Source organism: Panthera onca, chromosome F1, assembly GCF_046562875.1.
Source record: "Panthera onca isolate mPanOnc1 chromosome F1, mPanOnc1 haplotype 2, whole genome shotgun sequence".
In the NCBI taxonomy this organism is placed as follows: domain Eukaryota; kingdom Metazoa; phylum Chordata; class Mammalia; order Carnivora; family Felidae; genus Panthera; species Panthera onca.
The window spans coordinates 31,512,018-31,656,196 of NC_138355.1; positions in this window are offsets into that span (position 1 = coordinate 31,512,018).

The following is a 144,179-nucleotide window of genomic DNA, read 5'->3' on the forward strand; positions in this document are numbered from 1 at the left end:
GAGTAATTGTCTGGACCAAGATGGCAGGGTGGTGATGAAGAGAAGTGAATAGGGGCACAATAAACCTCAGAGGAAGAAGCAGGATATACTGATAGCTTGGCCATGAAAGGAAGAAAGAAAGGAAGAAATCAAGAATGGGTCTAAGATTTCTGGCTTGAACAACAATGGTAAGATGGATGGACTTGATATTTACTAAGAGGACTGAGAGAGGAGAGAAAGCAAGAATTCGGTATAAGATGTGTTAAAATCAAAGCTTCTATAAACCAACCACATGAAGAGATCAAGTAGGTAGTTTAAAACATGAGCCAGAAGCTCAAAGGAAAAATCTAGGCTAAACATAGATGTGAGAATCAGCGGAATATAGATAGCATTTAAAGGCAAGAGTATCAATAAGATCATATATGGAGAAAGTATGCAAAGATGGAAGAGGTCTCACACAAGGAACAGAAATACTTAGTGAGGAAAAAAGGTGTCAGCAAAGTGAATGAGAGGGAGCAGTTGGTGAAGTAGGAGGAAAACCGGGAGAGTGGGGTATCTTGGAATGAGGGGTGTTTCAGAAAAGAGAGAGCTCCTTACAAAGCTCTTAGGAGACAAAGCATACAGCTGTATCTATTAGATTTGTATTTTTTCCCAGCAACTTGTCATATTAGTCTTATTGTTCAATCATGATTAGATTGCAAAGGCCTTGAGGGCAGAGATAATATCTAATACTATTTCTGTATTGTCCACAATGCTTACAGAGGGCTAACTCAGTAAATTCTTAGAGTCAGAGAATCACAGCAGTGACAGAAGTCTTAGAAGTTTCTCCATCCAATCTCTTCAACAAATAGGGAAACCCAGACGAAGAGTGGTGAAATAACTTGCTCATAGTCACCCTGCTAATTATTGGCTACTTATAAGGAGATCTGAAATTAAATCCATACTCAATCGATTCCCAGTCTAATTTATTTTTTACTATGTTATACAATAGATTTATTATTTTCAAACATAGACATGGAAAGAAGAGGAAATTTTTTTTCCTTCTTATAGGCAACCTCAGCATCCTATGCTAAGCCAGTTTTAGGTCTAAATTAGAAAGAATATAGAGAGAAATGAAATGTTGACAGTGAACATGTCTGTATTGAATCCACACAGATATGGCCACACATCTTTCCATATTACAAAATATGCATTACTCAATAACAATGATTGGGAGAAAAATAAAAGGGAGAGAGAAAGAGAGAGAGAGAAGTAGTCTTTGTTTCAATCAGAATATCTAGTAAATTAAACTACTTCCTTACCTATTTTATCACTTCCCACTCAACCTAACCCAGTTCAAGAAACTTCTAAAGTTAAGACTTTAGGGAGAGAACTTATTACCTTACCTGTATGTGGTTTCACACCTCCCTGCTACCAGTTGTTAAAGATACTGAAGATTAGATTCTTGACAAAGTAAATCAAGACCACTGTGCAACGCATGCCACACTAATAGTTTATGATATCAGCTCTTTATATATAACAGCATATTGTGTTTCACTGAGATTTTAATTCACTGATCTAAAATGATAAGCTATTTGAAAGCAAATACAGTATTTCTTGAAATCTTAATTTTTATGGGCCCCTAAACTTCCATCATGTAATCCAGTGCCATTTTCCCTCTAGATAGTAAATCAAATGGACAATTCATTGTAAATATTGAATAAATCCTTAATGAGTCACACAATAAATTCTTAGATGTTTTCCTAGTGAAATCTCTTCACAAAAAGTTAATGCCTTTATCTGATTGTCTTTTACCCAGAGTGTTCATATTCAGAAGAAATTATTGAAAAAAATGTGTTCCATGATTAAATATAGTGTTATTTGGACCATAAAATAGACTATAAAATCTATATTAGTTTTAAAATATTTTGTTAGTTAGAAATTAAATAACTTAAAATACTAAAGCATACCGTTCTTTGCTGCTGGAGACACAAAGGGGCTGACGGTTCTGGAGTAATTATTATGATCCCTTTAGTTAGACACATTTTAAAATTATGTAAACAGAACCAAGTAGAGAAATTAATCAAAGTGGATATTAACAATACATAAATGCAGAACATCATGAAGATATTTTTAAGAAATCTGTATTTTAATTTCTAGTTAAATTTATTCTACTTCTATATGTAAATACATCTTAAAAAAGCTTTCACTTAGTTATTTCTTTTTTTTTTTTTTTTTTTTTTTTTTAATTTTTTTTTTTTAACGTTTATTTATTTTTGAGACAGAGAGAGACAGAGCATGAACGGGGGAGGGGCAGAGAGAGAGGGAGACACAGAATCGGAAGCAGGCTCCAGGCTCTGAGCCATCAGCCCAGAGCCCGACGCGGGGCTCGAACTCGCGGACCGCGAGATCGTGACCTGAGCTGAAGCCGGACACTTAACCGACTGAGCCACCCAGGCGCCCCTCACTTAGTTATTTCTTGAATGACTTCTAGCTAACTCATAATTTTGATAGCTTTTCTAGTTGATTTTTTTTTGTCATCCTCAGAGAGTTCAAGAGCCTTCACAGAACTGTATTGGCACCTGTCTTTTAGCCACCAAAGACAAACTTTACAGACAAAGACAAACTTTGCCAATTCTAGTCCTTAGTTAAAAAGAAGTGTATTCATGGATAGTAAACTCTTTCGTAAAATGCCTCTCCATAGGAATAGTTATTAACATACTCCAGGATTCTAAGTAGTTACAGATGAATTGTTGCTTTTCTTCTTCACTGACTCCCTAAGAAGCTGAGCTGAAAATATTTCTTTAAATTGCTCTAGACTCTAGAGTAGCTGTGTATGATGATTTGACTACTATCCACTCACTCTGGGAAGAATGGTGACCTTCCTTGACCTTCCGGACTCCTAGTATTAGACATGTCATGTAACACAGGCTCTGGGACCTTCACTATATTGAGCTAGCTGCATCATTTATAACAAAGGCTAAACATGCAGCTATAATACTGGGCAGTGACATGAAAAGAGTAGCATCAATGTTATCTTCTCTTTCATCTCATAAACCTCTAGATCACCTACACAGAGAAAAGTGAACCATATTTGAATCTATTTTCTCCCAAATACATACAGATCCCTCCAATAACACAGAAACACAATAGCAAACAGCATAGATAATAATAGGAGACATTTAAATATGCCTTATGGTATATACAGATTCCTCATGAAAGCATGGTTTGTAAATAAATCTACTTAAAATGTTGTAAGCAGGTAGAGAATTAGAAGAAAGGTCAGAAAAAATTAAAATAGCTTGATTTGTTGAAAAGAGAATATTGCAGGTAAAATGATTTAAAATATTTTTCACTGTTGTAATATTGTTTAAATGGCATTTTAAACTGTACACATGATCATAACTACTAAAATACTTTTCAAAAACTAGCTATTTGACTGTGGAAAGTTGCTAATTGTTTTTTGTCATACAAGCAAAAACTAGGTAACTAATACCATTCTCCAAAGGATTACTCTGTAATAGTTTACAAAATCTCATTTGTAACATATTCTCAAATAGTTGAAAATGCTTATTACTAGGAATCCTTAATGGTAGAAAAATGATTGCTTATTAAGTGTTGTAAAGATTTAGTATAAAAGTAATCATAAAAATAATATAAAACTAAGCCAATAAGAATGCTTATTTTTTCTAAAGTTGGGTTTACCAACACACACATTTAAGATGATCAGTTTTCAGTAATATTAAGTTATATAAGCCTTTGATCTAGAAAATTATATCTACCTACCAGATAGATCTCTAATCTCAACACTGAAAATGGTAGTCTTATTGAGAAGTTATTTTTTTTATGCAATCTTTTTAGTGAGAAAACTTTTTGAACAGGGGTTAGGTTTTCATAAATGCCCATAAAATGTGTTTGAAAAATTATTTACCTATTACAATTTACTGAACTTTTTGTATGTGTTTATACTTATTTATGAGAATAAAATAAAAGCATCGCTGGCATTAACAATTACCTTTACATACAACCTTTAGCCCTAAACAAGACATGTATAAACGACATTCAAATACAGATTGAAATTAACATGGGTCACTCAATAATCTAAATGCATTAGCCTCATTGTCAATAATGCTATTTTAGGAACATATACAGTTTTGCTTTTATGTCAGAAAGTTGCTCCCCATTTTAACCCTGCAATGAATGTCTTTGCATGTAAGCAAAATTATCTCAAGAAGAAAAGTATGGAAACGATTGGCCACAGAGGAACTGAGCCAGTGACCCTGTCTTCTGCTTGGTAAGATGAGAGTTGCTGAACATTGTCTAATGGGTGCCTGGAGTCCGGGTGTGTGGTTCTCAGAACAGCTACGTTTGCACAGATTTTGGCTACACTAAGCAGACAGTGAAGAAAATTACAGTGATAAACCAAGAAACAAAAATTATTCCTTGCCCATTACCTGATTATTTTAGATGAAAATGTTTCAAACCTAGATTACTCAGAATATTTTAAGTCTCTGCTTTACGTTGTATATTTAGTTACTGTAAGATCTCAAGCTGAGACTCTTTATCATGTCTTTCTATAAAAAAAGTACTTCTCAGTAAGGACCTCTGAATATTGGTATGTAAGCTACTCTCTGAGTCAGGTATACACTTAGTACCTACTTTCATCCAATAAGGGGTGCAGCATATTTTCTGGGTCAACCAGAAGTTGAATAGGCAATATTTCAAAGGCAAAGTAATTAGGACATTACAGTATTTTGATGTTTGACTATTTCACATACATGATGACCCAAAATGAACAATAGCTAAGAGAAAGTCTCTAAATAGCTGAAAATTTTTATCAAGGGCAACACGAAACTGTGCTTTGCTTGTTGTTCTTGTTGAAAGCATTCCTTAATGTTGATCTGTTTATTCTTTTAGAATGTTGTGGGGTGGGGGGAGAAACTCAAGCTGATTAATGTTTTTCTTTGAATTTGTTTTTTTGAGTCCTACAGTTCAGTATTTACTTACATGGGTGCCCTGCTGCTGTGAAATCGCTCATCTATGTTTGTCTAGAAACTGTTTGCAATAAAGCTAAACCCATATGTTTTGCAAGGCTTTTACTCCCTCTTGAAAAGAAACCTGAATTTCTCCTTTTCACTAGCATGGATGAGTATTCTAGAACTGTCTTCTATAAAGTCTCCACTCGAAGGAGGATTAGAAAAATGCATAATAACAACTAATCTAACATGCCTTTACAGTTTTTTTATGATCAGGTTCTAACTTCTCCGTGAGAAAAACACCTCAGTAACTTGGCTGCAGTAAAAAAAAATACATAGAGTTTAGACCATAAAACTGCAACTAGTCTCTTTTTTTCCCCCAGGGGAGGTTTAAATTTTATTTTTCCTAGTTGGGGTAAATATGAGGCAGGCACTTCTAATTTATTATTTATTTTTTTATCACCTTTCTTTTCTTTTTAAATTTTTGTTGAAATTCTAGTTAGTTAACATACAGTGCAATACTGGTTTCAGGAGTAGATTCAACGATTCATCACTTACACACAACACCCAGTGCTCGTCATCCTTAATGACCATCACCCGTCTAGCCCATTCCCCACTCACCTCCCTCCATCAACCCTCAGTTTGCTGTCTCTTGTTAAGAGTCTCTTATGGTTTGTTTCCCTCTCTCTTTTTTCCCCTCTTCCCATATGTTCACCTATTTTGTTTCTTAAATTCCACATATGAGTGAAATCATGGGATTTGTCTTTCTCTGACTGACTTATTTCGCTTAGCATAATACACTCTAGCTCCATCCACGTTGTTGCAAATGGCAAGATTTCATTCTTTTTGATGGCTGGGTAATATTCCATTGTATGTATATGTGTGTGTGTGTGTGTGTATATATATATACACACACCACATCTTCTCTATCCATTCATCCATTCATCACTCAATGGACATTTGGGCTCTCTCCATAGAGGCAGGCACTTAAAAAAAACTTCTTTTAAAAGCCATGATCATAAGTTTGTGAAGTGGAGCCCAAACTACTGAATTTATTTGTGAAAAAGTCATAGTATATGGTCTTTTTAATCTTGCCAAAAGAAAGGAAAAACTACTGACTTACAAAAGTATAGTACATTTTAGGGACTTTTTTAGGACATAATCGCCCAAATGTAATCCTAAGGGAGTTAGCCTTCTAATAATAAGAAAGAAGTTTAGGGGGGCACCTGGGTGGCTCAGTTGGTTAAGTGTCCGACTTTAGCTTAGGTCATGATCCCACAGTTCATGGGTTCGAGCCCTGCATCGAGCTCTGTGCTGACATCTCAGAGCCTGGGGCCTTCTTCAGATTCTGTGTCTCCCTCTCTCTCTGTCCCTCCCCTGCTTGTGCTCTGTCTCTTTCTCTCTGTCTCAAAAATAAATAAACATAAAACAAAAAAACTTAAAAAAAAAAGAAAGAAGTTTAGGTTTTGCCAGTTGGAAATATTTGGAGATCAAATACTGATATACTTTCTAGACCCTTATAACTAATATTAGCTGCGGGTGGGAGGCACAAAGGCTAATGGCTTTAAGACTTTAGTTCTCTTTTCTGCCTTCTCAACTCATTAAAATATCTGATTTAAAAACAAGCTCTACTATAACTGGAAGCTTTTATCTCTTTCTCCCTCTCACCCATTTTGCCCACCTTCCCCCCACCCTTTCCCTCTGACAACCATCAGTTTGTCATCTACATATGAGATAGATGGTGGCCACACTTGAGAGCATAGCATAATGCATAGACTTGTGGAATCACAAGTGTAGATTTACCTGAAACTAATGTAACACTGTGTGTCTACTATCGTCAAATTAAAAAATTAAAATAAGCTGTGTTTTTACTCATCATTTCCCACTCCAAGTTTGGATGATGGAAAGAGATCTCTTATTTTGTCCCGGTGTGCTCCCTGCCTTTTCACTACTTTTCTTTTCAAAAGAGATAAACATGTTCTTGTCATCCACAGCTGTTCCTCCAGATGTTCCTGAATCAGGACCAAAATCAGCTCATCTGTGCCTTAAATGTGGTCTTCTTGGGAAATCTCTATCTTCTCTAGGTGAGATGTCTCATAATTCCAGGGCACAGCAGGACGGAGACCTTTTCTTCTAAGAACGTATGCCTGCCAAGAGCAGTATGAAGCATCCTGACCAACTTGGCCATGGAAAAGGCAGGCCCAACATCTAGTGGCCCATCCACGGGAGGCGAGAACGTCCATCAGCTGGGAAATGGGCAGAATGAAACCACAGTGAAAGTTCCTGTTGTAGAGAAAATGCACTTCACTGTTGAATTCAGAGTTCACTTATTGAGGATGCAATGTGTGCTCTGTCATTGGCATTCACCATTTTATTTAAATCTTACTCGATGACATAGTGAATTTCATCACCATTTTATAAATTAGAAAATGACATTTAGGGAATATATGAATAAGGATTCTTTAGATGACATTGCCAGAAATCCAATGCCAGCTATTTTAAGTAAAAGAGAATTTAGTTGGCTCAAATAACTGGAAAACCTATGATGTTGTCTTCAGGCCTGGCTGAGTCCACAGGGTCGAAGGTTATCATCATTTTTCTGGCACTTCATCTTTGTGTCTCAGCTCTGTTTCCCTCTGAGTTGGCTTTATTTTCAGATAGGCTCTTTCCAGTGTATCAAAGATGAACACTGAAGTTCCAGGCTGACATTACCCCCACAGCTAGTAATTCCAACAGGGAGAAAGAGTGCCTTTTTTCCTGAAAACTCTAGAAAAAAAAGCCCTGAAGAAGGGTAATTGTTTTGGCTTGGATCACATCCTCATACCTGAACCAATCACTTGAACAATGTGCTCTGGCCAGGCCTGGGTCATGTTGTCCACTTCTGTGGTGAGAGGATGTGGTCTGATCATATGAAGAAGGTCCCCACAGAAGAGTTCAGTGACTATAACAAGTGGAAAAGGAAATCATGTTTGGCGACAAACAAACGAACAAACTCTGTAGTTACCACATTCTTGTAAAGGGAAGTGAAAATCTTGCCCAAGACTACATTGCTGGGATTCATTGTCACCTGAACTGACTCCAAACCCCATTCCCTCCTACCCTAAAGAAGAAAGGGAGGAACAGACAGTCAAACTACCTAAGGAGAGAAGACTGAAGTTAGGTCCACCAAACGTCTCCAAAATACTTTGGGAGTAAATTAAATGGTAGCCTCAGTTCTTTATGGGGTTTGGTGCACTCTACTATAGAAGTAGAGATCCCTAGGAAACTTGTGTCTCTGAATCATGGATTTCTAATTTAGGGTTTGCCCTCATAATTATAAAAATGTTTACTATTCAATTTAACCTGTAATTAAAACTTTCTAAAGTATATTTAAAGTGTTCTTACCATTTTTAAGAGAGCATTTATATAGAATGTAATGGCTCCAAGTCATCAACATAAACATTAGCTATTATGATGTACAACAATATAATTTACAACAATAGAGTCAGGAGACTCTAGAGTCTCTGGAGGGTAGTAGAAGTATTTACCCGTATCTCAAATTTAAGTTTTCCTATCAGCTCTTGTTATTTTTCTGTCACTTCCCTCATCTGTCAAGACAACCTAAAAAACAAAATAAAATGATAGTTTTACTAGGATAAAAGAGTGGTCATCTACCGCCACTAGCCTCTATCAATGAGCTCTGCTATTATGCTGTTTGATGCTTCAAAAGTATAGTGAACTTAGAAATCGGATAACTGGTCATACTCAAGAGGTGTAGATATGTTCAATCAGTGCTTCTGAGACTGGTCTTTTTGTAAATGAACTTCAAATACATTTATTACTGAAAATGATTTTTTTGTATGGCTGAAGTATTAAGAAATAATATTTCTATAAAAAATTTGGCCAGTAACTACATAGGCAATGCCTCAAATATTTAAAGAAAAATAAAGCATAGGCTTCTTAATATAAAGTAGGTGTCACAACATATTGAGGACATAAATAGAGACTGGGGTACCATGGCAGATCCGGATGTCCCTCTCACCTCCAGAGTGTAAAGGTGGTAGGAAATCTTTTTTTAATGCTTGGAATCCGAGGTTAGATTTGGGTTTGATTTAGAGATTGATCATCTTTTTGTTATGTATGCACAGACAAGTTCCTTATCCTCTCTGAGCTTCAATTTACTCACTTGTAAAACACAAATATAATAGCTTCTTTGGAGGGTACTCATGAAAATTAAATAAGATAGTATTTCGAAGCTCTTGTCAAAAGCACTTTTGAAAATGATGTCTACATTATTGTCGTTATTGTTGTTGTTACTGCTGCTCTGATCCAATAGAATCTAATCACGTGCCAGAGCTGGATTTCAGTAGCATAGCAATATAGGCAGAAGAGTACTGGAGGCTGAAAAACTGAGGTTTAGGGTTTTAGTCTCAAATATTCCTTAACTACTTTCTAACTCTGTTGGAAAAGAGATAAAGAATTGGAGAAATTTTTGTCTCCAAGATTTAAAAAGTAAAGTTTGTAAATGCTTACAATTTGTTTATACTTACTGTCCCATCTATTATTTTAGTGGGAAGGGGGTGAACAGGTGGTAAGAAGTTAGTACAGTAGAGTAGTATCTTATAAAGGAAGTAGGAGACCTTAAGTCAATGGGTGTCATGGAAATCAACGCAAATAGCCTATCATTCCACATACCAGGCCTGCTAGGGCTGTGCATAGAAGTCTAGCAGGCCTGGATTGCAGATTCTAAGAGACTCCAACCCTTGGGCTCGATGGCTTTATATTGCATGATTAGGGAAGCATGGCTCCTCCCCTGGTTGTTCAAGGACCAAGATACAATAACAATATTAGTTGACAGAATCTTGGCTCCCACCCTATTTTGCCATCTTAAGCATTCACTGTTGAGGGTAACTCCAGTCTCTCCTGGCCATGATGGTCTGGGAAGAGAAAGCTGGTGTCCAAACTTGTAGTTGACTAGGACTGATTATCTTAAGCACTGATACAAAGCTAGTTTGAAGGGAGCTTCAAGGAAAATCTTTTTTTTTTTTTTTTTTTTTACTGTGCAACCAGCCTGTAAAGGATCAGTGTTGGGCAAGTTAATTCTTGCCTCTCAGCAGGTAAAGTCATAATTGTATATAATTAAAACTACCTTTGAAAAATCCCTTAAATTTACCCAAAGCACAGTATACATGGTTTATATATAGAATTCTGCACAGTAATTTTATGCACATTAAAAGAGAGAATCACTGGGGCCCCTGGGTGGCCTAGACAGTTAAGTGCTTGACTCTTGATTTTGGCTCAGGTCATGATCTCATGGTTGGTGGGATCGAGTCCCCCGTGGGCTCATGTGTGCATGCTCTTCCTCTATTTCTCTCTCAAAATAAATAAACATTTAAAAATAAAAAAGAGAGAGAGAAAGAGAGAGAGAATCACTGAGGTAGGCTGAAGGGTGGAAAAAGGTTAAGTCTGTAGAGAAATACCCAGCATTCAAAGCATTTGGTTTTTAAAACAACACTGAAGGGTGCCAGGGTGGCTCAGTCAGTTAAGCATCTGACTTTGTGACTTTGGCTCAGGTCACAATCTCATGGTTCGTGGGTTTGAGCCCCACATTGGGCTCTGTGCTGCTTCAGATTCTGTGTCTCCCTCTCTCTCTGCCCCTCCTCAGATCACGCTGTCTCTCTCTCTCTCAAAAATAAATAAACATTAAACAAATTTTAAAAAACACACTGAAATCACTGCATGAATGAGAGCCTGAGAGCTTACTCTATTCTCTTTTACTAGAAAATCTCTATAGCACTAATATTTATTAATAGGTTTGTTGTTGGAAGAATTGTATCAGTTCTTAAGTTAAATGAACTTTGTTCAGTTTTCACAGGTAACACTTGTTGGTGTAATAAAAACTACTGAATTATTTTTGTTTTCATATGACATTTGAGCTTTGCTTTGCTTTTGGTTTCTTGGCCAAGGGCTATTTTGTGGTCAAATAGAAAATGACATGTGAAATATTACAATGAAAGAAGAAAAATTATTAATAAGAAATGTATATTAAAGAGTCAAATACATCATTTTTCCTTTATCACCTTATTAGAAGAAAACTACTATGGACCAAGAAAATTCCTATCCATTGTCTGATTTAATTCTTATAATAATTCTATGATATTCATCCTAGATGAGAAAACTCGGACTTTAAGAGATGAAGTCATTTACCTTGGTCCGTGCATCTTGGGAAAATGATACCAGAAATAAATCACTGCTCTTTTGAATCTAAGGCTTTATGTCCTTCTCTTGCCTCTGTATATCTTAAAAAACTATCTGAGAGGCCCCTAGGTGGCTCAGTCGGTTGAATGCCCGACTTTGGCTTAAGTCATGATCTCAGGTCCCGCATCAGGCTCTGCGCTGACAGTTGAAAGCCTAGAGCCTGCTTAGGATTCTGTGTTTCCCTCTTTCTCTGTCCTTCCCCCACTAACACTCTGTCTCTCTGTCTCTCTCTCTCTCTCCAAATAAATATTAAAAATTTTTTAAATCTGACATTTAGTCATCAAGTTAAACCTTAAGTACAATATAAAAATTTACTTGCTTCTTCATACATACTTGCTAAAAATAGGCATGAAATCAGCCTCTCAAACATTTCTCTAATGGTTCTATTTATGCATGCCCATATATCAGCATTACCTGGTTCCAGATGTTATTAGAAATATTGTGGCATTACATTGTTCTGGATATTATTGTAAATATCAGTTTGCAGTTCATCTGACTAGATTTACTCATATGCTTCGGGAATGACAATTACTTCAATCTAACTTGGTTTACCGGGATTCGGATGATCTCACATATTGTCACCTACTACTCAGGTAAGAAAGAGCCCTTTGGCTATATAGGAATAGTTTAAGCAATAATATCTATTGGCTTCTTAGGTTTCATTGTATGAGCTCACCACATGTTCACTGTAGGAATGGACGTTGACAGACGAGCATACTTCACATCAGCCACTATAATTATTGCTATTCCTACTGGAGTAAAAAGTATTCAGCTGACCCGCTACCCTTCACGGAGGAAATATTAAATGGTCTCCTGCTATATTATGAGCCCTGGGCTTTATTTTCCTATTTGCCGTAGGGGGCCTAACGGGCATTGTACTAGCAGCTCCTCATTAGATATTGTTCTTCACGATACATATTATGTAGTAGCCCACTTCCACTAGGTATTGTCAATAGGAGCAGTATTCGCTATTATAGGAGGTGTTGTTCACTGATTCCCCCTGTTTTCAGGGTATACCCTCGGCAATACCTGGGCAAAAATCCACCTCACGATTTTGTTCATAGATGTCAACATAACATTTTTCCCTCAACATTTCCTAGGATTGTCTGGAATACCTCGATGTTATTCCAATTACCCAGATGCATACACAACTTGAAATGCAATGTCCTCAATAGGTTCTTTTTCAGCTCATTAACAGCAGTAATGTTAATAATCTTCATAGTCTGAGAAGCCTTCGCATCTAAACGAGAAGTAGCAATAGTAGAATTAACTACAACTAATCTCGAATGATTGCATGGATGTCCTCCTCCATATCACACATTTGAGGAGCCACCTTATGTGCCCTTAAAAGAAGAAAGGAAGGAATCGAACCCTTTTAAGCTGGTTCCAAGCCAATACCATAGCCACTATGTCTTTCTCAATAAAGAGGTATTAGTAAAAAAATTACATAACTTGGTCAAAGTTAAATTATAGGTTTAAATCCTTTGTATCCCTATGGCATATCAACTAGGTTTTCAAGATGCTACATCCCCTATTATAGAAGAACTTCCTCACTTTCACGACCATACATTAATAATTGCATTCCTAGTCAGCTCCTTAGTTCTCTATTTCACTAATACTGACAACTAGGCTTACACATATAAGCACAATAGATGCTCCAGAAGTAGAAACTATCTGAACTATTCTGCCAGCCATCATTTTAATTCTTATTGCCCTACCTTCTCTACATATCCTATATATGATAGATGAGATGAACAACCCTTCCCTAACTGTGAAAACTATAGGACATCAATGATACTGAAACTATGAATATACTGATTATGAAGACTTAAACTTTGACTCCTCACATAATTCCCATTCAAGAATTAAAACCCGTAGAACTCCGACTACTACAAGTCGATAATTGAGTAGCACCGCCAATAGAAATGACTGTCCGCATACTAATCTCATCGGAAGATGTCCTGAATTCATGGGCTGTTCCATCCCTAGGCCTAAAAACTGATGCCATCCCAGGCAGACTAAACCAAACAACCCTAATGGGCACACGGCCTGGGTTATATTATGGCCAATGCTCAGAAATCTGCGGCTCAAACCACAGTTTTATACCTATTGTCCTTGAATTGGTTCCACTACCATATTTCGAAAAATGATCAGCATCTATACGGTAAAATCATTAAGAAGCTAAATAAGCATTAACCTTTTAAGTTAAAGATGGGGAGTCTAAGCCTCCTCTTCATGACATGCCACAACTAGATACATCAACCTGATTTATCACTATTATATCAATAATTATCACACTGCTCATTATATTTCAACCAAAAAATTTCAAAACATTCATATCCATGAAATCCAGAACCTAAATCTGCAATAACGCTAAAACAACCTAATCCCTGAGAAGAAAAACGAATGAAAATCTATTTGCCTCTCTCAGTACCCCAACAATAATAGGGTTACCTATTGTTATTCTAAGTGTAATATTCCCAAGTATCCTGTTTCCCTCACCCAATCCACTAGTTAACAACCCTCTGATTTCACTGCAACAATGACTGGTTCAACTGGTTTACCCAGCCAAGTGTTGGCATTTTTGGCTTTCCTTCTTAATCCTGGGAAATAAATTTCCTTCATAAGCCCTGAAAATAAGTTTAACTGTTAGTTGTTACAACAGCTTAAAAGTATTTTATTAATTTTTAACTGTTATTTACATTTTTAAAAATGTTTCTTTATTTTTGAGAGAGACAGAGACAGAATGCAAGTGGGTTAGGGGCAGAGAGAGAGACACACACACACAAAGAATCCGAAGCAGACTCCAGGCTCTGAGCTGTCAGCACAGAGCCTGACGCGGGGCTCGAACTCTCACGAGCTGTGAGATCATGACCTGAACCGAAGTCAGACGCTCAACCAAGTGAGCCACCCAGGCGCCCCTAACCATTATTTGGATAGTAATATAACATTATTATGAAGGATGACATTTTAATGTAAGAAATTATAATGTAATATTTAGCAATGGATGATTTACTTTTGAATATAGAATATTCAAAAAATATTAATTTAAGATTATTTATTGAGCCCCTTTGATGTTTCAGACACTTCTTAGTGCTGCATATACAGCAGTGAATAAAGAAGACAAGATCCCTGGCTTTATGGATTACCTCCTTAGAAGCTGGAGGACAACAATAAGCAAGTAGAAGAAATGACAAACAATTAATATGGATAACAGATTGTAATGCATGCACAGAAGGAAACAAACAGGAGACATGAGAAGTAACATGGGTGATGGAACAGGGGAACCATCTTCAGCAGAGAAGTCAAGGAAGGCTTCCCAGAGGAGATAGTTGAACTTACACCTGAAGATGAGAAAGAGCCTGTTGTTTAAAGAGCATGGGTAAAGGCTTTCCAAGTACGGAACATGCCAAATTCCTAAGGCAGGAAAGAACATGGCTGTTTGATCAATAGAAAGTCATCCATGAAGCACAGAGGGGCAGGATGAGAGTGAGGGGTGGGCAGGAGGCAGATCACATGGACATGTGGGCCACAGTAGGCATTTGGATGTAATTCCAAGACCAATGGGAAGCCACTGACGGTGGACTCGGCAGGAGCGGGATAGAGTCTGGTTCAGCATGCCTGCTGGTGAGCGGAGCTCCCTTTGTGCCAAACACTGTACTAGAACCGCTCCTTCTTACCCCAGTAGGTGGTCTCATCACTACTGAGATAAGAGAAAACATAGCCACAAAAAATTATTCAGCCTCACTTAGCTGGTGGGTTTGAAACTCACACATTTGACTCCCAAGACCAACTGCTCAACCGCCAGGCCTGGCTCTAGATAATTACGTAAATGGCCCCTGATTAGTGACATTTTATATTGCCAATGTTTTCAGCATTCGATTTTCCCATTTCTTGCCAGATTGGGATCCAAACTAAATTTAATAACCTCTTGAGGGCTAACGGCAGTATTAGTTTAAAACTAAGATTGTGTCGGAGTAAAGGCTCTTAGTCAAGAGATAAGTGAAATATATATTTTAAAAAATGTGTGGTTGGTGCTGACCAGGACCTCTGTCTTTTCATAGACGACCACTCAAGGTGCTAGTGGGATAAAACTAACAAGAAGCACTTAAGGGAACATTACACGGAAACTCACTAGAGGTTGGTAAAACCTTATACACCACAAGAATAGACAGATTATTGCTCTGAAAATGGACATAGATTGGATTCGACATGAATGATTTAAGTACAGTCCAATTGGACACAGATGTCTAAACATCTCAGGATTTTCCTAGTCTCAGAGTTTAGTCTGTCATGTCAGGCTCCTCTGTTACCCTGCATACATGGAACACGCTAGGACAGACATGTAATATGTTTCAGGTCTCAGGCTTTCCTTTACTTTGCCACTATATTCTTTTCCTTATTCTTTTTTAAAAAATAATTTTTTTTAACATTTATTTATTACTGAGAGACAGAAAGAGACAGAGCATGAGCATGGGAGGGGCAGAGAGAGAGGGCAACACAGAACCTGATGCAGGCTTCAGGCTCTGAGCTGTCAGCACAGAGCCTAACGCAGGCCTTGAACCCACAAACTGGCGAGATCATGACCTGAGCTGGAGTTGGATGCTTAACCAACTGAGCCACCCAGGTGCCCCTTTTTCTTTTTTATTTATACTGTTTGTTTCCAAAACTGCTTGCTATTTCCTTGTACTTAGTGGCAACCTTTCATCAATAAAGTAACCAAAAACCCAGAGTGGATGTTGCTAAAGGGCAAGGAAGTAAGGTCACAGTATATTTCATAAATTACATGGTTCTTATAAGGAATCAGAGAAAGGGATCTTAGTATTATTTTTAGTTATGAAATAAGAGTAATGGTAATGTTTACTATAAGCATTAGGCATGCTTATATTAATTAACTCTTTTAATCCTATTAGACTGTGCTATTATTACCTCCATTTTGCAGATGTGGAAACTAACACAAACAGAGACTTTGTAACTTTCCCTGGGCCGCAGAGCAAGTAAATAGTAGAGCTTGGAGTGAACTCCAGCTGCCTGGCTCCGTGTATGTGCTTTTAGATTCCTTTTTATGATGTTTTATGGCAAGATCTAGAACACATTTGGAGTCATGAACCCCTGAATTTTTAATAAATGTCCAGAACTTAATAGAGCACTTGTACACCCTAAAGCCAGGGGATATTAATAGCTTAGAGAGGATATTAATAGGAGAAGGCATTATTAGAAGAGACTCTTCAGGGGTATTAATAGGAGGGAGAGTTTTCTATCAACTTAGAATGATTCAGAGACATACAAAATAAATATTTTAGTGCAAAAGCATCAAGAAGAACAGGAGATAAGCCCTTTAAAAGGATTTCTGGGGTAAACATGTAGTCTCTAACTGAACAAAAACCTGCTAAAACTGTAGAAAATGGTAGATGACTTCTCGTTACATCAGTCTGTAAAAATGAAAAGATCCTTGCAGCTTCATTTATCACTGCTCACCAAAACTAGAATCCTCCGCTAATACTAAGTATAAAGATTTCATCTTATCTGTGGGCTCACTTCCCTATTGTAGTTCACATGTTTGCGTTTCCTGCACGCTGGGAGTAATCGTGGTGTTCTCACATTCCCCTAGAGGATAAGGAGCGCCCAGAAATGATAGTAACTAAACCGTGGTGGGCCTTTCTTATGTCTTAAGGAGTTGGCTTGCATTAACGCTTTCAAGTCTCACAACTGCTGAGGTCAGACTTGCTGGTGGGTGGGGAGCTACTTTGCCCCACTGCTCCCCTCCTAACCCCATCCTGGTCTAACCAACCCCTCTCCTGTGCTGGAGGAGTTGCTGGTCTGAGTTCAGAACCAGAGGCACAGGGCTTTGTTTACAGTAGATAAGGTTACACTTCCTTAAAGTTACCATGGGACCCCATGAGACTTCTTGTGGTAAAGTGACCTGGACAAAGTCTGTCTCCTGAGTCAGATCACCAGCCATTTTTTTCTCTTTCACCTCCTCCATGACAAGACAGGGTGGCTAGTCCAGCTAATTCATTGAAAAGCCAAGGAATAAAAGGCCTCACGTACGCTCCCTGGACCATGTCACATTTTCATCTGAGATTTTACCGGATGTAGTAAATCCGGTACTACCGGATTTAGTACATCCAGGATGTAGGTTACTGGGAACTCTTCCAGATATTTATAAAGTGGCTCCTTAGTTCCCATTTTGGGTATTTTCCTAATCAAGTAAGTATCTTCATTAGAAACTCCTTTGGGAATTAGAATGAGTGGCAGATTACCAAACCTACCTTCCTTCTATTTCCCTAACAGTAAATGACTTTCTCTCTCCAGGAGTCAAATGAGGGAACCAAATTATAGCTGGGTTAGGTAAGGTATCACTGGCACACGGTTAAAATGCAAAGCACTGGGGCGCCTGGGTGGCTCAGTCGGTTAAGCGTCCGACTTCAGCTCAAGTCATCATCTCACGGTCCGTGAGTTCAAGCCCTGCGTCAGGCTCTGGGCTGATGGCTCAGAGCCTGGAGCCTGCTTCTGATTCTGTGTCTCCCTCTCTCTCTGCCCCTCCCCCGTTCATGCTCTGTCTCTCTCTGTCTCGAAAATAAATAAACTTAAAATATAAAATAAAATAAAATGCAAAGCACTGAACACATCCTGGAGCAAGAATACTTCATCAAAACCTTTTTTTAGTAGAAGAAATGTAAAGCCTTTGGTTCCACTTCCAGCAAAAAATCTAGAACCAACCTAGAACCCAGAGTGTGCTCTTCCATAATGGGAAGTGGGAGGGATGGAGGGATGTGAGACTTTGATGATCAGCTTGAGGAAGATAGAAGCAGGTTTTTCAATAAAGGACACGGCCCTAGAGCTGTCAGCAATGGTTCTTGTCCTAGATTTTCATTACTTAATGTCTCTAGAATGGGCTTCCTTTGCTGTAAGAGGAACACATTTACCTAAATGACCTCAAGCTACCTCTCAGCCCCAGAATTTCATGGCTCTTGGGAAGGGCTGCTGGGAGAATCAAATAAGATGCGAAACCACTTTAAAACATTTTACTGCATGCCTGGAAATGTATTATTAGATGAAAATCATAGCAAACTAGTTCTAAATGTCTTAAAAACACAAGATCCCCGTCATTTCCCACTTTGGTCCCCTCTGAGGGCACCTCCACCCAAAATAGCTCCCAAGGAAACATCAAAAGGCCTAGAAAATCCTTAAAAAGCAAATGTCTCTGCTGTTGTTATTTTTCCCTGAGACTCTTTTCTTCCCCAGCCAGGGTTCCTTTGAATTGATTTCCCCAGGAAGAACACTCCCATTGTCACAAATGGAAGTTGCACCCGTGATCTATAGAGAGGCAAATAGAACTCAACAGGAGGGTAATGAAACAGATAGGTTTTGCTAAATCAGAGAACCGGGGAAAAGAGAAGTATCAGTTTGAAATTCTACCTTATCACAGCAGTTAAAATAGAAGTCTAAGAAGTAGGCACTGTCTTTAGAGAAATGGACAGAATTTGTCCAGGAGGAAAAGAACTAGGGATAGAATGCAGCCAAGAGAGGGGAGGGTCGGACTTATAAAGGGGGATAACATGGCAAATGAGCTTGGTGAGGGTAGACGCACATGATAGAACGTTAAGAAAAAGTCCAACTATCTATAAGGGACTCTACCTACATTGATTTAAAATAACCGAGCAACATAGATATTAGAATCCCTGCTTCATAGAAGAAAGTGAAGCCTAGGAGAGATGAATTACTCCAGTAACATAGGGAGTAAGTAGAAACAGACTCTTCAACGCTACCCTAAAAACACTTAGTGATTCCTCAAATCCTTCTTCTCCCCATTCCTATATTCATCACTGAAATCTCCATTTTGATAGCTGTGGAGGATGGGGGCAGGGGTAGAAAAGTGTCCTGTGGTGCACACGAGTGAGTGTCAGTGTTAGCACAGCCATAACTCCTGCTCAGGTGCTGAAGATACAGTCACCCACCCGGGGACCGTTGACTCTTGTCTATCTCAAGAGAGGTGACTCTCAAGCATGTTAAACCAAGCAGTTAAGTCTCTTCTTTTTGTAGTTTCCTACAGGGTGAACACACGGTCAAGTTAATCAACTGCAAAATGCCTGGTAATAGGACAGGGCCCCACCCCCAGCTCCACACTGCTGCTCAAAGGGATGGAAACAGGGTTAGAGTGTGGGTTTGAAGTGAGACAGTGGACATTTAGGTCAGTGGAGGATTTGCTTGGGCAGCTTTGTGTCACTGCTCAGGAGGGATCCAAATGTAAAAGAAGAACCAAACCCACTCTGGGAGAGGCGAAGTCCAGCTGATATGTACAAACTACTGTTACATCAACAAATGCCATTTTTCTGGCTTCCAAGGTACAAAAATGGTGTTTTAAGTGCATTTTTTTCCAGTTTGTCTACCAACAAGGAGCTCTTTTCTTTCTTCTTTAACTGAAGTATAGTTGACATAAAATTTTATAAGGACCTCTTTCCTTATAGTTACAATGAGACCCTTGTTTTGAAAGATCTTTATCTACCAAACTTCATTTATTAAGTAAATCAGTTTATTTGCTGAGTTTTTTACTCATCAAAGATATAACTGCCCATCAAAGCCTCTAATGAGCTTGGGATAACTAATATATCCACAGTGTGGTAATTATAATTCCAGGCTAAAGCAAAGAAAGTTGACCTCTTAATTAGCATGCGCAACTTCGCCATAGTAAATGAGTCATTTCTCCTGGCTTTTTATGCTGAAATACCGAAAATAGCTTCCAGTTGTCCTATAGATCTGGGCACCTAAGTTTCCGAAACAATGGAGTTTGCTGGTCCATGAAACTGGATCAGGTGCCCTTTTTACCTAATCCTTTAGGACTTTCTGCAGGCTCTTTCCATCACATTTTCCATGTTGCGTTGTAGTTATCATTTTTTGTTTTTTATTTTTTGCTTTAGCAACAGGCATTTATTACTTAACAGTTCTGGAGGCTGAGGAGTCCAAAAACAAGGCGGAAGCTTTTTTGGTTCCAGTGAGAGCTCTTACAGATGGCCCCCTTGGGGCTGGGTACTCATATGACCTATTCTTTGTACAGCCTGGGAGAGAGAGGGCCACTGTAATTGTCTTTTTACATATACATAACTAGCTTTTGACTTCTTAGCTACCATCTCTAATTATATGAGTATACCTACTAAGTTTCTTCTAAAATTTTTTTTTTTAACATTTATTTATTTTTGAGACACAGAGAGACAGAGCATGAACAGGGGAGGGCCAGAGAGAGGGAGACACAGAATCTGAAACAGGCTCCAGGCTCTGAGCTGTCAGCACAGAGCCCGATGCGGGGCTCGAACTCACAGCCCTCACGGACCGCGAGATCATGACCTGAGCTGAAGTCGGCCACTTAACCGACTGAGCCACCTAGGCGCCCCACTAAGTTTCTTCTAAATACGAGGTTTCCTACAAAACATTTCCAATGGATGTTATTTTCTCCATCTGATGTCACCATTATCTGTTTTGCTACATGTCTATTCAAATATTTTGGTACGCATGCATTCAAAGAAATGAAAATACCCTTTCTCTAACTCCCACCTTGACAAATAGGCAGAAGCAGATGATTCACATGCCGAATGAATGAAACAAGGAGGAAGGGTAAAAGAAGAGGGGAAGGATAGGGAAATATGTTTAAATTTATCAAAATATGAGCTTAGCTATACATAGAAGAGAAGGTGAACATCAATGCACAGAGAACATATTCACCAGTTGTACCTAACTAGAGTTTAGAAGCTGAGGAGGAAATGACAGGAGATGATGGTGCAGGTTGAAGATCATGTGTTCTCTAGTAAGAAATTTAGGTTCTATCTGGAAGCTACAGAGTCATAGAATTTTGGAAAAGATGTATTTGTGTTTTAGAAAGCATAACGGGAGGTGTCTTGGTGGCTCAGTTGGTTAAGCATCCAACCTCAGCTCAGGTCATGATCTCGCGGTTCATGGGTTCAAGCCCTGCATTGAGCTCTGTGCTGATGGCTCAGAGCCTGGAGCCTGCTTGAGATTCTCCATCTCCCTCTCTCTCTCTGCCCCTTCCCCACTTCTGTGCGTGCACACTCTCCCTCTCTCTCAAAAATAAAAAACATTAAAAAAAAAAAAAAGAAAGCATAATGGCTCTGACCACAGTGACCTGTGTTTAACCCAGATGTCAGCAGCATTGACCCTGACTAGTGACACAATGGAAATGCCTTTCGGTCGCCCCAAATCTCCGGTTCTCTCATAGACCTCTGCTGTTTCCCAGGGAGTTGCTGTTTGGCCTCCCCAGTCCCTCAGGCCTCTCTTCTCTTTCAACATCAATCCTAATCGGACATCCAGTTCTCTCCCTCGGTTTCAAACACACAGTAAAACAACAGTTTCACTTCATTTACACAGTCTTTGGGATTTTTGTTGCTCTTGTTTTTTAGTTTTGAGGGTTTGGTTTGGTTTTGAACACTGCCCTGAAGATTTCTTAGGGAAGACACAGAAAGGTTTACACGTCAGTGATGCAAAATTGATGGGAAAAAGAGGCCTTATTGTCAAAACAACCTCAGATTTCCACTGCCCTGGAGCTTTACTGGGTTGCCTTGAGCATGCATCTCTGCTTTTCATTATTGGACCACTGTGATTTCCACACTTCTTTTTGGAATATTCCAGGAACTAGGAATGACTTTCCCCTCTATTTGACCAGTGTGCCCTCTGTTTTGTTGTCTGAATCCTGCAGACATCTCTGTCTTGGGGTGATTCAGCTGACCCCATGGCAAGGCATATTCTCATAAAGAGTATTTCTTTCTCAGAAGAAACTCTCACAACAATTGTTAGGAGAGTTAGATCTTTTTCATCGTTATAAAAATGATTGAAAGGAGGAAAAGTTGCAATGGAAAAAAGAAATAGTTGGTGCAGAAATACAAGGGAAAAATAGCAGTGCAGATAAAAAGGCTAACACAATAGCAGTGCAGATAAAAAGATTGTTTCAAGAGATAATAGGCCAGAATTAACAGTAGTTGAAGATGGATTGGGTACCAGCTTTGGGGAAGGAGTGATGGAGTCAAAAATAATTTTATTTTCTTACTAGGGCAATGAATGATGAAGATATTGACCAAGGTAGAGAATACCAGAGGATTGTTATTAGTTGGTATGTTATTTTATATGCATTGAGTCAAGATGTCTGTGGAACATGCAATGAAGTTGTCTAGCAGGTCATTGGATTTACTGGTCTGGAACTTTGGAGAAAGGTATTTGAATATCGCCATAATTGCAGTAGATTTGAAGCCGTACAATAGATCACATCAATGTGGGCCAGTATTCGGTGAATGAAGAAGAAAAGTGACGAGGAAACTGGGAAAACATCTACATGTAAATAGTGGAGAAAGAAAGAGGACCTCACAGAGCTGAGAAGAGCCGCCAGAATGGAGTGGTATGCTGTAATAATCAGGAAGAAACTAATGTCTTGAAAGGCAAGGGAAGAAAATCTCCAGAAAGAGAGAGACGGATCCCAGCGTTAATACTCAACAGAAGCCTAGTTATATGGGACCAAAATCCTCTGGTGGATTTTCTCCTGCTTTACTAAGGGAAGAAAACCAGTGTGAGATATGGAAGATTTGAGTTAAGCAGCTGTTTTAATTTCTTCTCAGCTCTAATAATTTATTTCTCTTCAGCCCAATTTTCATCACGAACAGGTAAATATATTCCGAATGTTCCAGAATATGACTTTCTTATTTTCACAGCTATGGAATAATGACATTCATAGGGGCCATACATCACCTCTGTTTTAATTGATAAAGCTGAAAGTCACAAGTAAAACCAACATTAGCATAGCATAACATTAGCATGGCAATGATAAAGCTTCAGCCATTGCCTGGTGAAAATTAGGCATATTTAGTCACTGTATTCAATCTTTCAGGTCACTGGGTCAGATGTTGTAGTAAATGGTATAAGAGAATAAACACAGATTACTGAATGTCCAGAAATGTATCTATTAGGAGAATATGCCCTAGGACAGCAGTAATTCGATTTTTTTAATCTTATTTTCTTCCTTTATACATTATTCAGACAGTCATAACAAGATCTCCTTCAATATAATCTGCCTGGCTGCCTAATGTTAACAGATACTATTCTTTAGGAGAGAAGGATAATATCAAGAAGTATTCTCCTCCCCAAGAGAATTTCATAAAAACTGACACGGTGAGTACTGTGCTGTACCGCCCAGATCCCCCCTTCAAGCTCAGGGTACCCATTCTATGAGCTGCGGGGGAGCTGGTGTTGACCAATGGCAGCTGAGACCCTCCCTGGGCCAGAAACACTGCCTCATCCAAGTGTGTGCACCATTCTCGAGGACAAGCCGCACGCAGTGACTGGCAGATATGGAGAGAAAGGCAGACTCCTCGCTTTGCTCCTGCCCTGAATCTGGACAACTCTACAGGGCCATGCAGATTCCACACTTCTTCAGCTCCAGTGGAGGCCTCTGTGGAAACTATACCACAGTTCCACTTCTTCCTTTGCCCACATCTGCTTCCCTCACTCCCTCAATGGTGTCAGTCCCAAGAGCACCCCCACTAACCTCCCTGCACACACATTCTCAGTATCTCCATGTCTGGTCTCCAGGGAACATCATCTGAGATAACTGGTATTACATGTTTAAGAACCATTTTTTTAAACAGGAGACAGAGCGTGAGCAGGGGAGGGGCAGAGAGAGAGGGAGACACAGAATTAGAAGCAGGCTCCAGGCTCTGAGCTGTCAGCACAGAGCCCAAGGAGGGGCTTGAACCTGCCAACTGTGAGATCATGACCTGAGCCGCGGTTGGAGGCTCAACTGACTGAGCCAAGCAGGTGCCCCTCTGGTATTATGTGTTTTTGTAGACACTCTAGATTAGGACATTGGCAATCTCCTAATTGCTCTGAAAGCATTTAGTATTATAAATATCGACTTCTAAACCTTTAAAGTGGAAAAGGACAAAGTGATTATAATACATATTTGTAACTTTCAATCGTCCACATTGTGTGCACTAATAGTTTAGTTAATAATGAGTGTGTTCTCCATCGTTTCTTTGCAAATGCCTTATTGACCAGTGTTTCTTATCTCTTAATTTAACCATTCATCTTCCCTTCTTGAAAATTTTAGGACACCTGTTGTGCACTTTGTTGTTCATTGTGTTGTTGTTGACTATTTCTGTCTTCCTTTTATTAACTTTATTGCCTTCTTTATATTCAGATGTTCCCTATATACGATTATTTCAGCCTTTTATATCCATCTATAATCTCCACTGATTGCATTAGCTTATAGAAATATCTACTGTGTTCCTTAAAGTATCTGTGATTTTTTTCTTCACCTTGATTTACTCCTCGTTTTTTAAATATGTCCCCTGACAGTTCTGTCACTTTTTTAAAAGGACCAATTCTTCCTTTTATCAACCTTCTTATATTTTAAGGTTGTTCTATTTGTTAGCAGTTAGAATGCAATTTTAATGGTGTTAGAGAAACTAGAAGTGCCTTAATTATGTCTAGTCAGTCAATCACTCTAGGCCCATGGATTCCCCCATAAAAAACAAAAATTCAAAGAATTCAACAACATAGTGTACAAGATACTGTTCCAAATCAGGCAAAGGCAGAAGCAGAACAACTTGATCTAGACTAAAAATCTCATCACAATGCAACCCCAGCTCTTATTATCACCTAATTCTAAAGAATGACTAGTGCGTTGAGGCCCAAAAGCCAAGAGAAAAAAAAAAAAAAAAAAAAAAGGAGAAAGACAGATGACCTCATGCATATGTTTACCCGATGGAAGCTGGAATAGAAACAACGCACAGGTAAATGCACAAACTTTTACACAGCGTGATCTCCGCATTACCAGAAGCAATCCCTTAGAATGTTCTAGAGAGGAGCAAGGAAGAGAGTAGGCAGAGAGGGCTGGCAAGGAACCACAGCCCCCATATGTGCGTACCAGCGCAAGCGCAAGCGCGCCGCTCCCCGCCCCCCCCCCCCCATGTGGAGGCAATTTTGTATTCTCCTGAAGTTTTTACTTCTGCTAACTTTCCCTGCCTCTGAAAAGTTAGGCTAGCCAGACAGAAATAAGCTCTCTTACCACACATTTCTGTAAGGGGTGCTATTTACCTGATTTTTCCCACTCCGGAAGTCAGAATTTTTTTTCCCTGAACTCAGATAGAATCCACTGGGGTAATATTCAGCTGGGGACACTATAGTCACCAGGCTGTTATAACAGTGAAATATCCCATCGTGTTTATGAATGTTGATCCACAAGTCCCCCCACCCTGATTCCATCTATACACTGACCTCTGCACAGTTCATCCACTAAAGGGGCAATGCCTCACACCACAGGGAACCCCAGAATCCTGCTCCAGCAGCACAGCTGGTGGCCGCACTGATTAGTAGGTGATGAATCAGCAGTTACTTTGAGTGTTGGTCCTACATACATCATACAGAAATTAGAGAAATTTCTTATTTTAGGATTTTATAAAGATGAGAAAGGAACATACAGTGTGCCTATGAGGTGTGCCCTATTATTATCTCTATTTTATAGCTGAAGAAGCCAAAACGTAGAGATAATAAGTGATGTTGCCAGAAATGCATCTTTACCAACTGAAATGAGAATATGCAACTTATTAGGCAGCAGATTCTGATGAGAATTTCCCAGGTCTCCGTGTTTATGTGGTTAGGACAGTAGAATGGGCTCCGTGAGTCTCTCCATAGTATCTCCATCTTGTTCATGTCCCATGTGATCTAATCAGTACGAAGACCAGTTCTTTCTTTAAGCCCTCCTTATTAATCCTCAGCCATTTATTTTAAAATTGAAGTATAGTTGACACACAATGTTACATTAGTTTCAAGTGTATGACATGGTGATTCACAAGCCTATACATTACGCCCTGCTCACCAGGTGTGTTCCTACCATCTCTCACCCTACAACAAGGCTACAGTATTGCTAACCATATTCTTTGTGTTGTACCTTTTATCCTTTTGATTTATTCATTCCATCATCGGAGGTCTGTATCTTTCAATCCCCTTCATCTGTTTTGCCCGTCTCCCACCCCCTGCCCCTGGCAGCCGTCAGTTTGTTCTCTGTATTTATGGGTCTATTTCAGGTTTTTGTTTGTTTGTTCATTTGTTTTGTTTTTTAGAGTCCACCTAGAAGCGAAACTATATGGCATTTGTCTTTCTCTGTCTGAATTATTTCACTTAGTGTAATAATACCCTCTAGGTCTGTTCATGTTGTCACAAATGGCAAGATAGTCAGCCTTTTTAAGATTGAGCAATATTCCATTGTATATATGTATACTACATCTTTATCCATTCATCTATCAATGGATTCTTGGGCTGCTTCCATATCTTGGCTATTGTAAATAATGCTGCCATAAACATAGGGGTGCCTATATCTTTTTGAATGAGTGTTTTTGTTTCCTTTGGATAAATACCTAGTGGTGGAATTATTAAATCATATGGTATTTCTATTTTTAATTTTTTGAGGAACCTAGTGTTTTCCACAGTGGCTGTGCCAGTTTACATTCCCACCATCAGTGCATGAGGGTTTCCTTTTCTCCACATCTTTACCAATACTTGTTATTTCTTGTCTTTTTGAATCTAGCCATTCTGACAGGTGTAAGGTAGGATATTTCACTGTGGTTTTGATTTGCATTTTCCTGATAATGAGTGATGTTGAGCATCTTTTCATGTGTCTGTTGGCCATTTGTATATCTTCTTAGGAAAAAATGTGCATTCAGGCCTTCTACCCATTTTTAAATCAGATTATTATTATTTTTTTGGTGTTGAGTTGCACAAGTTCTTTCTATTTTGGATCTTAATTCTGAATCATTAATTGATTAATTCTGATCTTAATCTTTACTTAATGAACCACTATAGTCTTTTTTTTTAAATTTTTTTAACGTTTATTTATTTTTGAGACAGAGAGAGAGCATGAACGGGGGAGGGTCAGAGAGAGAGAGACACACAGAATCTGAAACAGGCTCCAGGCTCTGAGTGGTCAGCACAGAGCCCGACGTGGGGCTTGAACTCATGGACCGCGAGATCATGACCTGAGCCAAAGTCAGACGCTTAACTGACTGAGCCACCCAGGCTCCCCAATGAACCACTATAGTCTTTAAGACAGTGATCTTTCCTGGTTTATTTTTGCTTTTCCTCAATGTGTCTTATAGAATGCTCTTATTTTTCCCATCTTCAACTAATTTCTCTTGAAACCACTTCCTTTGCCAACTGATGCCCTGCTTTGTAGAAAAATTTATCCAGAAAATCATCTGCCCTCATTGTCTGCAATCCCTCTTCTGCTATTATCTCCTAGGCCAACCTGAGCAGGGTTTTCTCCCATTGCTACACTGAAACTTCTCTTGTAAAAGTCCCAAATTACCATCACATTGACAAATCCAGTGGTCGATTCTCAGTCCATGCCTGACTGAATAGATAGCAGTGTTTGACAGACTGGATTACTATATCATCTGTGACTATATATCTGTGATTTCCTTTGGAATTTCCAGGACACCACACTTTCCTGCCTTTCCTCCCATCTCACTGGTTGCTCTTCCTCATCTACTGTGCTTGTGCCTCTTTATCTCTTGGGCCTCTTAACATGGGAGCTCTCTCAAAGCCATGACCTAGTCCTCCTCACTTCTTTGTCTACACTCAGGCTCTTTGGTGATCTCGTCCAGTCTTGTGACCTTGTGACTTTAAATACCACTTACGTTCCAACAACTCCCAATTTATACATCCAAGCTTGGATTTCTCTCCCAAGCTCCATCCTGAGATACCCAACAGCCTATATGACAACTCCTGTTGCTATTTAAAGGATGCCTTACACCGAACATGTCCAAAACTCTACCCCTGATCTTCCTTCCCCAAACGACTCCATCCATGGTCTTCCCACATTAATTCAAGGTCACTCCATATCTTTCCAGTCTTTAGGTCAAACTTCAAGTGGTCCTTGACTGTTTCTTTCTCTCACAAAGAATAGCCAATTCAGCAAGCCAATCCTGTCAACACCATGTCAACATATATCCAGAATCTGACTGCTTATCCCCACTGCATTGCTAACATCCTGGTCCTACCCACTCTCACTTCTCACTGGGGCAACTGCAAGTGATACCTAACATGTCTCCCTGTTTCCATCATTGCCTCCCTTTAGTCTGTTCTCAGTTCAGCAGCCAGAGTCATCTTCATAAAACATAAAGTCAGGTTATCCATTCCTATGCTCAAAACACTTCTCGTGCAATATGTAGTAAAAGTCCAAATCGTATAGCCATCTCCAGAACACTATAGGCTCTGGCCTTCCCACTGTTCAATCTCCTAGTCTCACTGCATTCTAGGATCCTTGCTGTTCTTAGAAGATTCCAGGGGTTGGTTCCGGAAGATGGCGGCGTAGGAGGACGCGGGGCTCACAACACGTCCTGCCGATCACTTAGATTCCACCTACACCTGCCTAAAGAACCCAGAAAACCGCCAGAGGATTAGCAGAAGGGAGTCTCAGGAGTCAAGCACAGACTAGAGGCCCACGGAAGAGGGTAGGAAGGGCGGCGAGGCGGTGCGCGCTCCACGGACTGGCGGGAGGGAGCCGGGGCGGAGGGGCGGCCCGCCGGCCAAGCAGAGCCCCCGAGTCTGGCTGGCAAAAGCGGAGGGGCCGGACGGTCTGTGTTCCGACAGCAAGCACGACTTAGCGTCTGGGAGGTCATAAGTTAACAGCTCCGCTCAGAAAGCGGGAAGGCTGGAGGACAAAGGGAGGGAGAGCTGCTGAGCCCCCGGACGGCAGAGCTCAGCTTGGCGGGGAACAAAGGCGCCAGCGCCATCTCCCCCGCCCATCCCCCAGCCAAAATCCCAAAGGGAACCAGTTCCTGCCAGGGAACTTGCTCGCTCCGCGCAAACACCCAACTCTGTGCTTCTGCGGAGCCAAACCTCCGGCAGCGGATCTGACTCCCTCCCGCTGCCACAGGGCTCCTCCTGAAGTGGATCACCTAAGGAGAAGCGAGCTAAGCCTGCCCCTCCAGCCCCCGTGCACCTTGCCTACCCACCCCAGCTAATACGCCAGATCCCCAGCAACACAAGCCTGGCAGTGTGCAAGTAGCCCAGACGGAACACGCCACCCCACAGTGAATCCCGCCCCTAGGAGAGGGGAAGAGAAGGCACACACCAGTCTGACTGTGGCCCCAGCAGTGGGCTGGGGGCAGACATCGGGTCGGACTGCGGCCCCGCCCACTAACTCCAGTTATACACCACAGCACAGGGGAAGTGCACTGCAGGTCCTCACCACGCCAGGGACTCTCCAAAATGACCAAACGGAAGAATTCCCCTCAGAAGAATCTCCAGGAAATAACAACAGCTAATGAACTGATCAAAAAGGATTTAAATAATAAAACAGAAAGTGAATTTAGAATAATAGTCATAAAATTAATCGCTGGGCTTGAAAACAGTATACAGGACAGCAGAGAATCTCTTGCCACAAAGATCGAGGGACTAAGGAACAGTCACGAGGAGTTGAAAAACGCTTTAAACGAATTGCAAAACAAAATGGAATCCACGATGGCTCGGCTTGAAGAGGCAGAGGAGAGAATAGGTGAACTAGAAGATAAAGTTATGGAGAAAGAGGAAGCTGAAAGAAAGAGGGATAAAAAAATCCAGGAGTATGAGGCAAAAATTAGAGAACTAAGTGATACACTAAAAAAAAATAATATACGCATAATTGGTATCCCAGAGGAGGAAGAGAGAGGGAAGGGTGCTGAAGGGGTACTTGAACAAATTATAGCTGAGAACTTCCCTGAACTGGGGAAGGAAAAAGGCATTGAAATCCAAGAGGCACAGAGAACTCCCTTCAGACGTAACTTGAATCGATCTTCTGCACGACATATCATAGTGAAACTGGCAAAATACAAGGATAAAGAGAAAATTCTGAAAGCAGCAAGGGATAAACGTGCCCTCACATATAAAGGGAGACCTATAAGACTCGTGACTGATCTCTCCTTTGAAACTTGGCAGGCCAGAAAGGCTTGGCACGATATCTACAGTGTGCTAAACAGAAAAAATATGCAGCCGAGAATCCTTTATCCAGCAAGTCTGTCATTTAGAATAGAAGGAGAGATAAAGGTCTTCCCAAACAAACAAAAACTGAAGGAATTTGTCACCACGAAACCAGCCCTACAAGAGATCCTAAGGGGGATCCTGTGAGACAAAGTACCAGAGACATCACTACAAGCATAAAACATACAGACATCACAATGACTCTAAACCCATATCTTTCTATAATAACACTGAATGTAAATGGATTAAATGCGCCAACTAAAAGACATAGGGTATCAGAATGGATAAAAAAACAAGACCCATCTATTTGCTGTCTACAAGAGACTCATTTTAGATCTGAGGACACCTTTAGATTGAGAGTGAGGGGATGGAGAACTATTTATCATGCTCCTGGAAGCCAAAAGAAAGCTGGAGTAGCCATACTTATATCAGACAAACTAGACTTTAAATTAAAGGCTGTAACAAGAGATGAAGAAGGGCATTATATAATAATCACAGGGTCTATCCACCAGGAAGAGCTAACTATTATAAATGTCTATGCGCCAAATACCCGAGCCCCCAGATATATAAAACAATTACTCATAAACATAAGCAACCTCATTGATAAGAATGTGGTCATTGCAGGGGACTTTAACACCCCACTTACAGAAATGGATAGATCATCTAGACACACAGTCAATAAAGAAACAAGGGCCCTGAATGATACATTGGATCAGATGGACTTGACAGATATATTTAGAACTCTGCATCCCAAAGCAACAGAATATACTTTCTTCTCGAGTGCACATGGAACATTCTCCAAGATAGATCATATACTGGGTCACAAAACAGCCCTTCATAAGTTTACAAGAATTGAAATTATACCATGCATACTTTCAGACCACAATGCTATGAAGCTTGAAATCAACCACAGGAAAAAGTCTGGAAAACCTCCAAAAGCATGGAGGTTAAAGAACACCCTACTAACGAATGAGTGGGTCAACCAGGCAATTAGAGAAGAAATTAAAATATACATGGAAACAAACGAAAATGAAAATACAACAATCCAAACGCTTTGGGATGCAGCGAAGGCAGTCCTGAGAGGAAAATACATTGCAATCCAGGCCTATCTCAAGAAACAAGAAAAATCCCAAATACAAAATCTAACAGCACACCTAAAGGAAATAGAAGCAGAACAGCAAAGGCAGCCTAAACCCAGCAGAAGAAGAGAAATAATAAAGATCAGAGCAGAAATAAACAATATAGAATCTAAAAAAACTGTAGAGCAGATCAACGAAACCAAGAGTTGGTTTTTTGAAAAAATAAACAAAATTGACAAACCTCTAGCCAGGCTTCTCAAAAAGAAAAGGGAGATGACCCAAATAGATAAAATCATGAATGAAAATGGAATGATTACAACCAATCCCTCAGAGATACAAACAATTATCAGGGAATACTATGAAAAATTATATGCCAGCAAATTGGACAACCTGGAAGAAATGGACAAATTTCTAAACACCCACACTCTTCCAAAACTCAATCAGGAGGAAATAGAAAGCTTGAACAGACCCATAACCAGCGAAGAAATTGAATCGGTTATCAAAAATCTCCCAACAAATAAGAGTCCAGGACCAGATGGCTTCCCAGGGGAGTTCTACCAGACATTTAAAGCAGAGATAATACCTATCCTTCTCAAGCTATTCCAAGAAATAGAAAGGGAAGGAAAACTTCCAGACTCATTCTATGAAGCCAGTATTACTTTGATTCCTAAACCAGACAGAGACCCAGTAAAAAAAGAGAACTACAGACCAATATCCCTGATGAATATGGATGCAAAAATTCTTAATAAGATACTAGCAAATCGAATTCAACAGCATATAAAAAGAATTATTCACCATGATCAAGTGGGATTCATTCCTGGGATGCAGGGCTGGTTCAACATTTGCAAATCGATCAACGTGATACATCACATTAACAAAAAAAAAGAGAAGAACCATATGATCCTGTCAATCGATGCAGAAAAGGCCTTTGACAAAATCCAGCACCCTTTCTTAATAAAAACCCTTGAGAAAGTCGGGATAGAAGGAACATACTTAAAGATCATAAAGGCCATTTATGAAAAGCCCACAGCTAACATCATCCTCAACGGGGAAAAACTGAGAGCTTTTTCCCTGAGATCAGGAACACGACAGGGATGCCCACTGTCACCGCTGTTGTTTAATATAGTGCTGGAAGTTCTAGCATCAGCAATCAGACAACAAAAGGAAATCAAAGGCATCAAAATTGGCAAAGATGAAGTCAAGCTTTCGCTTTTTGCAGATGACATGATATTATACATGGAAAATCCGATAGACTCCACCAAAAGTCTGCTAGAACTGATACATGAATTCAGCAAAGTTGCAGGATACAACATCAATGTGCAGAAATCAGTTGCATTCTTATACACTAACAATGAAGCAACAGAAAGACAAATGAAGAAACTGATCCCATTCACAATTGCACCAAGAAGCATAAAATACCTAGGAATAAATCTAACCAAAGATGTAAAAGATCTGTATGCTGAAAACTATAGAAAGCTTATGCAGGTAATTGAAGAAGATATAAAGAAATGGAAAGACATTCCCTGCTCATGGATTGGAAGAATATTGTCAAAATGTCAATACTACCCAAAGCTATCTACACATTCAATGCAATCCCAATCAAAATTGCACCAGCATTCTTCTCGAAACTAGAACAAGCAATCCTAAAATTCATATGGAACCACAAAAGGCCCCGAATAGCCAAAGTAATTTTGAAGAAGAAGACCAAAGCAGAAGGCATCACAATCCCAGACTTTAGCCTCTACTACAAAGCTGTCATCATCAAGTCAGCATGGTATTGGCATAAAAACAGACACATAGACCAATGGAATAGAATAGAAACCCCAGAACTAGACCCACAAACGTATGGCCAACTCATCTTTGACAAAGCAGGAAAGAACATCCAATGGAAAAAAGACAGTCTCTTTAACAAATGGTGCTGGGAAAACTGGACAGCAACATGCAGAAGGTTGAAACTAGACCACTTTCTCACACCATTCACAAAAATAAACTCAAAATGGATAAAGGACCTGAATGTGAGACAGGAAACCATCAAAACCTTAGAGGAGAAAGCAGGAAAAGACCTCTCTGACCTCAGCCGTAGCAATCTCTTACTCGGCACATCCCCAAAGGCAAGGGAATTAAAAGCAAAAGTGAATTACTGGGACCTTATGAAGATAAAAAGCTTCTGCACAGCAAAGGAAACAACCAACAAAACTAAAAGGCAACCAACGGAATGGGAAAAGATATTTGCAAATGACACATCGGACAAAGGGCTAGTATCCAAAATCTATAAAGAGCTCATCAAACTCCACACCCGAAAAACAAATAACCCAGTGAAGAAATGGGCAGAAAACATGAATAGACACTTCTCTAAAGAAGACATCCGGATGGCCAACAGGCACATGAAAAGATGTTCAACGTCGCTCCTTATCAGGGAAATACAAATCAAAACCACACTCAGATATCACCTCACGCCAGTCAGAGTGGCCAAAATGAAGAAATCAGGAGACTATAGATGCTGGAGAGGATGTGGAGAAACAGGAACCCTCTTGCACTGTTGGTGGGAATGCAAATTGGTGCAGCCGCTCTGGAAAGCAGTGTGGAGGTTCCTCAGAAAATTAAAAATAGACCTACCCTATGACCCAGCAATAGCACTGCTAGGAATTTATCCAAGGGATACAGGAGTACTGATGCATAGGGGCACCTGTACCCCAATGTTTATAGCGGCACTCTCAACAATAGCCAAATTATGGAAAGAGCCTAAATGTCCATCAACTGATGAATGGATAAAGAAATTGTGGTTTATATACACAATGGAATACTACGTGGCAATGAGAAAAAATGAAATATGGCCTTTTGTAGCAACGTGGATGGAACTGGAGAGTGTGATGCTAAGTGAAATAAGCCATACAGAGAAAGACAGATACCATATGGTTTCACTCTTATGTGGATCCTGAGAAACATAACAGAAACCCATGGGGGAGGGGAAGGAAAAAAAAAAAAAAAGAGGTTAGAGTGGGAGAGAGCCAAAGCATAAGAGACTGTTAAAAACTGAGAACAAACTGAGGGTTGATGGGGGGTGGGAGGGAGGGCAGGGTGGGAGGGAGGGCAGGGTGGGTGATGGGTATTGAGGAGGGCACCTTTTGGGATGAGCACTGGGTGTTGTATGGAAACCAATTTGACAGTAAATTTCATATATTAAAAAATAAAAAAAAAAAAAAAGAAGATTCCAGGCATTTTCTTTCTGTTTGAAACACTCTTTCCCCAGATATCCATATAACTAACTCCCTCACCTCTTTCGAATCTGCTCAAATGTCACCTGCTCAATGGGACTTACCCTGATCACCTATTTGAAATTGAAAACCTCACTTAGTACTCTTGATCTCATGTGCTCTACTATATATAGGTTTTTTATTTTTCATAGCACTTCTTTTCTTTGACTATCCTACATAAATTATCTCATTTATTATGCATCTCCCCCAATTATAAGATATTCCATGAAAGGAGGGACTTTGTTTGCTTTTTTTTCAATAATGTATCCCAAGTACATAAAATAGAACCTGGAGCATAGAAGGTGCTCAATAAATATCCATTGAATATTTGGCTTTGGTAGTGCTGTCTCTCTAACCTGGACACTCTGTTCCTTGTTCTATCTTCCTTGGTGACTAACTACTCCCAGGAGATTAAAAGATTTTTGTGTATTCTGCCAAACATAGGATTTTTTTCGTTGTCATTTTTACTGAGGTGAGAGTCATATAACATAAAATGAGCCATTCCAAAGTGAACAATTCAGTGGCAGTTAGTACATTCACAATGTTGTATAGCCACCACCTCTATCTAGATCCAAAATATTTTCCTCACACCAAAAGAAAAGCTCATACCCATTCAGGTATCCCTTTCTATTCCCCCCTGCTCCCAGCCCCTGGCAACCACCAATCTTCATTCTTTCTCTGTGGGTTTACCTATTCTGGATATTTTATATAAATGGAAGTGTACAATACCTGGCATTTTATGTGGGTTTCTTTCACTTAGTATAATGTTTTTGATACATGCCACATTTTTGCATGTATCAGCATTTCATTTCTTTTATGGCTGAATAATATTTCATTTATATATTATACTTCGTTTATCCTTTAGCCATTGATGGTCATTTGGGCTTTTTCTACCTTTTAGCTATTATGAAGAGCTGCTAGGAACGTGTGTATACATGTAGCTGCTTGGGTGCTACAATTCTTGGGTCTTTTCACTTCTTTTGGGTATATGCCTAGGAGTAGAGTTGCTGGGCCATATGGTAATTCTATGCTTAACTTTTTGAGAAACCACCAAACTGTTTTCCACATTTTACATTTCTACCAGCAATGTGCCAGGGTTCCAATTTCTCCACATCCTGTCAACACTTGTTAGTTTCCACTTTTAAATTTTTATTATAGCATCCCACAAGGTGTGAAGCATTTCATTGTGGTGACTGATGACTGATCAACGATGTTGAGCATCTCTTCATGTGCTCATTGGCCATTTGCATATCTTTGGAGAGGTGTCTATCCAAGTCCTTTGCTCCCTTTTTAATTGGGTTTTTGTCTTTTTATTGTTGAATAGAAAGAGTTCTTTACACATTCTGAATACTACGCCCTTCCTTATCAGATATATTACCTGCAAATACTCTCTTCCATTCTGTAGGTTGCTTTTTTCACTTTCTTGATAATGTCTTTTGATGCATAAAAGTTTTCATTTTGATGAAGTTTTAATCTGTTTTTCTTTTATTGCTCATAGTTTCAGGGAAAGGGAGCTTTTAAAGCCATGTTAGTGGGAAAAGTTCCTCCCTACTTAGGGTCCAAACTTAAATCAAATTCTAAATGTAAATAGACCCATCCTTGTAACCCCATTCAACACCGCCTGGACAGCAGTAAATCTGGACATCACCGCTAATTATCAGAGAGCAGTGCTTCCCAGCCCTGGTGTTTTTTTTTTCTTGTGGTAGGAGCTTCCCTTTTATAACACTTGTGGCTTCTGTCCACCCCCTGGCCACCCTTCCCCAACTATCAGCAAGCAGATTTAGGAGTGATAAGTTGGCATAGTTGGCACTGCTCCTCCCTGTTCTTCCTGGCAGCTGGTCTGCCTGTGGAGAACCTATGTCTTGCTCTTCTATCTGCCAGTGGTGAAAGGTCTGCACCTAAGAGTATACATCTGCCCAATTCTCTGATATAATCTTATGTCTGTAATAAAGCTGTATAAATAAATTCAACCTGTAACGATTGAAAGCCTGTTCTAGATCGCGTCCTATCTAACATGCTGGGGATACAGCCATGAACAAAATAGACAACAAAATGAAACAAAACAAAGCAAAACTGTGTTCGTTGATCTATGGTGCTAACATGAAGCTTGGGGGAGATGAACAAGATAAACAAATAAAAGTTTGTTGGTTAAAAACTTGGGCAAGGAACACAGAGGTGCCATTTTATTATCCCCTCTTATCCCAACAATGACCATGTCATAGAGTTTTCAATTTCAGGGCTCAAAAAAGTTATTATCGTTTTCTCTGGTCTATATTCTTGGTTGCAAGCAGTAGAAAGGAACTCTGGCTCGGTAGTGCATAGGTGAGATTAATAAAATCGTACAGGTGTTCACAAAGTAGAGGAGTAAGTTTGAAATGTAAACAGGAGGTAAGGGGGTCTGGAAGCCAACAGCAGGCTGCAACCTTGACCATGCCTGGCTCGAAGCTCACGGCTCCACAGCTTTTTCTCAAGGGTCAGGTTCCAAGTCAGGAGTAACCTAATGGTGGAGCTGAAATCAGGTGTGCATGTTCTGGCTGCCAGAGATAGGGTCAGGGAATTTTTTCTGGCTTTTTTCAATTTCCGTAGTGAAAGGTATGGATGGATCTGTTTCCCACTGAGACCCACGTAATGAGATCACTTAAAAATCAAACTGGTTGGGTGTTGGGCTGCCTGCCTGGCCCAAAGAAGCATATATCCATTATATTAACACCATGTTCTTTCTTGCCCCTTAAGTCCTATTAATCTTACTTTTCTACTTCCTTTTTTATAAGCGGTGCTTAGCCTGCTTTTTTTTTTTCCTTTTAATCTTGTGGCTAGAAACTGGAAAAAATGCCATTTGAAACTGCAAGTACTTCTGTCTCCTGACAGATGAAGAATCGAATTAAACTTTGAGGCAAATCCTTCCTTCATTTTCATGGAAAAAGCCCACCTCTATTCAAGCATCCATCCTGAGTACAGATGTTTCTAGTAGAGTTATGTCTCTGAAGATTTAGTTGGCTTGTGGAGATAAATATTTCTTCTTTTCTGGAAGGATAGAAACTGCCCTATGTCGTTGTATTATTGTTTGGGAGATGTGTGTGTTGTGTGTGTGTGTGTGTGTGTGTGTGTGTGTGTATGTGTGTGTGTACTCAAGTTCAAGCACTTTCTCAGAGGCAATTTGGGAGCAAAGACTCTAAAAATTAAAGAAATATGATATTTACTATGGGCAGACAAGAGACTGTAAAAAGAAACTGGAAATATAACGCTCTATACATGGCATTGCTCAGAAGGGAATAACACAGAATGTGGAAAGTATACTTATTTTTTGACACTGCTGGGGTGTGATTATCTTTGGAGGCCCCAGGACAAGACTGTGATGGGGTGGAGGTGGGGACGGACTTGTGAGGAGGCTCCCCTCAGGAGAGGGAGTGTCCTACCAGCACCAGTTGTCAATCACTTCTTTTTGCTGCAGCCATTTTCACCACCAGACGCACTTCCACAGTCAGGAGCCCAAACTTGTAGTTACTACTGCCTCTACTGTGTCCACAGAGGGAGCTGCCGACCCTCCCCCCTCATGTCACTGGCTCCTGAGACATCGGATGTGAGGGTTTCTGACGGGCAGACCTTGGGTAATCTGTCTGCAGTCTAATTGCGAGGCAGACCCAACAAGCCAGTGGGGAGCACTTACAGCTCCTTTAGAGGGAGAAGGTCTTGGCCCACAGTCCCTCCTCACCAACCCACTCCCGCTGAGGGGGGGACCTCCAAACTTGAGAAGGAATTTGGATAGACTAAACAATGACAAATCCCCACTGCACATTCTAACATCATTTTAAATATGGTTGTGTCTTTTTTTTTTTTTTTTCTTGAGAGAGAGAGAGAGAGAGAGAGAGAGAGAGAGAGAGAAACATGACTGGGGGAGAGGGGCAGAGAATCCCAAGCTGGTTTGATGCTCAGCATGGAACCTGGTGCAGGGTTCGATCCCACAACCCTGGAATCATGACCTGAGCTGAAATCAAGAGTCAGAGGCTCAACCAACTGAGCTCCCCAGGCGCCCCTGAATATGGTGATGTCTTATAAGACAATGAAATGTTAGTCTTGTTACCATTACCTTCATTTTCTACCAGGGAACCAAGAGATGCAGCAATATAATTGTCTGATGAATAGAAATTTAAATCTGATGAATTAAATTTAAATTTAAATTAAATTTCATTGTCATGAAAAATGTCTTTAAATTAATGAATTCAATCCACTCAGTAAGTACTTATAAGTGCAAAACCTTAATTCGTGGTATTTAGTACTAATATAGAGTTAGGAGAGCTGAAAAGCAATGTAGAATGCCTTACATAAAGATTTTATTAAACATCCTAAAATTACTTATGAAAGAAAAAAATTTAGAAAAAATACAGTTTTACAATTCTACTATACCCATGTTTTTTTTTAAGCTTCATTTATTTATTTTGAGAGAGAGAGTGTGGGGAGGAGCAAGGAGAGAGGGGTAGAGAGAATCCCAAGCAGGCTCTGTGCCGGGGCTTGACCTGGGGCTTGATCTCACGAACTGTGAGTCTTGTTAGTCTTGTTAGAGCCAAAATCAAGAGTTGAATACTCAACTGACTGAGGCACCCAGGCGCCCCTGAATTTTTTTGTATTTACCTTCTTTTCCAAGTTTTTTCATATCTATGATATTTGTTCATCTTCAATTCTTATGGATCATATTGAAAATATCACCAATTTAAAAATGAAGGCAATAGAGAAATATCAAACTATATATATATATATATATATATATATATATATACACACATACATACGTATGTATGTATATATATATATACACACATACGTATGTATGTATATATGTATATATATATAGTCAAAGAGCTCTAGAGACATAGAGACATCTTCCTGAATCTCAAAACATATTTTCAAACAGCGTGTAATAAGCACATACTACGTGACAGAAAACAGTCTGGTATTGAGACAGATTTGTTAATAGTTACCAAAAAAAAGAATATGTTTACCTTTCGCACCTAATTAACCTACCTGAAATTAAATTTTGCCTATGGTGTGAAGTGGCATATATTTTAATTTCCTTCCATATGAAAAGCTGTTCCAGAGCCATTTATTAAATCACGTGTCTCTCCCTCACTGACCTGCAGCATGGGCTTTATCATATATGAAGCTGAAATTGAGACATGCTCTGTTATGCCCACTGCACTGTTTGACCGTCTCTGTGTTATTGGTGAGAGACAAGCACAATAGCGGTCTTACCTGCAGAAGGTGGGATGGTTCCAGGCACCTGGTTCCTGTGATGTAGGCAGCAAATCACCTGAAAGGCATTCCTGGAGGATGGGCCTGTTTCAGGGTCTGGATTCTGAAAGTGACCACATTCAGAACCAATCATAAATTACTCTTGGCGTCGTGCTTCCCTCCCATCATCCCCAAGCCTCCATTAAAATCGTGCTGAGTTTTATAGACTTGCCTCATCTTTCACCAACAGAAATAAGACAAGATACAAAAAAGTAATGAGATGAAATCGTACAAGGCAGGGCAGCTGCTGGGAGACAAGTCTCCATAAATATTTTCCTGTTTCTCCAGTCAGGGCTTTCTGAGAAAAGAGTGTTAGTACCTATGTTAAAGGATGAATGAAGAGCAACTAAAGTTAGAAACAACATCTGGAGAGACAGAGAGATTTATCTCCCGGGACCCATGTGTTTACACTGCAGAGTGGTGGAGACACCTTTCCCTCCTTTCCCCAGAGAGGATTTGTTTACATTCCAAAACAAAATCCCCTCTCCTTTACCTTCTCTCTCTGCCTCTCTCTCTCTCTCTTACTTTCTCTCCTTTCCTTGTCCCCCATGTCCCTCCAAGCCCCCTCCTGGGGCAGGGGAGGGGTGTGGTGGAGATGGGCAGATGTGCCAACAACATTGATATAAACTCCAAGTTTCATAATTTGGAGGTTCCTCCCTCGTATGCAAAATCCCACAGGAGCAGGTACTGAGAGCGTTCACTGTGCCACCCCACGTAGAATTAGGGCTTGGGGACCCAATGCAAGCTGTTCTATAAAAAAGGTCTGTTCCTTGACCCTGAGATGTCATGTTTGTGGGTAGAGATAGAGGTGATAAACATGGATGTGGAGGAGACAGGCCGATTGAGATAGAGATAGAGATGTAAAACTATGGCAGGTGAACTTGTTAGCTTGTAAGTAGGGTCACATTTCAGACTCTTCACAGCTGCACACTTAACCTCAGCTACAGTCTGAGTAAAACTGTTCTAGAGATGATAGAAAGTGATCTTATGTGGGCTAAACAGGCAGCATAGAGACCAGAAGTCTGGAGTTGGATGGTGCTGGGTCTGCAAAAGACACCCAGAGTAGATCTGCTCTTGCAGTTTCCAGTAGCTTTGTGGGGTGAGAAGATTGGTAATAGACTGAACTTTCTGTGATCAAGGGGTTTGGAAAGGAAGGCTGGATGGAGTATGACCCAAACTACCAATGTCACACTGAAGTATCTGGACTTTATTCTACAGGTAATAAATACTTTTAAGCAATGATCAGATGTGTGTTTGCGTGTGTGTGTGTGTTTTAAAGATCACTCTGACAGTAATGCCTAGAATAAATAACAAGAGGTGACTAGCAATAGGAACTAAAAAATAGAGACCATTACCCTAGTCAGTCTAGGTTGACTGATGATGAAGTCTTACACCAAGATCTCTGGATTCTAGTCCTGTCTCTCTTAAATTGATGTTCAAATTAGAACTAGCTTCTCTGATGATTGAAAATGTATTTGTTCCCGTTTCCAGAATTAGGATTATAGCAAATATGCTTCTTGTGCTCATTCAGATTGAATATATAGTCAGTTCTCCACTACATATCCTCTTGCTACTCCGCTCCTTAAAACTAAATATATCTTTCCCTGGAAGGGTCTCCCTACTTCTGTTCCCTCAGAGAAGCCACGTATGTCTCACTTCCTCTGTTTTTCCCCTTCCTTCTCTCATCCTGGAGCCCTAACAGAAGACAAAATGGGAACAACCAGAAGTATCTTTCTTCCCTTTGCCTTTACTTCTTATTCTTCACCTCCAACTTCTCAGTTCCTTCTTGTCATTCGATCCTTGAAAACTCCCATTTGGAGTTGATACTTGCCACTGACGATGTCCTCGGCTAAACCCAAGGAAAGAATATTTGAGGCTCCAGAGACCCCAACTCCCATTGTCTGGGGTCCTAGCTCCTGCCGCTGTTGACTTTGCATTTTCTTTCTCTCACAAGTTCTGTGTGATTTGAATCCATGCCTTCAGCGTGTCCTGACTCTTCATCTCTTGGTGCCTGTTGGAGTCCCTGTGGATTCTAGGTCCATTCATTAATTTTTCCTCTCTCCACTGCTGATATCCATGTTGTCTTTATCTCAGGAGGTCCTTGACCCTTAGAGAGAAGCTTAATTTAACAATAATCATTACACTTACCATAATCCTGCATATAAGCATAAAAAAGGTATGGTCTCTGTTGTGTAGATGGAAAACCTAAGTCACAGAGATATGATGTGACTTACTTCAAAGCCACATAGTTAATGGGTGTCGGTGCTGGGACAAACAGCCTGGCTCTCTTACTCATCATGTGCTACTCTTTCTAGGATGACATCCTAACCAGCTAGAAACATTTGTTTGTTCAAATTAAAGGCTTCCATTCATACTCAAGGAATTAATTGAAGCTTTCCATAAGACACAAAAAAAAGGTGTGTGTGTGGGAAGCTTAGAATAGCCTAGAATGCCGTGATTCAGATTGCCTTTCTCATAAAAGAGAAAAAAAATCAGGCATAAACTTTGGTCAGAACATTTGGGCCATATTTCAGACACAAACCAGAGAATTTATAGTTATTTAGAGTTCAAGATAAAGCCTTTCAGAATAATTTCCAACTGTCCAGATAATAGAGGGAAAGTGTTTAATGATTTTATTAGTATAATCAAAATAACTCAGTTTCCATCCTATTATATAAGAACTGAGGAAAATGAAATCTAAAGAGTATTTTAGTTACCTCATTGTATGCTTATACTATTTAGTTTTAGAAATATAGGTTCTTGAATCAATATCCTAAGAGATAGGTAGGGCCACTGGGGTGTCTCAGTTGGTTAAGCGTCCAAGTCTTGATCTCAGCTCAGGTCTTGATCTCAGGATCCTGAGTTCCAGTCCCATGTTGGGCTATGCGCTAGGTGTGAAGCCTACTTAAAAGAGAGACAGAGAGACAGAGAGAGAGAGAGAGAGAGAGAGAGAGAGAGAGAGGTAAATCCCTAAGAGATAACATGATGCTTTTTCCAAAGATATTGAAATATTACTGAAATTCGAAGAACCAGTTCTTAGTTTCATTGATCTTTTCTATTGTTTCTTTTTTTCTTTTAGTCTTTATTTCATTTATTTCTGCTCTGATCTTTGTTATTTCCTTCCTTCTACTAACTTGGGGTTTTGTTGGTTCTTCTTTCAGTTCCTTTAGGTGTAAGATTTGAGACTGTAAGGTTACATTGTTTATTTGAGGCTGTAAACTTCCCTGTTGAACCGCTTTTGCTTCATCCCAAAGATTTTGGGCCATTGTTTTCCATTTTCATTTGCCTCACAGTATTTTTAATTTCCTCTTTGATTTCTTCATTGACCCATCGGTTGTTTAGTAGCATGTTCATTGTGGCTAGCTGCAATGACCATTGTTGATACTGTTTGTTGTGGGCACACTGGTGGGCAGGGGTTGGCCCCCTGGCTCAGCTGGCTAAGATGCCCGGCCATAGCAGCTGTGGACACACTAGTAGGTGTCTACACCTGATGCAGCTGGATGAGAGGCCTGGTTGCAACTGCTGCAGGTGTGCTGGCGGGCAGGGCAACCTTCCCAACGCCCTGGGACAGGAGTCACTTTGTGGGATGCCAGTCCAGGCCAAGGCTGCCCGCTGGGCATGGTGGGGCAGGAGCTGTTTTGGGGAGGGCAGGTGTGTTGGATGAGGTGATTCTATAGAGCTCCACCAGGGCAGGGCAAGCAGCGCTAGCAAGGTACATGGAAGAGTGTGAGAACTATCCAGTTTGGCTGAAGGAGGGCAAGAAAAATGGCACCCACCAACGCTTCCAATCTTGGAGAACACTCCTATAGATCCCTGCCCCTCTGGCACATGCTCTAAAATTAGACAATTTTGCTCTTTCACATATAGCCCAGGTGATTTTCAAATTGCTGATCCATGCTAGGTCTCGGATTGAGTGATAATAGTGCATTGGCCCTTTCAGAGTGGAGTCTTGGTTTCCTATAGACCTCCAGCTCTCCCAGAGGTGAGCCCTACTGATTTTCAAGGCCAGACCTTATAGGAGCTCATCTTTCTGGTGCAGGTCCCCAGGTCTGGGTATGCCGTAATTTCCTCACTCCCCAGGAAGGCCCTCCGTGCCTGTAATATCTCTCCCTCTTACGAGTTGCCATGTGGGGGTTTTTGTTCCTGGTTGCATCTCTGTCCCTCCTACCTTTCTTGATATGACTTTTTCTTTGGAAAAAGCCATTCTGTAAGTCTTCAGGTCATCTTCAGAGTGGATTGCATTATATGTAGTTGTAGCATCAGTGTGTCTGGGGGAGGAGGTGGGCTCAGGATCCTCCCACTTTGCTATCTTCTGGAAAAAGCTCTGTTTGGTTTTGGTTAATGGTTTCTATTCCTTTGTTGAACTTCTGGTTTTGTTCATGCATTGTTTTTAAATTCTGTTAAATGGTTTCTCTGTGTGTCCTTATAGTTTGTTGAACTTCTTTACAAGGATTATTCCGAATACTTTGTCAGACAGTTCATAGATCTCCATTTTTTTTTTTTTTTTTTTTTTTTTAGCATCAGTACTTGGAGGTTTAGTAGTTTACTTTGGTGGTGTCATGTCTACCTAATTCTTTGTGATCCTTATATCCTTGCATTGGTATCTGCACATTCATGTAAGTTGTCTCCTCTTCCAGACTTTACAGGCCCACATTGTCAGGAAAGCCCTTCATTAGTCAGTTCAGCTTGGGGTACTGGGTGGGTTAACTGTTAGAGCCCATGGGCAGACAGGGCTTGCTATCAGGGTCTCTATTTGGGTGAGGCCACTGCCTATGCTCTGCACTTGGGGAGGGGAGGGAGCACACCCCTCTGGCTGAGCTCCATAGTTAAGTGAGCCTGCTGGCTGGTCTCTTTGTTGAAGCAAGACTACAAGATGAGCTCCCTGGTTGAGAGTGACTTCTGGTTGTGCTCCACACTCAAGTGAGGCCACTGACTGGGCTCTGCAATCACCTGTGGTCAGGTGGAGCATCAAGCTGTGTTCCCTGGCAGGGTGGTACCACTGGTTGAATTCTGCAATTGGGCAGGGCTGCAGGCTGGGCTCCATAGTTGCTCCTAAACTGGCGGGGCCTCAACTGGATGGTGCTGCTTGCTGGACTTCTAGTTCAAGTGGGATGTGAGCAGGCCTTCCTCATGGACAGGGTACAGTCTGTGTTCTGTGATCAGGTGGGGCTCATAGGCTGTGTCCCAAAGTTTGTCACAGCCACAGGTTGGGCCTTGCACACAGGTAGACTACTGGCTACTGGCTGTGCTGTTCTGTTGGTTAAGGTTGCTGGCCAGGTACTGTGATTAGGCAGGGCCTCTAGCTATATTTCACAGTTGGATGACACTGGAGGCTGTGCTCCATACTTGAGAGGGTCACTGTCCAGGTTCCCTGGTCAGATGGGGCAGCAGGCAATGCTTCATAATTGGGTGAGGTCACTGGCTGGGCTCCCTACCTGGGCAAGGCCACAGGCTGTGTTCAGCAGTTGGGTAGGCCTATAGGCTGAGCTTCAAGGCTTCCCAGGGTCAATGTTGATGCTCTCTGATTGTACAGAGCCAAAGGTTATTCTCAACAGTTAGGCAAGATTGTTGGCTTGGCTCCTTGCCCAAGTGGGAATGTATGATGGGTTCTTCGGCTACCTAGATTCCTTGACCAGGGTCCCTGGTTGGAAAGGACTGGAAGCTGTGCTCAGCAGTTGGGTGGATTTGTGAACTGGTTTCCCTGCCCAAATGCAACCACAGAATAGACTCTGTGGTGGTAGGGCTCATTGGCTAGGCACTCAAATCAGGTAGAACTGCCAACCAGGCTCCCTGGCCAAATGGGTCCAGTGCCTTGATCTGCCCATCTGGCCAGAATGTGGTCCTACTGGCTGAGATATCTGCACAGGCACTGCTGCAAGCAGGAATGTGGTCCACTGAGATCTGAACCCTGGTTGCTCTAAGCCCCACTTTCTTCATCTCTATCTTATCCTTAGTGGTCAAACCCTGAAGATTCCCCCAGTCATCCCCATGAAGTGAGACCTGAGTGGGCCTCCTGGGCAGTGTCTTGCAATGCCTGGGAAGCTGGGTGTCCACATTGAGCTCTCTTTTCCCACTGAAGAAATTGCAGGCCTTGGGGGAGGGGGGGGCTCTTGGTGCAGTGCTGTGCCAGCCTGGGGGAGGGGCAATGTAGTTAAAGAGAAACTGTTCCTCCTACTTTTCTAAATCAGTCCTTCTTGGTGTCTGTCATCTGGGTGAGTGCTTCAGCCACACCCCTGGGTTCTGGGATTTTCACAATGGTGTCTTGTCTATGGAGAGTTGTTAGTTGGTCTTCTTGGAAGTGTCTTTGGAACATTTTAAACTCAAGAGTGTTTTAATGTTTGTTCTCAATCCCCCACCATTCACCGAATCCTTATGCAATGTCAGGAAATTGAAGGTTTACCTGATCTTTCATCGATGGTGGTTTCCATATTTATTGTCTTTCTTTCTGCTATAATTGATGGCACCATCAAGTCCCTGATGATACTGCTTCTCAGAGCAAGCTAGAGAGGTGCCCTCCCAGCATTTGTCTTCACAGAGCGCCAGCCTGGCCATAGAGGTCAATCTTCCAGCATCCAGGAGTCATTGCCATCAGCAGCCCACTACCTCCTGAGGAGCTATGCAAATCTTTGTCCACAGAATCTATTCCCTATCAACTCAACCTGGTTTGGTGAATCTCTCCTCTGGCCACTCTCTTCTTTCCAAGTATCAGCCTCTCTCCCCTCATCAACTCTCTTCTGGGCAACTTCCCTCCATCTCCTGTTGAGGCTGACTTCCCCAACAAAAGCTATATGGCTGAAGCTGAAATGATGTGCAAAAGGAAAGAGATAAGTCATTCTCAAAATACACTGTGCATTAGAATCACTTGAAGTATCTTTTAACAAGTACGTCTTAGTCAGTTTTGAGTGGATCCCAGAAATTTGCAAGAAGTGGAAACAGGGGGTTCCCGGACCACACTTGGAGAAACATGGGCCTAGGTCCTACAAATACAAATGCTTGGCTGACCCTGCAAGATGGACAAGAATGCAAAAATGCCTCTCAGCCTTTCATGATGAATCTACAACAGGCCTTCAGTCTGGATAATAAGACAGTTGATTTCTCAAATCAGGTTATCTTGCTTCATATGGTTTGTAATTTTTTTCTAAGATATAAGGATTCTGGGAGTCAGGACAAGAAACTGTTCCTCTAAACTGAGATCAAGTCATTTAATGCTCAAGAAGAAGACAAGGTATGAACATGATAAATACTGGAATATTTTACATGTTTATATGAATTACATATACATATTTTCAGATTTTGCTATTCCAACTGTTTCCATCACTAGCTTATTGTGTAAGCCTATACATTAGATATACACATCTATTTATACCTTATAAAAAAACCAAAAAGTAATTTTACTTTTCTCATAGAGAAATGTTTCTTATTTGGCTTTCACCTCATAGTATATATCCAGTCTTATGTAACCATTCCTATCTAAGAAAAGGAATATATGAAGAGTACCATGCATAGTAATGAAGCAAATTTCAAGTGAATATTGCAACTTTCAAGGTGAATATTTCTTTTCTCTTTTTTCTCTCTCCCAATAAGTACTCTAAGACATCCATTAGCTGTTCCTCAGAAAAAAAATTTACTTTTTTGAAATATGGAAGGCTGAAAGCTAGAAAATGTAAAATAATAATGATAAAAAATGTAAACAGTTGCCTCTTACAGAGTAAGATGCATCCAATGCTTTCATTGTTTTTCTATCACCACCATACATAAGACGTAGAGCCTCGTAGAGAGGATATGCCCATAATTCTGGTTTAGATAATTTCTCCCTTTGAACACCTATCCCAAGAATTTTTGTGTTATTATGCCATTTACAGAAATGAGGACAAAATCATTGTGCATTCAAGGCAAAATACAATCGCACATACAATCGGTTTCGGATCATTTTATTACGTTGTGGTATATTACATTCTTCTTCCTATTTACCAGATAAGAATTCAGTGTATACTTGCCTTAATAACTATCACATTTAAGATGCCTCCCCAAACTGGGACAGGAGAGTACTTTGAGTCCTTTAATTAACACTGGGAGAAAAATCTGAGGAGACCAAGAGGTAAAGAGTGGCCCAAAGTCTTTATGCTCCTTTCGGTTCCTACCACGTGCAGTACAGGTAGTACCCCGATCATTAAAACCCACACAGCTTCTGCCCTCCGTTGAGAGGAGGATCGTGTCAACTATTTGAGGAGTCTTAGAATCCACAGCAGGATGCTCTTCGAATAGTGGGTTCAGACAACAGAAGCAACGACGGCTTTGTGCAGTAAAGCCAGGGTGACCATTGTACAGAGTACAAGTGTATTATTATCTTCACTGAAAAAAAGTATGGCCCTTTGTGATAGTCCAGGTTTCAGATGTTCCACTGTACGTCACGTCACGTTAGGACACTGATGGGCAAATTTTATCTTATTTTTCCAAAAAAGTATAAAAAGAAAATAAGGATTGTCTCCAAACGAAGAGAACATTGAACAACAGATTATCAGATGGTATGTGGTCTCCTTCCTTTTACTCCTTTTCGAATAACAATATGCTATAGTCACCACCCACTTGTTCATTGGTTTCTCATAAGAAGAAAAATGGTAGGGACCCAAGTAGGAGGTTTTCACAACAGTATCATATAACTACCCTCAAACAAGAGGAGAGAAAGACCCCTTAAAATGTAGAACAGAATAGGAAAGTTGAAAAAGGATTTGTTGAATGCTATATTTCTGAAGATGTGGTGTGAAGTCAATTTTGTTGCTGAAAATGTATTTTTTATTGCCTTATAGTTTCAGGCATGCTTTAGCTCCATTGCTGAATTATTTTCTTAGCAATGGCACTAAATGTGTAGATTTCAGGCTTGCTGTTTTTCCCTGTCCTTGTTTTTGCAAAGTGGTTAATGACTTGTTAGCCAAGACTTACATGCATCAAGGGAAGCAATTAATAATTCTGCAAAATGATGTCACTCTTTTTGTAATGGGAGCCCTCACAGGTTACACAACTGTTCAGCAAATCTATATTTTCTTAATCAATATTAATATGACTAAAGAGAAATGTAATTTATATTTTATTCAGTTTAGATACCATTACCTAAAATTATAGTTCAACTATTCTATTCGGATTAGTTAATTATGTTCAAAAACTCTAGAGAGCTATCGATGCTTAGCCTCTAATGTGTGGAAGGCAATTCCTGTGATCAGCTTATTATGGATCCATTTAATTTCTCTTGGGATCTTATATATAAAACATAAGCTGCTTTTGTATCTTCTTAATTTTATCCTATTATTAAAAAACAATTAAACCATCTCTCTTATGTGGAATCCATTAGTGTTTTCGGTGTGTGTGTGTGTGTGTGTGTGTGTGTGTGTGTGTGTGTTTAAGCGAGAGCTAGAGAGAAGCAGAAAATATGTGCATTATAAAAACTTCAGAATGGAACATTCACTTTTGGACTGAGGGCAAAAAAGTGATGTTTGGAACGTCAACAATAAGACTTTAAGCAACTTTTGTCTTATTTGATTTTGCTCTTATAGTTTTCAACTTTTCATGAGAACACAGGCAGTAATTTCCTTAACATCAGCTGTAGCAACATTTGTCTAGATATGTCTTCTAAGGCAAGAGAAACAAAAGCAAAAACAAGCTATTGGGACTACATCAAAATAAGAATATTTTGCACAGTGGAGGAAAACATCAGCAAAACAAAAAGGCAATTTGCAAATAATATATTAGATACAGGGTTAATATCCAAAATGTGTAAACAAAAATGCAATGGGAGAAGATATTTGCAAATAATGTATTTGATAAGGGGTTAATATCCAAAATGTATAAAGAATTTATACAACTCAATACCAAAAAAAATCTGATTAAAAAATTGGGCGGAGGACCTAACTAGACATTTTTCCAAAGAAGACCTACAGATGGTCAACAGACACATTAAAAAAATGCTCAACATCACTACTCATCAGGAAAATGCAAATCAAAACCACATTGAGATATTACCTTACACTTTTCAGAATGGCTAAATTCAAAAGGACAAGAAATAACAAGTGTTGATAAGGATGTGGAGAAAAAGGAACCCTTGTGCACTGTTGGTGGGAATGTAAACTGGTACAGCCACTGTGGAAAACAGTATGAAGTTTCCTCAAAAAAAGTAAAAATGCATATCCCATATAATTCAATAATTCCACTACTGGGCATTTACCCAAAGAAAACAAAAACAGTAATTCAGAAAGATATATGCACCCCTATGTTTAGTGCAGCATTATTTACAATAGCCAAGATACACACAAACACACACACACAGGAATTTTTACCACCTTAAAAGGATGAGATCTTGCCATTTGTGACAACATCGATGGACCTAGAGGGTATTATGCTAAGTGAAACAAGTCAGACCGAGAAAGACAAATACTATATGATTTCCCTCATATAAGGAATCCAAAATAAAACAAATGAAGAAACAAACAAACCAAACGCAGAATCAGAGAACAAGCTGGTGGTCAGAGGGAAAGGGGGTGGGAAGATAAGCAAAATGGGTGAAGAGGAGGCAGTTACAGGCCTCCAGTTATGGAATGAATAAGTCACAGGAATAAAAGGTACAGCATAAGGAACATAGTCAATGATACTGTAATAGCGTTGCATGGTGACAGATGGTAGCTATACTTGTGGGCACAGCATAACACATGAAGAAGTTGAATCACTATGTTGACTATGTTGTACTCCTGAAACGAATGTAATATTGTGTGTCAACTACACTCAAATTAAAAAAAAAAAAAAAAACTCTTTTAAAAGACTTCAACTTTTCTACTGTTAAATGCAATTTTTAAGAGCTTATTCAAAGAAAGTTGGGGTGGGGCGCCTGGGTGGGTTGGTCGGTTAAGCGTCCGACTTCGGCTCAGGTCATGATCTCACGGTCAGTGAGTTCGAGCCCCGCATTGGGCTCTATGCTGACAGCTCAGAGCCTGGAGCCTGTTTCAGATTCTGTGTCTCCCTCTCTCTCTGCCCTTCCCCTGTTCATGCTCTGTCTCTCTCTCTCTCTCAAAAATAAATAAACGTTAAAAAAAAAATTAAAAAAAACAAACAAAGAAAGTTGGGGAATGTGAAAGATCCAATCAGGCAATAGCACATGAATATTATACAGTATTATTTCAAAGTGTACAAAAATGTTTTTGGTTTTTTAGCCTTAAGATCACATCAGAGTATATACTGTTGTCTTTGAAAACTTAAGTGAAGAAAAAAGTTTAAACGTATCATACCAAAAAGCAATTTGTATTCACTCTGTCATTGTTTTTATTGTTTTTTTTTTTTTTTTTGGCTTGGTTTTATTGCAAGACCATGGTATTATGATGTCAATTTTTCATCTGTGAAAAAAATTCACATCATTGATCAATAGTATTTTATATTATAATAAAAATATTTGAGAATAATGTCCAGAGGAATCGCAGATAGAAAGACTATATTTTATTTTTTAAGAAAGATTGTGTTTTATACAGAAAAAAATCAGAGCTTAATGTCCCAATTAAATAACCTATTTTTATTGACTTAAAAATTATGAGCAAATAATTATTATTTTAAGCCAACGAACTTTGAAGTAGTTTGTTTTGCAGTGAAAGTTAACTGATAGTTTCCATTTATAGAAAAAGTTCAAATAAAGTAAAATTAAATAATATATTGCTTATAGATAGGTAATATAAACTCAATTTTAAAAATAACTCACTGAAGAGTGAGAGAATGACTAACACAAAAGTCAAAATATTGCCCAGGATGGGGAGAGAATTGGAAAAGAGCATACAGAGTTTCTAAAGTGTCTCTGATTCTCCATTTTTTTCAATGTGTATTTATTTTTGAGAGAGAGAAAGGGAGCATGCGCAGGGTGAGGGCAAAGAGAGAGTCAGAGGATCTGAAGTGGGCTCCGTGCTGACAGCAGAGCCCAATGTAGGGCTTGAGCACACGAACCATGAGATCATGACCTGAGCCAAAGTTGGATGCTTAAGCGACTGAGCCACCCAGGCAACCCTCTGATATTCTATTTTTGACATGGATAGTGGGTACCCATTATTTGACTTATTATTCTTATTTTTTAAAAGGTACATATATGCTCACACATCCTTATAGAAGTATATTTCATATTTTAAAAAGTAAAGATAAAAATATTTAAAAAAACAAACAGCAAAATCAATGGCATGTATTGGAGAGACGCATATGGAATAAACAGAATGGAAAGAAAAGGCATCCCCAAAGAGCTGGAAACAATGTTCAATCTACCAGTAAAGAAATACAACCAAAGATATATGGCTGAGCAGAAAAAGTTGATGTCTGGAAGTAAATAAAAAGAATTACCCTTGTCTCTGAAATATTTGTGAATAGCCCCCAGCTGGAGAATTACAGGCTTCTGAGAAAGTGATACAGACCAGTCAAAACACCTTCAGAAACTTTTGATATTGCCTGAAGATTCTAGGCAGGTAAAAGCAGAATATTCCAGAAGGTCACACTATGAGCACCAGGATAGTTAAAATGGAAACTGAAAGGAAGCTAAAGCAAAAAGACTTGCTATATATTTATCTATTTTATATAGAAGTTAGGTAAAGGAATAATTTATTACCAGCTGGAATTTTGATCTCAAATCTCAGTGGAGGATCCTGATAAACTAGACTCACCCATCGGGTGAATTATTTTTGCTGAGGCTTACATGAGCCCAACTACCTAAAGCAATGGCAGACGAAATGGGTTTATTGTCTTTCATAAGCTCACAACTGCCTCTTGGACTTCTGGTGAAGAAAGCCCTGTCCAGAGCAAACATACCATCAATAGCAGAATAGTTTGCAGAGATAGCTCTCAGCCCACGGGTGGGAGAGCCCCTCCTTTGAGTGGCTTGCTCCAGTAACACAGAGCATTGAAAGAGTCATAAGAATGCAAAGAAGAAGCCAAAGTATAAGATTTTGGGTGTTTCTCTGGAAAGGTGGCATCTTATATTCCAGTCCCATTAGGCTGTGTGCTATGAGAAGAACAAAGGTAACAAAGGCAGAGCATCCACCCTTCGGGAGCCTGTGTGATTGAGAACACTGATCAAACTCTAATAATGTCTATAAGAGAGAATGAAGGTAGTAATCACAGGAGGTGGAAACCTGGTGTGGAGTGGACATTCATTCCTGTTTGTGTAGCAAGGTTGGATTTACACCATTGTCCAGGCATAATTATTAATGTAGCACTCCTTCTCATTCAGAAAAGTATCTCTGTTTTGACAGTAAATTATATAGTCATCCTACTTAGAAGGAAACTCTTTTGAGGGAAGTTCAGGGCAAGGAGGCCAAAAAGAAACACCTGTTTGTGTTCATGGTCTCTTGCCTTCATCCATTTCTGATAAGTGCCTCTCTTCCAGGACATGATACCCTCTCCCTGGCTCCTCCCCAGTGTCTTCTCATTTGCTTCCTTTCCCCCGTTTCTCCAACAATAGAAATCACATCATCACTGTCTTCATTCCAAATGAATGGAAGTTCTCTAAACATTTTTGGTAGAGTGATTCAATGGGTCATAAGAATTATAGCAATCACCAAATTACAGTGTTCAAACTGGGGGTGGGTGGCGAGAGGGGAAGAAAGATGGAACTGTGAGGTAAAATAAAATGTGAAAATTCCTGCTTTGCTTATACCTTGATTTTTATTGTAGTCCTTTTTTTTCTTATAAAATATCTGCTGCAATGTCAATAGATGTTATTTTCAATTGTATCAGACATTCACATTTTTCCTCATGGAGTGTAATAAAGCATATCTTTAACCCAGTGATTCTCATTTCATTTGCTCATGTTTATTTTCATTTTTTCCATGTGGGCTGGGGTGTTTTCAGCAGCTGGATGGGTTTTTTTCATTCTTTGATAATTTAGAGATTATCTGATTGTTCATTTACAAAATTTATGTACTTGCTACTGAAGACTGATAAATTCAATCATCATTTAGAGAATTGGAAATATCTAAAGTGCATAAAAATAATCCCTTAGGTCACAACTTTCCTTCCTTAATTTTTATTCTTATGTGATTTTTCTCACTAGGCTCCTAAAACTCCTGTTTGTGTTTTTTTTTAAGGTGGGAATTCTACCATCTGGCTCTACAATGATCATTTTTTCCCCTAAAATAAAGAGTACAGAACGCTTACTTTCTAACTTAAAATTTCAGTCTTATTAACGTAGGTGATATTTTACCATTCAAGCAGAGGCCAATCATTTGGGAGAGATATTCTTGAAGGGAGAAAGTGTCAGGTTATAAGCTGGATACGAGCTATTGATTCATTCAACAAACATTTTTTTAATTTTTTAATTTTGTTTTTAAGGTTTATTCTTTGCTCAGAGACAAAGAGACAGAGTGTGTGGGGAGGAGAGGAGGGGCAGAGAGAGGGAGACATAGAATCCGAAGCAGACTCCAGGCTCTGAGCTGTCAGCACAGAACCCAACACAGGGCTCAAACTCACAGACCGTGAGATCATGAGCTGAGCTGAAGTCCGATGCTTAACCAACTGAGCCACCCAGGCACCCCTCAACAAACATTTATGTAGTGGATACAGTGAGCTATAATAGATGATGAGCCTAGTTTCATTGCTGCCAAAAAGACGGAAAACCAACGGTATTGGAATGCCCCCAATAACTCCCTGTTACTCATCTTTCTTCCCTAAAGGATTTTAGATCAACCACCCTATGCTCAAGGGGCAGTAGCAGAACAGAAAGCAAAATGTCAATTTATCATCAATACTCTTTCATCAAAAGCTTAATTTGGCGACCCAAGTGGGACACTTTATTTTCCATTACTACCATTATCTCTAATCTAAATTTGGGGTCTGGTGTGTATTAGTTGCCTTCAGAGAAAGAGAGATGATCAGGCCACAGGATGGCCTTGAATCCATTTAACTACTTCATTGCAATGAACAAGAGAAAAGAAAATGAAAAACATTCACCTTATGGCCTTGACTTTCCTAAGAAAGAGACAGGAAGAAAATACATATAGACGACGTAGATGCAGATGTAATACAGATCGAGATGTAGGTGTAGGTATAGATGTGGATATAGACATACGAATAACATAGGGTATGAGTTCAGTGCTGGGTTTTAATGTCCTTTAATCCAACCATGTAATAACATGTGGCTCTAACCAATTGATTTACTAATTCTTCTTCCATTTTTGAAGGAAGATGAACTTGAACTACAGAATTTCTCTCCTAAAGAGGTACCAGGCCATATGCCGGTGATATAAAGAACAGTATTACAACCCTCAAACAGCTCATCCTTATGAAGAGAATGGCAAATGAATCAACTATCAGGCTCCTTCCAAGGCTAAAACTAAACTACGTGAGTCTACTACATATGCATTAATTTAATCAATAGGTGAGGAACTAGTTTTAAAATTGTGATCCATGTAATCACAGGGCTCTATAAGACAACTCTGGAAATTCACTAAAACTAAATGTCCTGTTTCACTCATTTTATTCTCATAGTTTCAGAGCCCATCTAATTCCTAGGCAAGGATAGATTGAGCGTACCGATCAGTGAAGAGCAGCACATAAAGAAACCATGGCTTTTTTTGAAAAATGGAAACCATTAGATTTTCATGCATTCATTTAATAAGTATTGATTGAGCACCTAATGTATGCAGGTTCTGGGGATGTAGTAGTGAACAAGAAAGCCAAGAACCTTCCCTCAGGGAATTCAATTATATAGCACACACACATACACACAGAGTATGCATAACTTACACAATTATTGTTTTGAAACAACTGTGGATCTCTTCTAAGTTTTTTAGAGTTGAATAAATTTATGCCATAAATTAAAAAGCACTAGGAAGAAAGACTGCTTTAAAAATCAGATAAGGGATTCCAGAGCAAAACATAAATTGCACACATCATTATTCTCTTCAATAGCATGAATACGTGGCCTTCCACTACACAACTACAGATGTCACTCATCAGTCAACACACTTTTCTAGCTGAGCCCAGATGTAACTTCAGAATGGTTCTCACGGCCTTCGAGGCAGCCATTACCAATTGGTGTGATAGTCACTCAGCGTGAAACCGTTGTCCTCACTGATGAAGAGCATCCACCATGAAGCATTTAGTGAGTACCTACTGTGTACCGCCAATTGCTGCTAAGTGCTAAAAGGACAAAATAGGACTAGAAGACATGGACACAGACTGGAAGTCTTGCACACATAGTTATTGAACAAGACTTTCACTGATGTGGAGAGAACATAGGAGTTGAAGTCGATGTACTTTTTCTAGTCTGAACACTTACTAGCTGTGTTAACTCATGTTTGTTCTTCCCTTTCTGTGTCTCAACTTCCTCATCAATAGAATGAGAAAATAATGCCTATTCTTCCTACTTCTCCAAGTTATTGTAAAGATAAAATGAGATGCTATATAAGAAAGCACTTCAAAAAACATAAAAGAGGGATGCCTGGGTGGCTCAGTTAAGCGTCTGACTTCGGCTCAGGTCATGATCTCACAGTTTGTGCGTTCAAGCTCCGCGTCGGGCTCTGTGCTGACAGCTCAGGGCCTGGAGCCTGCTTCGGATTCTGTGTCTCCTTCTCTCTCTGCTCCTCCCCAACTTGTGCTCTGTCTCTCTATGTCTCTCAAAAAATAAATAAACGTAAAAAAAATTTTAAAAAAAGACCCACAGGGTATTATTATATTGCTTAATGAAAGTGCTAAATCTTGACACCAAAGACTAAAAATTAAATGGTAACTAATACAGTATCAAATGAAAAAATGTATGAAAGAGAGATTGAGGTACACCAAACGATAAAACTTTGATGGGCCATTGGGGCACCTGGCTGGCTCCCTCGGTAGAGCATGCAACTCTTGATCTCAGGGTTGTAAGTTGAAGCCCTATATTGGGTGCAGAGATTACTCAAAAGTAAAAAACTTTTTAAAAAGAAAATTGTCAGCAGGAAAAGCAAAAACATTAAAAAACAAAACAAAAAACAAACAATCAAACAAAACTTTGACGGACCAAAACACCATGTACAAAATAAAAGACAAAGGATGGAGGGGGTGGGGAGGATAGTTACAATCTGTGACAACCAAAGATTGGTATCTTTACTGTGTAAAATTCTCATAGATATGCAAACTAAAGAAGTAAATGTCACAAGGAAATGAGGACAAAGTCTACAAATTAACAAAGGAATAACTTCTAATTTGCCAGGCTCAAATGAAAAATCATATTTAACCAAAGACATGGAAATGGTATTTTTTCACTGAGTAAAATGGACAGAAATCATAAAACACGATGCTGGAAAGTATTGGAGGAAATGGGCACTTTTATATTCTACCAATAAGACCAATAAGAATATATATATACTGGCGCAGTGTGCAGAAGACAATTTGTCACTTGACATCAAAAATTTTAATGTATATAGTATCCTTTATAGTACATATATATACTATTGTATATAGTATCCTTTTATATGACTGATTCTAATGGAAGAAAATGAAATCATTGGAATATCCACCAATTGGAGATTTGCTAAGTAAGTGATGATTTTCCTACCAATGTAATAGTCAGCAGTTAATGCAAAAAATATCGATCTCTACTTATTAGTCCCTATGTTTAAATGTCTGTTGCATACTATGGCCTTGCCATTCTGTCATGTTTCTATATTTGTCTTTTTTTTTTTTTTTAAAGTTTGTGTGTGTTGGGGCACCTAAGTGGCTCAGTCGGTTGAGGGTCAGACTTCAGCTCAGGTCATGATCTCACAGCTTGTGAGTTAGAGCCCCAAGTCAGGCTCTGTGCTGACAGCGCGGAGCCTGGAGCCTGCTTCGGAATCTGTGTCTCCCTTTCTCTCTGCCCCTAACCCACTTGCATTCTGTCTCTGTCCCTCTCAAAAATAAATAAACATTAAAAAAAAGTTTGTGTGTGTATGTGTATGTGTATTTTCATGTGCATGCACAGAAAAAAAAAAAGCCTTGAAATAAAAACATCAACATTTTAATGGTGATTATCTCTTCTATGGTAGAAGTGGTACAAGTTTCCTCTTCATATGTTTTCACATCATGTGAATTATTACTTAGTGTTTACAAGAAGAACGTGATAGAAAAGAAAGTCTTGTGATATCTTACAGTCTCCACAGTTTTTAACACTAACGAGTCATGGATGGCTCTGAAATTCCCTGACACATGTATCCAACTGTCTTACTGACCTATCCACTTTTTGCCTAAGAAACATCTCATATTAAAATACCCAAAACCAAATTTTTAATCTCGCAGTGCTATTTCAGCAAATGATCCCGCCATTCACTCAGTCGCTTAGGCCAAGAATATTGGAGACATGTCTGACTTCCCTTTCTCCTGCACGTCGTGTTTGATCCAAAAGCAAATTCTGATGGCTGTGCCACTAAAAGACACTCCCGCATTGGACACATAGACGTGGCTGCGGAGATTTCCCACCACTGCAGCCCCACCCTCCCAATCCAAGCCACCATATCTCCTACCTGAATCCTTATGGTATCTCCCTGCTTGTTGTCTCCCTGCTTCTACTCCTCCCCTCCCCCTCCCTGGTATATTGGCCAAGCAACACCTAGAGAAATCCTTTTAAAGCCTGCATCTTATTTCTTCCTGCCCTTACTCAAAATCACCTAAGGGTGATCTCCCATCACATTTAAAGTAAAGTGTAAAGTGCGTAGCCGTGGACTACAAGGCCTGACCTAATTTAGTCCCTAGATACCTCTGCAAAATCATGTACCAGGCTTCGCTCACTTATTCACTTCCGGTTACTCTGATTTCTCTACTATTCCTTCAACATTATCAGGTGAGCTTTCACACCTCAGGTACATTTGCATTTGCTTTCCCCATTGCCTGGGTTATTGCATGGCTTGTTCCTTCACTTCCTTTAGGTCTCAGCTCAAATTTCTCCTCGTCAAAGAAGTATTCTCTGACCTACCTGCCTGTAGTAACAGCTTCCTCCATCACCCCTGATTCTCTGTCCATTTACCTGATACGGTTTTCTGCAAAGTATATTTCACTACATGACACTATGGTATGTTTGTCTGAGTGTTGTTAACCGTTTGAAACCAGTTGCCTCTTCCTGTGAGCTCCAGGATTTTCTATGGTCATTGCTGTACCACCAGGGCCTAGAACAGTGCCTGGGACCCACTGATACTCACAAAAAGTCTTTTGAATTAAAAAATGATAAATAAATAAGTGTTTCTGGCACACATGCTGTTCCACATGTCTGTAAACTTTCCTACAACCTTTTGTAGAGAGGTTTCCATTTTTAATGCAATTTAAATTTTTCTTGACTAATATACAGAAGTATGATGACCATAAAACACTAGGCAATGTTGTCATGATGTCCAAATTAAAATTTTCTCTTTAATCGAGTAATCAAGTCCTGTATCTTCTGCATACACACAGATATTTTTGCTGTGTTTCCAAAAAACTTCCACATGAGCAAATTATATCTAAATGAAAAATTGATGGCATTAAAAATTCTATTTTATTTACACAGGTTTTTCCATGGAATATTAAAATCTATAGATAAGCCTGCAATGTAGTTTAATTTTCCATTAGCTCAGGAGTTTTGTAGATCATCCATTGACTAAAAATAAAATATTGTTATAGTTTTACCAAAGAACTTTTCCATTGCCATATTCTTTTTAAAAAGGCAGATATTTGCATATACTAATAAAATATAGTTCTGTATTTTCATATCTATATGTTTAGGAAATGCATACATTGTACTCTATTTTTGTAGTTCATATCAAAAGAATTAAAATGTTTCATGTCACACAATTAAGATTATTGCACTATTCCAATTATTTCCTGATAGCATAATAAGATTGGTTAATGAAATAGTTGTATTTCCACTTCATGATATACTATTTCACTAACTGAAAATGAGCATTGCAGTACATGGACACACGTTACCTCTGAAATAAGTTGAGAATACCTGAAATTATCTAACTATAATTTGTCAGAAGGAATATTTTAAGTCAGATAACATTTAGCACTTGCTGTGTGCCTAGCATGCTACCAAACATGTTCTCATACAATACCTTCTTTAATCACTGAAAACCCACACATAATAGCTATTATTCCGATTTTACACATACTGAATTGAGGCCTAGAGTTTCTGACCTAAGTCATGCTTCTTGTGAATTTATGAACTATGTACCTACTGATAGAGCCAAGGTCTCATTAGTATCCTTAAGTTCATCTCTAGCCTGTATTCGAGATGGAGTGCAGGGGAAAATGATAACTTCTATTTGTATTTATCTTAATAGTTTATCCTATTCTTGTTTTTGTGTTTTATATTGTATGCATATGTATATAAAAATGCCTGTGTTTGGGGGCGCCTGGGTGGCTCAGTAGGTTGTGTCTGACTCTTGGGTTTGGTAGGTCATGATCTCACAGTTTCATGAGTTCGAGCTCTGCTTTGGGCTCTGTGCTGACAGCACGGAGCCAGCTTGGGATTCTCTCTCTGTCCGTTCCCCACTTACACTGTCTCTGTCTCTCTCAAAATAAATAAATAATTTTTTTAAATGCCTGTTTTTGTATAAACACATGCATATAAAAATATGACACATGCTCAAAATTGTTTTACAAGCAAGATACCCAATCCAAAGTTTTTAGGAATCTTTTTATGATATACTACTTCACACTCCGAATGAAATATTATGTCCTGTAAATCAAATTTAAATTCCTTTTAGGTTTTGTTTGCCCACGAATTCAAAATGCAGGAAATAAATAGGTTTTGTTTATGGTTTTGTTTGCCCACGAATTCAAAACGCAGGAAATAAATACCCCAAGGCCACTATTTCTAAAGGGTTTTCTTCCACAAAGTGTTTAGGAGAAGACTGAGTCACTCGCTCATTTATTCATTCCACCAAAATTGACGGTGCACAGAGTCTGTGGCAGTCACAGGGATGGGCAGTAGAGGTACAAGAGGGAACAGGAAGAAGTATCTCAACAAGTGTTGATAAACCTGTGGGTAGTGTTAGGAGGCAAAAGCACAACATCCAACCGAAGAGCAGCAGAGGGCGAGCGAGGCGTCCCGGAGGAGGGGGCGTGTAAGCCCACAGCTGCAGGCTGAGGAGGACTTAGCAAGGTAAGGAGGAAGAAGAAGAGTGTCGCCCCGGGGAACAGCATGTGCCAAGCCCGGGAGAGAAAGAGCACATGGCCCCATTGATGAACGAACCTATGTGTAGTTTGGGAGAGCAGCGGGAGGTGGGAAGGGGTGGGAAATGAGCCTGGAGGCAGAGAGCCGTGATGATTTTTGCTTCAGTGCTTCATGCATTTTGAGATTTGGAGCACCCACACTGTAGAAGGCTCTTTGCTAGCGTTGGTGTTCCACAAAATACACATGGCTCTGCTCCCACGAAGCTCACACAATGTCATGGGATGAGAAGAGTGGAGTTTAGTGGAAATAGGAAGCAGGAGCACCCAATTTTAACACAGTGGACAAGAATTCAGGGAACGCTTCTTGGAGAATGGAACCTTTAAGAGGATACCTATACAATACCTATACCTATACCTATATTCCTATACAATGAATAGGAATTATCCACATAAAGCGAATGAGGGGGAAGGATATTCCAGACAAGAGGAGTAAGCCTTGTGCCAAGACCTGGAAGTGAAAGGAAGCCTGAGGACCAGAAAGACTTCACCGTGGTTGAAGCATCGAAGGTGAAACAGGGCACCAAGGGAGCCTGGAGAGGAGGAGTGGGGGCACGTCTCAAAGGGCCTCATCAGCCACGTAAAGGAATTTAATGTTGTCCCAAGGGCAGTGACAACCATTAAGCAGAGGGGTCAAGTGAACAGGCTTACATTTCAGAAGGGTAATTCTCATTGAGGTATACAACATGGACTGAGAGTGGCCAAGAGTGGGTGTAGAAATAGTGATGTAAGAGGCTGTAGTAATAATAAAGATGAGGGCTGAAGGTGGCTTGGACTAGGGCAATGGTAGTGGAATATTACTTGGGGAAGTGTTGTTTCACAGATTTATTGTCTATGATTGTATGTCATAAACCAAAGACATTTAAGATAAATTTATATATGTATGTATGCATGCTTGTATGGAGACTACATACATTATACATTATATATAAACTATATAAAATAGTACGGATATTATTTTTACAATAAAATGTTAAAATGTTTTCTATATGTACAAACACACAATAAGATCGTAACAGTAAGTCTTGTAAGGAATTACGTACATAGCAATATCAGGATGATGAGGGTGATAGCTACCATTTGTTGAATATCTTCAATACGTCAGACACTGAGTTAGGTACTTTACATTATCAATAAGGATTATAACAATCATGTGGAATAGATGATATTACTGTCTCTGGTTCAAACTTGAGGACACAGATTCAGAGGAGACGTGACTGGTGCAAAGTAACTAGTGAAATTGGGATCCAAACACAGGGCTGGGGGAACCCAAAACCCATCCTAGTTCCACAGCCTTCATATTTTAAACACAAAGAGATGGCTGTTTACACAGTACTGAAAAACTCTCTCTAGCTGAGAACAATAAATACACTGGACATTTTTAACATCATGTTTAAAGTATTGTCGTTCTGGAAATGAAATAAGTGATGCTCAGAGGGTAGAAAACCCAGTGAAAGGGAAATTTGAGAAGGGCAAGCAGACCACTGACACACTTCATGCTGACAGTATCAGCTGAGCCCTGGTGAACTTGAGCTTGAGTTTTGACAGCCCTTGGAATGAGGCAAAGAAGACCCAGTTCTGGGCCAATGCAAGATGCGGAGTCCAATAAGGAGCCCCCACAACATAGGATGTCAATGAGATTCACCTTTAATATGAGAGAGGACTAGAAAGAAGCCCACATGCTGAAGGGGATCTCGGGATAACATACTTGTCCTAACTTTAGTGCTAAGTCAAGGGGGGAATTCCTCCCTAAGAAGTCAGAAACACAAGCTGCCATGCAAACTCACATTACTTGTGAGAAAAAGAAAGTAAAAATAAAAATAATCAAACCTTGAACTGAGAATTAAATTTACAGTAGTCCTAAGTTTTCTGATGACTATGCAGAAGCAAACAAAAATTTTCTCTGAATCTATGCACCTTCAATGGAGGTCTTAAAATATTCCCCTAGATAAAGTTCCAGAAAATGCGAGCTTATAGTCAAAACCAAAACACACAAGTGATATGGCACCATACAGAAAGCAACAAAATCGATAGTGAACAGAATCGTGCTGCAAAAAATTCAGGTATTGGGGTGATGAGAACAGAATATCGAGTAACTATCAATATTATGGTTTGAAGAAATATAAAGGTAACTGATAATACAACCAAGGAATAAGGAATTTAAAAATTAAATCATATAGCTATAGTGAGATGAGACTTGCAAAAGTGTGTAGTCAAAAATGTAGGAAAAAATAGTATACATGTGTGTCAAGTAGTTAATAGTAACAGGTTATGCTATTTCTCCAAATTTTGTGGTTAGGTAGGATTTTTTACTTTTGATAAATTTATAATACACTGTAATTTCTCATTCTAAATAAATACTTGCTTTTGCACCTAATTTTGTATTTATAACAGTGTATTCTAACAGAGTGGGGGAGGGCACTCAAAATTATAATCTTTTGGGCTCCACGAAACAGAGATTCATCCTGTGTTGAATTTAGAGTTATTTTTCACATAACAACTTGTTATAAAGCTATATATATATATATATATATATATATATATATATATATATTGCATAATACAGCCACAAACATTTGCAATAAATGTGCCACTAGAAGTGTTATTTATCAATAATTTTAGGTAGCTAATTTGTAATTGGAAACAATCTTGAGCTCAAGGTGCCAGTGTTAAATCTGCTAATTATTTTTAGATACTTGGGGGGGGGGGAACAGTAGAGAAAAATCTATGTACCCTTATCCCGCAGAGAACCCCCTTTCAACAGGGTAACAGACATCAAATTAGCTTTATTACTTTCCTATTTGGAAAGAATCAGGGGAATTAGCCAGGTCACAGGCCAATAAAACTGTGTATAGACAGATATAGTCTTGGCCAAAGGGTGGGGGGAGGAATTAAGATGAAGAAGATACCAGAAGCTCTAAAATAGGTGCAAAACAAAGAAAATATAGCTTTTGTGGATCTGTATTTCGTGGATCATGTGAAGTCCACGTTTAATTTCAGGTTGACTTCTCCTCTCTACCCCAAATTTTTCTGGGTTAGACTCCCCTCCACTTTCAACTGATACATGTTCACTACATACAAGCCAACTTGCAGAACCTACGGGGAAAAGCTTTAAGAAAAAGTTTTGCAAGTAAAAATTATTTAATACAATTCAGTGACAAATATAAATTATTATGAACTCAGAATTTTCTACATCTCTATGGAGAGAATAAAGGAAAATGGCTAAGGGTGTGTGTGTGTGTGCGCGTGTGTGTGTGAGTGTGTGTGTGTGTATTTGCATTTCTGAAGCCAAAATACTCAGTAGTGTAGACCGAACCTGGATAATCTGAAATTCTAAATATACTAAAAATAATAGAAAGTATATGCAGATTAAATACTCATGTATCATTTATAAAAGAATTGTATCTGCTGGTATTTATCAGCAGATCAAGTACCCCAGTTCCCATTAAAATTTAATATAATAATATTTATAATTGCTAAATATTAGAATTAATTAAAATAAATATAGCAGAACTAAAAATGACATCTTATGGTCCATGTATTCATTTTACTAACATTTACTAGGTGCTTACTTTTTACCAAGCTCTGGTTAGCTGCTTAATACTTTGTAGAAAGTATTTATTTAAATATTAAACCATAATTTTGAAAATTAAAAAAAGAGAGAGAAACTTTCCATTTCAGTAACATTAGTAGACATTAGAATGCTGTCAAAAATATTAATTGGGCGTTCTACTGACTCCTGGGACTATCACAGTGACCAAAGGGAACAAATTCCTTTCTCTCTTGGTACTTGTAATCTGGTAGGGGAAGAGTTTGCATGTCAGTATTAAAGTATCCTTCTATTCACTTCTCTGTGCTTCACTGATAAAAGAGCAACCAATATAGTTAAATTGTGATTTTGAGAGCTAAATGCTAAACAATGTGGGAATCACTTATTTGTCTCAAACCCCTGGTACTCGTTTTCATCCAGGCAACAGTGCCGAACTGTAGGCACTTGTAACTAACTCTCCACCTAAGGACATTTTGAAGGTGACCTGGGATGGCCTGAAGTGCTAGGGACTCAAGGCCCTTAGAGGCAGCCTTCAGTGACAGTTGAGAATTGCAGAATAGTGCCTCAACTCCCTTGCTCCTTGGGTTAGGTCATTCTGAGGGGTTCCATATGCACATCATCTCCCAGAGATCCCACAGGGATTAGGTGCCAGCTGCCCCCCCCCTCCCCCCCAGGCTACTGCTCATCAATGTACCTCTGAATCAGCATTTTTCCCTTGCCTGTCTCACTTATAGTCTGTGTTTCTGAACACAGGTCCCAAACAAGCCAGTTTTACTTCATTCCTCTGTTAGGGTCTCCCTCTGGGGAAACACAGCTGAAAACAATCCCAAATGAGTATCTTTGTCTTCTTCTTCCATTTGATCAATAGGAATATAGTCTCTGAATAAAATTGCACTGAAAAGACTAGGAAAGTGATAATATCATTTTGTTTTGTCAGTATATTCTTTTACTAAGCAATCATTAGTTTAACTTTCTGGAAGAGATTACTATTTAGGAATCATATGTTTTGCGATCAATTTTCCACAATTACCACTGCAAAAAAATTTCTTATGGCCAAAAGTATATATCTGAAATATTACCAAGTTGATATCTTTACAATTTGACAAAATATGAGCATGTTGTGAGTATATATTAAGTAAGTGAACTTTTTACTAGGGAATAAGCAAAACAGCACGACAGCAGAAATTTGTCTGGTTCTCCACAAAATTTGCCTCTTCCTCATCGCCTCCTGGCTACAAGCTGAGTCAGGTCTTAACGTAGCTTGAGCAGAGAAGTGTAAGCTCCAAAGAAAATAGCCTGTACATCAAAGGAATTGCAGAACCCACAAATATTTCCTGGCAGAAATTAGGGGAACATGTGTAGAAGTGGATTTCGACAATGAGGAGTGGGATGGGGGCACAGAATATAGGACTAGATAGGGGAGAATTTACTAACAAGGGACCACTAACCCGTGACTCAAGATTCAATATTTTGGCAAGAACATATGGAAGAGTTCTACATGGTTTCATAGGGAAGTTCTTTGAAGTGCACACTTAATTATGGCCTACAGTAAATGAAATAGGAGTGATAGGACATCTTTGGCATGGTATTGAAGAAAAGAGCTCAAGGAGGTAAAAATGTTAAAATGGAATTATTGTATATGGTTTAAGGGCCTCCATCTAGATCTTTTCCAGGACAGGGCCTGTAGAACATTCTCTTCACAACGATGGTTACTATAATCATTTGAAAAGGGCAGCTGCATCTTTGAGAAATCCTGTTCTAGATGACTTCTGTAGTTCGGAGATGATGGTGTGGATGCTACGTGGATTTGGATTCCGTATATCAGTGGGGATGGTGGGATCCTGGAATGCAGGGGGAAAATGGCAGCACTTAACTGTCAGAAGCAAGATGAATATAATTATTGCAACAGGCACCAAGACTGGAATGGCAACCAAAATGTCTGATCTACTGGGATCTGTGATGATGGTTCATAGCTCATGATCATACTTCTCTTGGGCCGCACATCAGATATTTGAATAGGTGAGGGGAATACAACTAGTATAATTAGATTAGTTCCAGGCCATGAGCTCCCCTATTACAGGGTAATGACTAGGTCTTTCCCACTTGTGTCTCCTGTATGTAAACATGCCATTGAGTCAATTAGAGAACAATGTCAGACTAAAGTCCCCAAATAAGTAGTATAAAATAAACTCCTATGAAACCTGGGTAAGAAATATATTCTCATTTCTGGCACTGATTATATGTAGCTTGCCATTTTCACCTCGTCATGGCATTACAGTAATATGGAGACAGGACTCCAATGAGAACAACTTCAAAAACAGCTCTCCAAACTTCTGATTATTTTATAGTTACTCCATGTTCCTTAGAGTCATTTAAGTTCAGTATTTCTCATTGGTCACCAAATTCATATTTTCTCTATTTTGGAAGGTATTTCATGCAGGTATACTTCAAGGAAATTACTTGTCTTTCTTTCATATATTAACATGGACTTTGTCCAGATGGCTCTATTCTGAAAAAATGGTGGTGTTTTTTGAAACACATGAATCTTTAAGTCTCTTTCCCATTTTCAGTTCCAGTTATTCAGTTCATCTTAGATGACACGGCTTTTCAAAAGAAAAAAAGCATGACAGTTAGTTTGTTTTGTAGAAAAGATGGATATTTCTTTAGTGGGTAGGCATCTAGACCTTCTCTGCCTCTTATAACTTCAGTTCACTTCATTTAATACATTCTGAATGTCAAAATGGAAAAGAAATACAAATAATTTGATTTCTATTAAAAAATAGCTTTATACAAGTGTATTTATAATATTCTTCCTGCTCAAAAAAGGATTTAAGATGTTATACTAAAAAGTAAGAGAGAAAAGCATAAGACAAAAATAGTATAGAAACAGAAATGGGAAATTAGCATTGAGGAGGATAAATAGATCAGGGAGCCAACATGGTAAGTGAACTTAGCTATAATTTTCTTGACAGCCAAAACTAAAAGGGATACCTAATCTGTCATACAACTTACAGAGTCAGCAAAGAGGAAACATGCAAATTCTTCAAGGTATAAATATAGCGATGGATCCAACAAATCGAATAATTTTCCAAAGTCCCTTGAAGTAGAAGTAATACCTTGCCATTGTTTTAGCTCAACAAATAACTGTAAGCATATAATATGTTCAAGGATTTGCACTAGGCATTATATGCAATAGCAAGATGCAAAAGACTCTAGTTCCTACCTACAGAATATATATATCATCCAGGTAAGTAAATAAGGTGTGTGCTTATAAGGGAAACTGACAATTCAAGCCTGTGTGTTTTATTTTATTTTTTTATAGGTTTATTTATTTTTGAGAGAGAGACAGAGACAGAGCACGAGCCGGAGAGTGGCAGAGAGAGAGGGTAACACAGAATCTGAAACAGGCTCCAGGCTTTGAGCTGTCAGCACAGAGCCCAACGCGGGGCTTGAACCCACGAACAGTGAGATCATGACCTGAGCCAAAGTCAGACGCGTAACCGACTGAGCCACCCAGTTGCCCCTCAAGCCTGTGTATTTTAAATGTGAAATCAATTGTGCAGCCATTTAGAGGTGGAGGGAGTGGGAAGAAGGAGAGCCTGTTTCCAGTCCTGAGATAACCATAAGACAAGCAATTCTAAGAAATTTGGCCTGGAATTTGGGCACACGAAGCAGAATGTTCTTGGGTGTCCTGAGGGCAAAGATGAGGTCAGAATCCAGGTTATCAGGGCAAACTGAATAACATGATTTTCAGTATCCAAGAGAACTGACCAGATATGGCTTTCAGAGATCCCAGTCAGGCAGAAAAACACAGTGCGAGTTAAATCTAAAGATATATCCAGTACTATGATTTTAGTCTTCAAGCCAGCCATCTAGAAACAAGTGAAGAACGAGGTTCCATTCGAAAGGCTCAAAGCCTTGCCTGCTTTCAAACAGACTCCTTGGAGTGAGTAGTTTGGAAGGAGTAGGAATGGATGCTTCCCACCCTAAATCAGTGCTCTCCAGGGGCCTGTGCATGCTCAGAAAAAACCAACTCTGGGAGTTACTTTTTGAGCATCAGTAACCCCCAAACCTATTCCAGAGCATTCCCAGAGTAGTAGAGGATAACAAAGGGTCTACAAATCATTGCATGTAAGGATCTGTTCAATAATCAAGCATGTATATCTTAAGGGTAAAGAGACTAAGAGGAGTATAGCAGGTGTCTTTAGATGTTTTGGAGGGTTGCCTTGTGCATCTATAAACACAAATTATTTTAGGCTACATTTACGTATGGTTTCATGGTTTTCAAGCATTAAATATGCTCAGTTCAAATCTTTCTTAATTGAATGAATGGTCTACTTCTAAGAACAAATGAGTTTTCCATAGCAAGGGCTGGAAGTTAGATGACCCTCTGTCAGGAATGTAGTAGATGATATTCTGGCATCGATGTAGTGACTTGTGCAGAAGAGTCAGTCACAGGTGTCTGCAGCTCAGTGGAGTCTCCTCGTTCCAACACTACCTTCTTTCCAACCAAGGAATATCTCTCTTTATCCACCAACTTCTCATCAGAGATCTGACAGTACTTTACACTGTCAGGAAAAGAATGTGTTTCATGAACCCATCCTAGATTCTTCCGGCTTGAGCCCTCTTCATCAGAGAAAACCGAGGCTAAAATAGGTCAGGTTATTTGTACAAAATCTCCAGGTTAATTAATGGCAAAGCTATCATTTCAAAAGCCTTATCAACTCTTTTTCCATTCTGCTGTTCCACTTCCCTCGTAATAGGAGGAACCCATGTAAGATGGGTATGGTAAGTGTGGTAAGGCAAGTACAAGGTCAAAAAACGTATCCTTGTTGAATGAAGCATATCCAAACCAGTCACCCTTTTGAAACTAGGATGTTTCCTTGAGAGATGTTCAGACCTCTCATTTCCTGTTTCCCCTGTCCACATGTAGATGAGCACAGCCATCTCCAAAGCTGGATGCATAGCTCCCAAGTGACACATAAGACAATCCATCAGGGAAGAAGAAGAAAAGGCTAAAATTTCTATTTATATTAATTTTAATGTAACCTGTTTTTTAATTCTTTTTGTATACATTATATATATACATATAATGCATTGTAAAAAGCAAATCCATAAAGTTTATACATAATACTATACACATATTGAAGATACATGTTTAAGAAGCAATCAGAAAATTTTAGAGACCACTGGTTTTAAAATAAGCTACAAATGCAATGCAAACAGTCATCAGAACGTTCGCTGCATTCCTGGGTTGCTGTGTTCAGATACTTTTACCCTGGGTTATACAGAACTAAAGAAAATACATACTGCTTATTTTTTTTAGTTAAAAATATTTTTTTTATGTTTATTTTTGAGAGAGAGGGAGACAGAGTGTGAGCAGGGGAGGGACAGAGAGCGAGGTAGAATCCGAAGCAGACTCCAGGCTCTGAGCTCTGAGCTCTTTGCACAGAGCCCAGTGCGGGATTTGAACCCACAAACCGTGAGATCATGACCTGAGCTGAAGTCAAATGCTTAACTGACTGAGCCACCCAGGCGCCCCAAATATGGACCCCTTATAATCAGTTCTGACTGGCTACCTCCAAGGAGTCCCAAGGAGCAAAAAAAGTGAGGGATTTTCCTCAAGGCTCAGAACTGCAGAGCAAAAGGTGGGAATCACAGGCAATGGCTCAATTTCCACAGCAGAGACAAAGTCTTGGTGACAGGGTTGAGTCACTGGCTGGCATAAAATAATCAGGTAGTTTGTACCTCCTCTGGCACAAGCAGTAGATTGCAATTCCTTAGTGCTCACCATTTGTTTGGAGACTAGAGGACCCTCTTCACCTCCTGAACTGCATCTACAAAGCAGCAAGAAATTGTTTATACTTGAAGTCAGTATTTTGTTGCTCTTCAGAAAACATAAAGGATTGTCTGAGCAAAAAGAAACTGAAAAAACATGTTGAATTAAGTTTTCTCATAAGAACTCATGGCAAAGTATTACCTCATCTGGCCCTAGTTCCCATTGCATTTTATCAAAAGATTTCTTTTTTTTAAAAGGTTTTTAAACATTTATTCATTTTTGACAGTCAGAGAGAGACAGATCATGAGTGGGGGAGGGACAAAGAGAGAGAGGGAAACCCAGAATCCAAAGTAGGCTCCAGGCTCTGAGCTGTCAGCACAGAGCCCGACACGGGGCTCGAGCAGTGAGATCATGACCTGAGCCGAAGTCAGTCACTTAACTGACTGAGCCACCCAAGCACCCCTAGTGTGCTTATATTTAAAAAAGAAGAAGAAGAAAAAGAAAAGGCTTAGATTGCACATGACATGAAGCAATAGTGAGTAAACAGAGAAGTTCTTGTCCAGTGTCCAATTATTAGTCTCTTGCTGTGGAAAGCACCTGGTCAAGAGCCTATAGCTTAGGTACAAGATAAGAACAAAGCTTATCCAATTTTGCAGAAATGGGTAGATTCAGATAAGCAGATATTTTGATTTAACAAGCTGAAATTTCATCCCTTAAGTTGAGGCAAGCTTGTGTTGCTACAGTTTTTCTTATTGTATAAATAAATATCAGGCTACACATGTATAAGGAAAAAGTTAACAATTCAGGCAACAGCAGATATTGGCGAGGATGCGGAGAAAGAGGATCTCTTTTGCATTGTTGGTGAGAATGCAAGCTGGTGCAGCCACTCTGGAAAACAGTATGGAGGTTCCTCAAAAAACTAAAAATAGAACTACCCTAGGACCCAGCAGTTGCACTACTAGACATTTATCCAAGGGATACAGGTGTGTTGTTTCGAAGGGGCACATGCATCCCAATGTTTATTGCAGTGCTATCAACAATGGCCAAAGTATGGAATGAGCCCAAATGTCCATCGATGGATGAATGGATAAAGAAAATGTGGTATATACACACACACACACACACACACACACACACACACACACACACACACACAATGGAGTATTACTCAGCAATCAAAAAGAATGAAATCTTGCCATTTGCATCTACGTGGATGGAACTAGAGGGTATTATGCTAAGCAGAATAAGTCAGTCAGAGAAAGACAAGTGCCAAATGACTTCACTTATATGAGGACTTTAAGACACAGAACAGATGAACACAAGGGAAGGGAAGCAAAAATAATATAAAAACAGGGAGGGAGACAAAACACAAGAAACTCTTAAATATAGAGAACAAACAGAAGGTTGCTGGAGGGATTGGGGGAGAGGGGATGGGCTAAACGGGCAAGGGGCATTAAGGAATCTACTCCTGAAATCATTGTTGCACTATATGCTAACTAACTTGGAAGTAAATTAAAAATAAATTAATAGAAAAATAAATAAAATGAAATAAAATTAATTAATTAAAAATTTTAAAAAAGAATGGATACCTTGAAGTGGCACTTCATTTGAAATGGTCAAATGGTAGCACCTTTAAAATTTTAGAGGCTACTGTCTTATGACCCTCCAAAAAGGCTACAGTAATTTGCATCTCCACCACTGGATATGATAGTACCCATTTGCTCACACTCCTGCCCATACTAAATATTATCAATCTTTTAAATTTGGGGATTAAAAAGTCAATCTTATTTTTGTTGTAATTTGTATTTAGCTTGGAATCTTCTGGTACTTAGCAAAGTTAAACATCTTTCCATATATTTATTTCCATATATTTATATTTATAGACAATTCATTGACTTCTTTCTTTTATCATCTCTTCTTTTTCTATTGGGCTGCTTATGTTCTTCTTACTGATTTTTAGAAACTCTTCCTATTCTATTGCTATAAATTCTTTGCATATTACGTATGTTGGAAAGATTTCCTTCCACTTTGTCGCTCATTTTGAATTTCAGACATATTACTTGGTACTGAAAAGTGATGAGTTGGTAGGGCAGAGTGGCCAAAATGGTCTTGCTGTTTAGTATGACAAGATATTCTGAGCTCATCTTGTACATTTTTTCCCCTAGACCCAACAGAATCAACCATTTCTCTAATGCAATCTTAGAAATAATAAAGCTGATGCTTCTTTATAAAAAGAAACAAACAGAAAGTTAATAGTTCTATATTAGACTCAACAAACAAACAGAGTCACGGGCAGTTTCTTCAGTCTGATATTTGTTAGGTAAAAAAGGGTATCATGCCTTTAATATATATTCCAAGGATTTTTGGTTATATGATGGCAAAATAGATAGTTCAGTCCCCTTCTTCTCTGAGAAATTATAGCATAAAGCAGTAAGATTCAAAACACAACCTTCATCTTTGGTAAAATCAGAGACAGCTAAACCACAATAAATTGAAAATCAAAAGCAAAGGGAGATGAGTGGCAAATAGCTGAGGGTAAAAGAGAGTGGAACATGAGTGACCACAGATTTGTAGCCCTAATAGTAAACAGTGCTGTTCACCCAGAGAGCCTGGATTCGTGAGCGTCAGGTACAACTCAAAGAAGTTGTGACGTGTTGTGGTGAAAATTCAGAAAGCAGTTGAGAATCGTCTAAGGAATGGTTGGACCATCTCTCTTCCTCATCCCAGAATAAGTTAGAGATAGAAAAAGAACAATTACAAAGGAAAGAAACATTCTTGAGATTAAAAATACAACAGTTAGAATAATAACTCAGTGAAATAGTTTGAAGATAAAGCCACCAGATCTCATAGAATGAAGTGAGAGGACTAAATGCTGGGCAAAATCAGAAGAGATATGGGAATTCAAGAGGTCCAAAACTCTACTAATAGAGGTTCTAGAGAGAAAATAATAAAAGAGTGGGGAAGGATGAACAACTACCAGAAATTTTCACTTAACTAAATACAGAAGTCTGCAAATTTAAAGGACCCACCCACTATCTAGCTCATTGAATAAAAAATGGCCCAACACCAAGGCACATCATTTTGAAATGTGAAATAATGAAATCATAAAAGTTTCCAGAGAGAAAAAAATAAATCACATACAAAAAAATCAGAGAAAGAATGACCAACTGTTAACAATATTTGAAGAAAGCAATGGAATAAATTCTTCGAATGTCTGAAAGAAAGTTATTTTAAATCCTAAATTTTACCCCTAATGAAATTAAAAATTAGATGTGAACATAAACACACTTTCACACATGCAATATCTCATAAATTTATTTCCCACGTACTTTTCTCAAAAAACACTGAAGGATAGGGCTTTACTGAAATAAGTGAAAAAAAAAAATGAAGAAAGGAAAAGATAGAAGATATGGGAAGCAGGAATCCAATGAAAACACTCAAAGATAAATCCCAGGATACCAGCTATGAAGCAGACTAGGAACACCATCCAGACTGAAGTAAAAAGTAGAAAGGCTCCTACAGGGACATCTTTAAGGGAAAATAGGAATTTGATGAGTGACCTGATTCATTTGAAACATGGAAAACTGCACTGAGAGGCTGTGGAAGATTATGAAACTACTCAGCAATAGGTGCAAAGAAAAATTTAACAAATGAAAAAACAAGGCAATGATTAACTCCAGGAAAACAAACATTTGTTCAAGCAAAGAAATGAAATTATACTATGCTACTTGAACAATTTTTATAGTCATAAAAATGTAAACTCTGAACCTTGATTACCCCAAGTTGTGATATAGTGGAGTCTCAGCATAAGTAGAGAGTGTGAAGGCTGGCTGGAAGATCCACGTAAAGGTCTACATCCTAATATTCCTTAGTCAAAAGTTATAAAACAATGTCTAAAATTGGCAAATCAAGACATAGTATACAAAATATGAAGATAAATGCAAGAGGAAGCTACTAAACGACCATAAGGAATTTGCCTTTGGAGAGTAGACCAGAGGTGAGGAGCTAAGGGTAAAGATTACTACGTTCATAAACCTTCTAGCTCGTTCAGTATTTGATTCTTTTTTGTATTTCTTGGACCAAAATTTAAATTATTTCAGGGGCACCTGGGTGGTTCAGTCAGTTAAGCATCTGACTTCAGCTCAGGTCATCATCTCGCAGTCTGTGGGTTCAAGCCCCACATCGGGCTCGGTGCTGACAGCTCAGAGCCTGGAGCCTGCTTCGGATTCTGTGTCTCCCTCTCCCTCTGCCCCTCCCCTGCTCATGCTCTGACTCCCTCTCTCAAAAATAAATAAACATTTTTAAAAACATTTTTTTTAATTTAAATTATTTCAGAAGAAGATACTCCCAGGGCTAGAGCTACCACAGCCTTACAACCCTGAGCCATTGGAAAGGCAGCTTCAATAGCAACAAGGCATTTTATAAGAAGCTGGCAGGTTCAACTCAAATTTCTCATCCCAAGCCAGTTTCACCCTGTCCTGGGTATTCCTACTGGAATAACATGTGGCTTAGCCTCATGCAGACTCCCTTTGCGAACCTTGCTGTCTACCTGGGCTCCCACATTGAGCTACGGATTGAATCTGGTGCTCTGTCACATGCTCCCACCACTTTGGCCTGCAGTTTCCAACACTAATGGGAGACTGAATGCTAAGGAAGGCGACCGTGTAAAGCCATAAGTCAAAATCTGTGTGGGTAATCTAAGACTTAAAGGGGAGAAATAGTCATGTTAGGGAACTCCAACCAAATGTTTAGCAGCATATTCATGGCTCAAATTGAGCTTTTTAGGAATAACTAAAATTTTGCGTAATAACTCCTCCATAATGGATTAAAGGCTTTCCCTGGGGTCTTTATAACACATCTGGTGTCCTGGCCTACCTATCTCAATAAGTCTCAAACAAAATTAAATGACATGCAAGGAAGAATAGTCTGATCTCCACAACAGAAAGCAACTGGAAATTTTTATTTATCTTATTCAAATTAAATCAGAAGTTTAGATGATTTCTGTTTGTTAATGAACTTAATATCATGCAAAAAAGGACACATTGCCCAGCAGTCTTCCTCCAAGACCAGTGGAGATGGGAGCTGTAGCAGATAAGAGGGTGGCCCCACGATCCGCTGCTTTCCATATCAGTGCAAGAGATCTAGAAGGGCTAGATCCAGAAGAGATCTAGAAGGTATATGTGTGTGACCTCAGAGCCTGGGAAAGGAGCTCAGCTTGGGTGAGTGAGGCCCTCATACTACATGAATAACAAAGCACCAGTCCCCCTCCTCTGATATGCCCGGGGCTGGGCTAAAATGACAATATATCATGGCATATAATATAGCATCGGCTCCTGTCTCATCTGCTAGCTCAGCACTTTCTTGTAGGGGGAGAACAAATCTCACTTTTGTCTTGATCAAGAGTCTGGGGTACAAACTTCTAGGTTACAGCCATACAATGTACCAAGCTGTTGGCAGAATTTGTCATTTCCAGGAAACCACTCTTCTCCCTCATTTTTTCTTGCTTGAATCCTCATGCAGAGATCTAGGTCTTGGAGCTGACCCACCTTGATTTAGCTCCGGCCCTTACATGACTTCCACGGAACTTCACTGGGGCACAGTCACTTTCTAGAAGCCTGTGTGTGGGGCATCAGTCTTAGAGGGAATAACCCTTAACTCTCATTTACTACATTAGTTTATTCACTCCATAATGTTTAAGTACTTTAAGTGTGAATCTAGAGATGAAAACCACATTATACTGTTTTCAAAGAGTTCTCGGTCTAGCGGTGGGGGGGTGGGGAGGGGGAGACAGGCTTTAAACAATATGGTGTATGTGTGGGTATATGTGTGTCTAAGAGAACAATGTGTGCAATAATTAGTCAGAGGAGGGGCAAAAAACCTGGGTGGAGAGGGGTCAGAGAAGACTTCTGGAACTATTGAAGTGTTCAAAACTAAATTTCTACAAAATCCTAGAGAGAAAGGACAGAATGTGAAAAGGCAGAGAGGAGGTTATGGCCAGTGTGGCAATGTGAGTGCAATTTGGGTTGCCCAGAGCATGTGGCACGCTGCTAGGAGGGGAAGATTTAGAGCAGGAAAACCCTTTATGTACCATACTAAAAACTGGGGCTTTATCCTATTGGAAACAGGGAGTCAAGTAGTGAAGAAAATCAGATTGCACAAGGACCAGTGAAGATCCATGTGAGGAAGGGACAAAAAGACAGCTGGGGCTGCAAGCAGGGAGCTGGAGTAGGAGGCAAGGAGGGAGATAAAGAGCCAAGTCTGAGATAATGACAGTACAGGCAGAGATGACAGAGAGACTTCAATGTATATCTGGGCTAGAACTATTTCTCGCCCCCTCCACTGCTACCGCCTAGTAGTCTTGCAATCTCTTGACTGGATTCGCACAAAAGCCTCCCACTGTCTCCCTGTTCCCACCCCCCCCCACCCCCCCGCCTTCACCTCCCCTTCAGACCACTCTCACTCCGTAACCAGAACGATTCTGCTAGAACTTAGATGTGATGATGTAACTACCCTGTTCAAATCATTCGACGGTTTCCAGTCACACAAACCAAAGCCCTTGCGATGACCCACAAGGCCACACAGCCTTGTCTCCCATCACCTCTATGACATCTTTTCCTATGACTTGCCTGTAAACACACCAGGCACGCTCGAGATTTTTCCCTTGTTGGTCCCTTTGTCTGGACCGCTCTTTCCCAAAATATTTCTTCCCTCACGTTCTTCAAATCTTTACTCAAATACCACCTTCTGAGCACCCTATAAAAAACTGAAACCTCAACATTCCGTATTTTCTTTCCCTTTTTAATTTTATTTATGGCTCTTATTGCCTACTGGTATGTTGTATAATATACTCGTTTGTTTGTTTGCTTTTCATCTATGCCCCACCCCTCAGTCCTGGACTATAAGCTTCCGTGGGTAGGGATTTTTAGCTGGTTTGGGTCGTGACTGTATATCTCCAGTGCCTAGAATGGTAACTAATGCGTAGTAGGCACTCCATAGATATTTATTAAATGAACAAACATCTAGGAAATAAAATCACTAGAATTTGGTGATTAAATGTGAGAATTAGAAAAAGGAAAGACTCTGGGATGCCTGGGTGGCTCAGTCAGTTAAGCATCCAACTTCAGCTCAGGTCATAATCTTGTGGTTCGTGGGTTCAAGCCCCACATGGGGCTCTGTGTTGCCAGCTCAGAGCCAGGAGCCTCTTCAGATTCTGTCTCCCTCTCTCCCTGCCCCTCCCCCCCCCTCTCAAAAATAAATAAATATTTTTAAAAATTTAAAGAAAAAAGAAAAAGGAAAGACTCCAGGATGCTTTACAGGCTTCCACTGTGTATGACTGGGCAGATGGCGATAACATTTAGTAAGAGAAATCAGAGGGAAATGTGATTAGTTCTATTTTTGGCAGACTGACTGGGAGGTGCAAGTGTACCAATTGTGTTAGTTATCTATTTATTGTCTCTGAGCTCCCAGGTCCACCCTCCTTTGCTTGTGTCCTACAGCCTGACCTTGTAGACGTTGCTCCTTTACCAGCTGGTTTGATGTTAGGCTTTCCCAATAGAAAGCACTGGAAAGATGCTGCAAGGCGGAAGGAAGGGGCTCCCTTCCTGTTTCCGATGGGCTTTTATTTGAATATGGCAGCCAACAGACGAGCAGGTAGGAGACCCAGGGCCACTCGTCTCAGAAACCCTCTCAGACCACCTCCAGCCCTGTGCCCCCGGTAATCTTCCCCACAGAGGGCAGCTCTTCACAATTCTTCAGTTCTTACATTGTCACTCTTCCACAGCCCTACAGGTAGCAGTTCCTTTTCTGGATTTACCATTTTCATACCCTTAGAGTCTTCTTCTATTGCCACTTTTCCCAGTTTCATCACCTTTTCCTAGTTAACACTCCTTCGTATCAAATGTTCTCTATTTAAATTCCTTGTGTGTTTTCTATCTCCTAACTGGACCCTCACCCATACAACATTCAAGTGCAAATGCATCTTAAGGAGCCATGGTTGTAACTTTAAAGAGAGATTTAAACAGGAGATTCACATTTGGCATTATCCAGGATATTGCTGGTGTTTAAACCAAAGACGATTAATCACAGAGACTATAAATCATAAAACCATCGGGGGGCGATGGAGGGAGCCTCGGGACACCATCATTTGGGGAACACTTAGGAAAGGGCAGAATTGGAAACGGGAGGGGTAGGAAAGGTAAGATGAGGAATTGAGAAGTTGCTGGGAAGGATTGGTCTTAGAGGTAAAAAAGAAAATCAGGAGAAGCCAGAGGCAGAGAGAATTTCTAGGAGGCTCTGCTCAATAATGCAAATGCTACAGGAAACTCAATTAGGTTAACTGGAAACTTAAAATGAAGTTAGGAGTAATCTTTTCAAGAACAATTTTGGTACTGTGGTTTGAGAAGTCAGTAAGAAGACAGGAAGTAGGCATGACAAATGTAAACCACTCTTTTGCTAAACTTGAAAGATTAGGCTGCTACAGAGGTAGCTCGCTGGCACCGTGGCTCCACAAAATCATCTCAGAGCCCATCTGGCTTTCTGCTGCCTCCTCCTTTGAATGTTGCCTTATAAGTCATGGTTATAACACAGCTGCTGCAGCCCTAGATTTCACATTCATGGTCCAGGTAGGATGGGGTAAAAGAGGAAGAGGAGGGCCAACACTTCAGCTTTGCTTAGTTGGAAAAAAACTGTATCATTTGGCCAACTCCAGCTATAAAGGAGGCTAAAAAGATCAGTTTTGAAACCTTTTATTGCCTGTATAGTAGGGTCAGGCAAGAGAGGAAGGAGTTGAAATAGAGATTCAGGCAGCTACCTTTGAGGGTCCATCAGAGTCCTAACTAAGTAAGAAAGCTTAAAAGGGGAAAGTTTAGTTCTGTGTCTGAAGGGAACTAAAATAAGAAGTCACAAAGGAAAGTCATGTGAATTTGCCTCTGGGTGGCAAAGGACTCAACGGTGAGACTGGGAGCTTTGAGTCGAGAGGGGCACCCAGCCTCAACGTGAGGACAATTTTAGTAGAAAATTCCGGTAATACAATGATGATTAATTTCATCAGAGTGGAAAGGTTTGTAGAGTAGGTGTGACAGAGGCGTGTGTGTGGTAAGGGAGTCACAGATCTATGCAAAACTGTGTGATGACAGACAATGGGCTCTTTCTGAAAAGAAGGAAGGGAAGGCAAGAATGGAGCTGATGGTTTGGGAGTTAAAGGAGGGATTTAGAGACCGGAGGACTTGATGAGGTCGGTAAGGGACAGACAAACCTGGAAGGGTAAGAGGTTGTGGACAGAAAACAAATGGGGACTTGAGTTGTTAGGGTCAGGGCAGCTCTGGATGGTGACAAGAGGACTGAAGACCAGTGTAGATGGCAGCCGCGGCATTAAGTTAAGGACTCAATTGGAAAGGTCATCTGCCTGAGCACTACCCAGGATGATGCGAGACTTTGTGTACTTGTGTCAAGTATCAAATTCGAAGATGTTTTTGGGGTGTGTGGCCAGTAACACAAATGGATGACAGCCCAGATGGGGGTGGAGAGTGATGTATGTGGACGGCGTCTCCTGAGAGGAGACTTCATCCAAAGATGGCGAATCTTATTAAACTTGTGAAAGACCAATAACGAAATGTAGCTAAAAGTGTTAATCCTAGTAAAGAAAAATGTTAAAGTATGTGTATAAAAACCTATATCAGAGTCCATTTACTTCTCTTTTATATTTCCAGTCATCTAAATGCTCCTTATACAAACGTAAAATCAATTCTCAATGACTCACTCATTTAGCAAATACAGGTGAGCATCTACCACATAGAAGATCCTGTAGCTGGACAGGATTCAGGAGGAAAGAGGCACTGACCTAGCCTTTCAGACACCGGGAGGTTAGAATTGCCCTTCTTTTAACGACTTGTATGGTTTGTGCGTATTTCAGTTTCTTTGGGCCTCAGTTTATACTTAGTGTAAACTAAGGTGTTTTAGGTTAAATTCATTACCTGTCAGGTCCTTCTGCTCTGACATGCTCTTCTGATGTTTGTTTTAGATCATATCCCTATGATCTAGGGATTCCTAGATCATAGCCATCTAGCCATACCCCTATTATCAGTCTCCTGCTGCTCATGTAGATCATTAGAGGGTGAACAACAACAACAACAAGAACAAACCCAAAAGTCGACAAATTTTGTTTAAATTTAGCGACTGGAGGAGATAATACTGGCTAAACTTAATTGTTTTGCATTAAAACCAACTGAACAACGTTTGGGTTCAGTATAAAACATAGGCAGACGTATGCATAGGTTTTTTTGAGCTGTTTTAGATGTGTCTAACCTCCTGACTAGCTTAGCATTTGCTTCTCGATTCCACCATAGTCACTGCAGTGGTGCTCTAGTGGCTGTTTAATGAATCTTGTGGACCAGTGAGAGTTTCTCTCTCTGTTGTTTAAATTCGGAAAACATTCATTTCAGTGTAAATTTGATGGTGAAGTATACAAAATGGTTTCAATTATAATTCCATGTTCACATGTTCATAACTCAATGAAAAAAATGTCTTTGGGGCTGAAACTTTCCATCCCATGCTCTGTCTCCACCCAACTATAGTTATTTTTTCTCCTCTGGAAAATTTGAGGAAATCCGTATGATCACTTATGAATGTGGAAAAAATGCATTCTTTCAAACGTTTAATTAAATGAAAGGATCAACAATTGTGAAATCTTTAATATAAACCTACTATACATATTTCTAAAAACCAAAATATAAATATAGCAGGCCTCAAAAAAGAGATCACATTTTCACCCATTTGGAGAAAATCCTGATTGTGAATGCTTGCTAATTTGAAATTTAGAAAAAGTTGTCTTATGCAAGCACAATAGTAATTTTCATGTTGCAAGTGGCATATTCAATATAACTTTATAATATTATTACGAATATTGGCTGAATGATACATGATGCATCAAGGAACAGAACTGAGGGTAGAGATCGTTTCCTGAATTTTCAATTCTCTACATGCAGTGTACTCAATAAATGCTTACTTATCAAATAAAATGTGCAAAATATGGTAGATAACTTTTTTTAGAGCTTAAAGTTAATTTGACCTGCAGAAGTGACTTTTTACCATATCATCACAACAATCTACTTTGGAAATTTAAAAAGACATCTTCCTCGGTCATTAAGTTGCCTATAAACATTTTCCCTGTAAACAAAGCAATTATTTAGGAATATTATGACAGTCAAACCTTTTGAGCATTTCTCACACTAACCCTTCCTGGATTTCCTCCTTACTACAAATTGTCCAGTGGCTAGAAATGATTACCAGGGATAACAATCTCTACCCAAGCAGCTATTAGAGAATGCAAAATGGTGCGGCCACTTTGGAGGACAGTTTGGTAGTTTCCTCCAAAACTAAACATATTTTTACCATATGATCCAGCAATCGTGCTCTTTGGTATTTACCCAAAAAGAGTCAAGAACATGTCTACACATAAACCTAGACATGGTGTTTATAGCAGCTGTTTTCACAGTGGCCAAAACTTGGAAGCACCTAAGATGTCCTTCAAGTAGGTGAATGGATAAATCAGCTGTGATACATCCAGACAACAGACTACCGTTCAGCACCAAAAAGAAGCAAGCTATCAGGCCATGAAAAGACATGGGGACAATCTTAAATGAATAAATATTCCTAAGTAAACAAAGCCAATCTGGGGCACCTGGGTGGCTCAGCCAGTTTCAGTGTCCGACTTTGGCTCAGGTCGTGATCTCATGGTTCAGTGGGTTTCAAGCCCCACATCAGGCTCTGTGCTGACAGCTCAGAGCCTGGAGCCTGCTTCGGATTCTGCATCTCCCTCTCTCTCTGCCCCTCCCCTGCATGTGCTCTCTCTCTCTCAAGAATAAATAAATAAACATTAAAAACATTTAAAAAAAAAAGAAGCCAATCTGCAAAGCTTACATATAGTGTGATTCCAACAGTATGATATTCTTAGAAAGGCTATGGAGATGGTAAAAAGATCAGTAGTTGTGGGGAGTTGGGAGCAGGGAGCTAAACAGGCCAAGCACAGAAGATTTTTAGGGCAGTGAAATTATTCTGTATAATACCATAATGGTGGATACATGCCATTAGACATTTGTACAACACACCATGAACTCTAAAGTCTAAATAGACTCTAAATAGACTCTAGACGTTTGGTGACGATAGGTCAGTGTAGGTTCATGAATTGTGACAAATGTACCTCGCAGGTATGGAATATTCATAGTTGTAGAAGCTGTGAATGCTTAGGGGCAGAGAAGATATGAGCTCTCTTTATAATTCCTGCTCAATTTTGCTATGAACCTAAATCTGCTCTAAAAAATAAAGTCTATTTAAAAAGTAGGAAATCTTTAATCTTGAGTTTTGTAAGTAAAGTGTTGTAAAAACATCGGGGGGAAGTGTTCGGGTTAGCTGAGAAGTCAGCTCGTCCGTTTTTGCAGGTGACTATTGGGTTAGTTTGATATTCTGGTTAATAGAAATAGAACCGGGGACCTGGGTGGCTCAGTTGGTTAAACGGCCGACTTCAGCTCAGATCATGATCTCACAGCTCCGTGGGTTCAAGCCCTGCATCAGGCTCTGCATTGCCCGGTGCAGAGCCTGCTTGGGATTCTCTCTTCCCTGCCCTCTCTGCCCCTCTCCTACTTGTGCACACACACTCTCTCTCTCAAAATAAATAAATAAATGTTAAAAAAATGAAAGAACACTTAAAAAAAAAGTGGAGCCACTTTGTTTGCAGGAGATTGAGGAAAGGGGGGAATTACTTTTAAATGTCAGAAAGATGAAAGTCTAATATGCATTGATATTTGTTTTTTGTTTCACCTCTTGGCTTTAAATGCAGACAAGAAATAAAATGCCTTTCCAGAGAAACCAATAGAGAAGAACATTGCGAGAAAGGAAACAGTTCTCAGTCAAATGACATACACTTGTCTCTGCATTGATTAGAAAGTTATCAGTCACCCCGGTGGCAACAGTTCTAAGAAGGTAGTGAGAATCACAAACCAAAATGGGGTGTTTTGAGAAATGAGCTTGAAGGAAAAGAAGTAAAATGAATGAGGAGAGAGAGAGTCTTTTGTCTCTATTTTTAAATTGCAAAATGTGTCATACACGTTTAGAGTAGGGTATCTAACAAATGTGAATTGTTAAAAGCAAACACCCTTGTACTCGGTCTAAAAAATAAAGCATGATCAACGTCTTTGAATCCCTTCCCATCCCAATGCCCCTCCTTGATCACACCCACTTCTCTCCATGAATGGTAAACAGTGAGACTATTGAGATAATCAAATTCTTGTTTTTTTAAAATACTCTTACCCTTCATATATTTCCCATAACAATATTGTAATTTATTTTGCCCATTTTTGAAGTTTATACAGGTAGAACTATAAGTTACATATTCTTATGAAAGTTTCTCTTTTAATTCAGTCATGTTATATTTGAGATTGCTTTGGCTAACTCCAATGGGAGATTTCTAGTAGGCAGTGTGAGTCTGGAGATCAGGAACAGAAATCATCATGAAAGGTATTAACGTATACAGAGGCCAGTATGTTAAGTAGTAAACATTGACAAATTTTAGGCAGTGAGAGAATTTCAATTCAATACGGGAAAGGCATTTTATATTTAGAAAGTTTTCAAGTTATACACACTTGGTGTGTCGTCTCAGATTGGGTCAATGGTTAAAAGAGTTTCACCATTTTATGTAATGTTCCAAGATTACAAACAGTTTATTTGTGTGTTTTATGTGTAACTTAATTTGGGAAATCAGAAAGACTCCTTAGACTAGATACAATAGCAATGAGCATGAGCATATGACGCGGGGGAAAAAGGCAATCAAAATCTTTGGGAACCAGCAAGCAAAGAAATATGCAAGAATGTCATTAGCCCATATGAAGAAAATCAAACATGGTGTGATTTTAGGGAAGGGTAGAGTTAACAAGAGAGACGTTATTTAAACTTGAAGCTCAAAACATTCTTCTCTGAATGGCCCTTTGATGGTGGCATCCGACCATTCCTTGGCCCAGAAGTGAATATTTTTCTATACTAAGGATAATAGAAGTTCTGTTAATTGGTTTTTCGCTTTCACACGCAACTCCAGATGAAGCACAAAAAACTTTGTCGTGGTTGTAACACAAAATACTAATGCTTACACCTTCTCAATATAAAAGTAAAAAAGTATCTGACAGAAGGCACAGCAAGGAACAGAAAAGGGTAAGAAAAATATGTGGATGCTAATATTGTTATCTTATAATGAAAATTCACCAAACAATGAACAAATATTTATGTATATTGTGTGTAGGATTGTAAAGACAATCAAAGGAAGAACTCAAAATGATGATACTTTAGAAGGAGGGCATAAGAGAAAGGGAAAGAAGTACAAATTCTTTAATTATTTTCCATATTGAGGAGTCAGAAATGGAGATAAAGGCAAATTATCCGGAGCTAAGAAAGTGACCATCAGAAGAAACAAAAGTCGAAACAATGTGATTTATTTTTTATAGGTTTTATTTTAATTCCAGTCAGTTAACAGTATTATTTTAGTTTAGGGTGTACAATGTAGCAAGTCAACAATTCCATACAATACCCAGAGCTCATGGCACAAGTTTACTCCTTAGACTCTGCCACCAATTTCACCCACTCCCCCCACCTCCCCTGTGTATCCATCACTTTGTTCACTATGGTTAAGATTCTGTCTCAGCATGCCTGAGTAGCTCACTCAGTTAAGCATCCGGCTCTTGATTTCCACTCAGGTCATGATCCCACAGTTTGTGGGTTCGAGCCCTGCATTGGGCTCTGCGCTGAAAACACACGCAGAGCCTGCTTGGGATTCCTTCCCTCTCCTCTCTCTCTGCCCCTCCTCCCCTTCTCTTGCTTGCTCACTCTCTATCAAAATAAACAACACACACAAAAAAGTCTGTATCTTCATTTCTCACTCTGTCTTTTTCCCTTTCCTCAATTGTTTTGTTTCTTAAATTCCCTAAGTGGAAACAATGTTAAAGGTTGTCTCTGACAACTGAAACTAGGGATGGGAAGTAATGCAGCAGGAAATTGACGTGTTGCAAGGAGCTGCCACTATCACTTGCAGAAATTTTAAAAGAATGGACCATACCATGGGGCGCCTGGGTGGCTCAGCCGGTTAAGTGTCCAACTCTTGATTTCAGCTCAGGTCATGATCTCACAGTTCTTGAGATTGAGCCCCGCGGTGGGCTTCATGCTGGCAGTACAGAGCCTGCTTGGGGTTCTCTCTCTCCCTTGCTCTCTGCCCTCCCCCGCTCATGCTCTCTAATTTAATTAATTAATTAATTAATTATTGGACCACTCCAGTTGCAGGGGTGAGGGCAGGGGTAAGAAGAGGCTAGAGACTCTCTCAAATTCAACCCAATGTAGAGGTATAAGATCACTTAGTTGATGCTAACCTTAGTTTGGGCAAAATGCATCAAAGTCAGAGCTCCACATTTATTATCTTAGGGCTTAATTTCTCTAATAGCTTGGACCCAGATGCACACCCCACCCAGCAATAAACACACAGATAAAAATACCTGGAGGCTGACTTAAAAGAATTAAAAAAATGCTTTTCACACCTTTGGCATACTTAACGACATATGTAGTATTATAATAGCTACTATTTTTTTCTGACCTCTTACACTGGGCCAGGCATTCTGCTAATACTTTGTGTAAATTGTCTTTACAACAATCCTATGAAGTTGGTATTATTTCCATGTCATAAATGAGGAAAATGAGGTCCAGGGAGTAAGCTACTAAGGGCCACAGCTAAGACTTAGACCAGAGCCTGTCTGACTCCAAAGCTGGAATTCCTACCCACAGTATACAGCTCCATGGTCCCTTGTCTGCAGTTCTGAAGTCCAACGGCACTGAAAATCCAAAGTCATTATGCTAGACTCAGGTTATTTTCCTCTGGTAACCAAATCTGACCTAAACTGGTATGGAGTTTCTCAGAATCTTTAGCCCATTTAGTATGAATATTTATACTTTCCGTTGCAGCTATTTGACTACAAGGTGCTCTCCTAGATGCCACTGGGGTTATTATGCAGTATATAGTATATGTAAAGTATTACTTGCTTGTAACCGGAAGTATTCCAAATTCCAAAAAATACCTGACTGCAAAAACTTTAGAGAAAGATCATGAACCTGTATATTCAAATATTAATCATTTTAAAATTATTTCAGGGGCCCCTTGGTGGCTCTGCGAGTTTTGGCTCAGGTCATGATTACCCTGTCTGTGAGTTCCAGCCCTGCATCCGGCTCTGTGCTGACAGCTTAGAGCCTGGAGCCTGCTTCGGATTCTGTGCCTCCCTCTCTCTCCGCCCCTCCTCTGCTCTCTTTCTCTCTCTCTTTCTCTCTCTCAAAAATAAACAAACATTAAAAAAATGTAAATATTTCAGGGGCGCCTGGGTGGCTCAATCGGTTAAGCATCCGACTTTAGCTCAGGTCATGATCTTGCGGTCCAGTCCATGGGTTCAAGCCTGGCGTTGGGCTCTGTGCTAAAAGCTAAGAGCCGGGAGCCTGCTTTAAATTCTGTCTCCCTCTCTCTCTGTCTCTTCCCCATTCACACTCTGTCTCTCTCTTTCAAAAATAAATAAACATTAAAAAAATTTTTTTTAATACTTCAAAGCTCTCTGGTACAAACTTGGGAAGACAAATATTTATAAATAAAAATAAAAAGGATTGGAAAAAATCTATATTGACCTATTTAATATAGCTAAATGTATACTTTTTAAAACAGAAAGAACTTTTATCAAGTGTCTGGTTTTCATTTACCTCTTTCTCATCAAGAGAATTAAAAGCAAAAATGAATTACTGGGACCTTATGAAGATAAAAAGCTTCTGCACAGCAAAGGAAACAACCAACAAAACTAAAAGGCAACCAACGGAATGGGAAAAGATATTTGCAAATGACATATCGGACAAAGGGCTAGTATCCAAAATCTATAAAGAGCTCACCAAACTCCACACCCGAAAAACAAATAACCCAGTGAAGAAATGGGCAGAAAACATGAATAGACACTTCCCTAAAGAAGACATCCGGATGGCCAACAGGCACATGAAAAGATGCTCAACGTCGCTCCTCATCAGGGAAATACAAATCAAAACCACACTCAGATCACGCCAGTCAGAGTGGCCAAAATGAACAGATCAGGAGACTATAGATGCTGGAGAGGATGTGGAGAAACGGGAACCCTCTTGCACTGTTGGTGGGAATGCAAATTGGTGCAGCCGCTCTGGAAAGCAGTGTGGAGGTTCCTCAGAAAATTAAAAATAGACCTACCCTATGACCCAGCAATAGCACTGCTAGGAATTTATCCAAGGGATACAGGAGTACTGATGCATAGGGGCACTTGCACCCCAATGTCTATAGCAGCACTCTCAACAATAGCCAAATTATGGAAAGAGCCTAAATGTCCATCAACTGATGAATAGATAAAGAAATCGTGGTTTATATACACAATGGAGTACTACGTGGCAATGAGAAAGAATGAAATCTGGCCCTTTGTAGCAACGTGGATGGGACTGGAGAGTGTGATGCTAAGTGAAATAAGCCATACAGAGAAAGACAGATACCATATGTTTTCACTCTTATGTGGATCCTGAGAAACTTAACAGAAACCCATGGGGGAGGGGAAGGAAAAAAAAAAAAAAAAAAAAAAGAGGTTAGAGTGGGAGAGAGCCAAAGCATTAGAGACTGTTAAAAACTGAGAACAAACTGAGGGTTGATGGGGGGTGGGAGGGAGGGCAGGGTGGGTGATGGGTATTGAGGAGGGCACCTTTTGGGATGAGCACTGGGTGTTGTATGGAAACCAATTTGACAATAAATTTCATATATTGAAAAATAAATAAATTAATTAATTAATTAATTAATTAAACGTTAAAAAAATGTATACTTTTTAAAACAGAAAGAACTTTTATCAAGTGTCTGGTTTTCATTTATCTCTTTCTCATCAAACTTGGCCTGTGAATGTGGAAAAAAAAAGATTAAAAAATGTTCTGGTAGTTTGGAGAGCAATTAAATGGGAAAAATCTTTGCAAATATGTTTGCCTCCTACTTGTGAGCTTTTGAAAAGTGAAAATTTGTCTTTTCACAAAGTTCAAATGAGACAGAACAAGTGATTATGACCTTCCTCTGGTGTGGAAGGGACATGCTGATTTTGCTCAAGCCAGGAAGTGTTTGTGTTTTGAATTAACCAATAAAACAAAGAATGCTAAAAATAAATTTGGAGCTACAACACATTAAAACAATTATATAAACATTATTCCTAGTAAACAAACTGACTTAGATGATATTATTGCCTTTCTCCTTTTTTTTTCCAAAAAGCACTAACACATGAAAAGTAAACAGTGCAATTTTGTGGCTTAAAATGACACTTCCATGTAAATTGCTTGGTGCTAATAAGCTGTTCCTCTGTATTTACCACATTCATTTGTCACATATTGATGTTGGCATTAGCAGTGGGCTTCTGTGGACTTAAGTGAACTGTTTCTTTTCTTTTACATTTTTGTAACAAAAAAGTTTAAATATACACCAGGTAGAGAGAACAGCACAATAAATCACCATATATCCATCATCCAGGTTCAGTGATTATCAGCATTTTGCCATCTTTATTTATACTCTTTCTCTCTCTCTCTCTCTCTCTCTCTTGCTTTTTCTCCTTATGAAATATTTAAAAGCAAATCCAAGATACGACTACATTTCACTCTGGAATACTCCAGGTGTGAATTTCTTCTTACATAACAATACATTAAAACACTTAACAAAATAACTATTATCCTTTAATTTCACCAAATCCATATTCTTTATCCATTGTCTCAAAAATATTGTAATAGTTTTCTTGCTTTTTTTTAATACCATTAACTTGTTGATGACTGTTTTATTATTTTGAATTGCAATGATCTGTTTTGTTTGGACATACGAAAAGGAAATAACATATTCCTTATCACACAAGCCCCAAGGGAATCTAGGTCTTGCCTATATAGCCGGAAAACTTGGGTTCAAATCTCAACTCCTCCAGTTACATGCAGTGCAGTCTTGGACAGGGTATGTAATTCCCATATACCTCACTTTCCTTTTCTGTAAAATGGGAAAAATAATAGCGACAACCTCATAGGGTTGTGGGGAGGGTGAATGAGTTACTGCATATAAAGCGCTTACCACAGTGCCTGGTACTCTTGAAACACTGAATGAATTCAAATTATTTTCCTCTGATGTGCTTTTCCCTGGACACACAATGTGCTTACCCTCAGGACTTCTGCAATTTTCTCAGTATTTCTAGCACTTTGAATGTATGTGTTTATATGTTTAAGGAGAAATATCTATAATACAAGCACTAAAATGGAGGCAGGGATTCCTTTGCCAAACATTAAACTGTACTTAGCCCTTTTATGTGCAGATCCAGCCCCCAAATATCAACCAGAACCTACAGATATCCAGTTGTAAAAACTATATAGATATAGATATAGATAGATATAGATATAGATATAGATATAGATATATTTGCGTGTGTGTGTGTGTGTGTGTGTGTGTGTGTGTGTGTGTGTGTATGTAGTCAAATATGGCCAAAATTGCATTCTTGGTAGGCTAGCACAGTGTTTGGGGGTGAGGGAGTGAATTAAATTGCCTTCAGGCAAGACATATTTTCCACTTCGTACTCCATTTGCCACTGATTTTATTTTCTTCCCCAGTGAATTTCCACTTTCTTGGGTTTCTGATCTTGGCTTCTGATATTTACAAGGTGTGTGATGACTTTCAGGATGATGTATGACCACTCTGATCATCAGTTTCCACATCTGAAAGATGGGTCTAATAAAACTTACCTCAGGGAATAGTTGTGAAGATTCAACACCTTTCAGCACCTAGGACATTGTAAGTGCTCCTTAAATGTTGGCTTCTTTCCCACTTTGATTAAATTAAGATTACACCATTTGTTACGGAAATGATATCCTAGCCTTTTTGTTGCTCTTTTTAAATCCTCCCACTCTGCCTCAGACATTCTTTTCTCTTCAACCGTCTTTCTTTCTGTTTTTTAATTTCCTCTCCACTGATATTACCTGTAAGGCATTCAGCCAGTCCACCATGCAGTACCCTGGACTGAGAAGGAGAGGGTATTAACATGGCTTCGATTCCTACATCATCTAAAACTACAATTACCACTACCAAAAACAATGGCAACATTGGCTTATACTCATATAGCACCTTATATTCCTAAATTGTTTTTCACATGCCATTATACTTGATGCTGTTCACAATGCTGTGAATAAGATATTATTATCTCCCATTTCATAGTTAAGGTGGTCAAGGAGCAGATATTTTTTGACAGCCCAGAAAAAAGCATCCTTAACCACTATTTGCCACATTTCAATTAAAAATGTAGAATGACAGACTTTCATTTGTTTCTTCTATCTTGAAACTGATTGCAGGATCAGGGAGAACCCACTTTGTGGCTCTGTGTTCACTTCTTTGTAACTGTTGGTTAAAATAACTTAACATTGAAAGAATATTGCACCCTTTAGGAAACTATTTCTGATTTAAACAGATTTTGCCACTCCAAATTCTGTCTCAGAAGCAGACTTTAAAAGGAGATATTGCTGGGTGCCTGGGTGGCTCAGTCAGTTGAGCATCTGACTCTTGATTTGAGCTCAAGTCATGATCCCAGGGTCATAGAATCAAGCCTTGCGTCCAGCTCTGCACTGTGCATGGAGCCTGTTTAAGATTCTTTCTTTCTCTCTATGTCTCTTCCTCTGCCCCTCTCTCTCCCACTCATTCCCTCTCTCTATAATAAAAAAAAATTAAAGTAAAAGTAACAAGATATTGCTGAAGGAGTTGTGGCATTCTACTTCAGTTTATGGAAGGCCTGCTAAGGCGATGAAAGTTAGGGACAGAAGCAAATCTCTCTTCTGATGAAAGGATGAAAGAGAAAAGAAGGACAGTGCAAAACAAATCCAAGTCCTATCCCCATCCAACCACTCATCTTCACTGACAGAGGGAACCACTTGGGAAACTTGCCAACAAGGGTTTCACTATGGCAACCCTGAATCTACAACACTCCCCTAGAATGGACTTTTTTGGTGTTAGTTAATAGAAGGAAGAACTCCCCAGAAATAATGAGTAAAGTTAATACTTTTTATAACATCAATGGTTTATTAGAAATTAATGCAATTCATATTGCTATTGGATGATGAAAACAATATTTAATTAGAATACGTTGCTTTTTATACTATCTGTAACTGTCACATCAAAATTATCCTTAGAAGAATCATTTCGAATTGGATAAATCTCTAAAATAATATCTTCTGTAGCCACTCTCTAAAAAAAAAAACCCAGTGGGAAATTCTGAATAAGAGTTATTGTAGAAACTGGCCAAAGCTTTGTGGGATTAATCTATTCTGAATATCAAAATCAGATTTTTTTTCTACTCTTTTCCCAAGGATACATTAGTTTAGGGTGTTGTAAATGATAGTGGAGAATAATAATGTTCGTAATGGCAAAAACTCTGATGATGCCATAGGAAAAAAAAAAAAAAAAAAAAAAACAAAAAACCCAAAAGAAAATGTACAGAGGAAAAAGATGTAAGAAAGGAAACAATTAAAACTCCAGCCAGAAGAGAACAGCTGTGAGAGGAGAGTGGAAATGGAAGCAAGATTTCAAAATAAAGCAAATACTATTTTCATTATTATTTAATAACTATTTGTTTGTTAGAAATATCAAAGTGCTTTAGAAACCATAGAACCAGACAAAATTCTTTCCCAGGAAAATAAATCAAAGACCCAAGAGTGCTAATGTGTAGAAACTCATTACCTTTATTGTAATAGTTCATTAAATAGACATAACTGGGGAGCTAACATTTGTTTTTATCTTCTCTATGTATGATAAGAACTGTTAAGATTTAATGGTGCTTTGTACTTTAGCTTTAACCATGCTACTGTAATATCTGTGTCTCCCTCAAATTCATATGTTTAAATCCTGCTGCCCAATTTGATGGTGTTAGGAGATGGGGCTTTGGGGGGTACTTAGATCCTAAGGGTGGAGCCCATATGATGGAATTATTGCATTATAAAAGAGACCCCACAATTAAGGATCTAAATGTGAAGCCTAAAACCATAAAAATCCTAGAAGAGAGCATAGGCAGTAATGTCTCTGACATTGGTTGTAACAACTTTTTTCTAGATATGCCTCCTGAGGCAATGGAAACAAAAGCAAAAATAAGCTATTGGGACTACATCAAAATAAAAAAGCTTCTGCACAGCAAAGAAACAACCAACAAAACTCAGAGACAGTATACTGAATGGGAGAAGATATTTTCAAATGACATATACAATGAAGAGTGAGTATCCAAAATACAGAAAGAACTTATATAATTCAAGACCAAAAACACAAACGATCCAATTTAAAAATGGGCAGAAGACATGAACAGACATTTCTCCAAAGAAGACATCCACATGGCCAACCGACACATGAAAAGATGCTCAATGTCACTTTTCATCAGGGAAATACAAATCAAAACTATAATGAGATATCATCTCACAACTGTCAGAATGGCTAAAATCAAAAACAAGTGTTGGCAAGGATGTGGAGGAAAAAGAACCCTCGTGCCTTGTTGCTAAGAATGCAAACTGGTGCAGTCACTGTGGAAGACAATATAGAGGTTCTTCAAGAAATTAAAAATAGAACCACCCTTTGATCCAGTAATTGAACTACTGGGTATTTACCCAAACAATATGAAAACACGAATTTGAAGGGAGACATGCACCCCTAGGTTTATTGCAGCATTATTTGCAATAGCCAAACTATGGAATCAGCCGAGTGTCCATTGATAGATGAGTGAATAAAGAAGATGTGGTGTGTATAACAAGAACCATATGATCCTCTCAATAGATGCAGAGAAAGCATTTGACCAAATACAGTATCATTTCTTGATAAAAACCCTCAAGAAAGTAGGGATAGAAGGAGCATACCTCGAGATCATAAAAGCCATATATGAATGACCCAACACTAATATCATCCTCAATGGGGAAAAACTGAGAGCTTTCCCCCTAAGGTCAAGAACAAGACAGGGATGTCCACTCTAGCCACTGTTATTCAACATAGTATTAGAAGTTTTAGCCTCTGAAATCAGACAACACAAAGAAATAAAAGGCATCCAAATCAGTCAGGAGGAGGTCAAACTTTCACTCTTCACAGATGACATGATACTCTATATGGAAAACCCAAAAGATTCCACCAAAAAACTGTTAGAATTGATTCATGAACTCAGCAAAGTTGCAGGATATAAAATTGATGCACAGAAATCAGTTGCATTCCTATACACTAACAATGAAGGAACAGAAAGAGAAATCAAGGAATCGATCCCATTTACAGTTGCACAAAAAACCATAAAATACCTAGGAATAAATCTAACCAAAGAGGTGAAAAGTCTATACGCTGAAAACTATAGAAAGCTTATGAAAGAAATCAAAGAAGACACAAAAAAATGGGAAAAGGTTCCATGCTCCTGGATAGGAAGAACAAATATTGTTAAAATGTCGATACTACCCAGAGCAATCTACATATTCAATGCAATCCCTATCAAAGCAACACCAGCATTCTTCACAGAGCTAGAACAAATAATCCTAAAATTTGTATGGAACCAGAAAAGACCCCGAATAGCCAAAGCAATCTTGAAAAAGAAAACCAAAGCAGGAGGCATCACAATCCCAGACTTCAAGCTATACTACAAACCTGTAATCATCAAGACACTATGGTACTGGCACAAGAACAGACACTCAGATCAATGGAACAGAATAGAGAACCCAGACATGGACCCACAAATGTATGGCCAACTAATCTTTGACAAAGCAGGAAAGAATATCCAATGGAACAAAGACAGTCTCTTCAGCAAGTGGTGCTGGGAAATCTGGACAGTGACATGCAGAAGAATGCACCTGGACCACTTTCTTACACCAGACACAAAAATAAACTCAAAATGGATGAAAGACCTCAATGTAAGACAGGAAGCCATCAAAATCCTTGAGGAGAAAGCAGGCAAAAGCCTCTTTGATCTTGGCCGCAGCAACTTCTTACTCAACACATCTCCAGAGGCAAGGGAAACAAAAGCAAAATTGAACTACTGGGACCTCATCAAAATAAAAAGCTTCTGCATAGCAAAGGAAACAATCAGCAAAACTAAAAGGCAACCGACAGAATGGGAGAAGATATTTGCGAACAATATATCAGATAAAGGGTTAGTATCCAAAATCTATAAAGAATTTATCAAACTCAACACCCAACACACCAATACTTCAGTGAAGAAATGGGCAAAAGACATGAATAGACTCTTCTCCAAAGAAGACATCCAGATGGCCAACCGACACATGAAAAAATGCTCAACTTCACTCATCATCAGGGAAATACAAATCAAAACCACAATGAGATACCACCTTACACCTGTCAGAATGGCTCACATGAACAACTCAGGCAACAACAGATGTTGGCCAGGATGCAGAGAAAGAGGATCTCTTTTTCACTGCTGGTGGGAATGCAAGCTGGTGCAGCTACTCTGGAAAACAGTGTGGAGGTTCCTCAAAAAATTAAAAATAGAACTACCCTGTGACCCAGCAATTGCACTACTAGGCATTTATCCATGGGATACAGGTGTGCTGTTTTGAAGGGACACATGTACCCCCATGTTTATAGCAGCACTATCAATAATCGCCAAGTATGGAAAGAGCCCAAATGTCCATCGATGGATGAATGGATAAAGAAGATGTGGTAATATATACCCAATGGAGTATTACTCGGCAATCAAAAAGAATGAAATCTTGCCATTTGCAACTACGTGGATGGAACCAGAGGGTATCATGCTAAATGAAATTAGTCAGAGAAAGACAAAAATCATATGACTTCACTCATATGAGGACTTTTAAGAGACAAAGCAGATGAACATAAAGGAAGGGAAACAAAAATAATATAAAAACAGGGAGGGGGACAAAACAGAAGAGACTCGTAAATATGGAGAACAAACTGAGGGTTACTGGAGGGGTTGTGGGAGGGGGGGTGGGCTAAATGGGTAAGGGGCACTAAGGAACCTACTCCTGAAATCATTGTTGCACTATATGCTAACTAATTTGGATGTAAATTAAAAAAAAAAAAGTGTGGTGTATATAAACAATGGAATATTATTCAGCCATAAAAAAGAATGAAATTTTGTCATTTGCAACAACATGGATGGATCTAGAGAGTATAATGTTAAAGGAAACAAGCCAGTCAGAGAAAGACAAATACCATATGATTTCACTCATATGTGTAATTTAAGAAACAAAACAAATGAACAAAGAAAAAAGAAGAGAGAGAAAGACAAACCAAAAACACAGACCCTCAATGTAGAGAACAGATGGTTACCAGAGGGTAGGGGGATGGGTGAAATAGGTGAAGGGGATTAAGAATATACTTATCTTGATGAGCACTGAATAATACATGAAACTGTTGAATCACTATATTGCAGACCCAAAACTAATATAACACTGAATGTTAACTATGCTGGAATTAATAAAAAAAAAGATGATATAAAATATATTTCTGGGGGTTTGGATGTAAAGTTGGGTACACAAATCTCACCCCTCTTTCCTTAGGATTCTGGCCAATGGAAAATCATTAAGCAAATGGATATCAAAATAATAGCTTTATTACTAACCAGGCAAGCACCAATCACCGCTCCTTGTGGGGCTTTCTTGTATCACCTTGCTGGGAGAACAGGCTTGGAGTTGATGCAAGGCAGAGCTTCCTTTTCCCCTGGATAGAGACCTAAGGACTTGATTATGGGAGAACTGGACCCACAGATTGACTTCTAGTCCAGTCCCCCAGCTGGCTACCTGGACTACTGACCTGTCTCCCTTGACTAATTACTGCAGAAGGGAGAGAATAAGAGAAGCAGGTACTAGACCTTGTCCTGGGAGAGTTTACCACGTGCAGACAGGAAGTTAAGAAGAGGTTGAGCCCACCGCACTTGAACTGAACTTCTAAGACTTAAGAGCTGAACTTCTAAAACTTTGAACCCTGCCCACTAGCAAAATATGGCCCAGTATTTCACCAAAAGAGCTATTTCTGCCTACATGAGTGGGTAAGCATAGAGAAAAAAGAAAACAAAAAACAAAAACAGAAGGATGTAGTCCCTCCAACATTCTTTAAGACAGAGAAGTTCCTTCCTCTATTTGCTGTGGTAGGAATATGCAAAAAAGGAGAACAGTGCCCCCCACCCTTCCCCAATATACATCAACATGAAAAGAATATTCTGATGTGATTATGATATATTTATATTCTTAAATATAAATTATAATGTTTTAAAAATTAAAAAAAGAGAGCGCGCAGAGTTCCCTAGCCCCTTCCTGCCATAAGAGGATACAATGAAAAGTCTGCGACCCAGAAGAGGGTCCTCACCAGGCCATGCTGGGACCCTGGCCTCAGACATCCAGACTTCAGAACTGTGAGAAATAATGCCCGTCATTTATTAGCTACCCAGTCTATGATATTTTGTTATAGCAACACAAATGCACTAAGACACTTGCTTTATTGAAATAATTCACAGGGCACCTAGGTGGCTCAGTCAGTTAAGCTTCTGACTCTTGATTTGGGCTCAGGTCACGATCTCACAGTTGGTGGCTTTGAGCCCTACATCGGGCTCTGTGTTGACAGTGCAGAGTCTGCTTGGGATTCTCTCTCTCTCTCTCTCTCTCTCTCTCTCTCTGCCCCTCCCTGCTTGCACTCTCTCTCTCTCTCTCTCTTTCTCAGTCTCTCTCTCAAAAATAAATAAATAAACTTGAAAAAAAAAAAGAAAGAATTTGCTTATATCCTGCCACTGTCTCTAGATTACACCCCTCCTCAAGGCGGTAAATATACTTCACTCACTTCTGTATCCTTTTCCCCTCGCAGTGCCTCTATATCCATGTTCCCCACTCAGGGAAGGCTGAGCCTGGAACTGTCCCAAATGCAGTTTGCTATCAACCCCCATTCACACTTGCTCCTTTTCCTGTTTTCTCTCTAAATTAATGGTGTCACACTCCAGTGGCTCTCAACACAGGAATGTGGTGGCCATCTTGGCTTTTCCCTTTCCTTTACATGTATATTACACTATTCAACAGAAACAACAAAATCAATTAATTTTACTTTTAAAATGTGTTTCAAATCTACTCTCCTTCTCCATCCTCCCTACTATGCCCTGACTTTGGTTTCTCATTGTTGCTTGCAGTGTTTCAACAGCTCATCACTGGCTTCTAAGCCACACATTGCCCCCCATTCCAATGTATCTCTCACTGAAAAAAATTTTTGAAAAATTCAGATTATGTTGTTAAATAAATAAATAACAAAATTCAGAGGTTTTTAAAAATCACCAATGACAAAAGTTCAGCCTTTTCTTCAGGACACACAGGTGCTCCATGACCATGTCCCAGGGTCTCCTTCCCTCAAATTCATTTCACACCCCTTCCCTTTCACCCCACACACCTACACTCTCCCAAGTGGAATTTCTTCCTGTCCCCTCAAAACATAAGACCTCCACAACCTCTACATGCCACTCCTTCTTCCTGGAATGTATCCCTCTTTTATTCAAGGCAAAGTTCTATTCATTCTTCAGCACCCTGTGGTAATATCATCTCCTCTGAAAATTTGTTCTCAACCTCCAGACAGAGGCTGCCCCCACTCCAGGTTCGCACAACATATTGGTGATGTTTATATTCAAGCATTAATTATTTGTCTTTGTCTTTACTTGTTCATATGATAATCTACCCTCACCTCCACCCCCGCTGCCTGCCACTGGACTCTGAACTTCCTAAGGGCCAGGACCATACTATAACTCTTGCACAACTGGCCCTTGATACAAGTTCTATCAATGCTTGATTGAAAGAATTAAGTGACTAATCAAGAAATGAAAAAATGAATACAATATTAGAAACCATCTTTAACTTGAGAGAGAAAATTCTCAGGAAATTTTAGGCACCATTTCCATGAATACTAACTATAAACTGTTTTATCAATAAAGCTTAGGTAGATCTCCATTCCAACACTTTACGAGCATTAAATTTATGGCATTACCTAAAAGTTATTATTCCAGTAATTCTTGCTAATTCAGGTTGTTCTTCCTCTCAGGTTCTGTGAGTTTTATTTCTTTAAGATATATCTCCCTTACAAGATTTTAAGATCCATCAGAAAGGAGACCATAGCCATTTTGTTCAACATTGTGTGTTGAATGCCTACTCACAAAGTGGGCTGTCAGTAAATATTTACATAAATACTTGTCAATTGCTACAGATCCCAACAGATGAAGACCTAAAAATGGCTTAGAATAAGTGAGAGGACTGTGGTCTTGACTTGTATTATCAGTTCAATGGAGGACATGAACCAATATGGTGGCTCAGATGCTTTCTCCTCAGGAGCTATAAAGATACCAGAAGCTAAACTAGGAAGAACAAAAAACTCATTGTTACTCTAGCTAATTATGGAATTTTACACTGATAATTTTTCACAGCGACTCACTGAAGTTTTTAGTCCTTCCTGAGATAAGATGAGTTGCAATTTTAGAAACCTGCCAATCTGTTTGTCTTCCTGTCTAAATCACTCACTAATAAATAAGTGTGTCATTTTTCAAAAATTGAATTTAAAGGGTTGTTCTTCCATGTTCAGATGATTTATGAAAAGACAAGCCATAAGGTTTCTTTGAGTAGGAAACTTCTCAGTTCTTTAAAAGTATCCGTGATTTATAACAATTTAAAATATGTAAGTCATTAGAGAGGCAGTAGTGCATGACAGTTAAAGGTATGAACTCTGAAGTCAAGCAGGTCTAATTTGAAGCTGAGCAAATTAGTAAAACTTAATAACCTTCAGTTTCCTCATCTGTAACATGCAAATAATAATTACTCTTTTGTTTACTATAAACATTAAATGCCTTTCATCTCAGTGACAGGCAAGTAGAAAGAACTCAATAAATAGCTGCTTTAAAAAATGAATATTCAGACGCTTCAGCCAAATATCTGCCACAATGTTCTAGGAAACTTCTACAAATTAGGTTGCATGATTTATATTAATGTTGAAAAAAATACAAGATTTTCCTTTCCTAAATAAAAATCCTGATGGAAAGCCATCTCCGGAACACATGTTTGGCTGACACCCATAAGTCATTTTAGTCTGTATCCTGATGAGGCTGCAAATTTCTAAATTGAGGATTTACTTTTCTGCCTTAATTAGAAGGAAAAAAATGTTTGATGTAGACATTTTTTTCAAATCTTGTATCTGTAAAATCCATACTGTTTTCCAGAGTAGCTGCACCAGTTTGCATTCCCACCAGCAGTGAAAAAGAGATCCTCTTTCTCTGCATCCTCGCCAACATCTGTTGTTGCCCGAGTTGTTCATGTGAGCCATTCTGACAGGTCTAAGGTGGTATCTCACTGTGGTTTTGATTTGTATTTCCCTGATGATGAGTGATGTTGAGCATTTTTTCATGTGTTGGTTGGCCATCCAAATGTCTTCTTTGGAGAAGTGTCTATTCGTGTCTTTTGCCCATTTCTTCACTGGGTTATTTGTTTTTTGGGTGTTGAGTTTGATAAATTCTTCATAGATTTTGGATACTAATTCTTTATATGATACGTCAGTTGCAAATATCTTCTCCCATTCTGTTGGTTGCCTTTTAGTTTTGCTGATTGTTTCCTTCACTGTATAGAAGATTTTTCAATTGTGGATTAGAGTTATTTTTATTCTTCTCTTATTTTATCAAAAATAATTATTAGATGAAATGAATTATTATTAAATGAAAAAGTAATTATTAAATTAAAGAGATTGATAGGTATTGAAATACAAAGTTCACAATAACCAGTATTCACCCCAAACACTCTGTGAATCTTCTAGGCCATAATGATTGCATATGAGCCTTTCCTTTGGTGTCTATACTTAGAAATCAAAGATGCAAATTAAAGGGGTGCCTGGGTGGCTCAGTCAGTTGGGTGTCTTACTCTTGATTTCAGGACAGGTCATATTCTCACAGTTGATGGATTCAAGCTCTGCATCAGGCTCTCTGCTGACAGTGTGAAACCTGCTTGGGATTCTCTCTCTCTCTCTCTCTCTCTCTCTCTCTCCACCACACCCCCTCCAAAATAAATAAATAAGTAAACTTAAAAAAATGCAAATCAAAAAATTAAACTATTCATTGGGTGGAGCTCTAAATATAGACATGTCAAAAATCAACTTCCTTTATTTTCAATACAGGTATAATTTGTGTTTTGTGCAATAAATTCCACTTACAGCATAGAGTTTGGGAACACTAACACACACAGCCTTCCATGCATAACCATGGCTAATATCAAAGTTAATGTTCTTATCTGAACTGCCTAGACTCCTCAAAAACTCCCTGCCTCTGAGAAAAGAATAATGAAAGTATAAATATAAAGAAGTGTAGCAAACTCTATGGTGGTAATCATTTTGCAATATATGTGTATCAAATTAACTCATTGTACACCTTCAACTTAATGCTATATGCCAATTATATGTCAATAAAGCTGGAAAAAAACAACAACAAAAGAAGTGTGTGTAATAAGCAAGTGGCAGTGCCTCTGGAGTAAGGTTCTGGGTAGTTGGCAGACAGGGTAGATAGAAAACAAATTCCTTAAATGGTACACTATTGTGTCCTCTTTAAATTTTATGCAAATATATAAATTACCTATTCAAAAAGTAACGTAGAGGGGCACCTGGGTGGCTCAGTTGGTTAGGCTTAGGCGTCCAACTTCAGCTAAGGTCATGATCTCATGGTTGGTGAGTTTGAGCCCTGTGTCAGGCTCTGTGCTGACAGTTCAGAGCCCAGAACCTGCTTCAGATTCTGTGTCTCCCACACATCTCCAGAGGCAAAGGAAACAAAAGCAAAAATGAACTACTGGGACCCCATCAAAATAAAAAGCTTTCTGCACAGAGAAGGAAACAATCAGCAAAACTAAAAGGCAACTGACAGAACGGAGAAGATATTTGCAACTGACATATCATATAAAGAATTAGTATCCAAAATCTATAAAGAACTTATCAAACTCAACACCCAAACAACAAATAATCCAGTGAAGAAATGGGAAAAAGACATGAATAGACCCTTCTCCAAAGAAGACATCCAGATGGCCAACCGACACATGAAAAAACGCTCAACATCACTCATCATCAGGGAAATACAAATCAAAACCACAATGAGATACCACCTCACACCTGTCAGAATGGCAAACATCAACAACTCAGGCAACAACAGATGTTGGCCAGGATGTGGAGAAAGATCTCTTTTGCATTGTTGGTGGGAATGCAAGCTGGTGCAGCTACTCTGGAGAACAGTACAGAGGTTCCTCAAAAAATTAAAAATAGAACTACCCTATGACCCAGCAATTGCACTACTAGGTATTTATCCAAGGGATACAGGTATGCTATTTTGAAGGGGCACGTGCACCCCAATGTTTATAGCAGCACTATACAATAGTATAGTCAAATATGGAAATAACAATAGCCAAAATATGGAAAGAGCCCAAATGGCCATCGATGGATGAATGCATAAAGAAGATGTGGTATATATATACAATGGAGTATGACTCACCAATCATAAAGAATGAAATCTTGCCGTTTGCCACTATGTGGATGGAACTAGAGGGTATTATGCTAAGTGAAATTAGTCAGAGAAAGACCAATATCATATGACTTCACTCATAAGAGGAATTTAAGATATAAAACAGATTGGGGTGCCTGGGTGGCTCAGTCGGTTAAGCGTCCAACTTCAGCTCAGGTCATGATCTCGCGGTCTGTGAGTTCGGGCCCCACATCGGGCTCTGTGCTGACAGCTCAGAGCCTGGAGCCTGCTTTAGATTCTGTGTCTCCTTCTCTCTCTGCCCCTACCCTGCTCATGCTCTGTCTCTCTCTTTGTCATAAATAAATAAACATTAAAAAAAATTTTTTTTAAAGATATAAAACAGATGAACATAGGGAAGGGAAGCAAAAATAATATAAAAACAGGGAGGAGACAAAACATAAGAGACTCTTAAATATAGAGAACAGAGGGTTGCTAGAGGGGTTGTGGAGGGGGTGGCTAAATGAGTAAGAGGCATTAAGGAATCTACTCCTGAAATCATTGTTGCACTGTATGCTAACTAACTTGGATGTAAAATCAATCAATCAACCAATCAATCAGATTCTGTGTGTCCCTTTCTCTCTGCCCCTCCCCTACTCGCATTCTGTCTGTCTCTCTCTTTCTGAAAAACATAAAAAACTTTTTACAGTAATGTATAATATTTGTAAATAACAAAGAAAAGTAACTTCCATCCCACCTACAAAGAGATAAAAAGCAATGCTCTATCTAGCCCCGTGAATCTCCCCATATTTTGCCTCCTAAGCTTCTTCATGAACTCTCCTAGGCCTCTCTGTTTGGTTCTATTTCCTGGAATTCAATTCCTCCTCTCTGAGTTGACCTTTCACTTGGATGGTCTAGCTGACTTTGACCTGGTTTGCTTTACTAAGTGCTGATTCACTGATTTCCCTTAGCTTGATCCTCTGAACTTCGTGGGATTCCCCACTCTACCCCAGATGCCTCATTATAGACTGTCCCTCACCCAAGATGGGCACCCTGACTCTCCTCACCTCCGGGTTTGTAACCCTGTAGCAACCCACCTCTCTAGCTCTGTTGGACTTGAAGTCCACAGGCTGGGTTCAAAAATCTTCCCATACATTTTGATATGTGACCTCAAAAAAGACACCCAAGTTAAAATCCCATCTCTACACTTACCAGCTGTGCATGCTTAGGCGGGTTCTTTCCCTTCCCTGTGTCTTGATTTCCTTATCCAAAATACAGAGATAATAATAGTAACTATCTCAATAAGGTGTGAAGATGGAATGAGTTACTACTCATAAAGAACTTAGAACAGATCATGCCACCTGGAATACTTGATGTGTGAGCTGCTATTAAGGCAAGAGCCACTATTTGTGGCTATCATTATTACTTTGATTTCATCACACTGGGCCTTATCTTCTGCAACTGGGTCAACAAACTTTTCTTAAAGATCCAGATACTAAATATTTTAGGTTCTGTGGACCCAGAGGCAAAATCAAGCCTATTATGCAGGTAGTTATAAAAGCATGTAAAATGTAACCATTTAGATGTAAAACAACAATAATGAAAACATTCTTAGTTATTAATAGGCATCAAAAAACAGGTGGTTGGTCAGATGTGACCCACATGCCTTCATTCTCCAACTCCAGTTTGGAAACTGGAAACTGCCCAACAGAAATAAAAGGTGACCTTTAATAGATGAACTGTATAAATAAATTAAAACTTCTAGTAGCCGTTTATTTAAAAAGTAAAAACAATAGGTGAAATTCATTTCAATAGTCGATTTTACTACAATATATTTAAAAATATTATTGTTATAAAAATGTAATCAATATAAAAATTATTAATGATATACATTCTTTTTTAATCTGATATATATTTTACATTTACAGTACATCTGAATTCAGAAAAGTTACATTTCAAGTATTTAATAGATGATTTGGACAGTGCAGTCTCGAACTATAACATGAAAGGGTGGCATTAAATAAGGAAATATGCAAGTTTCCTTTTGCTCAATTATGAAGCATCTAACTTTCTAACATCTCACCAACACTTATCTGTTATCTATCGCTATCTATCTATCTATCTATCTATCTATCTATCTCTGCAATTGTGTATTCTGCATGTCCCAGACACTGTATTAAGCTCCAGGGAAAGACTGACAACTTAGGAATGGTTCCTATCTCCACAAGTTCACTACCTAACAGGGGAGAACAATTTCTAAGCCCGTAAAGGACATAACACAGTAAGAAGGCAACACAGACACAGATAAAAATGAGACTGGGGGCAGAGTGTATGCACCAAGGAGGAAATGGCCAATCCCCTCTGAGTCCTGAGAAGAGGGCCAGGATAGCATTACAGAAGTGGTGATGCTTGACCTGAGTGTACAGAGAAGAGAAAGATTTCTATCCCTGCACAGGAGGTAATGTGATAAAAGGTAGGAGTCAGGGAAGGGCCTGGCCCCCCCATGGATCTGGAGGTAATCCTAATGGACTAGACAGGAAGATGCTAGGAAAGAAAGTCATAGCCAGAGACCCCAGTTAGGAGCCACACTTTGGAAGTATTTATTTAGTAGGGATTCTAAGAAGTTTGGACTTCACCCCATCAGTGATAGGGAGGCATTGGCTGGTCGGAGGCAGGAGTTGGTGTGATCAGTTTTGTATTTTGAAAAGATAATTTGTCTGAAGTTTAGGGCCTAGACTGGTTAGAGAAAGAGACATAGGAAACAAGGAGACATGTTGGAAGATTGTTGCAGTAACCCGGCAAGTGATGAGGGGAGGTCAAACAAAGACAGAAACAGAGAAGGACGTGGGTGCAGGAAACAGCAAAGGCAGCAAGAAAATGTGCAATGAAAGAAGTGAGTGGAAAAAAAGGCAAAGGCCCAGATTTCAGACCTATGGTGATTTCCATTCACCATGACAGGACAAACAGAAGGAGCTTCTTCAAAGAGAAAAATTCATTATAGAAGTTCCCAGAAACACTCATCTTATATGGAATGCTTCTCTATAGTAAGTCCGCCTTGGTCAAATTCAGTACAAGGGATTTGATTAGTTTGTCCTTTTATGAAAAGCTCACTAGAAGAAATAGATTAAAAAAAAAAAAGGTTTTGTGTGATTTTCAGCCCTACCTTGGAACAGTCGTACCAGTGTATTGTTTGATGCTTGTTTTCTGACAGAACATCGTGAGTTCATGATCTTATGTTCCTGAATCAACCACAAACTCCCTACAGAAAACTAAATTTGCCTGAACTGCAAACTCCTTGCTCTTTTTTGATCCTTCACCGATGCTTCTCTTCACCTCAGAGAGCAGCCATTAGCTGTTATCAGCTCAGTCCTTCGTCTCTTATTATCACAGATTTGACCATCATGATTAACAATCTTTCAGAGAGTCTCCAAGCATTATATCGCCCCTTAACTTTCTTCAAAGCAGGCAGGGAGAGGCAAGATTTCTCATCTCAACAGCTCTTTTCATTAGGGAGCAAAAGCCTTCCCAGAAAGTCTCCCCACCCAGCAGTCTTCCCTTTATGACTCATTGAATGGAACTGGGTCACATGCTCACTTTAAGCCACTAGCATCAAAAGGCAATAGAATTACCATGCCCTGGTTTACACCAAATATTGTTCATTCCATAGGACAGCAGAGGTGAAGGTCGTCTTTCCTTTTTATGTGCTACCAAAGTAATAATAATCAGCGTATTCATCTCCTATTGCTGCTGTAACAAATTACCACAAATTTAGTGCTATAAAACAACACAAATTTATTACCTTACCACTTGAGAGACAGAAGTCTAAAATGGGTTTCAATGGGCTGAAATCAAGATGTGGGCAGGGCTACACCCTCTGGAGGCTCTAGGAAAGAATCTGTTCCCTCATCTTTTCCAGGTTCTAGAGCCCTCCTGCATTCCTTGTTTACATTCCCATCCTCCATCTTTGAAGCCAGCAATACCATCATCCAATCTCTGTGTTTGTGTTTCCTTTGTCACATTGACTTTTCTGAATCTAACCCTCCCACATTCCTCTTCGAAGAACTCTTGTGGGGCACCTGGGTGGCTCAGTCGGTTAGGTATCCAACTCTTGATTTCAGCTCAGGTCATGATTTCACGGTTTGTGAAATTGAGCCCCCTATTGGGCTCTGTGCTGACAGCATGGAGGCTGCCTGGGATTCTCTCTCTCCCTCTCTCCGCCCCTCCCCTAGTCATGCTCTTTCTCTGTCTCAAAATCAGTAAATAAAAAACATTTTTAAAAACCTTTAAAAAAAAATAACAATAATGAAAAAGAACTCTTGTGAACTTATTGCACCCACCCGGTTCATCTAAGGCAATCTCCCCACCTCTAGATCCTTAACTTAATTACCTCTGCCAAGTCCCTGTTGCATAACATAGTCCCAGTTTTCAGGAATTCGGATGTAGATATCTGGGGGGGGTCAGGGGGTGGGGGGAGGGCATTATTCAGCTTTCCACAGTCAGGCTTCCCAATCCAAGGACAGTGAATGATTGCCAGAATATAATCACTTAGTTTCTTCCATGTGTCAAGCCCTATACTGGACACTTTACAAACGTTATCCAATATATGACTAGGGCTAACACTTTGAGAGAGGCAATGCCCCACTTTTTTAGATGAGACGAATAATGCTCAGAATGTTCCCGTTAGCAAAATGATGAATGGCCTCAATTCAAACCCAGATCTATCTGCATCCCTAACCTGTGTTATTCCATGCTGTCTTCTGCTTGGAAACATGTGTTGGAAGCCACCAGGTGAAGTGTTTGGAATCACCAAAGTTGCATGGTTTCTTCAAGTGCGTATTTTACTCGTGGCAAATATATACCTGGACCCTGTTTCTCAGAATTCCCAGTGAAATGCAGAACATTCCCTTTTTTAAAAAGAAAGCTAATAGCAATTTAATTCCCATTTACTTCTAAGGACATAGTCCTATATGAGTAATCAACCCCTAACCACCTATTTTCACTTCCTGCCTATGCCTTTCAAAGTCATCAAAGTGAATATTTTTTAGAATAATGTTAGTAATATCCAGTGGGTTTATTGTTTTATTTTATTTCTTTAAGTCTCAGAGCAGTTTATAGCAGTACTGAAATAATTCTGATAGGTTGCCTCCCAGGGAAGAATTTCCCTATCTATTTAAAGGTAGACATGCAATAAGGAATAAAAATAATATTCGTGGTAAATAAAATGTTTAAAATAAGTGTTTTGAAAATTAAAAACATTAACACATGGATTTTGACACTTACAATGATAAATAGCAATATTAGTATATTAGGAGACAAAGATGCCTTCTGAGTCTGTCTACAGCACCCATTTGTGGAAAGGCAATAAAGTAATAGGGTACAGAGACGAGTTTCTACTTTTACACATGCTGAATTCCAAAGAACACACACTAAAATCAAATATAGAAAAGTTGAACGATAGCCTTACATATTACAAGGCGGAGGCGTATTCCAAAACAAAGCTAAAAAATAAATTCCTAATTACACCTTGTTTTTTAGATCAACTTCACTGACACATTACCAGCTTATTCCTTGTTTTTCTATCTTCCCTTAGCACTGAACACCACAGTCAACTCTTAGGTCTGATGAGTGTCCAAGAGAAGCTATAAAAAAAAAAAAAGGAAACGCTCTGGGGGCCACAATCTTCGTCTTGATAGTTTTGTCACTAGTGTCAACACTTCATCAATAGCGTCAAACACTTGGTTTTCCTGTTTCCCATTCATGTTCAAATATTAGGAATGAGATGTCATAAGATATTTATTTAAATAATCGTACAAGTGTAGTCGACACTGAGCTGGCAAGAGCAATAGCCTAGACGGCATACCAAAGTCAGCGTAAGAAAGGCAGTTTGGGTATAGGGTGTATAGGGTATCAGAAAGAGTTCACATACTAAACAGAAGAGAAGAAAGGCCTGCCTATATTTCTGTTCTCCAATGTCAAGTCCCCTATGTTTCAACTGGTGTATACGATGGTTTCATATGTGTGTAAGGTGGGAAGGCTTGCGGAGGGGTTCTGTCTATCTGTCTGTCTTTGTCTGGGAAGCAAGCTTGACAGTTTGTCTAAAGCTCGATTTTTTTTTCAGTCAAAATGCTTCCAGAATAATGCAGGTCCAACAATCTAGTACCCTCTTTCCATGTCCCCACAAATCCACATTCCTCCTTTTTCCTCCCAGAGTCAGAACTCAGGACCCGGGCAGCGTCAGGTACATGGGATATGTGGCATCTGGGGTAAGCCTTCCCAGCAGCTATCAGCACTGCTGTTTTCCAGATGTGCACCCATTCACTGCAGGCCAGGGCTGCTGCTGCAAATGTGGAAGTTTGCAAATGAGTCATGAAGTCAAAATGACTAGGAAGTTCCGACATCAGCCATTTACATAAAAGCCGAAATTTGGACCATCCACTGATTTCTCCTTTAAAGGTATTGATGAAGAGGACTGCCTTCCAATCCGAGCCACGCTCAATATTGGGCAGAAACCCGTGGATAGTTTTTCTCAGGCCCTTGGGGAATGTCAGAAGGTTCTTATTAAAATGAACACTGAGTAATAAACTTTAATAGTCTCCAGAGGTACGTAATGCCAGAAAATAATACATAAAAAATGCTGATTTAATAAGAATACTTATAAACTCCTCATAAATCACTTATTGCAAGGCATAATTTTGAATTACTCAAAAGATACTAAAATCGTGATAAATTATAACTGTTGCTGAACTAAGCCTTATGTTTCCAGTATCAAACAAATAGATAAATTAACGTCCTTAATTAGCAGCTGATGAGGAGAAATCATGCGTAGCTTTAAAAGAATCCTATAACGTCTGTGAAATTTCCAAGTCTGTTGGCTAAAATAAGCTTTTCCCTTTCACAGCTATTTTTTCCCCCTGGATCTCCCTGCAAGCTGTCAACCCAATATATCATGCAGGATTGTGAGGCTGCCCATCACAGGAAATTGCTGTCTGACAAAGGTATTTCCAATCTGTAATGATTACTGTTTCTGTCAAGTAGATAGTTAAAGTAATATCATAAAACCAAGAAAATCTGATGCTTCCCCATATGTCAGGGTAACCAGTGTTCCTTCCCTCACACATGCACTTAACAGATGCACTGTATTTGTTAGCAGAATACAAAATAAAACATAACAAAGCCCATTTTCTCCAATTTGCATAAACAGTACCAATGTGGGAGGGGAAATTGGAATCAAAGATTCTGGGTTACTTTCACTCGTACCTTCTAGCTGTCAAAATCTGAAAAGGTATCATCACTCTGACAAGAAAGGAGTCAGTGTTTGCTACGGCAATGTTGAGGAGGCAATGACAAAGAGCCAGAGGAGGTGAGAAAGGGGTCAAGATTACTACTGTAGTCTACTTTCTCTCCATATCTTGTTATTTCAGACAGTTTGACTAAAAACATCCAATTTAGTGACTTTTCTTTATGTTTCACAGAAAAGAATGTCTGAGAGGAGGGAGTGGGAGGAAGTTTCTCATGATGGTATCAGCCTGCTGAGATCTAAGTGATAGAGGACCTTCAGGAGTTTTCTGTCCCATCCCCAAAGTGAGGCAAACCTCGCACCCAAACTCCAAGCCTTCCAGAGAAAATAGGTGACAGAGCACTCTAGTTATCTTTTGAGACACATCTTTCAAGTGTGGGCAAGAGCCAGTGGGAATCTGCCAAGTCCCTGAACATCACACTTTATCCCAGATAATTTAATTATCTGTTGTTTAATTTGTAGTGGAGTTATTGTCTTTGGAAATTAGGAATTTGGAAAAGTTCATGACACATGGATTACCCATAGCCTAAGACCTCTTCATCATAAAAATGGCTACCTGAGGCAATCACTTCATCTTTGTGGTCCAGCTTTCTTATAACCAATGACAGGTATCAAAAAATGCCCATTTTCTCCTCCATTGTTGCCATATCTAATGTCAGAACTGAACTGGGATGAATGAAACAGGGCATACTGAGAAAAGCTGACCTAAAACTGAACCTGGCTACCGAGATGGGGCAGATGCCAGAGGACCCACAGTCCAGGGGCTTTGGAGGTAAAAGCAATGGGCACAGTCTGAATAAAGACAAAGAGGAGGCATCGGGTTGGACAGCACAGAAAAGCAGGGTCTCCCAACAACCACCACTGAACTGTATGAGGGGGATATTCATTTGTCAACACATTTTTATTAAGCACTTATGTGCCAGGCACTATGGCAGGTTTTAGGAATGGTGAACCAACTGGAGAGACCTTGCAACCAGTAGGGATGAGACCTGTGACAGAGAAAGTGAGATGCGCCTTAGCAGGATCTAGCAGGAGCTCTTAATCTAGGCTAGGAGAATAGGGAAGACTTCCTGGAATCAATGCCACTTTGGTCAACCTGAGGTATAAATGGGAGCTGGCAAGGAGAAGAGGTGGAGAAAGGGTATCCCAAGCTGAGAGGCATCTTAGGGTCCTAAGGAAAAGGAGTCCATGGTGTCTGATGAAGTGAAAGAACACCACTGTCTTAGAATTTAGAATATGTGGGCTGAGAATAAGGTGAAGTGATTTGAAAGGAGTAAAAAAAAAGGGGGGGAGCAAATTCTTACAGGTTTTGTAAGTCAGGTTAAGACTTACCTAAGCACCAAGAGACGTTATTAAGGAATCTAAGCAGAGGAGAAATGTGGTCTGATTTGCATCTTTGAACACCACTGGCTTCGATGTGAAGGATGAATTTGAGGGAAACTTAACGCAAGGCTTCATGGCTTTAGGATGCTGCTGAAGTAGTCCAGACAGCCACGCTGGTGATTCCAGATGAGAGTAGTGATAGTGGAAGGGTTGAGAGCCACTTAGGAGGTGGGCTTAACACATCATGGTGCTGATGTCATATGATTTCACTCATATGTGGAATTTGAGAAACACAACAGATGAACATAGAGGAAGGGAAGGAAAAATAAGATAAAAACAGAGAGGGAGGCAAACCATAAGAGACTCTTAAATATAGAGAACAAACTGAGGGTTGCTGGAGGGGTGGTGGGTGGGGGGATGGGCTAAATGGGCCATAAGTATCAAAGAGGGCACTTTTCGGGATGAGCACTGGCTGTTATATGTAAGAGATGAATCACTGGGTTCTACATCTGAAGCCAAGACTACACTGCTTGTTAAATAACTTGAATTTAAACACACACACACACACACACACACACACACACACACACACACACACATATCATGGCACTGATTAGATTGGGCTTGAGGGAAAGTCAAAGAAGGAGCTAAGGATGAAGTCTAAGTTTCCTGCTTCAGCTACAGGTTGCTGAGAGGACAGGTTTGAAGAGCCGGTTGGACAGCCGTCATCACAAGTTCACCCTGTATGCAGGCAGCAGGGCCCAGAAGGTTCTAAAAAGAAGCATCAGATCCAGAAGGAGGATGGTAGAAGCAAAATGACCCCAAGCTGCCTTCTGCCCTATCGTTCAGGTTTTTGCTTTTGTATTTGCTGCCCGGCCCCACACTGCCCAAGCTCTGTCACAGAGAGGACTGATAGCTTGTGCCTCAGTTCTGTGAGGGGCTCCCTGCCTTCCCTTGACCTATGACTCTGTCTTTAACCTGACACCTTGGGCAGTTGGAAGTTAATGAGTTGGTACTGGTGAAGAGCTTCACCTCCCTGGAGAGATATTCTCCACTACTTAAAATTGTTAACTGCATCGGACCCAAGACACTTCAGTGTTTTCAATTTCCTATTCCACCCTGGAAATTTTTTTTTTCATTTTTCAGGTAATGACCCAGAAAAGTTAACTGAGAATTGTGGTTAAGCCCCCAACAATAAGTTTCTGAGATGACAAACAAAAGATCAGGAAACCAGAAGTTCCTTCTAGGCATTCATTTGTTCATTCCACTAATATTTATTCAGTCATTCAATAAATACTTTAAAAGGTCCTTTCAATGGTCTAGCCTGTGTTAGGCACTGGAGGGAGCTGTGAGCAAGACAAGTTATCCGCCCTCATAGCATGTGGTGCATTCTTATGGAGAAGACACTAAATAAATAAGTAGCCATTCTGGGAAGTCCTATAAAGAAAACACATGGGAGTGTATTTATATAAAATACTTTGAGTGCGGAGGTGTGGGCAGGAGCCCTGTGAGTTCAAGGCCTCATCAGCCATGGTAAGAATGTTGGGGTTTATTCTAAGTGCAAAGGAAAGCCCTGAATGTCTTCAGCAAGGAGTGACAAAATCTGGTGTATTAGTTGTAAGGTCACTCTTGTTGCACCATGGAAACAAACTGGAGGAGAAGCAGGAGACTATGGTCCACCAGGACTGCAGAAGTCTCCATGAGAAAGGCAAAATGGGTCCATGACACAACGGAGATGGAAAAAAGGCAGCAGCTTCAAGGAAGGGCATGGAGCTGGAGCATGGGGGTGGATGCTGGGGGCAAGAGAGGATCTCTCTGTGCAAGGCACATGCTTCCTCTTTTGCTTTCTGTGCAAACCTCCCATTTAGTGTCTACTAATGACGTGTGGAAACTATTCCTTTGTGGAATGACAACGTAGCCAACATCGCAGGATTAGTTCTGCTTGAGTCTAGTGTTCGTGCCCTGGCCTATGTGTCAGGTGTATTTCAGGTCACTGAGGAAGGATTCTGTACTGGCCATAAACACTGGAGGGGAGGGTTTTCATTGCTTGGCTCCTCTTACCTTCTTTTTCCCTCAACCCCACCCTGTTGGAAAGCACTGACTTGCACAGCTGGAAAAGATGACGTTGGGGACCAGGATGTCTCTACTGCCCCTCAGGCCAAGAAATGGCTTTAAAAATAGAACATTGAACCAATTAGTAGCCCAGTAAAAAGTCCAGATGCCATGAGACAGGGGCTCCCGGTGCCTTGAGAATAACCAAGAGGGGCTTGGGGGTCCCTCCTCCACATTTACTTCCTCTCTTCATCCTTAATCTCAAGGTCAGGACAAGTAGCCCAGCAATGCCTTCTGCATGCTAACTTTGGATGCCATGGAGTCATTCCTGCACGAGAGCATTGTCACAAATTTTATAAGCTCATCTAAGTGGATCAAACACAGGGTCTCTATTAGCCTGTGACTAAGAAAACTCTTTCAGTAAACACACAATGATTGAGCCTCCCTTCATCCTCCTCCCCAAATAGATCTCCCTTTTCCCCATAAAATCTGCACCCATTGGGAGCACCAAGCGGGCTGGATGTTGTTCACTTTTGGTACTCCCTGCTGGGTGAACCAGAGCTGGTGGCATCTGTCTCTTGGAAAGTGACCCAGGGCAGCTTAGAGCAAGGAAGGGAATTATGTGAGGATTCTCTGTATGTGTCTTCAAGGGTAGAACTCTCTTAGCGCGTCCCTGGAAAGAAAACTGACGGGGAGTGACTGGTGACAGAGAAAGAGACTCACAGGGCCCTCCATCTGGTGATGAAGCAGACGGCAGCTTTATTTAGTTCCGATGCTGTGGTTCTTCATCCTTTTGTAAGATTTCAGCTGTCTTGTTAGACTGCTCCCCGGCACCAGATATTCTTTCCAAATCATTTCATTTCTAATAGCAAAAATAACCCAGTATTTCTGAATCATTTACATGTAAAAACTTTTTAAATTGTGTATCTCAGTTGAGAGATATTTTGAGGAGGGGGGCATTATGGGTTTTTTTAGTCCTATGTGATCCCCACAACAGCTGTTATGGTGAAATTCATCTGGTATATTAACATTTATGTACCAGAAAGAAAAGCAGCTTAACATATAGCTTATCTTTCCATCAGTTCCGACCCTCTCCAAATGTTTTGAGGGATAGATACTAAGATGGAGAAAACCCACCTGAACTCAATTGCTCAGGCTATTCTGTCAGCTGTGTTACCTTCCAAACACAAGTACTTCTTTAAAAAAATAGGAACCAGACTATGTATCCATGGAGGGGAATTAAGTCATCTTTTACCTGAACCACAGCACTGAGTTTTGGGAATCAAGATGATTTTATTTTCCCAGTTTGGGCTATTTTCCTAATAGAAGGAATAGATTTATACTGGCCAGTTTCCCAATCTTCCTCCCCCCCCCATTAAAAAAAAATTGTATTTCCTAATATGCATACTGTAAAATTTACTCCTTGTGATGTACAATTCATTCTATGGGTTCTGACAAATGCATGGAGGTGTGTGTCCACCACATTGTGACACACACCAGTTCTGGGCCTTCCTCCCCAATTTTTTCACACTGTCCTTTTGTAATTGACCCATCCCTCACTGGCATCCCCACCCTTCTCTTTTCCCTCCCTACTGTTTTGCCTTTTTTTTTTTTTTTTTTAGAAATCATGCACTATATAGCCTTTTGGGTTTGGCTTTGTTTGCTTGGCAAAATCCATTTGAAATTCATTCAAGTTGTTGCATGTATCAATAGTTCATTCTTCTTTGTTGTTCAGCAGAACTGCATTATATGGGCATACCACAATTTGTTTACCCATTTGCCCACAGAAGGACATTTGGGTGGTGTCCAGATTTTAGAAATTACATATAAGCCTTCTATAAACATTTGCATGCAGATTTTATATAAACTTAATTTTCTATAACTTTTGGGTAAACGCCTAGGAATGAGACAGCTAGATGATACAGTAAAGGTAAGTTAAATTTCGAAGAAGACCTTTAAGGTTTTCAATGGAGTTGGGTATTTTACATTCCCATCTGTAATGTATGAGAGTTCCAGCTTCTTCACATCCTCAGCAACACTGAGTATTATCCTTTATCTTAAATTTTAGCCACACTGATAGGTGTGAGGAGCCTTCTCATTGTGCTTTTAAATCGTATTTCTCCAATGATGGCTCCTTCAGTTCCAACCATCATATCCATACATTAGGCAAGAAGCATGGAAAGACAACAGACAAAAAGCACATGCTGGCAGAGGCGGCCCCCTATTTAAGTGGCACTCCCGGAAGCCCCTTCTAATTGCCTATCATTGGCCCCTCCGTGTGCAAGAAAGATTAAGAAATGTTGTTTTTTGTTTTATATTGTTCTTGATATTTTTTGAGAGAGAGAGAGAGAGGGAGAAAGAGAGCAGTATCTGGGGGAAGGGAAGAGAGAGCGACAGAGAGCGAGAGAGAGAGAGAGAGAGAGAGAGAGAGAGAGAGAGAAAATCCCAGGCAGGCTCCGTGCTCAGCACAGAGCCTGACTGGGGGCTCCATCCCACAACTCTGGGACCAAGACCTGAGCCAAAATTAGGAGTCCGATGCTCAACTGAATGAGGCACCCAGGCACCCCTGTTTTCTGTGTTTTAAAAAAAATTTGTTTTAATGTTTATTTATTTCTGAGACAGAGACAGAGTACGGATGGGGGAGGGGCAGAGAGAGAGGGAACCACAGAATCCGAAGCAGGCTCCAGGCTCTGAGCTGTCAGCACAGAGCCCGACACAGGGCTTGAACTCACAGACCTCGAGATCATGACCTGAGCCAAAGTTGGTCACTCAACTGACTGAGCCACCCAGGCGCCCCCCTGATTTTCGTTTTAAATATGAGCATATTGCACCACAGTGAAATTAGGGTTTCTAAGTAAGAAAGGAAAGAGTGGACCTTGGGTTATCACACCAATTTCCCTTATTCCCTCTCACGCCTCTATACAGTCTCTTCTTCACCTGAGGCCAGAGTGATCCTCACTAAGATTCATCAGATCTTATCACTCCAGCACTCCAAATAACCCAGTGCTTCCCATCCGTCTCAGAGTAAAATCAAAAGTCCTTTCAATTGTTCATAAGCCCTTTCCTCACCTGCAACCACCCCACCTTTTGGAATCCCTCTGCCACCAGTTCTCCCCTTGATCACTGTGCAGCGGCCATACTGCCCTTCTTCCTCTTCTGTGAACAAACCCCACGTGCTCTCACTTCCAAATCTTTGCATTTACTACTCCTTCTGCCTGGATAGTTCTCCCTGCAAATAACATCACCACGTTACTCCCAATTCCCACAAGTTTGCACATAAGTGTTCTCATGTCAGAGAGGCATTTCCTCTTATAAAATCATCTTATATAAAACAGAACTACCAACTCTCCTCATATTGTTTTATTGTCCTTAGTGCCTAATGCCATCTGACATGTCATATGTTCTGCTTAGTTGTTAATGGGATATTTCTTCGTGTCTGGAATACAAGAGATCAGGAACCTTGTTTTGTTCACTTCTATGTCTAGAAGAGGACCTGACACTCAACAAATATTTGCCAATGGAATGAATGAAGGGAGGAGGATGACGGACTGCCAGTGACTGAATGGACTTGCAGAGCGCTCATAGAAGAGACAGTGCTGTGGTATTTTCTCTCCTACTGTAGATCCTTTTGTCACCATTTCTCAGTTGGGTGAGGAGGACCTCAAGAGAGCTTGGGGTTTGGTAAAAAGAGATCCTGACTTCACACCCCTGGCTGCAAGTTTACTGTACTAAAGAATTCTTTTTTTCTTTAAGGTTATGTATTTATTTTGAGGTGGGGAGGGGAAGAAAGAGAGAGAGAGAGAGAGAGAGAGAGAGAGAGAGAGAGAGAGAGAGAATCCAAGCAGGCTCCATGCTGTTGGCACAGAGCCTGAAGCAGGGCTCAAACTCTCAAATCGGGAGATCATGACCTGAGCCAAAATCAAGAGTCAGATGCTTAACCAACTGAGCCATCCAGGTGTCCCTGAACTAAAGAATTCTGAGGCGAGGAGTCACATGTAGTTTTCTGACATTTCAGAGCATGGAAATAGAGGAAGGGATTGGGAGTTTGGAAGGAAAAGGGAGGCATAATTGTTCCTGTCTGCCAAGTGCACACTACAAAGGCAGCCAGGCTGGGCCATATTGAAAGAGTCCCACCAGGGGTGCCTAGGTGGCTCAGTCAGTTAAGCGTTTGACTTCAGTTCAGGTCATGATCTTGCGGTTCGTGAGTTCGAGCCCCGTATCGCACTCTGTGCTGGTAGTGCAGAGCCTGCTTGGGATTCTCACTCTCCCTCTCTCTCTGCCCCTCCCCCACTTGTACCCATGCGCTCTCTCTCTCTCTCTCTCTCTCTCTCTCTCAAAACCACCCAAGTCCTTTCCAGAGTGTATTAGTTTGCTAGGGCCATCCTAACAAAGTACCATGACTGGATGACTTAATAAGTAGAAATCTTTTTTTCTCACAATTCTGGAGGCTGGAAGTCCAAGGTCAAGGTGTTGATGGGTTTGGTTTCTCCTGAGGCCTGTCTCCTTGGCTTGTAGCTAAGCATCTTCTCTCCGTGTCTTTACATCATTTTTCTTCTGCACATACTTGTATCCTAATTTCCTCTTCTTAAAGGGACACCAGTCATACTGGATTGGGTCCCACCCTAATGACCTCATTTTAACCTAATTACCTCCTAAAAGATCCAATTTCTGAATACAGTCACATTCTCAGGTCCTGGGTGTTTGAGCTTTAACACATGAAGTTTGGGAAGACACAGTTCAGCCCATAACAAAAGGCTAGGAATTCTCAGCAGAAAGAACCTGTGTAGTATGTCTTCCCAGAGCATAAGATCTGGGACATATTAAGGCCTGCAGGAAAGAACATCACCAAGACCAGGGAATGGTACAGTGCATAGATTCTTGCAGGGAGATCTTGAAGAACCCACAAGAAGAGCTTCGTGAGGAAAGAATTTACAGATGGACCCCTGACATTTAATAGCCAAGAAACTACCAGAACCAAAAATAAGAGAATCTAAAGAAAAGACCTTTATTCCTTTTGCTTCTGTTTCCTCTCCCTCCAAACACTGACCCTGTACAGTGAAGAAGAAGGTGGAGGGAGGAGAGTCAGAGAACAAACCACTAGACTCTTTCCCACTGCAGGGTGCAGACTTGTGAGTCACACCCAAGCTGGGGGAGGAAAAAAAGGTTAAATTGGGTGAGAGATGAAAGTTTGATTTCTGAATTTGGCCTGCTGTGGACCTGGGCTGCTGGGGAGCAAGGCAGGTCAAAGATGTGAAGACCGTGGGGTTTTGTCAGCAGGAGACATGAGGCTGCTTTGGAGGAGTGTCAACTCAGACTGTCGTGAAAAACCCATGGCCTTCTGGAAGGGGAAGCATTGCCTGTACCGTCAAAACTGTCCTCAGAAACCAAGTCCCTAGCACAGTACTTGGGAAGGAATCTTTCATTTCCCAGTCTTTTCACAGAAATTCTGCCAAGAAAGTTCATTGTCCAGGGGCACACTCTCAAGACTTGTGTACCTGCTGGTTTTAAGGTACTTTGGTGCCAGGCCCCAAAGTGCAAGGTCAGAATTAATTCCAGCACCCAACATCACAAAACCCAGAACCCCAGAGAACTCTCCCCATCGGACCAGTGTCCTAGGGATGGGGCAGGCTTTTATTTCTAAATTCAAAGTACAAAAGGTCTTGTGCACACTTCTCCCAGGACAATCAGGGTTATATGTCCTATAGACACCCTACAAAAGGAGGCCATGTCCCGCAATTCCAAAATGATGTTCTATCACCACCCGCCCAGGATGCAGCTGGCAAATTCTCTGTATTAGTTTGCTAGGCCTTCCATAAAAGACTGGATGGCTTAAACTGTAAACATGTATTATCTCTCAGTTCTGGAGGACAGAAGTCCTAAATCAAGATGTCGTCAGGATTCGTTCCTCTTGAGCACTGCGAGAAAGAATCTGTTTCGTGAATCTCTTCTAGATTCTGCTAATTTGCTGGTAATCTTTGGTGTTTCTTGGTTTGTAGAAGCCTCACCCTCATCTCTACCTTCATCTTCACAGGGCCTTCTTCCTGTGTGCATGTCTTTGTGTCCAAATCTCCCCTTTTTATAAGGACACCTGCCATACTGGATTTAGGGCTCAGCCCAATGAACTCATCTTAACTAACTACATTGCAAAGACACTATTTCCAAATGAAGTCACAGTCTCGGGTTACAGAGGGTTGGACTCCAGCATATAGATTTTGGGAGAGGGGGCAGACATAGCTCAACCCATAACAGATTTCAGCAAAGAAAAAAATAAAAGTTTAATCTGTAACAGGGCACCCCATTGGCAGGCTACCATCCCACTCCAACTATGACTATGATTTTAAAAACAAAAACAAAAACAAAAACAAAAACAAAAACAAAAAAACATATATATGTAAAGCCTGGCAAGAAACCTCACTCAGGGGGAGGAACCACAACCTCAGTAACTAAATAATTAACCCACTATGGAGTGACATTGACAACAGTAACAACGTGTTCCTCTTATCCTAGTCTAATCATAATGCCAAGTAATAAAACTGAGGTCTTTTTTTTTAAGTAAAAAGCAATTATATACATACATTTTTAAAAATCAGGAATTTCAGCCTTTGCAAATCCAATGTAACTTCCATTCATTGAGAGGAAAAAAAAATGTCTGTCTTGGAGTTGGGTTCTTTGAGTGGGTTTTGAAGGCTCATACTGAGCTCTGAGGCTTCATATTTTATCTGTTAACTTAGCTGCTTGTTGACTCATCTGAACCCAAGAGTTTACACACTAAGATTAAATGTGAGTAGAGCTTTGCTTTGACGTCAACAGTATGCGAGGGCTTTTATTTGCTTTGTTTGGAAATATTTTTCTTGGACGGTCCCATTTGGTTTTCTCTGACCCAGGGAGTTTGGAGAAGGCAGAGGCACAGCAAAAGTTTCTTTAGTGTCCTCTGCCATTGAGTCACATCAGAACGGTCTTAAAAGAATGGTCCTTGCGTGGATGTAGGACTTTTATTCAGGATCTCAGAGGATTTTACAACAGGAATTATTTTCTATTTTATAGTTTCAAAGGTGATTGGAAGCAAGTCCAAGTCCTGTGAATAGATCTGGGGGGGGGGGCGGGAATCAAAGAATGAAGCATTATGACAGAATTCCTAGCCCAGAAGCTGTGCTTAAACCACAGTAATCACCAGCTGCAAGGTATCTCAGCATCTACCATCTAAATGAAATCCAACTTGGCCAACTAAGGGTATTATTTATTTAACAAATATGACTAAGCCCTACTCTATGCCTCACATTATTCTGTGTGTGATGGGTGCAGTGATGAGCAAAATTGTCATGGAGTTACCTCTTGCAGTGGGAAATAGACAACAAACAAGATAAACATATTAGTGTACTGAGTTGAATAGAGTCTCTCCCCCTAAAATGTATGTCTTCCTGAAACCTGTGAATATGACCTCCTTCAGAAATATGGTGTAATCACATTTATGGGTGTAATCAAGGTACGATGAGATCATACTAGACTAGGGCGGGTCATAAATCCATATGACTGGTGTCCTTCTAGGAAGAGGAAAGTTTGGACATGGAGACACACAGGCAGACTACCATGTGATGACAGAGGCAGAGACCAGAGTGACACATCTTCAAGCTAGAGGACACCAAGGATTGCCAGTAACCACCAGAAGTTAGGAGAGAGGCATGCACAGATTTTCCATCAGAGCCTCTAGAGGGAACCAAGCTTGCTGGCACCTTGAGTTTGGACTTCTAGCCCCCAGACCTGTGGGAGAATCAATATCTGTTGTCTTGAGATAGCTGGTTTGTGGTTCTTTGTTACAGCAGCCCAAGGAAACTAGCATGATTTGTGAGTGATGCGAAGGGCTAAAGAGAAAGAAATAAAACAGGGAGGCAGGATTAAAAAGTCCTGGGAGAGATTGCAGCGTTACATTGAGAGCTAAATCCTCAATGGGAACGTAATTTGGGTAAAACCTGAACAGATTGAGGATACAGAATGCTACCTGGCGAAAGAGTTCTAGACAGGAGGAAGAACATGTGCAAAGGCCCTGTTAGAGAACAGCAAGTAGGCCAGTGTGGCTGGAGCGGAACAAAAGACAAAGAGAGGAAGAGCAGGAAAGTTGCTTAGAGAGGTGATGGGTGGCCAGATCATACAAATGCTGTGGCCTGTTGTAAAGTCTCTGGCATTTACTCTGAATCACACAGAAAGGAAGCTCTTGGAGAGTTTAGAACAGGGAAGTGGAGCAGAGGAGTGACAAGATTCGCCCTAAATTTTAACAGCATCTTTGAATTATTGGGATTATTCTGAAAAGACCAGGACAAAAGCAGGTAGACCAGTTAGAAAACTAGTTCAATAATCCAGGTAGGAAATGACAATGACTTGGACCGTGGTGGTGATGGAGGTGGTGAAACTGATTGCACAGGGTCAGTTTCAGGGAATGTTTTGCAGGCATGGCTGATGATACCTACTGTGGATGAGATGTGGGGCACGAGTAGAAAAGGTGAATCTAACACTGGTCCAAAGTGCTTTGCCAGAGGAGTTGGAGGAAGGGACTTGTCATTTATTGAGAGGAGAAGGCAGTGGGAGGATGAGACATGGTGAGGAATATCAGGAATCCATTTGAGATATGCCATGTAGATATATGTGAGAACATCAACCAGGCAGTTGGATACACAAGATGGAGTTAGGGAGAAGTCTGGGCAGGAGAGACAAATTTAGAAGTTGTTGGAACAGACATGGCATCTCATGCCTATGCATTCCTTACGCCTCTCCACAACACTTCTTGTTTCCCTGCAGAAATATTACATAATGTGACAATGTAAGGAGGGTGACCCTGCCTCCAACTTGTGACAGTTCTACACCCCTCTTATGGGAAGAACTATGAAAAAACGACTTACCACAATCTGTTCAATGTTTTAGATTGTTATATATTTATTTTTATAACCTTTCTATTAAAAATGTTAAGCAGTTCACAACGTTATAGGACATAAAATAGGAAAATTACAATTTAAAAATGTAAAAATGGCAATTCGAGAAGTTAATTAAGTAAACCAAGCACCTGTGAGTAGGAGATTTCTATAAGTTCTTTTATGATGGTCACATTTTGTGGGAGGAAGAAAGGAGAGTAAGTACAGTCTCCATGGAAAATTTCTTTTAAATTCTTCATATTAAATTCTCACTTTTGGAAAAACACTTTGAATCAACGAATGAAAAGTTTGTGTTGACCCCTGAGGCCTAAGCACAAAACTGTTTTGATCGCTAGTATTAATTAAATATTGTCTTCCATAAAGGTTTAATAACTAAGTCATAATGCCTATGCAGGGATCCTTGGCCAGTGACCCTGGAAGTAATATATCAACAAGACTAAACCTCTCTTCTGATTTAAAAGCATTGAAGGAGATAGACCAGTGATAAACATAGGGGGATCTATGATGATGACCAAACCCCAACTGAGATCAGTTCAGAGAGACAGATTCAGAGTGAACCCAATGCGGCACAGTCCCAGGAGACTGGGACTACTGTGCTGCCGTTTTCCTTAGTCTTCTTCAGATATTGCTTTGAGGTCTGACTTATCTTTTATGATTTCTGCTTTTCACAAGAAACGGACTCCATGCATGATGCTAGAGGGGTTCTTTCCCCACCCATTCATTGCTAAGCACACACACAAAAAAATTCTGGGCTAAGACTGTTCTATTTTGGAACCATGGTGTTCAACAAGTAAATTATACCACTTCCTCCAATTTAAAAATTTGGTGTTGTGTGTTCAATGAAATTGTGCAGTGGGTGGGCATCAGCAAAAATGTTTCTTCCTGATCCTTCTAAGCCAATTCAGAAAAGTTATCTATAAAAAGTGGCATAAGTTAAGTATTATAAATATTGTAAATGAATGCTGAATTTAATGTTGAGTTTCATAGTAACTAAGTTTAAAAAGCCCACATTTTTAAAAGGTCTATACATTTGTTTGGACAAAGATATTTTTTTCTGATATAGACCTACAAAATATTTACTGCATTAATTTTCATTTCAGAGACATTGGATGAAAGTAGAAAATGCTTACTATCATAATTTTGCGAATAATACCAACTATATATGATCACTTTAGTATTATCCTTATATACAAAGTGTGGTATTACATAAAAATAAAAATGTAACTTCACGGAATTACAGTCCATACAAACTGAGTTCTGATCATGTAACTCAGAAATGAGGAGAATTTAAGAAAATAGAGGGATTGATCATTAATATGTCTCCATTACTTCCTTTAAAATATACTTCAAAAACAAAATTTGGAAATTGCTGAACTGCCATTAATTCATCATGCCTAAAGTGTTGCTATTCTGCAATGTTGATTTAAAAAATAATAGTAAGATTTATACAAATCTTGCAGAAAAATCAAGGAGGAAGTATTTCCCAACTGAATTTGATGTCAGCATAATCCTAATACCAAAACCTAATAACAAAAAAAAAAAAAAGAAAGAAAAAGGAAATTGTAAACCAATATATTTTATGAACATAGACACAAAACTTCTTAAAAAATTAATAAATCAAATGCAGCAATATATAAGAAGCATAATATATTATGATCAAGAAGGATTTATACCAGGAACACAAGTTTAGTTTGACATATGAAAATTGATCAGTGTTACTTGGCACATGAACAGAATGGAGAAGAAAAATTATAAAATCATTTCAAGAGATGACAAAACTAGCCTTTGACAAAATTCAGCACATATTCATGATTTTACAAAGACCACCTGGCAAATAAGGAATAGAAGGAAATCTCAGTTTAATGAACACTATAATACAGACTAACAGCTAATATAATGCTTATAGTGTAAAGCATTGAAAGCTTTCTCCCTATGATTGGGAACAAGGCAAGTATGTTCACTCTCACCATTTCTATTCATTGTACTATTCTAGTACAGTATTAATATTGTACTGAAAGCAATAGGCTCATAAGGCAAGAGAAAAGAAACACAAGGCATATAGTTTTGACAGAAAGAAATAAAACTGTCAGACGATGTGATCACATACCCAGAAATCCCTGTGGAACCTACAAAAACAAATCCTATTAGAACTGACAAGTGAATTTGGCAAGGTTGCAGAATGTTAGGGTAAAGCGCAGAAATTAATTGTATTTGTGCATACTAACAATAATAAAGTGCAATCTTGAAACACTACCATTTACAACAGGAACACAATGTCAAACACCCAGGAATAATTCTAACAAAGGATGCACAAGATCTCTACACTGAAAACTACAAAAATTTCTAAGAGAAATTAAAGAAGACTTAAATAAATAGAAAGATATACTGTGTTCCTAGACTGAAGGACTCAATGTTATTAAGTTGTCCATTTTACCCAAATTGGTCTCTTTAATATAATCCCCAAATCCCAGAAGCCACTTTTGAAGAAGTAAGAGACAAGCTGATTCTAAAATGTACGTGGGGGGTGTGTGGGTGGCTCAGTCGGTTGAATGTCCAACTCTTGATTTCGACTCAGATCATAATCTCACAGTTCCTGGGGTCGAGCCCCACATTGGCCTCTGTGCTGACAATGCAGAACCTGCTTGGGATTCTTTCTTTTCCTCTCTCTCTGCCCTTCCCTGCCTCATGTGCACTCTCAGTCAAAATAAACAAACATTAAAAAATAAAATGTATGTGGAAATGCAAAGAATCTGAAATAGCTTTTACTATGAGAAAGAATAAAGTTGAAGATTAGATACTGCTGTATTTCAAAACTTACCAAAGAGTAATATTAATTAAGACAGTGTGCTACTGCTACAAAGATAAATAAATTGATCAATGAAACAAAATAGAGATTTCAAGAATACATCCACACATATATAGTCAGTTGGTTTTCCCAAAAAATGTCAAGGAAATTCAATGGGGGAAAGTCTTTCACACAAATGGAACTAAAATAACTGGAATCCACATACACAAAATAAATAAATCAACCTCAACTGCTATTTCACTTCATACAGAAAAGTTAATTTGAAGTGGGTTATAGATCTAAACTTGAATATGAGAGTCATAAGGCTCTAGGGTGGATAAAGATTTCTTAGGTCACAAAAGCACTGACCACAGAAGAGATTCGACCCATTAAAGTTAAAATTTTCTCCACATTGAAGAACTATGACTTAAAAAATTAATAGGCATAGTGTAGACTCAGGAAAAAAAACAATTGCTAGACATCCATTTTGAAAAATCTGGTATTGAGGACATATAAACTCCTACAAATCAAAATCAACAGGTTTTTTTAAGCCTACTTTTTAAATGCACAAAATATTTGAATAAATCCTTCACCAAAAAAATTTATAAACAAGTGACCAATAAGATACTTAAAAAAATTTTTTTTAATGTTTATTTATTTTTGAGAGAGAGAGAGAGACAGAGTGCAAGTGGGGGAGGGCAGAGAGAGAGGGAGACACAGAATCCAAATCAGGCTCCAGGCTCTGAGCTGTCAGCACAGAGCCCGATGTAGGGCTCGAAGTCACGGACCATGAGATCATGACCTGAGCTGAAGTTGCACACTTAACCAACGGAGCCACCCACGCACCCCAATAAGATATTTTTTTAAAAACTCATTATTGTTCCAAAACGAAACTAAAAGTAAAATTAAAATGGAGTACCATTTCATATTCACTAGAATAGTTAATGTCAAAAACTGACAGCACCGAATGTTGGTGATATGGACAACTGGAACTCTCCCACAATCCTGATGAGAATGTAAAATGTTATACCACTTGGGAGAATGCTTAGGCAGTTTCACATGAACGTATATCTGCCCCTTGGCCAGAAATTACACTTCTAGGCATTTATCTAAGATAATTGAAAGCACACGTCCACAAAGAGATATTTACAATAATGTTCTTAGCAAACTTATTCATTATATTAAAAATCTGGAAACGATCCAAATGTCCATCAACAAGTGGCCAGTTGTTGAAGGGGGAATGTGATAACAAAAATGAGATACAAAGGACATAATAGAAATGTTCTATGTGATGTTTGTGGGTGGAGGTTACACAGATGTACACATTTACCAAAACTCATCAAACTGAACTCTTAAAGTCTGTGCATTTTATTATATGTAAATTAAACCTCAACTTCAAATTTTTTTAATTAAAAAATTTTAATGTTTATTTATTTATTTTGAGGGAGAGAGAGAGGGAAGGAGGGAGAAAATCAAGAGTAGGAACCTTAACTGATTGAGCAACCCAGGTGCCCAAATTTTGAAAATTTTGTAATAAATTTTTTTTAAGTTAAGTGTCTCTGTGATTTCTTCCTCTGTAAATGAAACACTACAATAGGATGACTAAGATTTTACTTTTTTTTTTAAAGTAGGCTTCTTGCCTAGTGCAGAGGGCAACATAGGGCTTGAACTCATGACCCTGAGATCAAGACCTGAGCTGAGATCAAGAGTGGGAGGCTTAACCAACTAAGCCACCCAGATGCCCCAAGATTTTACTTTTTTCAAAAAGAAAGCAATCATTAAATCTGCTTAAACACTCGGATATTTAGTCACAACTCTATACCTCCATGTCATTTAACAGTAATTGTCAAATGCTATTAGAGAACAGAAAACAAAATTGTATGTGGGAGCCAAGTATTTTTAAGGGAAAATAAAATAAACTGGCAGTTCTGATTTATCCCTTCTCCTGACCTTTAAGTAAGGCAGTCCCTATACCTTCATTAGGAAATCATGTGATCTTCAGAAGCGGTTCAGAGTCTCTAACAAATAGTAAATACAAGTCAATGTGTGGCTTTAAATGCTGTAAAAGAAAATTTGTTACAATCTCCTAATGAATTAGTTGCACTGCCTAACGTTTTTTGTTTGTTTGTTTTTATTTTGCTGTATTCTTTTGAGAGGTGTTTGTAGGGGTGCACTACATTGAAATGTAGAGAAATTTCTACCAAGACTATAATTTCAGCTGTAGTTAGCTGATGTTAAGCCCTTGTTACTGGCAAGGTGAGCCCACAGGCTCAGTTGTGTCTTATGGCCATCCTTTGTTCCTAATAATAAACCATACTGGCAACGTGGAACAGGTTACTTGAGGCATCTAATTAATTGAATAGTCTTGCCAGATGATTTAAAGTTACGCTAATAAGAAGAGAGCAAATGACAAACTCCAGTTCTGCAACATTCAGAAGTGAAATTCCTTTTGTTAGAAGCCCATTCTTACCTCCCCTCATCCAGCAGCATTTGTCATACTAGAAGTATGGGGCAAGTGTTACAAGTGACACTTTGAAAAAGAGTTACAAATGTTGAAACACGTTCTAGAAGGTATTCTTTTCTATTTCACTGAAGTCTGGCAAGGAGTGAAAGCAAAAAGTACAACTTTCTCTTTTTCTCTGTAGTATTCTTATCTACTACCTTGGGCAATAGATAGAGTAGAGTCTAGCAGTTTTCAATAGTGGAATCGTTAACAACCAAAACCCGCTTGTTTCCTCGTACATGGCATCTCATTAAGGACCCACTCTGCACCATTAATTTTGTTTTATTTCCTTTTTCAGAAAAACTTGTCCACAGTTTTGAAGGACTGTACAAGACACTAGTAGGTCTGCAAATTGGGACAAACCACAGAGTTTTTCTTTTGTGAAAACTGGGTAGACGACACTTCAAATCCACTCTGATGAGGAGCTATTTAAGATAAAGTCTGAAAGACCCAGTGATACTGCCTCCTGCCTCCTGTTCTGGCAGGAAGGAAAGAAGAAAATAACTTCTTTTGCTACTATTCCTCGTTTTATATATATGCATACATGTCAAAGGAAACAACTCATAAGGTGATAATAAAATAAAAAGTTACGCGTGGCAAAACTCACCATAAACAAAGTCAAAATACAAATGACACATCAAGGGAAAATGTATTTGAAGCTCGTATAGGCAAAGAGAGAATTTTCTTTATAATGACCTCTGAAAAATCAGTAACACCAACAAACCGATAGAAGAATGGAAAATGGGCAGAAACATATAAGCTACTAAAACTATATATAAGCTACTAAAACGGTCCTTAAATACACGAAAAGATGATGTCCAATCTCAGTAAAAGAGAAATAAATGTTTCAACCGAAATTAGGTGCAATTTTTTATCTTGCAGACTGTCAGATGTCAAAATGTGATAGGCCTCAGTGGTGGTGAAACTGTAGGGAAATGAGGCACCCTCACACATTGCTGATGGGAATACAGAGACAATGAGAGACAGTATGGACAACCTGGACATCAGTTTGGAAATGTCCACCAAATGCACAAATGTGCAAGGATATTCACAATCAAATTGTTTGCAATAGCAAAGGATAGCTGTCACTGAGACACCATGTATAGAAATTTTGCAATATACATGGAGAAGAATGTGATATCAGAAAGAATTAGGAGGTTCCCTATGTAATGATCTTGGGGCCGGGGTGGGAATCTTCATCTTTAAAGAAGGGACTCTAAACCCTACAGCTCCTGCTTAGGATCAGATCTTTGATCTGAAAAAAGAGGGAAAAGAAAAATTTTGACATTTACAGAGCAAGGAATGATTGGGCTCATTAACAAGTGGGGCCCATGATTACAAGCAAAGGCTTTGTCTTAGCCTGCAAAAACAACCAACCAATCAAACACACAAAAACCAAACCCATAGAGTCTTAAGAAGCTCTATTTGCTGCTACTTTTCAGGTAGTACAAAGAGGCAGGAGTGAGAGATAAGGAGAGGGGAACAGGGAAGGAGATAATGAGAGGAGGCATTATCAACGTGGGCACTGCAAAACGTGACTGTATTTTTCCAAACCAATCTCTGAGAAGTCTTTTGGGGAAAAAAAGAAAAAAAAAAATGCACCTAATCTGACATACTTAAAACTGGAATAACCCAGGTAAATTTTCTGCCATCAGGCAGAAATGAGGCTCAAGAGAGAGATAAGGGTGAGTTATGCAAAGATACAGTCCCATTTCCAGCACCCCTGAGAACACCACTTGAAAATATTGGTTGTGCCACTTGCTATTGGTTGACTCAGTGACAGCAATCTCGAGGCTCCAGAGCACATTCAAGCCGTTCTAAAAAACCTGTCTCCAGAGTGGAATTTGCAAAGAAACAATGACTATTCATTAATCAATAGGGTTAGTCTCTTGATGCAAGTCAAAAAATTTTAGACATGCATATTAATTCACTAAAGCTGCCATAACAAATACTACACATTGGGTGGCTTAGTTTATTTTCTCACAGTTCTGGAGGCCAGAAGTTCAAGATCAAGGTTTTAGTAGGGTTGGTTTCTCCTGATGCCTCTCTCATTGGCTTCTAGATGGCTGTCCTCTCCCTGTGTCCTCACATGCTCTTCCCTTAGTGTGCATCTGTGTCCAAATTTCCCCTTTTTGTAGGGACACTAGTCATATTGATTAGGACCACCCTAATGACCTCATTTTAACTTAATTGTCCCTGTAAAGGCTCTTTTTCTAAATACAGTCACATTCTGATATACTGGGCATTAGGACATCATGTGAATTTTTTTGTGGGGGGAGACTGTTGACCCCATAACAAGTTCTTTCCTTTTCTTTCTTTTTCTCTTTTCTTTTCTTTTCTTTTCTTTTCTTTCTTTTCCTTTCCTTTTTTCTTTCCTTTTCTTTTCTCTTATTTTTTCTTTCCTTTTATTTTCTTTTCTTTCCCTTTTATCTTTCTTTCCCCTTTCCTTCTTTCCTTCCCCTTCCCCTCTTCCTCCTCCTCCTCCTCCTTCTTCCCCTTCTTTTCTAATATGTATTAGGTGCTATGAGGCAGCCAGAGAGAGAGAAAGATCTTCAAAAGCCTTGCTCAGGACATGTGTGGAGAGCGGATGAGGCAGGTAAACAAACAAGAGTGTGGGGAAAATTATTATAAACATATCAGACCTCCTGAAAGAGCAAAAGTAGACATTAACCAGTGGTGAGGCATTCCTTGTTTTTGGATAGGGGACTTGGCATTAAACATGAAAGCTTACTCTAAATTAATTTATAAACAATGCAATCCCAATAAAATTATCAAGAAGTTGTTTAACAGAGTTAGACAAGTTAACTAAAATTTTCGTGGAAAAACAAATATGTCAAAATAGTCAGAAAAACACTGAAAAAGGAAAACTGCAGGAAGGTACTAGCCCTACCAGACATTGAAATATACTATGAAGCTTCTGTAATTAAAAGTGTGGCATTCAGGTCATGATCACATGGTTCACAAGTTCAAGCCTTGTGTCAGGCTCTGTGCTGACAGCTCAGAGCCTGGAGCTTTCTTTGGATTCTGTGCCTCCCTCTCTCTCTCTGCCCCCCTCCTCTCTCTCTCTCTCTCTCAAAAATAAACATTAATTTTTTTTAATGTGGCACTGAGGAGCTCCTGGGTGGCTCTATTGGTCAAGTGTCTGACTCCTGATCTCAGCTCAGGTCTTTATCTCAAGGTGATGAGTTCAAGCCCAGCTTTGGGCTTCATGCTGGGTGTGGAGCCTACTTAAAAAAAAAAAAAAAGCAAAAAAAAAAAAAAAAAGTCTGGCATTGGCACATGAATAGACAAATAGATCAGTAGACTAGGATTAAAAAGTCCAGAAATAAATGCAAGTATATATAAGCATTTAGTATATGACAAAGGTGACATCTTAAGTCTTTGGGATAAAAATTGACTTTTTAATCAATGGTGTTGGGATAACTCAATGATGCCAACAAGTCATTTGGAAAAGATAAAGTTAGATTCATATCTCACACCATACACAAAAATATTACACTCTAGTTAGTAAATCTGTTTCTCACAGGGCTATGGGATAACAATTCTATAATCTTTTTCTTTTAATTTTTTTAAAGTTTATTCTGAGAGAGAGGGAGAGAAAGTGTGAGTGCGGTAGGGGCAGAGAGACAGGGAGAGAGAGAGAATCGCAAGCAGGCTCCACACTGTCAGCACAGAGCCCTATGCAGGGCTTGAACTCACGAATGGTGAGATCATGATCTGAGCTAAAATGAAGAGTCAGACATTAACTGACTGAGCCACCCAGGCACCCCACAATTCTATAATCTTTTATGTGTATTCTAGGATTGAAGTAAAGATACTATTATATAATGAGATCTAGCTTTCTCGCTGTGGGAGAAAGACGTTACAAATAAGGAAAGGGGAAGACTAAACAGACCTTGTGGTGTTGGGCTGGAATCAGAGATATCAGTATGAACTGATAGTTTTAATATATATGCAGATATAAGAATATGGAAATAAATATAAATGTATGGGTATATATGTGAGTTAGTACATATTCTATCTACCTTCTGAGAGGGCCTGGGAGCAATGATACTACAGTAACAATGAGCATACCCAGTACCCAAATTTTTATCTTCTAACTACCATTCTCCACAAAAGAAACCCAGCTCTTTGGAGAACTGGCTAATAGCAAGACTGGAGCAGAGAAAGATAAGCCTGGGACATCTTGTGATGATAGAAAATAAGCAATTGTGTGAAAAAGAGTGAGGCATGCCAAAGTGATACAATTGGAAGGAGCTCTCAATAGCCAAAGCTAGACCCACTGGGCAAAATCATAACAACAATAATAATAATGGATTATAAGCCATAGAAAAAAAATAAATATCCATGAATTCTTGTGGATATAAATACTTGAATAAATAAGCAAATCTGGGATACAGAACATTTCCTCTTTACAGAAGAATTCCAATTAATAAATATAAATGTAAAGAGCCACTGAGAAAATCACCATTAGGCCAACACCACAGTAGTATCTGTTACAAACAAGATCCACTGATGGATGCTAATATTAGTGGGCAAAAGTTTGGGGAAAAAGAGAATATTACTATATTCTCAAAGTTCCTCCCCTACTATATTTACAAATATAAATATAATTTCAAATGTAAAAATAACGACTTTACAGTGAAAACTGAGCAGACACCACCTTGACCAAATGATGGAAATTAACATCACCAGCCATAGAACACATCTGCCCCCTGATACGTGCACTGAGAGGATTGCAACTGTTATCTGTGGTATTTTTGTCAAAAATAAATAGCCTCAGTCTAGTCATGAAAGAAGATCAGACAAACCCAAAGTGAGAGACATTTTGCAAAATAATCGACTGATACCCATCCAAAATGCCAAGTCATGAAAGATTTAGAAATAGTGTTGAGCTGGGGCGCCTGGGTGGCTCAGTGAGTTAAGTGGCCAACTCTTAATATTGGCTCAGGTCATGATCTCGCGGTTCGTGGGATCGAGCCCCACATCAGGCTCTGTATTGATGGCACAGAGCCTACTTGGGATTCTCTCTCTGTCCGTCCCCCACACGCTCTCTCTCTCTTGCGCTCTCTCTCTCAAATTAAATAAACATAAAAAAAAAAAAAAAGAAATAGTGTTGATCTGTCACAGAGTGGAGGAGACTAAAGAGACAGATTAACCAAGTGCAAATAAGGTACTGGTAAGATCCCAACCAGGAACAGGACCTTCCAGGGGGAGAGACCTGGTTAAACTTAAGATACAACTTTGTAGTTGAGTGAATAGAATTGTACCAATGTTCATTTCCTAGTTTTGGTCATTGGTTTTGGTCACTGTACTATGTTTATATGTTATCAGGGGGAAACTTGGTAAAAAGTACATGTAAATTAGTGATGCTTCTGCAACTTTTCTGTAAATCTAGAATCTGTAAGTTTTCAAAGAAAGACATTGGGGAGGGAGAAGCATCTCTTATCATATCCTGTATATTTGTTTTGAGAGAGAGAGAGAGAGAGAGAGAGATGGCACAAGTGAGCAAGAGGCAGAGAGGGGGGCAGAGAAAGAGAGAAGGAGAAAGAGAGAGAGAGAGAATTGGGGCTTACCTGAAGCAGGGCTCATGTTTTCCCCAAGCACGGCTGGTGTTCACCAGATGTGGGACTCGAACTCACAAATGGTGAGATCATGACCTGAGCTGAAGTCAGATGCTTAACGAATGAGCCACCCAGGTGTCCTCATATCCCGATACATTGAGACACAGGACTCAAAAGAGAAAGTATTCTACAGATAGAGAGGTTCCAAAAGAGCCAAGCAAAAACAACTACAAAAGCAAAATAGAACTACACCGAAGATAATTTAACCCTTATTATTCGCTCAGAAAAACTCCCACCCCTAACCAGTACCCCACTTGCATCTACAACCCTTATCAGAGGTTCTCCCTTGAGGGAGGAGAGAAGTAACAGCCTCCAGAGATCAAAGCACATGCTGTTAATGTCCACTCCCAAGATCAAGGTGGGGATTCATGAGGAAATGTGTACCAAAGAGCTCAATGTGGTAACTGATGATGAAGATTAGTTTCTGGAAGGGAGGAGATGGGTTGGTGTTTATCCCCTGCCCTTACAGGTCCACGGAAGACATGGACTTTTGTTCCACTTCCCAAGAAGGAGCAGTGGGAATAAAATTTCCAGTCTCTCCTTATTTCCCCCCTTTTCCTTAGGAGGACGAATATCTTCTCTGAGTGTTGAAATCACAGAGTGACTAGTGAAACCAGGCCATATAAGCAGTGAGTTTTTCAAAATCAAGATGGGCCTCTTCATTTCTCACTCACTGTGGGCTGCCTGCCTCAGATATCTGTTAAGAAACAACAACAAAAACAACAACAACAACAACAACAACAACAACAACAACAACAACAACAAACCAGGCTTCCTCCTTCATGCCCTAAGCAAAGAAAAACCTGCCTCAGCATGCCTGCCCTTCCTCAGCCTTCTGTCTGTAGGGAAGTAGGTAAGCTAGCCTAGCATGGGTCCCCAGATGATTTCTCAATGGGCATTTCCAGTTTGGCCCTTACTAAAAAGCACTATTTTTAGAAACAGATTAATGAACTGTTGTCTGGTCCTCTGATAACATAAATACTTGTATCTCTGGTTTTGTCTCTATGGACACACTCTTTGGACTTTAGAAGATAAGAGAAATAATAGAATCTAGACATCAAACCTGACTCTGAACTTTGTACCATTCTATTCTCTTATCTTTATAGGAGACTTAAATTTAGTGTAATTATATTATGTTGTGATCTTTGCCCACAAAGGGTTCCTAAATTCTAACCATGCCTGGATTGTCAACTGAAGTTCTCTTTCATGAACAGAGCAATAAAATCCAAGGGCAGAGTCTCTACTATATTTTTTGAAAGGTCTTGCTGGAATGACTTAAATTATAATCAACTCTGGCTGCCAGAGTAAGAGAGGGGAATTAGAAAGCATATTAAAGGAATCCTTTGGCATCCCACTTTAGTGATAGGTAGATCAATTAAGTGATTATCATCCCAGGGACAGATCCTCCACTAGGCTTCCTTCTCCCAAAGTCTGCTACTTATATAGTATTTTAAATATTTATTGAACAGCTTGTATCTGTCCAGGACTAAGTGAATGCTGTGAGGAATACAAAAGATGCATGAATTCCCCCCAAGAATTCATAATCTAACTGAGGAAACACAAAATACACACACACAGATTAGCAAGGACCATCAAGGGTACTACAAGATCATAGGACAAAATATGAAAGAACCCAAAGTGCTGTAGAAAGTCAAAGGAAGAGAAAAAAAATCAGGATTGCCAAGAATAATTGAAGTCTTCAGGAGAACATAAAAAATGAGACAGATCCTGAAGGATTTATATCTGTCCTGGACAAGACAAGTACAAGTCAAGAACTATGGTAGACAGAATAACAGCCCCCCCAAAGATGTCCATGCTCCAACTCTGGAGCCTGTGAATATGTTACCTTATCCAGCAAAAGGGACTTTGCAGATGTGATTAATGTTACAGGCTGTCAGAAGGGGGAATTATCCTACATTATTCTTACCCAATCTAATCACATGGATCACTACAAGTAGAAAAGGAAGGCAGGAGGATCTATCAAGAAGTTGGAAAGACAGAAGCAGCAGAAAAGCTTTCAGGCTTGAGAAGGATTTGACCTCCTCTTGTTGGTTCTGAAGATGGAGGAGGAGCCACAAACCAAGGAATGTAGGCAGGCTCTAGAAGCTGGGCCCTCAGCTGACAGCCAGCAAAAAATAAAAAAATAAAAAATAAGAATCCTTAATCCCACAATTACAAGGAACTGAATTCTTCCAAAAACCTAAAGGATCCTGAAAACAGAATCTCCCATGGTGCTCCAGAAAGGAACACAGCCCAGCCAACATCCATATTTTAGTCCAATGATACCTTTACAAAACTTCTGACTTACAGAACTGTGAAATAATACATTTGTGCTGCTTTAAGCCACTAAGTTTGTGGTAATTTGTTACAGCAGAGTTAGAAAACTAATACACATGGGTGCAGTTCCCATAGCTTGGGTGGGAAACCTGTGTCAAAACATTAATTTCTTACTTCTTGTGCAGTAGTTATCCATATGGCCCATTGGGAGCTCCATGAAATGAGGCTGTAGTTATGTTACTCCTGCTGAGAATCCTCAACATGGCTGCCACTACTGCAAGTTTCCTGACATATGGGTCTCCATGCTTTGAACCATGTCGCCCTAATACCTTGGGCAGGACTGAATGAACCAGGAAAGGGCACTTGACCTAAGGCAACCAAAATAATTCACCAGAAGCTTACTGGGTGACCAGGAGCATGTTTAGTCCATGGTGCATGGGCAACACAATCAAATCCTCTATTCAACACCAAGAGTCAACAGTCATATGGTTGTTGGACAGAAGGAAGGAGACACACAGAGAAAAGTGGTGAAAAGAAGCTATTCAAAAGATATCAGAAAGCATGTGTATAAACCACAAGTTAGCAGAAACTCTGGTATTAAAAAAGTAGGGGAACAAAAGCAGTTATTGGATAATAGGAGCAGTGAAAGCAGAGTGTCCACACCTGGGCAACAGGAGAAGGAAACAAAAACCTTCTGTTGTTGAGGAGGCACAAAAGGAACAAGATTGTACGAATCATGTTGTACTAGAACAAGCTTCCAGGCTGCATGAGGCTTTCTGAGAAAGTTTCCCATTGTGTATTCCCTGTTCTTTGCCTTCTTATAATAAGTTTTTCTCTCCTTAGGTAATGTGACATCTCTCTTATTAGCAACCTGAAAGAGCTCAGCTAGTAGGTTCACACGACTCTGCTGACTTACTGAGGGGGATCTGCCTGTTGAATGAAAACAGATATGCTGTAAGGGGACGCTTGATTTTTGACCCCTCTGGATTTCATTTATTGTTGTCCTTTAGGTTGTACATTGAGAAGTTGGCTATGATTCCCCAGAAATTACTCTCCAAACATGAAATCACATTCCAAACATCACAGAAATGAGCAAAGTCTGATTATGAACAGGAAATCAAAAATTTCCCTTAATCCTACACAAACATACCATTTAGCAATTAACTTTGTGCATAATTATAACCTAGAATTTTCCATTGCTTCGTGGGAATTAGTCCTCTCTCCCTCATAAATTATAAATTTTGAAAATCTATAATTTCTATTTCAATAATGTAGGGTATTTAGTTATGTATTTAATAAGTATGCATTGGTCCATGACCTTTGGGACTGTTGACAAAATAATGTTGTTTATGAGAAAAATGATCAAAACCCACATAGCAAAATCAAAGACCATCTTTCCTTTTCTTTCTACCACTGAATACTCTTCACTTTGCCTGATCTTCATAAAAGAGTCCTCTTCTAGCTAGGCCAGTTACAAGAATAATACCTCACCAGTAGTAGACACTAGACTAACAACTTGGACATGTCTTTCTAAATCAAATGGAAGAGGAATTATATGAAGGTTTACTCATGCTTTCCTTACCTCCTTTTTAGATATAAATAAATATAACTACCATTTGCTGAATAGCTATTATGTATATACATTATGGTGAATCTTCTCAAAAGCCATTGCGAAAGGTAGGCACTGGTCACTTCACTTAAAAGGTAGGCGCCAGAGTTGAGAGGGACTTCGTTGCTTGTCCAAATGGCAGAAGGAATATTCTAAAGCCAGTATGTTCCAAAGTCTTCAGGCCTTCCACTTCCTCGCGCCTGCTTTATATTCCTTGATTGTTGATCTGAGGTGTGTAAATAACTGACTATCTCAGGAAGCACGGTTAGGAACCCTACGTTAATCTGCCTGATATAATTGATAAGTCCAGGGAAAGTAGATGGTCCCTACTGGAACTTCAGGGAGAAAACATTTGCATTGGGGCCTGGTGCCACCTGTTGGTTAATCCATGAAACTGGTGGTGCAGGTATTTTCCCCCCACACCCCTACACCACATGTTAATCAACCAAGAATTCTTTAGAAAGAGAAGCCATACCAAAAGCTTGTCTTTCAGGCTTGTTCTTTCCCACCTCTGACCTCCAATATCTGTGCCAGCCAATGGGTGTCATGCACAAATTGCTGAATGTAGAAATCAATCTCAGTTCTCGTACTCACTACTGTAAACTTTGCAGAGGTGAGTCAATTTCCCTGAGTTTGAATTTCCCGCACATTAAAAAATAATAATAAAATGTTACCTTCCTACATCCCAGGCTCGTTGTAAGGATCAAATGAGATAATGTAAAAGAAAGTGAAGTGTAAATAGAGTGACTCTCTATAGACTTTACAGTATTGCTGCACTTTATGGGGATCTGTCCCTGCCTTTGATTTCAAGTTTGACTTTTATGAGAGAGTTACTCCTGCACAGCGGATCTTTCCCTCCACTACTAGATCACAGACTCCCCGACTTTAGTTCCACTCAGACTTATTTCTGGAACAGTCTCTGCCTTTGAATTATGAATTCCCAAGGGGATGGGCAGAACCTGGTGATCTTTATGTACCCACAGCACATAGCACAATGTTGCACAACTCAACATGGGAACTCAAATATGTATTTAAATTTTAAAACTTGAATTAAAATTTTTTCTCCTCAGTGAGCACATGGTATTGAGTGAGAAACAACTTTGAAATGCTTCATTAAGAGAAAAGAGATGACTTTCAATGTCACATAATATTGGGAACAGGAAGAAGGGAGAAAAGGTGAACTTCAAACAGACATGGGCATAAAATCTCGTGTGAAAGAACTGAGGGCAGAGAAACCGATTGCTGAGAGTGGATAATTTCCTTTCACCTATCGAGGTTTTTTTTCTTTTTCGAAACCCTTTCATAAAACAGTCTGCAGGATAGAGATGTCCAATGACTTATCCAGAAGCTAAAGTGTACAAATCAGGACAGGAACGTGTGTTTCTTGATTTCCTGCCCAGAGTTGTTTCCACTGTATCATGATCTCACCTCACCACATGGCTAGAGCTCAGATTATCCTGATGCACATGTACCTACATAGGTTGTCAACCTCCTATTCACACTTCAAAAACCAGCTCAAATGTCACATCTTCGGGAAGTCTTTCATGGTGCCCTCAAGCAGAGTTCATGGGATCATCCTTTGTAATAATATGATACGCAGCAACCCATTTTCTATTTATAGGGCTTTCTCCCCACGCCCCCAACTAAATCTTCAGTACACTGTGCTGCCATTTAGTACAATGTTTGACACATATTAGATGACCAATAATCACAAATGCACATTTGATACTACTCTGGGCAGTAGCTGCCCTCTGGGGGGACTCACTGTTGACAGATATAAGGCAGGACGATCTTTTTTACCTAATTATATCTAGGGAACTATAAACAAAGACACATGACAAAGAGGTAAATCTCATGATTTAAAAGATTAACCAAGACTTTCAATAGCATTTAGAAATGGCCCATTTTTTAAATCTTAAATGTCAGTCAACAAGGGAAGGACCCTACCCCGAGTCCTGGGGCATACAACATTATCTAGTGGGCAGATGTGGGAGCCGGGCTTTGGAGTCTTGGGTCTAAAACCAAATTTATTTCCTCTGAACTTGCACAAGTGACTCCAATTCTCTAAGCCAAAATCTATCGTCTTATGAAATGGATTTTACATGCCACTTCCCTAGACATCCTCAGATAACCCCAACTCTGACTTTTCCCATGTCTGGAGCTTTATGAAACATAGTAAAAATTGCACACATATTGCAAGAACAAGAATTGAGAACCTTATCTCCCACACAGCGTGCTGAAAATTCTCTTAAGTTTATTGAACTGGGTTTGGTACTAAAATGGTCTCAGTGCACTACACAAATTTCAGGGCTCCATAAGGATTCCTTTCATTCAACCCTGAGACCACGAAATGTAGCCCAAAGAAAATATTTCATTTCATTCTGTGGTTTCGTTCACTTTTCTCAGGGTTAAATATAGATAAGAAATAAAAATGGTATCATCGCTCCAAGAATCTCATGCATTTTTCATACATGTGTGACATTGATAGACCTTGAGTACTCTCAGACGGTTATTGGTTTTTTACTTATATTTATGACATTCTACCATCTGCAAGTGAGATTCCAACTAGAAGGAAATATTTATATACACCAGGGATTCATACATAATTTAATTCTGGAAAGGGAAAGAAGGAAGAATGTGTTCCAGCATGTAGTACAACATCCCTTACAAGGGTATATATCTGAATAGGAATGGAAGATCATAGGATTTTCTTCTTGAGCAACACCAGATATGGAGAATAAGAACAAATCTAATTTGGATTTTTACCATCGATATTCCCTAGAAAGCAGGCCTTACTTTATTGATCTCCAAATGAAAGGATGAAATTAAAATATTTCTTGGAATATTTACAGATACAAGTTATATATAGATATATATGGCACATATATGCTTCAGCTCTGAGAAAGCCTAGTAACAGAACAGACTCGTACATGTTATCTGTATAATAATAAACTCAACTGTATTGTAGCAATAATCTCTGACTTTCTAAGAGTTAGCATTAGGTACATTTATTGCACCACCATATAATGTGTTTGCACTCTTGGCACCTCATATTAATTGCTTTATTGGAAATTGATGTTGAGAATTGTATTTACTTTTAAAAAAGTATTTGGTTTTGTTTGGGGTGCCTGGGTGGCTCAGTCGGTTAAGTGCTGACTTTGGCTCAAGTCATGATCTCACGGTTTGTGAGTTCCAGCCCCATGTCGGTCTCTGTGCTTGAAAGCTCAGAGCCTGGAGCCTGCTTCGGATTCTGTGTCTCCCTCTCTCTGCCTGCCCCCTCCCCTGCTCATGCTCTGTCTCTCTCTTTCTCTTAAAAATAAATAAACCTTTAAAAATAATAATAAATAATATTTGGTTTTGCAATTCATAGTACTTGCTCACAGCATGGAGATTGTAAAATAAAAATTTTAGGCTATATGATAAAGTGTAATGCAGCAATTTCATGATGAAAATGTCAGCATAAAATGCCAAGTTGTGTTAATTAAATAATGTTAAGTGAAGAACATTCAACAAATTTTTCTATAAACCTGGACTGAAACTAGCAACATTATGGATATTTTACATGAATATAGACATTGTGATGGTTGCTAATGCTGGTCACAAATATTTCAGCTTCCTCCAACTTCTGTCTACATAGAAGGTTCTATTCATTTCTAGGGATTGTCATAATCAAGTACCACAGAGTGAGTGGCTTAAAACAACAGATATGTATTGTCTTACAATTCTAGATGCCAGAAGTCCAAAATCAAGGTGTCCGCATGGGTGGCTCCTTCTGAAAGCTGTGGGGCTCTGTTCCACGCCTCTGTCCTGGCTTCTGGTAACGGCAGGCTTATACATCATGTTCTCCCTGTGTTTTCCTGTTGCCTTCCCTCTGTGCAGGTTTGTCTCTGACCCAATTTCTCCCTGTTATCAGGACACTAGTCATATTGGATTAGAGCCCACCCTAATGGCCTTTTTTACCTGATCACCTTTGTAAAGGCCTTATTTCCAAATACGGTCACATTCATAGGCCCTGGGTATTAGGACTTCATCTGTTGGGGCAGGGGGGTGGTACAACTCACCCCACAACAGTTAGGGCTGCACTTTGAAGCTAGGCCTGATTGCGTGACTCATCATGACCAATGAAATAGGAACAGAACCAATGTGTGTCATTTCAGCACATGGTCATGCAGTTCCCCTTTTTCCTGTCTCAGCAACCATCAATGGATGTGCTTCACAGGGATTCTCCAGCAGTCAGAGGCCCTGAGTCATTCTGCTTAGCCAACCCTCTTTGGACATCATGAACAAGAAATAGATTCTCCCATATGTCACTATGTCATGTGTTATGTGTTATGTCGTTGATATCTTAGAGTTGTTTGTTACTGTACCATAACCAAGATCTAAAAATTGGTACCTAAAAGTTGAGTGCTACCATGGTAAAAGCCTGAACTCTGGCATTGGCTTAGTGGCTACTTGGCAGGTAGCCAGAAAACTGTAAATAGAGGTTGGAAAGGTGGCCAGCCGATTTACACGTGGCAACACACTAGAAAAACACTGTCACCTGTGCAAACTTGGGAAACAGACCACACACCCTGTGAACCTGTAAGTCTAGGGGAAGCAGTGAAGAAGCGAGCTGTTAATCCTTTGTACGTGTGCCGTTGTTGCATTTGGCAAAGCTTATGAGGGGGAGATGAGTTCAGAAACTAGGTGGCACCCCTTAAAAGTGGGCAAGAAAGGTAGCAGACCCCATGAATTCAGAGAGTTGCAGGGAGGGAAAAAGCAACTACTTCTCAACCCCAAACAGTAAGATGTACAATTTAAATGTGTTTTGCACAATAAGGCTCTTTACATCCCCGCCTTGAAGCAAGGATCAAGTCAAAAGGATCCTACCCATATCTAAAATCTCCAGATGGATTGGAATACCTGGGAGTAGTGACAGCTCAGGGTCTGGTGTGCACTGACGGCTTTCAGTGGGACAAAAGGGCTAAAAACAAGAGAAAGAAAGAGACAAATGAAAGTTCAGGCAGATCCCACTGCAGACCTCTTTGGACATGCAGCAGTAAAAGAAATAAAATTTTGCAACTTAGTAATTTAGTCAAGAGAGAGAAACATTGGAATCAGAAGGAAAAAAAAAAAATATATATATATATACACACACGCATATATATATACACACACATATATATATATACACACACACACAAAAGAAATACACACAAAAATATATATACACACACTATATATATAAATATAAATATATATGTATATGTATATAAATATGTATATATGTATAAATATATATAAATATGTATATATGTGTATGTATATAAATATGTATATGTATAAATATATACATGTATATATATAGGATATGCACAAAAGAAGTCAAGTCTTGTATAAAAATACAGAAAGGGACTGTAGTATGGTTATTGATACATGAAATTGGTTGGGAAGAAACACACAGAAAGCTTGAGCTGTCCATGAAGTCCGGAGCCCTTCCTGCCTGGTTCAGACACGAAGGAAGCACAAGAGAGAATGAAAATATTTTCTCTGGCAGGGAGTTAAAATTAGAGGTGAAATTAGAATTTTATTTCCTTCCACAATGTCTTATAGTTGTTTTAATAATGTCCTTACAAAAACAAAGAAATAGTAGATAAAAACTTAAGCTCCGGTGGCTACTTTGTTCTTTCTTAAGTAAACAGCATTCTCCCAAGCACCATGAGCCCAAGGTCAGGGATGTGAGAAGTAACTTGGCATCATGAGAATCTCAACAGGAATCAAAAGGACTTGGCTGGGCTGCAAATGTCCACAGATCCCCAGGCAAGTGAATACAGATTATATTCAGGCAAAATAAACTCTATTTGGTAAAATTTGAATAGGATGTATTAACGTCTGAATTTTTTAGTTGTTATATTTGCTATAGGAGGGATTTGTCAGATCTGTTGTACTCTTTTATAGTTCAGCTGATTATTTTTGTGCAAAAATAAGCACTGTAATAAATGATGTATAGGGCTTCTGCTTCTATTTTTAAACGTGCTCATTAAATTCCTTTTTTTTTAATGTTTATTTTTGAGAGACAGAGAGAGACAGAGCACAAGCAGGGGAGGGGCAGAGAGAGACACACATACAGAATCTGAAGCAGGCTCCCCGCTCCGAGCTGTCAGCACAGAGCCCAACATGGGGCTGAAACCCAGGGACCAGGAGATCATGACTTGAGCTGAAGTCTGATGCTCAACAAACTGAGCCACCCAGGGGCCCCTCATTAAATTCCTTTTTGATTTAGATTTGCAGTTATAGGCTTGCAAATCCAAGTAAGTATAAAAACCCAAGTTCTTTTTTAAGCTTAATATGTTACTATCTCTGACAAACAAGTTCATCTGATCTCAGGGAAGATACTTCAATGTAAGAGAAAAAGAAAGCAAAAAACGAGGTTATAGAGAGCAGAAGGGAATCTTTGATCACAAGGACTATCAGATTCAAGGCAAGGTCTCAGTGGAATTATTTGGGTCTTGATTTTGATTCAGAAAATAAGAGACCAATTCTAACCCAGCCAAACCTAACCTCTTTGATCAGGGAAATCTTCCTTATCTGGAAAAGAGATTTTAGGATAATGAATCCCTTGGGAAATCAGACTTCAACAATTTGGCAATATTTTTTGAATGGTCATTATTTTATGTTTCTGCAGTTTACAGAATTGATCTACAAACTCAAATTGGGTCTTCATATGTGAAAGAAATTTTTTAAAAATCTTCCTTGCCTCAGAGAGTTACTTTATAAAAATCAGGCTAAATCTCATGTTCCACACCCAGCATTCATGTAGGTACAGGCAGGCATGTGGGCACATGCACACAGAGGCAGGCACACACACACACACACACACACACACACACACACACACACACTCCTTGTCACCAGTCCTACAACTATAGCTAGATCCAAACATGCCCCAGGGGCCAACAAAAAAAGTCAAACTCAAGGATAAAGAATTATACACCAAAACCAATTCAGAACTTTGCTTGCTTATGTTGGCAAAACACTAAGGAATATGTATAAGATTATGTTTTAAGGCATTCGACCTAGGAAGAAAGGAGTGTAGTTTTATGTTAGGGCTAAATGTATCAACATGAGCACACTAAGCAGAAATTCTGGATTTAATGCCCTGCTCAATAGCTGGGAGGGGTGGTTCTGGTTGTGTGCTCAGCTGGTTCTCAGAAATCTTGACTCAGTGTTGGACCACTCTAAGCAAATGCCAGAAATGCCAGAAATTCCTCAGTGGAATGTAATGAACGGACTCCGAAGACTCTGGAAGATAAGAATGTTGAGGTGTATTGATCATATGACCCATGCCCACTCACTCTCAGACTCTGCCCCAGAGTGATCAGGAAGACACTTCTTTGGCTAAGTCCTTTAAGGACAACACCAATATCTATGAAAATCTCTGTAGTCACAACTCTGTATAAACTAGGGATTCCTTTGCAAGATACTATACTGAAATGGGCTTTCAGATTTCTACTGAATTTGAAGGATCCTGGGCCAGCAAAAGCCTTAATCTGCAGCAGCTTAGTAGGGGGGATTTTTTAATAGACATCAAGGCAAGCAATCAAAATGGTCCAGATCTTTGACAGTGACCAAGGTTTCTAGGGACAGAATATATGAGCAACTCACTGAGGTCTGATTTTATTTTTTAAATAAAAAAAGGTCCATACTTACTAAACAGAGGCCTGATGTGAGAATCAAAGAATAAATGGAGTTCAGACCTGGTGACCTCAGGGAATCCCCCAACACAGTTTGAAGTTATTTCTCCAGATTCAGAGCCAATAGCTGAAATGGGTATCTTCAGAAACTAGAAAGTTCTCCATGTGGGCTCACCAGCTCAGGGCAATAGGGATAAGATAGAAACAAGAACCAACTAGAAGTCTGTTCCTCCTCTTCCTCACCAAAACAGTAAATCCAAAACTTAAAAAAAACAAGAG